This window comes from Apodemus sylvaticus, chromosome 12 (genome assembly GCF_947179515.1).
Source record: "Apodemus sylvaticus chromosome 12, mApoSyl1.1, whole genome shotgun sequence".
In the NCBI taxonomy this organism is placed as follows: domain Eukaryota; kingdom Metazoa; phylum Chordata; class Mammalia; order Rodentia; family Muridae; genus Apodemus; species Apodemus sylvaticus.
Window position 1 is genome coordinate 73,802,301 of NC_067483.1, and position 136,438 is coordinate 73,938,738.

The 136,438-nt window shown below is 42.7% G+C and overlaps 3 protein-coding genes and 1 long non-coding RNA gene across 10 annotated transcripts; 2 read left to right on the top strand and 2 right to left on the bottom strand.

The window, feature by feature from the left end:
* The first annotated feature begins 4,466 nt into the window (after window positions 1-4,466).
* Tada1 (transcriptional adaptor 1) lies at window positions 4,467-33,539 on the top strand. 2 transcript variants are annotated; one of them, XM_052199914.1, is made up of 8 exons: window positions 4,467-4,693; window positions 7,522-7,613; window positions 7,857-7,922; window positions 12,785-12,882; window positions 14,579-14,788; window positions 15,894-16,045; window positions 17,624-17,786; window positions 32,511-33,539. In XM_052199914.1, the coding sequence occupies exons 1-8, from the start codon at window positions 4,620-4,622 to the stop codon at window positions 32,637-32,639; spliced, it is 984 nt and encodes a 327-aa protein (XP_052055874.1). In that variant the 5' UTR covers window positions 4,467-4,619; the 3' UTR covers window positions 32,640-33,539. The 2 variants fall into 2 exon arrangements, with proteins under 2 accessions (XP_052055874.1, XP_052055873.1); XM_052199913.1 differs by lacking the exon at window positions 32,511-33,539 and adding an exon at window positions 18,416-19,445 and having other exon boundaries at window positions 4,475-4,693.
* Window positions 14,782-35,386, bottom strand: Pogk (pogo transposable element derived with KRAB domain). 4 transcript variants are annotated; one of them, XM_052199910.1, is made up of 7 exons: window positions 35,239-35,386; window positions 34,540-34,866; window positions 33,972-34,102; window positions 28,850-28,976; window positions 27,501-27,599; window positions 24,310-25,785; window positions 14,782-15,001 (listed from the first exon to the last, which is right to left on the bottom strand). In XM_052199910.1, the coding sequence occupies exons 3-6, from the start codon at window positions 34,098-34,100 to the stop codon at window positions 24,320-24,322; spliced, it is 1,821 nt and encodes a 606-aa protein (XP_052055870.1). In that variant the 5' UTR covers window positions 34,101-34,102; window positions 34,540-34,866; window positions 35,239-35,386; the 3' UTR covers window positions 14,782-15,001; window positions 24,310-24,319. The 4 variants fall into 4 exon arrangements, with proteins under 4 accessions (XP_052055870.1, XP_052055869.1, XP_052055871.1 ...); XM_052199909.1 differs by lacking the exon at window positions 14,782-15,001 and having other exon boundaries at window positions 20,654-25,785; XM_052199911.1 differs by lacking the exons at window positions 14,782-15,001; window positions 27,501-27,599 and having other exon boundaries at window positions 20,654-25,785.
* A 15,353-nt stretch (window positions 35,387-50,739) lies between these two features.
* Window positions 50,740-59,983, top strand: LOC127697316 (uncharacterized). Of its 3 annotated transcripts, XR_007980442.1 has the most exons (5): window positions 50,740-50,868; window positions 54,192-54,268; window positions 54,365-54,440; window positions 57,232-57,317; window positions 59,200-59,983. It is a non-coding gene; the product is annotated as an uncharacterized LOC127697316 (long non-coding RNA). The 3 variants fall into 3 exon arrangements; XR_007980444.1 differs by lacking the exon at window positions 54,365-54,440; XR_007980443.1 differs by lacking the exons at window positions 54,192-54,268; window positions 54,365-54,440.
* Window positions 59,984-93,324: 33,341 nt separating this feature from the next.
* On the bottom strand, window positions 93,325-106,414 carry LOC127697597 (flavin-containing monooxygenase 5-like). The gene is made up of 8 exons (XM_052200847.1): window positions 106,280-106,414; window positions 104,720-104,908; window positions 103,819-103,981; window positions 101,838-101,980; window positions 99,961-100,160; window positions 96,402-96,751; window positions 95,164-95,236; window positions 93,325-93,688 (listed from the first exon to the last, which is right to left on the bottom strand). The coding sequence occupies exons 1-8, from the start codon at window positions 106,412-106,414 to the stop codon at window positions 93,325-93,327; spliced, it is 1,617 nt and encodes a 538-aa protein (XP_052056807.1).
* Between the last annotated feature and the right edge of the window lie 30,024 nt (window positions 106,415-136,438).

Here is a 136,438-nt window from a genome sequence, read left to right on the forward strand (position 1 = left end):
TAATGGTCCGACAGTCAAACTAATGGTCAAGTTAGATACTAGTCTGGATTATCACAGAAATATACATCCTGAGTTAAACAAATAATAAGTAGCTAGAAACAGCCAACTTTTGCTTGTTCGGGTATGCTATGATGGATAGATGTTTTTCAAAGACTTCAGAGACCTCATAGAATATGGTACTTAAGGTTTTTTTTTTTTTAAATTAATTTTAGGTCTTTTTGACATGAAGATATGTCAGCTCCGGGCAGTATCCCAATCGACTTGGAAGAAGATGATGAGCATTGAAGGCCCTCTAGCTGGAGAAGGCTTCGTTTGTGGCAGGCTAGCCACCAGGCAAAGAAAATGATGTCCAGGACGAACAGACACAGGGAAGTCCACCGCCAAGCTCTGCCAAGACAAGCAACTCCTTCATAATTCCTGCTTCACTAAAGGTCTGCCAGATATTCTGGGCCACAAGGCTGAAGCTGATGCTCCAGCATTTCAGAGAATGTTGGGGACTGTGCAGGCAGTCAACTGTCTCTGTCATTTCTACAATGTTTGGAAGCTGTGTCCTTGTACTCCTTGCATACTTAGATAATATTTATTTCCTTCTCAAATCTCTGATGGGGCTGAAGACTAGATAGTCTTATTATAAGCTTAAGTTGTTTAGGATTTAAGGAGATGTTCTAGGTCTAAGAAGATGTTTTTAGGTTGACAATGCAAGTTAGGACAGAAAATTGATTTGGATACAGAACTCTAAACTCACCAGGATAGGATAGAGAATAGAATGCATCGCCATAGTTGCTAAATGGAAACAGTTTTTAATGTAACTCTTACCTAATAATTTTCATAATTATTCCTACTACTGTATGCTGTTTATTATTATAAGGGAAAGAGCTTTTTATTTAGATAGAAAAGGGGTATTGTTGAGGTTTGGTCTGTTGCTATGTACTGTAATGTTAAATTCTGTACCCGAAGGTTTAGTTGCCTACAAGTGAATTCTCACATTTACCAGCTTTTGTCGTGCAACCTTGTTCCTTAATTTAAAACCATTTGCTGAATAGAAATGGCTACATCCAATTACTGGAGGGAATAGAGGTAGGCAGGTTTTGAGTTTACCTGGTTGGGGGTTGCAGAGATGGAGAGAAGGATACTGGAGAGAGGAGGAAGCCACCATGAGAGGCCATGGACCATGAGCACGTGGCCAGGAGAAAGAGCAAGTATCTGGGGTACACTGCTGGGGAGGCAGCCAGGCCAGCAGTTAGAAAAGTAGATTAGGCGTCACCCCTCAGTTATTATCAAAGACAAATAAAATAACCATAGTCTGAGTCTCATTTATTTGTAAGCCTCATGGGAATAAGTTTAAACTGGTTTAGCTATATAAAATGAACCAGAGAATAAGAAGAAACCAAAAGATTAGCGCATATTGCCAAAGTTAGTATGAGGCCAAGCAGAGAAATTCAGAAGAGACCAAGAGAAAGAGGTCAGATTGAATCAGTCAGCTTAGAGATGAGTTTGAGCCAGAACGGTTGAGTTGAACCAGCCAGTCAGAGTTCAGAGAGATCTAGAAAGGGTGAGCTCTAGCCAACCATTTGGACCGAATTCAGCGTCCCCGATGGGGGAGTTAGAGAAAGGACTATAGGAGCTGAAGGGGATGGCAACCTCACAGGAAGAACAATATCAACCATCCAGATCCCCCCAGAGCTCCCAAGGACTAAGCCATCAACCAAGGGGTACAGATAGCTCTAGCTGCACATGTAGCAGAGGAATGACTTCTCAGGCATCAATGGGAGGAGAGGTCCTTGGTCCTATGAAGACTCAATAGATGGCCCAGCGTAGGGAAATCGAGGGCCAGGAGGTGGGAATGGGGTGGATGGAGAAATAACCTCATAGAAGTAGGGGGATAGGGATGGGGGGGACTGGGAAAGGGGATAACATTTGAAATATAAATAAAGAATATATCCAATTAAAAAAAAAAAGGATGAGCTCAGTCAGCAGTAAGTTTCAAAGGCTGAAAATATTCCAGGCCTAGATTAGAAGCTTCTAGGAACTAGGCCTAGATTCTCAGATAGAGCCAGAAAGCCTCTGAGACATTTACATCAGGTGAATAAAAGTTACTGTTACAATGTGGTCTAGCCTGAAAATGACTACTTACAATAGTTACAGTAGTTAGGATGTGGCATAGCCTAAGATTCTATTGACAGGTGAACACCCTATTGTGTGTGTAGTATATGCATATGTACATGTGTACACACACACACACACACACACACTCTACAAAGTGTGACAACACAATTGTTTCTTGAGGACATACTACGTGAAATAAAGACACAACATATAAAGATAAATATGCCACAATTTCATTCATAGGAGGAATTTAAAGTAATCAAGTTCATTGAGTCAACAGTTAGCAGGGACTGGGAGAAGGAGAAATAGGGAGTTAATAAACATAGTTTTAGTCAGGCAAGATGAGTAAGTAGACTAGTCTAGAGATCTTCTGTATACTATTGTACACATGGTGATACACAGTTAACAAACTTGTTGTGAGTAGATCGCTTGTTGTGTTCTTCCAAAAAAAATATGCTAAACCAAACCCAAAACAAAACAATGCTGTTTAAAATGTGGTGAACTTTTATAAATATGCAAGTGAAATAGTTATAGAAATCAGGTGGTGAAGTGGCTCGGTCGGTAACAGTGCTTGTCACCAAGTCCGATCACATGAGTTAATACATGGCAGACCTGAGTTCTGCAAGCTGTTCTTTGACCTCACATGTGGGCTGTGGCCCTCAAGTCCCTACACACATACACATGCAAGCAAACAAATAATAGTAATTTAAAAACTGCTATGAAAAATAAACTTAGGTGGGAATCTTCCTTTGTATTGTGTTGGCCTATGGAAATAAATTGCAGAAAACAGGCAATATGTAAAAATAATATTATCTGCCCCCAATCATACCTACTGGAAAGGACTGGGTACCAGGTGTGCAGCAGAGGCCATTAAATGCACAGGAGGAACGTGGGAAGTCCAACCATTCTGTAAGTGCATGGAAGGCTTCTGGGTTTAAACTGGGGCTTCCTTTTGATTATGTGGAGGATTATTTTAAAAATTGGGAGGCATTTGATCACAAGGACAAGACATTCATAAAGGTTCCTGTCACCTAATCCCATGATTCCCTTACAGGATTCTGTCCTAAAGTAATAATTACAAATGAGGAGAATCTGCATAAAGATGCTTGTTATAGTATTTCTTTTAACACAGGGGAAAAAAAACAGTTTAATAGTCAGGAAACAAGTCATTGTATGCATCTTATCTATGTGGTATTTAACATACTCCACAGATGCTCACAACCACCTGTAAATTCTAGACCCCTCCTCTGGCATACACTCCCAAAGACATCTACCTAAAAATAAAATCTTAAAAAAATTATGCTGTCATTAAAAGTATGAACAGTAAGGCAAAATAATCTCCTGGTCTCTACAGAGTCCTGGGACAGCCAGGGCTACAGAGACCCTATTTCAAGAACAGATAACAAGCTGGGCACGGTGGTATATGCCTTTAGTTCCAGCACTTGGGAGGCAGAGGCAAAGGCAGAGGCAGAGGCAGGTGGATCTCCGTGAGTTAGAGGCCAGCCCACATAGTGAGTTTCAAGATGGTCTGGGCGCTTACACAGAGGAACCCTGTCTTAAACGAGAGAGAGAGAGAGAGAGAGAGAGAGAGAGAGAGAGAGAGAGAGAGAGAGAGAGAGAGAGAGAGAACAAGTAGGAACTTTAAAAGTAGGCTTTAAAAAGTTTTAAACTGAACACAGCTATGGCTTCCGAGTGGTGTGTGTGTGTGTGTGTGTGCATATATTTAAGTGTGAATTTCAGCGTGCATAGGGAGGTTAGAGGACAAGTTAGCTTGTGGGTCCTTCCACTTGACCTTGATTTGAAACAGGGTTCTTTGCGTTTTTCCTCTGTGGGTCAGGCTAATTAGGCGCTGAGATTCCTCCTATCACCTCTCCTAGGAGCCTTGGGTATCCTGCTTGGGAATTATTTTATTTCGTCAGTAAATAGTAAATGTTCAGAACTTGAGTAACACAAATCCTGCTTTCAGTTGCAGGAGGAAGAAAACGAGATAGACCAACTACTTGTCGTAATAGGTGGTGAGCACTTAGGCGAAAAATGAGGACAAGAGGATAAATTGGATATTGCTTGCACTCCAGGACCTGAGCTCTTCCTTCTGGAAGAGACCTGTCAGTCAGGGCGGGGCAGGGCGGGGCCTGGCGGGTGGAGTGGGGCCGGGCGGGGCGAGTGGGGCGGTCAAGGCCGCGCTCGAGAAGCCGCCGCGGGCAGGCAGGCGGGCGTAGGTTGGGCACGCGCCCACTAGGTGAAGCTGGTCACGTGACCCGAGAGGCGGGAGTTAGTGAACGGAGTTTGGTTGGGTGCTTTCCCGACCGTGAGACGGGCGGGGCCGAGAACCAAACACACGCAACGTCTCCCGAGCAGCTGGGGGCGGGGCCGACGAGTCGAGTCGAGTGGAGTCTAGTGGAGTCGGGTCGAGCTTTCAGAGTCCCGAGCGCAGGCCTTCCGCCGCGTTGATCTTTCGGTTGCCGGTGGCCGTGGGCCGCGCGGTTTACGGTCGGGCTGAGACGCGCGCTGCAATGGCGACCTTTGTGAGCGAGCTGGAGGCAGCCAAGAAGAACTTGAGCGAGGCACTGGGGGACAACGTGAAACAGTAAGAGCCTCGGGGACCTGCCTCCGGGCCTGTCCGTGGGTGTGCCCCAAGCCCAGGGCCGCCGTAGTCCCTGGACTCTCTCACCTCCCGGAGGCCCCAGGCGTCTCGCGGCCGCCACGGCTCCCGTGCGGCTCCGCCTGGACTCGAGGCGCTGGAGGACTTACTCCTGGGCGCCCCGACACCGGGGATGCCCGCGTGGGGGGGGGGGCGGGAGCAGCTCCCTAGGCGCCCGGGAGCCGGCGGAGCGGGGGCGCGCCGGGGCGGGGGGCCCGGAGGGCTTCCTGGAGGCGGAAGCTCGCGGCGCTCGGGAAAGCCAGGCTGCGGTGAGAAGCGCTCTGAAAGCGGCTTCGGAAGGCACACAGACCCCAAGTGATGTCGGTCGGTCCCCCACCCAGCAGGCACAGCATCCAAGGGGGCGGCAGCCTAGCCGGGCGCAGGACGCCTTTCCCAGGGTTCTGTACGGGTTAGCCAATCCTCAAAACGGTGAGATCTGCGCAGTTAGTGCTCGGTAGACAGGACTCCGACGCCGGGAGAGATGATCTGTTCCCCCCAAGGCACTGCCCGCGGGTGCAAGGAGGGGACTGAGGCTTCTGGCTCCCGCCTAGTGAGGCTTAACAGGGGTGACTTGTACTCCCGTTCCCCCGCCGGACGGGGACGGGCGGGCTGTCAGCAGGACGGTGACTGGACAGTGACAGCTCCTTAAGCAGTAGCCTGCCGCGGCCAGAGGAGGAGGCGCCACATCTCTTGAAGGAACTTCAGTTCTGGCCAACCCAGAGTTCCTGCACAGATGCAGAAAAGATTGTCAAGAGCAGCGGCAAAGCAGAGCTGGGGTGTGTTAATAGGAAGGCTGTCCGAAAAGCGGAGGTGCAAGCTTCTCGCCAGAGCCCCGCCTTAACTACAACAACAACAACAACAGCACTTATTTGTAGATTTTTAAGCACCGGGATTAAAAAGAGATACCCAGGGAAAAGATAAGACATACCTAGGTGTGGGTGGGGTGTGGACTGTTCAATGGAGAGTGGCAAGTTATGCATTTTGGTGGCTGTCTTGTTACACCTAAGAATTTTGTACAAGTTTCTTTTTCTTTTTCTTTTCTTTTCTCTTCTTCCTCCTTTTCTTCTTCCTTCTTTTTCTTCTCTCTCTTTTTCTTTTCTTTTTTTCCCTTTTTTTTTCTTTTTTTACTGATGAGGTGGACAGGCTTATAAAATCTGATAAAGTAAAAAACCAGGAGCCATTAAAGTTGCACAGGGGTCTTCTGTCCAGATGACCAGACAATTGCAGTTTTACAGCCTGGAAGGGGGAAGGAGGCCTTAGGTGGATATTGTTAGTTGTGTTGGATTTTAGTTGGTGAGAGGCTGGAAACCAGGCAGGGTGAGGGCCTCTTTTGCCTTTTTATGTTTGTAATGTTTTCAGTTCGATTGTCCTGCCTCAAGACCTTCACACTAAGCCCTGTGTGGGTGCCAAATAGTATTACAGAAGGAGGAAATTAAATTTAAGAATTATTTCTATAGGTAAAAATGGCAGCCTTTGGCTTCGTTAGAATGGCTGTGTGCTTTTGTAATACTGTGTGGTAAGACTTACATTTAGAAACACATTGGGAGACTTGTCTCTTTTTTGATGTACCGTGCTCTCGGGGTTTTGGAAGTGTATGGTTTCACATGGTGCTAAATCTGCAGGCCATGGCTTGTGAGGGCCATGACTGTAACTCTGGCTAGATACTATGCCTTCCAGACTCAGCAAATTCTGGGCTGACAGAAATTTTGCATTCCTTGTTCCATTTGTAAAGGCCAAAGTTCACTGCGATGTTGCTCAAATATGGGCGCTGATTCTAAATTTGATGGATCTGTCATGCGACATCCACAAGTCTGTGTCTGGGATACAGTTAATGATGGAATTGTTTTGCCTTTATGTTTTTGGTCTTTGTTCATTTTAAAAACTGCTGTCTCGGTTAAGCTTGCTTGTCTCTGGCCTTTTCCTCCTAAGCATTTTGCTTTGCCTTGTACACCATGATCTTTGAAATGTGATCCTTGGAGGGAGGTAAAACGGGATACGGAGTGCATGGTGGGAACCGTTTACCGTTTATCCAGCGGTCCAAATGTTAAAATCACAGGCTTTCGGTTACTCGTATACAGGAACTTTCTTTTTGATGAGGTGATTAGAAACTCAGTTTTTCTGCTTAGGGTACCATTTGAGCTCACCTGAGCATGGCACATAGAATTATTATTAGGAACCACTTTCTCTCCAATAAAATGTTCACATTTGGGAGTGAGGCCCCGTGCTCTTCTAAGAAGGCGACCAAGAGAAGGAAAGGCGCAGCTGGGCCTGCCCCAAGTCTGCCCCGAGTCCTCCTTTTAGGGAGAAAGGATGGTTCTTGTTGGCCTTCTGCCTCTTTGGTGCATTCATTTTCTAGGCCTGCCATGACAAAGTACCACAAGATTGTTGCTTAAACAGCAGAAATTAATATTTTCACGATCTGGGGGTTGTAAATCCAAGGGCAGCGTGTTGGAGGGGTGGGTTTCTTCTGAGGCTCTCCTGGGATCTCTGCAGGAGTCTGAAGTATCTGCCCCCTTCTGTGCTGCTGACTAGACAGACTGGCTCAGGAGTCACCTCATGGTCTCTTCCTAACCAGGTATATCTTTATATAGGTCTGGCCCAGAGCCACGTCTCAAGAGACTGGGTCTAACACAGGGGGATTCGAGGAAGCTTCGCTCCTCAGCCACAGACCCCAGGGGCGATAAAATTGTCTTCCCTGGGAGTTGGAGCAGCTATGGTGAACCCCTGGGCAGAGGCAGAAGTCTGTAGCTTTAATGTCCTTTCTCCCTTTGCAGATACTGGGCCAACTTGAAGTTGTGGTTCAAGCAGAAGATCAGCAAAGAGGAGTTTGACCTTGAAGCGCACAGACTCCTCACACAGGACAATGGTACATCTTCTCCAGGGTTCCCCAGAGTTGCAATTAGTACTTTTGTTTTTGATGCTAAGTAAGGAAATCTTAACAATATTATGGTTACAAAGTTAACTGGGAAGGCTGGTAGGGAGAGAGGGACAGTTAACTGGGAAGACTGGTAAGGGAAGAGGGACAATTAACTGGAAAGAGGTAGGGAGAGGGGACAATTTAAGTATTCTTGAGCTACTTTGACCTGTGACGACCTTCCTTCTTTTTCAGTCCATTCTCACAATGATTTCCTCCTGGCCATCCTCACACGTTGTCAGATTTTGGTTTCTACACCAGGTATGGGAGTGGGAATGTTTCCAGTTTTGGGGAGCGGGTAATGGGGTGGATATTTAACTTCCTATATTACACACCACTCAGGTTTACACAGGAATGTTCCACCACCTCCACAAAATGTTATGTAGGTGCTAATTGTGCATGCGTGTATGTGCGCGTGCGTGCGCGCGCGCACACACACACACACACACACACACACACACACACAGTTCCCTGTATTTATTACTCTTACTTCCCACACAGCTTGCTACAGGGTAGGAGTCAGGATTCAGACCACAAAGGTGTGAAGAGAGGCAGTGGGTGCTAGGAGAGGTAGGAGAGGACGTGGGACACAGCTGCGCAGAGGATGCTGGGAAGGCTCCGTGGGGAAGCCTGGGCTTTGGCTGTGTCCGAGCAGGACAGCACCCAGTAGGAAGCTCAGTGTCTGTTTGGTAGATTGTTGGGAGGAAGTAAGTGCTTTGAAAACATCCCTCCTGATAAAGCTGTCTTGAACCTTGCAAAAACTGTGGGTCCTAGGCGCTTCCTGCCTCCGTAGATTAAGTCAGTGTTTTCTTTTTCAAGCCAGGGATGATTCTGAATATCATTTTTTTTAATTTGTATTTTTAGATTTATTTATTTATTTTATGTATATGAGTACACTGTCACTGTCTTCAGTTACACCAGAAGAGGGCATCAGATCCTGTTACAGATGGTTGTGAGCCTCCATGTGGTTGCTGGGAACTGAACTCAGGACCTCTGGAAGAACAGTCTATGCTCTTAACCGCTGAGCCATCTCTCCAGCCCCGATTCTGAATATCTTAAAAGGTTGGAAATGGCTGGTGTTTTAAGTTATCCCTTAACAATTTTGATTTTTATCATTTTTATTTACACATCTTTGGGTGTGTCTATGTGCAGGTGAGGACAGTTATTGGTATCACCTCCCCTGGGCTGAAATGTCCCACAGTTTTGAGTCATCTGATGTGGGTGCTAGTAACTGAACCCAGGTCCTCTGCCAGAGTGCTGTCTAGCCCCTGAATTATACCTCGTAATGATTATAAATAACTTGTCTTATTTGATCAAGAATTCAAATAAGATTTCAACATCTGATCCTAAGTGCAGCAGACAGTGGTCGTTCTGAAAGTCTGGCACTGGAGCGGAAGTGGCTTCCTTACTGCTTACCACACTGCCACCATGCAGCTCTGACCGAGTCAGGGGTCCGGTGTTCTTAACGTGAACAGACGTGGACTTTGACTAGATCTGGGTTATGTCTAAAGCTGGGTCTTACTGCTGACCCGTGTTTGAGGAGGAGAGCCAGCAGCCCGTGAGGTTGGATGCTGCACAGGCATGTAGAATGCCGCACTCCTACCAGGGTAACACAGCGGGCTAACACAGGCTAACACAGCAGGCTAATACAGGCTATGAGAGTCGACTTTGTCCCTGATGTCTTAGTACTTGATGCTTCTTAACCTTTACATGGAGGGCAGGCACAGCAGCGTATCCCGTGACAGCCAGATGAGTGGTGATGTGAAGTGCATGCCCAGTGAAAAACGGTGCGGTGGGAATGCGCGTGGCGGTTAGTTAAAAAAAACTCAGTCTGCTTGAATGTATGCTATTGGGTATTTTAAGATAAGTGAAAATCTCCAATTTGGAAACTAAACATTATTTCTTCATTGAACACTGTTTCCTCATACTGAAATTAATATTTGCTAGTAACAAAAGAATGGTTTTTGTTAAAAGTAAAATGTATAACAGTCACAGGTGGACCTGTTTTCTTTTTGTTTTCTTTTACACTACTTACTTCTTTTGTTTTGTGTGTATGTATGTGGTGCACATGCCACAGCATGTGTGTGAAGGTCAGAGGGCGCCTTGCAGGTGTCATCTCTCCCCGCCTGCTGTGAGCGGGCTTCCAGGGCCTGAACTCAGGCCATTAGGCTGGGCGGATGCTGTCTTTCTCTGAGCCCTCTATCCAGAACTGTTCTAAGGAAGGCCAGAAATGCAATTTAAATAATATTTATTGAGTACAACATGCTAGGCAATCTTTGATGCAACTCTTCAGGGTGTTGTCAGCCTCTTCAGAGTGAAAACAAACATCTGAGCAGGACAGGGTGGCCCTTCCTCCTTAGGCCAGTCCCCAGTGTCCTGGGCGCCTCCTCCCTGGCACCCTGTGTGCACACAGCCTGCCTGCCCCTGAGCTCAGTGCCCGCCAGCTTTTCCGCCAGCACCTAGGATCCAGCTTTAATTAGAGAACTGTAGACCTGAACTGTAGAACCCCAAGGTTAATGTTTTCCACAAAGCTTTGCTAACACCCCCCCCCCGCCTCGCCCCCAAACAAACAAACAAACAAACCCGGATTTCATTAAAATAGCTCGCTCTTGCAGAGGACCAGATTCTGTTCCTAGAACCCACGTGACAGCTCACAAGCATCTGCAACTCCAGCTCCAGAGGATCTCACACCTCTCCTGGGCTCTGGGGGCACTGGGCATAACTTGTGATGCACAAGTGAACATGCAGGCAAACATGCATAAAATAAAAATAAATCTTAAAAATGGTTAGTAATAATTATGGTATTACAATTAATTATGAGTATTTTTTCTCTTAAAATTATTTTGGTGGGGAAATGGGCTCAGCAGTTACAAACATACTGCTCTTGGAGAGGACCCAAATTTGGTTCCCAGCACCCATGTTAGGTGGCTCTCAGCTCCTGTAACTCCAGTTCTAGGAAATCCAAAGCCTCCTCGGGCACCTACAATCACGTACATGCACACATTACCCCCCCGCCCCTCCCCCCACAGGTTCTACATATATATTAAAAAAAAAACTTTAAAAATTTAGTTTGGAGGAGTACTTCTTTGAAATTACTATTTTGGAGATATATTTTTCCAAAGATAATTTTTGTTTTTAAAAATTAAACACTGTATTCATAGTTCTAACCCCCCCCCAAATCAGCACAAAACATTTTTTGGAGAAGTCTTCTTCCTAGTGCGCTGCATCCCAGTTAGTCAGTCCAGCGTCTGTTGGTAAGGACAGGCTCCGCTGTCTCTGGGTGTGTGAGCTGCGCTGTGCGTCTGCCTTATTACCCTGTCCTCCAGGCGCTTCTTGTTTGATGGACACACACTTGTGCTCTCACCATTTCCTGAAGCCTTCTCACTCTTCCTGTCTAGAACATCTGTGCTTGTTCATGTGCTGTGCTGTTTTTTATGGTGGTGTGCTACCCACGGGTAAAGTCCTGGGGTCATAGATTTCAGTGCATGGTGGGAGATGGTGGGAGGTTCTTAGGCACCGCAGTAGCCACCTTCAGGAACAAGATTAGATTAATGAATCTTGGCGCTCCTGATTGTTTGGAGTTTTCTCTTTCGGATGCAGTTTTGCTGCATGGGACTCCTGAGTTTCTTTTTGGGTAGGTAGGGTAGTATGTCAAAGTTTGACTGCGCAGTCCAGGTTGGCCTTGAAGTTGGAATCATCCTGCCTTCCGTGGGGCTGGCATGACGACATGTGCCATAATGCCTGGGTACTGCTGGGCTTGAGAGAGTAAGCAGCTCAATTATCTCTTTGGTTTCCTGTTTGGTCATGTGACCCACCCCATGCCCCAAATCTTTAGTGTGTTCTATTGCAAACATTCCAGATGACCAAATATGATGACGTGTCTATTTGGTGCTCTCCTTTTTATTTCATGAATGTAGTGAAACCCTGTGGAGATTTTGCTTTACAGTAATCTTAACAGCCCACTGTTCAGTAGGAGGAGATGCTCAAAGCTTTGTCCAGGGACCCAGCATCCTTACTGCCTACCTTAGCTGGCCGCAGCGATGCTGAGTGTGGTTTGAGAAGTCGCCCCTTCCTCCTACCCAGCTCATCCGTTGTATGTTCCCTGTCGTGTGCCATGTGCTCGGCAGTGAGCAGAGCTGCTTTCTGGGCATGGGACCTGGCTTTGCACAGAAGCCTGCGCGTGGCTTGCTCCTTCGCCATTGCTGTCTTAATGGTCTTAATTCTTAAACAAGGAGTGCCACATTTTAAAAATGACATTTTCATGTTTTAGGATTTCATAATGTATCTAATCTATTTGATTAATTCTTCTTCTACCACATTTGTATTTCATAGTAGACCTAGCCCCATGGCAGTTTGAACCTTTACCTTGTATTGATAATGATTTTTCGGCATACCACACCCTCCTCACTCCTTGTCTATTAGCTTCCTTTGCTTGTCCTTTGCCTGTCCTTGCTGGGTTATGGCTTCCATGGATAAGCTTTGTAAGTCATTACCTTGTTAGTCCATCTTGGAACCTATTAAGACTTCATTTCTTTACTTCTTGCAGGTGTATGCTATTTGCCTTCCTTTATTTTTAGCCAGGTTTTGAAAAATAAAGAAATACATGTGTTCAGTTAACCAACCTGGGCTGAAGTGTGAAGTCCTGAGTTTGATCCTTTAGAAGCCTTGTCACAGCCAGCGTGGCAGCATCTGCCTGCAGTGATCTGCCAGGAATCTCTTTGCTGGGAAGGCAAAGAGGGAAGGAGCTTGCTGGCTATCAAGGTCCAGTGAGAGCCCCTGTTGTAAGAAATGAGATAGAGATGTGACTGAGAGAGACACTGGAGTTGATCTCTGACCGCCACTCATGTCCACGTGCGTGTACATAAACACACACACACACACACACACACAAAAGTGAAAAGTTTGCTTTCCTTAAAAATATAAATTTGGTTAGTCAGAAAACAATGTTATTTGAGAGAATTTATTATTTTGTTTGTAGAGAAGTAGAGAAGATTCAAATTTGAGCTTCATTATTTATTTTCATTACTTCCATGCTTTTATCCCCAGATGAAAAACAACGTGCTGCTGTCATTCCCACTCTGGTGATGCCTTTCTCACTGTGGCTGTTGTTTTCTGTCTCATAGAGGGTGCTGGATCTTTGCCCTGGACAGGGGGCTCTGCAGCCAAGCCTGGAAAACCCAAGGGCAAGAAAAAGCTTTCTTCCGTTCGTCAAAAATTTGATGTAGGTCATTCTCCAATAGATCCCAGTGACTGCGGGGTTAAGGGCTAGTGTGATAAAATAGCTCTGAATTTCTTTGGTGGGGGAGGGCTATTGAGAAATTTTTTCTTTGCATAGCTCTGGCTGTCCTAGAACTTGCTTTGTAGACTAGGCTGGCCTTGAACTCAGAAATCTGCTTGCCTCTGCCTCCTAAGTGCTGAGACTAAAGGCACCACCTTGCATGGCTAAGTAGCTGTGATTTTTTTGGAAAGATTTATTTATTATGTACAATGTTTTGTCTGCATGTATGCCTGGATACCAGAAGAGGGCACCAGATCTCATAATGGTTATGAGCCACCGTGTAGGAATTGAACTTAGGACCTCTGGAACAGCAGCCAGTACCCTTAACCACTGAGCCATCTCTCCAGCCAAGTAGCTGTGATTTTAAATATTATGATTTAAAATAGTATTTTTACTTATTTTTAGTATTATATTTAAAATAGTATAAATGTATTCTTGTCAGCATTTACATATGTGTCAGTGGCAGTTCAGAGTTTCCGGTTCCTGAAAGCTGGGCTTATGGCCTCCTCAATTGTTTCTCAGCCGGGAGGGAGACTGTAGGCTTCAGTTGATACTCAGCTGTGCTCTGAGCCGTTAGAGAGCAGCAGAGACTGTGCAGTGCTCCACTTCCATCGCTTTAAACCTTCAGGAATGTGTGCTCTCAGGAAGGAACAGACGTTTTCCGAGAGTTTCTCATTCCAGGTTTTTGTGTCTGCGCTTCATGTCAGTAGAGCTCGACCTCTCTGTCTCCAGAGTCACACCTGCTTTAAAAGTTTTGGATAATCTTTGTGCTTAGGGATGGAAAACTGCCAATATTGTTTTATAATATATACATGGATTGCTGTCTCCACTGCAGAATCAAAGGTAGCAGGAACAAATCTCCCCGTGATGGCGGAGCATAGGAATTTCATAGGAAAGCTGAAATTTTACAAAGGAAGCTTAAGTGTTTTAGATCATTTATTTAGATCATTATTGGTCCTGTAAGCAGACAGTAACAATAATGCGCTGCTCCTGTCCTATCGCACTAGCTGGGAATATTTGTCAGAGCTGCTATTTGATTCATTAGGCTTTGTAAATCCTAGTTGAAGCATTAATTGTATAGCCGTACTTTCAGAATCTACTTAAACTTCTGGATTTTCTGAGTATAGTTCTCTGTCATCTCTTCCAGTTGTTACCATTGTTATTTTTAGCATAAGGCCATACATTTTGTGACCACCATGGTGTAAAGCTGAGGCCCGAGCGTACGTGGCCGAGCTGAGCGTGGCGGCACGCACCTGTAATCCCAGCTGCTGGGAGGCCGAGGCAGGCTTCCGCGCGTGAGGCCTATCTGGGTTATTGTGCATAGCAAAGCTATTTCAAAACCAAAACCAAATTGTTGTGTACACAGCCATTGTTGCCTGTAACCCATCGTCATGTAACAGGTGTGAATTTATGATCGTTGGTGCATGATTTACTCTGTAGTTTTGGTTGTGAGCCTAGCCTTTCATGGCTGAGCCATCTCTCCAGCCCATGATTGACTTTTTACTTTTAATACTCTTGTGGTATAGTTTCGGCTGCCACTTGGGGATGTGTAGATCCCCAAGTATGGGAGATGGGTTTCTTCTGTTTGTGTTTTGTTACTTGCTATTGAAGTGAATCTTTTTGACGTGTGCTTACTCAGCATAGATTTCAGCCTCAGAACCCCCTCTCTGGAGCTCAGCAGTTTGTGGCAAAGGATCCCCAGGATGACGACGATTTGAAACTTTGTTCACACACCATGATGCTTCCCACACGAGGTCAACTTGAAGGGAGAATGATTGTGACTGCCTATGAGCATGGGCTGGACAATGTCACCGAGGAGGCTGTGTCCGCTGTTGTCTACGCAGTGGAGGTTGGTGGGCTCCTGGTCACACATAGTTGTGATGAGCTTGTGTGTGTAATGCTGACTCTGACAGGAACTGAAAGCCACTCTGTCATCATTGAAGGAAAGACACTTCACACTTTAAGGCCGCAGAATCACCTTTGACTGACAGGTTTTCCAGACAGCTTCCCTATAGTGCCGGTGCTTCTCTTTCGGTTTAACTTGTCAGTATCGGTAGAGTTTCTAAGACAAAAAAAAAAGAATAAGACAGAACCTGTAGTGGCTCAGGCCACTCGGGTGTAAGGTGGTGCTGCATTTAAAGAGTGTCAGTGTGAATATGTTTCAGTCATCTGTTCACTACGTAATTTGACAAAATGTACATTGCAACAATGCCAGACAGTCCACAGTAACTATGGATAATTTTCTGACGTACATTTTCCTCATAGACATTTCTAAGATAATAGTTGCCTTAAATGAATTTTACGTGAAAACCCATATTAAATTGCACAAGGGAATGTTGATAGAAGATAGTTATACTGGTCTGAGTAAAGTGCCTAGCCAGACCCTGGCTCTCTGTGCTCACAGACGCTGGGAGTGTTCTAGTTCCACATTCCCCAGCCAGCTCCAGTGCACTTGGCTCTTCTATAGGTGAAGAGAATTTGAACAGATGTGTGTGTTATTCTATATCAGTTTGAAGAGTGTTTGAGAACAAAAGCTCTTGCAGTGAACTTGGTAACCAGCGAATACTAGGTCTTAGGTCATATTTCAAAGTAATTTGTCTTTAAAAAAAAAAAAAAAAACTCTTTCCCAAAACTCATTTCTGAGAAGCATCAGCTAAGGAAAACAAGACAAAACGCCTGGGAGTGGTGGACATCTGCCCTGTGAGATGTCCGACCTCAGCCCTGCAAACTGAAATATAATCCACTTCAAGGCAAAGCTCTTCACGGAGCAGAGCCTCCTCTGAGAGAGCAGAGTGAAGCCAGCTCCCCCTTCCCCGTACCCTGCATATGCGGGCGTGGCTCTGGTCAAGAGCAGTTCTGTCAGTCTGCATCTCCACCTGAACGAACATTTGGCAGTGGAACGTGTACACTCTGCTTTTGAGGGACTCTTGCTATTTTTTCTTTTGTTTTTACAGAATCACCTCAAAGATATTCTGACTTCAGTTGTATCCAGAAGGAAAGCTTATCGGGTACGAGATGGACATTTTAAATACGCCTTTGGGAGTAACGTGACGCCACAGCCGTACCTGAAGAACAGTGTGGTGGCTTACAACAACTTGGTTGAGGGGTGAGTGAGTGGCTTCCTGTGCTCTGCTCCCATCCTTTCCTGCTTGGTCACTGACCTTATGTGGTAGGCTACTGTCTAAAGAATCAGTTATTGTGTTTCTGCAAGCTTGATTTCAGCACTTATTTCTTAAGCTACATGCTTTATTTTTTTGGTATTATTATTTTTTTTAAATTAGGTGATTGATTTGATTGCTTCTCACTTTCTGAAGTGGGATTGGGTAGCTCCTCAGGTAGTGTTTCCTGATGGTGACCTCTGCCTGCTGAGGAGCTGGTTGGTCTGTTCTCACCCAGAAGTATGGCCTATGGCTGGGTCTTTTAACTGTGGGAAAAGGAGGAAGAATGGTAGATGCTTGTTCATGTCTTCCGATTGTTCTCGACGTCCAGTTGTACAGATATGATCTAGATCTTCAATGCACTCTGCGCTCCTGAGGCCATCTTCAGTTCTAAGCTACTCTTCTGTGAGTTGGCCCAGATTACCTTTACTTGTTCTGCTTGCCCCACAAAATTTAGTGTTAATTTTAACTTTTAGGAAAGAAATGGCAGTACAGTTTTGTGGTTACTGCGACAACTGTTCTTCCTCTGAAGGCTGGATTTTGTCTGTCTGGTTGTCTGGCTAGTGGAAGACAAGTGGAAGGAGGTGACCATACAAGGTTAGAGCAAATATTTAGGATGGGAGGACAGGCAGGAGCTGCAGTGGGGAAATTACAGAGAGAGGGCAGGCAGGAGTGGAGCTGACAGTGGCCATTCCAAGGCCCCGGAGACACTGTGATGAGTGTCATCTTAAACTGGGGTCCCTGTTTAGGTCTCCATCTGTGGTAAGTTATTACTCAAACTTTGTCCAGACAGACTTGTTTGGCATTTTCATATTTAAGTCATTCTCTAGGGAAAGATGAACCCCCAGTGTTCCTGTAGTCTGAGGTGTGTTGGCTCTGCCATGCCTTTGTCTTGGAGCCCCCGTCCTCTCTCCCAGTCCCTGAAGCTGTTTCTCTAGCCGGGCTTCTTTCATTTGGTGCTTAAATCCAGTTGCCACTGTCTTTGCTCCACGTCCTTGGACAGCCCTGGCAAGTGTGCCCTTACCTGTGCTAATGTGAAAGCCGTGCCTCATTTCCCAGCTTGTCACTAATTTTGCCTGCTTTGGGAAGGTAGCAAGACCTGTTTGACATTTCTTTTACTCCCATTTTGCCTGCTACTTTTCTTGATGTGTATTTTCTAAGTCTGCTGTCACTAACATTTGCCTTCTCCAGTTGTTTGCAATTTCATATTTCTAAAGTTACACTGTTTTTTTGTTTTCTTTCCAAGATGGAAAGTCTTACAGGGGCAGGGAACCTTTGGCTCAGCACCCTGAGCGAGCTAAGTAACTATGTTAGTGTTGTAGGAGCAAGTGTGGCTACACTGTATTGTCTCCAGCCAGGTACACGGAGCTTTTTGAAAATCAAAACTCTTTATATATGCAGTGATGGTCTCTACTTCATTTAAAGATCCTGAGAATGAGACGTTCCGGCAAAGCCTCTCTATTCTAGGTGTTCACTTATCTCCATTATAGGTGCTGAGAGTGTTTCTTTCAAACATTCCTTTCCAGCCCTCCAGCCTTTTCTGCTCCGTGTGCCAGTCAGAACCCAGCTTCTCACCCACACCCCGACGACGCTGAGCAGCAGGCGGCGTTCCTGTTGGCGTGCTCTGGGGACACTCTACCTGCATCGTTGCCTCCAGTGAACATGTATGACCTGTTTGATGCTTTGCAGGTATTTCACGGCTTCTTAAAGTTTACCCACAGCTGCTGATACACTAATGACTGGATCTAGAAAGATCTAGCTTTTCTCATTTTTGACTTGCTTTTTTGGTCAACTGTAATAGCCTCATTTTAAATCCCAAACCCTGTAGCGCCTCTTAATTTACCTCTCATCCTCTACCTCATTAAAACAAACAAAATCCCATCCTTAGTAATCCCATAGTTCCTTATCTTCAATTTTTTTTCTGATCTTAAATTTAAATAGTTCTTGTGGGTTTGCGTGTCAGTGCAGTGTGCCATGGCTTGTGTGTGGTCAGACAACAATTTTGTGGGCTCATTGCTTCTTTCTTTCACCTTTCCTTCACCTGAGTTCCCGGGACCGGACTCACGGAATAAGGCTTGCATCCCAATTACCTTTTAACTGCCGTGTGGCCCACAGAACCATTTAGTGTCCTTATTATCTGACTTGGGGATTCACTAGGTTCTGATTTAAAATTCATAGGTTATCTAATTCATAAATTAGATAAATTCATAAATTAGGTTATAAAATTCATAAGCATTTTAAAAAAATACACATTTTTGAATGCTGGAAAAATAAGTCTACTGAAGCATAACAGAAAACATGTAATTTTAAAATCACAGGTACACAGGGAAGTCATTCCTACACATACTGTGTATGCCCTTAACATTGAAAGGGTCATCATGAAACTCTGGCACCCCAATCACGAGGAGCTACAGCAAGACAAAGCCCACCGCCAGCGCTTGGCAGCGAAAGAAGGACTTTTGCTCTGCTAAATTAGTATTTGAAGATTTGGGACCATCACTAAATTAATTGGTTGCTGAAAATTGAATGCTTTGAGTCCACATTTCAAAACTGAAGTGTATAGTGTATGTATAACCTTTCCTATGGAAATGTGACATTTGAGTGCATTTTGTGTTGCTACTGTGAAGCCATTAATATGTCTGACTGATGACCTGTCTGTCTGTGTCCGCAGTTATTGGAACAGTCATTGTTCTGTGTCTAGATAAGGATATTAAGACACCTGAGGTGTACCTGGTCTGTCAGTAAGATAGGTGACATCGTACAATAAAGATGCTGTTGTAGTTCAGTCCCACGATTAGCAGGACTGCTTTGTGTTCAGTGATTTGTGTTCTGTATCAGGCAGCGTAAAATCTGCTTTTCCTGAAGAAGTGTACTCTGCATTTTGGTGGAATAGCCCAGTGTTCATCAGGATCTTTAAGTGACTAGATAGCAGCTGAAGTTCCCAAGCAACCCATTTTCACTCCAGAGAGTAGGATTTATATATGTGGTTCTTGCTTTGCATTTAATACTCAAGTCCAATTCTTAGATGTAGTTATCCTTATAGAGTTTTCTGTAATTCTGTTTTAGCTGACAAGCTTGTTAATCCTATAGAATGTTTTCATAAAATCTTACAAAATAATTTTCTTATTTCTATAAAATGTCTGTTTTATCAAGTGGTACTATGAATTTACATCTGACAGTGTTACAGGTAACTAACTTGTTTTAAAGCTACGCTGCTTTTCACTCATGTAGTATTGATGGGTAAGTTAGATGTATAGATGGGTTTCTATAGGCCTAAGCAGTGGATACATGTAAATGTTTTTGTGTGTTCCTATATCTGGATCTGTGGATTTGGTTTTGTATTTTAAATGTGGCAAATAAACATTTTGGGAGAAACCTTTTTCTGTTTACTCAAATTAGCAGATAAGGAATATTCTCTTCCACAGAAACAGAAGTCCAGCCATATGAGATCTTAGGTCAAACTTCAAAAGAATGTACCAAAGGCAGGTTCTTGTTAAGGTATGCATTTAGTGGTATGTAACCTAAGATTTAAGAAAAAAACAAGTTAACAGCAAACCTTTTGGGGTGTCAGGTGACACTCAAGAACTTGTAGAGGTTGAAAAGATCTGGAGTGACAGGCACACAGTGCTGCCCAGGATGTGGATGCGTTGTGTGTTCTCCTGAATTCAGAGGCAGTTATGAGTGGTAATTGGTCTTGGCTGCTCCCAGCAATGGAGAATTCCGAAAGGCTGTGTAGCAGGCATGCTCTAAGCTCGAAGCTATTCACCGTGCTAGGCCCTGGCCTATATCTAGTGACCTCTCCAGTGAGACCACAGGGCTCCAGGTCCACACTGTTTTGAGGTTTACACTTGGGTCTATCTTCTATGCCAGATGCCAAGTGATTTTCTCAAGTGGGCAGATGGGGTTGGAGGTAAGGCAGAGACATAATAAGAATTAAGATATTTAAGAGTTCCTGAAAAAGATTTCAATTTTTGTGTTCTACCAAAGGCTGTCTCCATTTCTGTTACCTCCGCTAGTCATGAGTCTATGTGCAATCTCCTACAGTTAGGAAATAATAAATACATATTGTCAAAACTCACTTAGAAGTGCTTGAAGAAAGTTGTTAGAAACTGTGTAAGTTTTTAGTAGCATGTTTGGGCACAGGTGACTATGCACTAACAGGTCTGCCTTTCGTTAGCAGGCACCTTAGCCATTCACTGTAGCACTCTAGCACTGTTTCTCCTGCTGTGATCAAGTCTGTCCAACACTTCCTGTGCTTAACAGCACACAATAGAGGCCTGTGAATATGCTTTCTCTTGAAAAATTTATGAAAATTACAACTTGGCACATCGGCTCATCATGACTGTAACACTGCTAAGACATAACTTCCAAAAGAAACCTATCTGAACCTCTCCAACTTTTAAGAACTAGTCTAAAACCCCATATTCCCTTCCTTTACAACGCTTGCAGCACTTGTACTCCCGGAGACTGCTTCAACAGTGTGATGCAGTCCTGCTGGGTCTGAAGAGCCACACATAGGCAACAGCTTAAAACTTTTGACAATATCAGCAGATAAATAAAATCACCAGGACTGATTGTCTTTATTACCAAAGTTTATTATTGAGATCAGTGTCTATCTAGTAGGGAGTACCAATCTCAGTGAACTATGGTAATTCTTAGGAAACAGATATTCTGCTCAATAGTTGTACTGGAGCTCTGTTAGGCATAGATCATCGTAAGTCAGTGGAAGAATGTGTCCAGAAGACCCAGACAGCAGAACCATTACTCTAGGAAACTTCCAGTGCTATGCAACCTGTAAGGCATCTCAGCTGATGAGTGATAGTATGGGATGAAAAGGGTTAAACCCATTTTCTACTCTTAACTGGCATGTGTAGAAACCCAAATATGATATTCCTTAAGGTCTCAAGCAAGAAAAGTACAAGTCTGGAAACATGCCAGTCAAAGGAAGAAAACAAAATAAACCCCAAACCTGATGAGTGTGTGGAGAGGAACGGGGTTTAATTAGATGGCGCTTGGGGATGACAGACAGTATAGACAAAGCTAATAAGAAACCAAACGTCAGTACATTGAGTTCTTAGAAGTCATGGTCATGTGTTCGAGCTCGGACAAACTGGTCAGGTTAGTGTCTGGTTAGACAGTGAGCCAAGTGAAGGGCAGACATGAGTACCTGAGTAGAAACTGGGGAAGATGCCGAGACCAGTGCAGAGAGCCCACAGGAGCTGAGTGGAGGAAGGAAATGTGATCACAGCAACCTGCTGGCTAGACTGAGTATCTGGAATGACAGATCTAGCAATGGCTTTGCCTACGAGGTTCTGGTTGAATTTTTGTAGCACGTATAGATTTGAGGGAATGTTTTTCTTAGCAGTCGACTTACATGGGAATGCAGATTAGTACTGTAGAATACCTATTCTTGTGTGGCTCAAGTCTAAAAGCAGCTGTGGCTTAAGGCCTAAACCCTCCATTGCCCTTTTGACAAAAATATTAATGAAACTAAACAAGCCAGTGGGCCTTGTTCTGTGTAGATGGGAGAGAACAGACTTCTGCAGGCAGCCTGAAAAGCAAAGGCTTGTGCACCAAGGGTTGCCTCGTCAAAGAGGACAACAGGAAATGTCGGGCCATTAAATAAGACCCTGGGAAGGTCTAGCTGCCAGACTGGAAAGGTAACTGTAACATCACTTAAAGTCTTTGTCTTGCATCCTCACCTAGTTTACCTACAGGGAAGCCTTCTTCTGCACCGAGCCAGTGTCCCACTTTGTTATTAACATCTCATTCCCTCAGTGAGGAGACGTAACAGGGGTACATGTGTGAGGTGTTTCTACAAAGCTTTCCTGCAGTCTTGACCTGTGAAGGTACACACATGCACGCACACACTCACTTGAGGTGTGTTCTCCACAGAAAGGACAAAGAGCTATGGTGAGAGTGCATCTTAGTGCTGAAAAGGTGTTCTCCAGAAAAGACCTTAGCTCATTTGGGTTTACAGGCTTCTATATTGGGCAGATGGAGACAGCTCTGAAGGAAGAAACAGGGCATAAAGTTTCTTTTCTAATGTTGTTGCTAGACTCGGCTGACACCTGACAGGATGTGGTAGATGGGACTGTCTTGATGGGGTGTTCATGCTGTCCAGACCTAGGATGCTCAGAGAGCCTCACTGCTCATTTTGGTCCCTCTGTAGCCATCTTCTTAAAAGTTTTCCTCCCAACTGTTTCAATCACAGTTCCATGTGCTGGAAAACAGAGAGGACCTAAGTAGGAATGAATCAGTCTGGATTTCTGGATGTCTTTTAACAAAATAGTATTCTCTGACAGGAGATGGGTGAATGCCTGTGTCTTCTGAATCTCGTTCCTATTTCCATCCCTTCCCCCTGGGGCTGTACAGAGATGGCAGCGTCTGGAGGCACAGAAGCCCCGGCTGATGTGGGATGTACCCGTGTGCACGGCAGGGGCTTAGCATGGTTTTCTGCCTTTTCCTCTTCAGGCAGTTTTTGACTAGGTCCCTGGAGTGGTAAATTGCTCAGGCAATGTGAACGGATAAAACAACTCTAACTTAAAAGTTGGCTGTGAAACGGGGGGGGGGGGGGGGGGGGGGAGCAGTGGTCAGCAGAAAGGGAGCCTGAACCCATGGTCTTAGAGCAGGGCCATGTGGAGAACTCTCCCGAAGCCTAGGGCTCAGTGTCTAGGGTCTGAGGACAGGAAGGTGGTGTATGCCTTTAAGGAGCCTGTGCCTAGATAGCTCAAGGGGCGTGTGGATATCTCTTACCATTTCACTTGCATGGTGGGGTAAGGTGGATAAGTAAAATGTAAACTAATAGACTTTTTCTTTTTTAAAGGAAAGGTATATTAATTTTAGGTTTTCTATTAAAGAGCTGGCCAAAGTACATAGATGTATTGAAAAGGAAAATGAGAATGGGGTGAGTTGTCTGCCTTCCATGTGCCCCTTACCCTGCTCCTTCTCCTGTTTGACAGTGTGTGTACAGGGGCTGTGGGCCTTTGCTAGGGTGTGCTCTGATCACCTGCTTTTTTCCGAAGTTGCTCCTCTTCTGCACAGCTCCCTCAGTGCCCTGTACATACACTTGATGACCGTAGGCTCTCAAACATTATTCACTGTATTATTTCTGGTGCAGATTCATTTTGTAAAAAAGATTTAATTTTACCTGTATATGTGTGAGCCTGCACTGTATGTGTGCAGGAGCTGGCAGAGGCCAGAAGAGGGCATTGGATGCTCTGGAACTAGAGTTATAGCTGATTGTAAGCTGTTACATAGGTGCTGGAAACTAAACACTGGTTCTGCAAGGATGAATGGTAAGCACTCCTAACTGCTGAGCCATCTCTCTAGCCCAAGGCTTCTTTTAATCACACAAATACCGTGTTTTCTGTGTGTGGAAGTGTGCATGTGACTGCAGGTGTCAAAGGAGGCTAAGAGAGGTCACTGGACTCCTGAAACTGGAGCTACAGGTGTTATGACCTGCAGGATGCAGGTGCTGGGAACCAAACTCTGCAAGAACAGCATGCTCATAACTGGTAAGCCAGCTCTGCAGCCCTTCAAAGTTTTAATTTAAAAACATCTTCCTTCAGATACCTGCTGACAACAGGAATTGACTGTAATGGCCCACTCCATATCTGAAGTTCTATGAGACCAAGATGATGTTTTTAAACTCTCAATATTCCCTAGACAAAAGCAAACAATACATATTATCATCTCCTTGGTGGGTATGGAGATGATACTCTTCCCCAGGACAGAGCTGAGGCCTAAAGGTCACCATGCTAAAGGCTGACTTCATTCTCCCTGGGCCGCCATGGTCCTGCAAAAGGCGGTGCAACTATGTTTAGTAATGCGAGCAGACAGCCGAGCCCTAAAAGTTCAGCATTTTAGAAGAATGTTGTCTCTTCAGACAACCTTTTTGTGAGCTAAACAATGTTGAACTATGTTCTAGAGGGCCAAGTAACTCTGCAGTGGGACTGCTCTCATGTGAAGTGTTCTGATAGCTCCTTATTCATCTTACCCATTATAAAAGTACTCCTGGATCCAGGCCACAAAACACAATATAAATCGGTTTCTGTAGAAGAAAGTGCTAATGACCTGCCGTCTACACTGTGACATGGCAGGCTTATTTCAAGAGAATGTGAAAAGAAAAAACTAAGGGCCAGAAAAAGGTATGTGCTAGCCACGAGCAGAGGCATCGGTGACGGAGGAGGATCTATTCCTGGCCAGTTACCTGAGTCCTCTCAGTCACCCTCAGCCACACTTTCAGGACCACATTCTTTTGGTGGTTCTTTGGGCAACTCGCCCTCGATTTCCCAGAGGACGTCACCTTCTTCTTCTAAGTTGCTGGAGATGTGGCATTTTCTGAAGCCCTGGACAATTGATTCACTTGAGATGCTGTTCCATGCAACCATAATCCACTCCAGGAAGAGGCCCAGGGGTGGCTTCTTAGCATTTCCGGTGGGGCTCAGTGCCAGGTTCCCAGCCAGAAGCCAGTTGGAATACTGGGCCCGGACACTGTCATTCAGTGGCTTGTAGACAACCACGTCCAGCACCTGCAGCTGTGAGGTCAGGGCCCCTGGGATGATCACCATGTCTGTGTTCATGCTCTCCATGGAACTCTTCACAGAGTCAGTGGCATGGCACCGGAAGCCATTCAGGATCAGCATCCCTCGCTGTTTGGGCACAGCTCCAGTTCTCCGTCTCCATACAACTTCCAACCAGTCTTGCATCAAGTCCTCAGTCATCCATCCATAGCGGTGGCAGCGAATTTCCATGCCACTGGGAAACTTCCCAGGGGGAATGTATGTTCCCCTCAAAATGATGTATGGTGGTAACTTCCTCCCATCAGCCAAGACCCCCAGCATGGCTGTGATCCTCAATTTCTCCCTGCCTGGTGTCTTGACCAAGATGGGCTTTTCACCCTGGTTGTCAACAGTCACTCTAGACGGGACTTCTAAGCAGATGGGTGTCTCATCTGCATTGCCCATCTGTGCCACTTCATAGTCATGTGTCCGGCGCAGAGCCAGCACGCTCTGCTGGTACGTGACAAGCTTCTCAGTCAGGTCCTCAGCCAGGTGCTGGGGAACTGGCACTTTATGCCTCAGAGATAGGTCATACCTTCTCATCATTCTTCGACACCAGCCCAGACTTGCCTTGAACCCTTTCTCTGGAATGTTCATTTCCTGGGCGATTTCAAGAGCTTTCAACTGCATTGCCTCCCTAGTGATGGGGTCCCCTTTGGCTTGCATGTATCTGACATACTCAGCCACTCGCTGGTCTACCAGAGCAAACCTTCCATTCTTGGGACCTCGGAATGCCCGCCGCATGGCATGAGCATTTTGGAGCTGTGGCTTCACTTTGCGCCAGTCTCGAACATTTTTTTCCAACACCCCAAACTGCTTGGCAGCCTGACAGTTGTTGGTGCTTTCAGCGTACTCCACCACCATCAGCTTGAACCCTGCATCATAACTGCGGCGCATGCCACGACTGAACTGAAACTTGCTCGATAAGTCATCAGCTGAGAGGTCATACCCGGGGAAGCCCACGGCCATATAGAAGGGATAGCCCTCGCTCCACTCAGGCAGTTCAGTGATGTCCTGAGGCAGATGTAGGCCAAAGCTGTTGAAGTGCTGAGGTTGAGGAAAATGGGAGGTGGCATTCACTGGACTTGCCCAATCTGGAGTCCTAAAGTCAGATTCTTCATTTTCTAGAAGACAAATAAGGAAGGGCAAAAATAATGCCATTATGTAAAATGGTTTATTTGTAAATTGGGGGGAGGTCATACTTTTAATTTTTGATTTGGAGCTCATCAGAAGTGAACTACAAATTTAACAAATATCCAGCTTAAGTCCTTATCTATGTCCCGTTAATACTGACCACCAAATCTAATTCTCACGGCACTGTGTGTAGCAGAGGTCCTTTGCAGATATAAGCAAAGAGGCCATGATGTTATGGAATGGATGCAAGGTTGCCAAGAAGTGACAAGAGAACTTTCAGTGTGAGCTGAATACAAGTACTAAGCCTGAAGCAAATAATACTGGGGCCATGTCTGGATAAAAGAAATGTTTATAAGTGGGCCTGGTGATGTAGACCTGTAATCCCAGCTATCTGGGAGGCAGAGGTGGGAGGATCATAAATTCAATGCTGCTACACTAGGCAATTTAGTGAGATTCTGTCTCAAAATATTAAATAAAAAGGACAGCTGGGCTAGAGCTTGCTTAGTACACACATAGCCCTGGGTTCTATCCCCACTACTACACCACCAGCATCATTGTTTTTGTGGATGGGAAGCCAAATGTATCTACACTACTACCTAATACTACAGAAATCTGGATGCACCATGGGCTGGCCAAGCCATAGGCCTTGAACCAAAAAAAAAAAAAAAAAAAAAAAAAAAAAAATTAAGCCAACAACAACAACCCCACAACCCAAACAAACAACAAACAAAACAAAACCCAAACCTACAACAAAGCCTATGTCAGCAAAATTAAGCCTTTTATAAAGCAGACACCTGGTTCCTATACAACGAAAATGAACCTGCTTCATCCTACATATCCATTTGGAAGGTGGTCACAGGAAGCATAGTTTAGTGAATCTCGAAAATGTGAAGGCCTTCAGCTGTAAAACACACTATTATGCCATGAACAACAATAGCTACCACAGGCCCTTTAAGAGGCATTCTCGATTACAAGGTAAAGCGAAAGGAGAAGCATGCTGTGGACTCAGTGAGGTACAGCAGTTTAAGCTCAACTATAGAGAAAAGCAAATATATTTTGGTAGTTTCAAAGCTATGTTGTACATACATATACATAAGGGTAAGCATGTGTGTGGAGACGGGTATATGTATATACATACTTTCTTCTTTTCTGAGACAGTCTCATGTAGCTCAGGCTGGCCAAGAATGACCTTGACCTTCAGATCCTCATGCCTCTACCTCCCAAGTGCTGGGATTACATGTATTTTTCTAATATCTACTTTCTCTTGGTAAATTAGGCACTTCTTAGAAATGACTACTCAAATGTGTACTACGGCTGTCCCTGCCCTCCCTATTCGGAAAGGAACAGGAAGCCTAGCGTAAGGAAGTCTACAGATGTGCTTTGTCCTCCCTCTCGTTAGTCTTTGCAGAGGCATGTGGCACGCTGCCAGAGTGGCCGTGATCTTTCAGGTGCAGACCAACGATGCCATATCAACCCAGTTTGCCTTACCCACACACCAGGTTCACAAGAACCAATAATGAAGAAATGTAGGTCCAGGAGAGAGAGGGCGCCTAATCCACACAATACTAGAAAGGGGACTGTTTACATCCCAAAGTCCACACATGATCTTTGTGCCTCACTCCTAAATACCCTACGGAATGCACATGGAAAGCGGAAAACCCCGCTTGTTTCCCTTGGGTAGATGCTGAACTGGTTCCCTCAGTACCTGCAAAGGTTACTCCCTGGAGCCGCCACTCATCAGAGTCAGGACACGCCTCTTCCCTTTCCAACCGATTGATCATATCTGGCTTGGGGAATGGGAATTCTGTTCATAGGGAATAAAGCAGGGAAACAGCTGTGTATTACTAGCCTGGCACAGTGCTAGAGTAAGGACCATGCGCCCCCTACCACCCACCTCCACTGTAGAAGATGGGGACAGAGCGTGGTGAGGTGATTCTTAAAGGCATGAAGGGTGCAAAGCAAGGTCAGTCGGGGCTTTCTGGATCTCTGTGAATGGGAGCTGGTACTAGCAACAGCAAAAGAAAGTGATTGGCAGCAAGGTGGTGGATACACCATCGAATTAATCAACATTCTGGAAACTGACTGAGCAAAACTGGGAAAGTCTTCCAAATAGAAGAAGGGTGATACCTATGTGTGTGTGTGTGTGTGTGTGCGCGCATGCACGCACTGGGGAAGTACTGTCAGGTTATATTCCCAAGTGCCTGAGGTTGGTAAGTGTAGGGGGAGGCATTTCCCTAATTGGTTCTTGATTGTGTCAATAGAAAAGGCAGAAGCCAATTGCTAGGTGAAGGGAAAAAGGTGGGATATCTGGGTTGCAGGAGCAAGAGATGATGCAGAGAGAAAGCGGATTCGGACCAGAGTGGGATGGAAGGAAGTTGTAGACATGTAGGTCTCCAGGCAGAGAAGCCAAGGAGGATTGAAGGAGCTAGCTGCTAAGATTAGGGCAGGAAATTCTTTGCCCAGCCATTGTGTTATCTGGCTAATTTTAAAATAATAAAACTGTCTAGCATTTTTCATCTGAAGTGATAAGGTGGGCAGGACAAGGAAGCGGGCGGCCAGGACAACTTTGCAACTTGGCGAAGCTGGCTGTGAGGGGCCACTGGCAGCTCCTGGATTCCCTGGGGTTGGGAGATGGTCAAAATGGAGCTGGAACTAGGGGAACCTGGAGAGGTCATAGAGCAGGCTGAGGTATCAGGCAAGGAGATAGCATGATTTTAAAGTTACACAGATGAGACAACAAAGTTTTCCTTCCCAAGAATCAGCATAAGATAGGCTTAGATCTAGGGTGATATTTTGAAGACTACCTTCCTTCCTTCCTAGGAATGGGGATACTTGGGCCAAATGAGGACTGTTCTAAGAGGTAACACGGAGTTCCCAAATAGAAGTACATAATCTGTATGTCATATCCAAATCAAAACCAGGAAGTTAAATTGGCATAGGCACAGGAGGGGAGTCCCTCAGAGGAGGAGACTGGATACAGAAGAGAAGACAGAAACATTGATAAAGTTCTCTGGGTCCAGAGAGTCCCAGAGACGAAGGACAACAAAGCATTACCCAGGGACAGGACAGTCTCATAATTCATCCTCATGACTTCCCGGTAGAGGGCTTTCTGTTGCTCTGTCAGAACTTCCCACTCCTCATCCGAAAAATATATGGCCACCTCATCAAATAGGGCTGGTACCTGGAACATGAACAGTGCTCTCTTAATGACTGCATGTGCACGCAGTCTTCATTCTCTCCGGCCACTTCGGGCTCCCAGCCTCTGCTGTATTCTCATTTCCCTTGGAGACATGCTCACTGCTCGAACCTCGTGCCCCCCTGCTATAACAGCTGCCACCACCCCACTGGGGGACCCTGGGCATCATCAGGTACTGTACCCCACATAAGTATACCCACTAAGAGGTCCACCCTGCCTTCTCCACCTCCCTATCTCCCAGCCAGAGACCCTCAGCCCAGAGGGTGGGGCTGGATTTCATTTTTTTCTTTCTTTTTTATTCGATATATTCTTTATTTACATTTCAAATGATTTTCCCTTTCCTGGATCCCCCCCCTCCCCGAAAGTCCCATGAGCCCTCTTCCCTCTCCCTGTTCCCCCATCCATCCCTTCCCACTTCCCTGTTCTGGTATTCCCCTATACTGCTGCACTGAGCCTTTCTAGAACCAGGGGCCATTCCTTCCTTCTTGGATGGGGCTGGATTTCAAGCTGAACAGGATTACTACTTTCCATGGCATCCTTGTGGGTTACAGACCTCCTCTCAGGGAATCAACCTTTCCTGCTGTTGTCTCAAGGCCAAAGCTGTTCTGAGGAGAGCCACAAGAGAAGGCGCCTAGCTTCCCTCCCAGTCTATAGAAGCATGCGTAGCAGAGAAGGCCCAATTCAAGCTTCACTCGTGGCATGAGACCCCAGCAGTATGGCAGGCTTTTATGCTAACAAGAGACTCCCTGCTCCTCTCCCAGTTGCCCATCTTTCCTCTTCCTTTTGTAACAAAAGGAGGGCGTACCTTCCTAGCTAAGGATGGCCATCCATGGAAATCTTTTGGTTTCAACTGATTTGCTTTTCTTTCTATTGCATTTTCCTTTGTGGTCATTAAAAATTCTACTCCAAAGCTCGTATTTAGCATTAAGGAATCATTAATGCTAAATGATTTAGTTTCAGGCTTCCACTTTGCATTTTCTCCTTTAAACTTATTCCTCAAAGCTGTCATCTAGGACCAGGAGGATCATACTGTCTCTCCTTAGCTTAGAGAATCAGGGTATGTATGGCCTGCAGCCTTTTCAACAGTCAAGCTGTCAATCACACACACACCCTGGCCTTCTCTTAACTAGGCCTACTATAGTAGGAGTAAGGACTATCTTCTATATAGGGAACACAGACTGGGAGTGGCCCTAGAACTGCTGCCTGATTTTCCTCAGTAATCTCACAGAAGAGCAAAGACACTCCAGTTTAGTAAGTGCTGGGGGCATGGGCTCAAAGGAGTCTTATTTCTAGGCAAAAGACACACAAAGCCAGGAAATGACAAGGTTGAGACAACAGCCAGCACTGTGTGAGCACAAGGCTCACTAGAGAGGGGAAGAAAGCTTTTTTCCTGAGTGATTCACCATCTTTATGCTGCAGCTGTACTATAACTTCTCACCTTTGCTCTCTTGGCCCCTTGGCCCAGGAGTCCTCTTCTCTTAAACCACCTATCTTCAAGACCTAGCCCAGACTACTCTACCCTGTGGGCCCTGAGCACACCAACACAGCACCACAGTGTCCTGTGCTCAGCACGCTGGTGCGTTGTCATACTGAGCATTTGTTTGACTTCTCTGCTCTTCACTTAAATCTGACTTTGCTGAAAACAGCCTGTGCTGTTTGTTTCCTTAAGCCTAGGATGCTTCTTATCGCTCAGTGGTTCTCAGCCTTCCTAACACTGTGACCTTTTAACACTGTGACCTTTATGTGACCCCCCCAACCATAAAATCTTTCATTGCTACTTCATAACTGTACTTTTGCTTGTTACAACTTGTACTGTAAATATTTGATATGCAGGATCTGACCTGTGACCCCTGTAAAAGGGTCATTCAACTCACAAGGGGGTTATGACCCACAGGGTGAGAATTAATGATATAGCTAGTAGGCACAAATCATTAATTACAGAATGAGTGACTGAGGCAAATATATTATCTCTGAATTTCTCTTTTCTTGTTATACTTGGAACAGTTTCAAAGAATTAAAAAGTTTTATCTGTCAAGAAGCCAAGTCAACTCTCTGGAGTAGACAAAAAAAGTCTTTACATGTGGAACAATAAGAGGTAGAACAGTCACGGGCCCTGGGCTTTCCTGACTTCTAAGGTAATCTGGAAGCCAGGCAGCTCAGACAATTTCCAGCCTACGGTATTCCTACTACCCAGGATTTTAAACAGCTCTCTCTTTGACCTTTTTATTCCCTTATAAGTTCCAGATCTAGGCCACAACTATTTATAGGTCCCTTCTGTTTGCTGACAGAAGAATGCAGGCCTGGTCATACCAATCCCTACAGAGCAGGTAACACATTTTAGCCCCGGAGGAATAGTGATTGTCAAGAGCTGATGTGGAGACTTCTCTCCTAATTATCTTATGCCTAGAGGATCTTCAACCATGTCCACTTAAGCACCTAAGGCCCAACCCTGAGGCTTAGGAAGCCTCCCAGAGCCTGTGAAGCTGGGCAAGCCCTGGCTCCTGCTAGTCAGGCCTTGTATGCTGCAAAGAAGCCTTTTATTTGGTCAAACACAGCAGAAGGTAAACAGGGCTGGCTCTAGGGAAAACTGAGAGGCAGGTAGTTAGTTCAAGCTTCAGGTAAGTACCTGCCCTTCCTGTCCTTCCTCTCTCATGTGATTAGGGACTCATCAGAGAGGTGTTCACTCTTCTGGGACGCTGGCATTCCAATACTTCTTTCCAATGGTACCTGTTCTGTGAAGAACTGCACATGTTTCCTAGATAGGAGGCATCTGAGGGGAGTTGGAATCACTGCACCACTGGAGTCCCTGCTAGGTGAGGTACTGTTTAGGGTATTTCCATTCATGTAAACAATTAATCCCTTTGAATTACTTAAATAAGCTATGAATATGGGGTTTGCTACAGAAACAGTGGCTAAGTAGCTTGGCTGAAGTCATATAGCTAGTCTGATTCTAAAGCTAGTGTTGTCTCAATAGGCCACATAGGCTTTACCAAGGTTACTGTGGTATGTAATCCTTCCAAGCTCTGCTGGACAGAGGCTTTTTACATAGACTGAAGGGTTTGAGGCTTATTCCTTAAAGTTCCTCAGGCCAGCTCTAAGTGCCCGGTGTAGCACACCATGTGCTCGGGTCTACCTTTCTCCAGTGCCGGTCACACACTTAGGTTTCTAGCTTCAGGGGCAGCTCTTAGCTCCACCCACAGCCTCCCTCCCCCATGCCTTTGATCATGTGGTTCTCCTGCCTGGAGTGCAAACTCTCCTTTCCCCTTGCTCATCCCACTCATTACAAGGCTCAATTCAAAGTATATTGTTCCTTTGTATTTGAAACTGTATTTCTACTCCAACTCTAGCATACAACCTATATGTGAGTAGTCCTTACTATTCCTCTATTTATTGTCAAAATATGCATTTAAAACACATATTCTATTTTTTCCTTCTCCTAATTTAATGTGTTAGTAGATCTATGTCTCAAGCACATGCTATTGACATTTCAGACAACTCATTTCCTTGTTATACGTGCAGGGTGCCTTCGTCTGCACCGTAGCTGAACAGGGAGATCCTTGGCTGAAATCGAAGATGCCAGAAGGACCTCATACCTCAGCCTCCACCGTGGGTCACAACAACCAAATAGCTGTCTCCGTATACTGCTAAATGTTCCAGAGTGGGCAGGGGCACAACTGTCCACTGCTTACGACTGGGCCTTCTCCAGGAAGTCCATCATCAGGCCCGAGTGAGCCGCCCCTGATTTTGCCTAGGAGAACATCCCGAGCTGGCCTCCACTGTCCTGTTAGGCTTCTTTCACTGTCTTGAGAGCCTTGAGTCTCCTCATGAAGGCAGGGTTGTCTTAACCCTGTGCAGTAACTGTCGCTGCAGGGTGGACTTCCCAGAGGTTACAGATGCCCACATCTCAGGCCTGCACCTCAAGCTGCCCCTCCCCCCCAGCCACTCTTGTTCCCTTCTTTACTGGGCAAGGCAGGCTCTACCCTTGGCTTTTCTCATTTGCTCAACACAATCAAGATGTCCGCTTTGAATGCTTCTCCATACTTCTCCAACCCCTTTTGGATATTCTGGGTCCTCAACTAAGGCCTCAGAATCCAGGGTTTCTACTCCTTCAAGCTCGACAGGACCGACACTCCTGACTGAGTCAGTACTGAGGAGGACAGAGTGGACAAAGAACATGAACGGATAAATGCAACAGCTCCAGACCAGTGAGCCCAGAGTCTGGCAATTATTTATAATGCCACTAGTTTACAGTGAAACCTAACACAGAAAGATGCTCTACTGGCGGGGCTGCGGCTCAGAAAGTCAGTCTATAGGGATTTTCCCAGTAAAGCAGATAACCTTTAGGTACCCAAAGGTTCCTTCTCCAGGAGGGGTGGACTAGATAATTTGGAAGAAGGGTCTTTCTGGTTCTTTGCCTTCAGCTCTGGGTTCTAGGATGAAGGTCTTCTCTCTCATGAGGTACCAAGGATATTATGTACTGATGCTACTGATAAAGTTTAAATACAACGAAAAACTAAGCAATGCCAGTTTATTGTTCATGTTCAATTTCCATGACTCTAGTGACACTGTAAATAAATGTCTGTATTAAATACTGTTGCACCTGTACAGTCCTTGAAGCTCGGCATTTCCACTCACACCTAGAAGACATACAGCTCTGGGTGACAATGCTCATGTCAGCTTACGGCCCAGGGCTTACATGTTTGGCACCGATAATCCTTATGGTGCTGTTGTCAGGCACAGGGGAGATGGGTGCAGAGAGAGTGGCAAGAAGGCAAGGTCTCAGTTTCTGAGGCTGGTACTCAGCCTTGCTGCTGGAGGCCCGTCCCCTCACCTCCTCCTCTCCACTGCTCACCCTCTGAAGCCACAAGCCTGTTTTCATAGGAATGCCAACACTGGGCTATCTTTACTTCCCACGGCTGCTCCAGGAGGAAGACCTAAAGCAAGCCTGGCTCTCAGGCTGGATCCCAGCACCTTACTTACCCATGCGCCTTCTGAGCAGATTTGGACTTTCTGCATATCTATGGGGCCATCCTCCAGTTCCTGGACCTCAATCTCTTCCTTGTACTCTTCTTTCAGGGTCAAATTTAGAGGGTAGGCTCGGGACTCCATTTCTGCATTCAAGAGTTAGCAGACAAATCATGTGTCAGTGTGAACTAGTCTGAGAGGGGGTGGCTCAGCACACACAAGCCTGTTTAGGTCAAAGCATTGTCTGCTTCCAGGTGGAAGGAAGGGGCTCAGAAAGGTGGCTTATTTAATTATAACAGAGACTGAGGGCAGATAATGTATCTGGCTAACTCCAAATATTTAAAGAGGCACAGAGACCACAGTAGTTTTCACAGAGCCTCTGTGAGAAGGGCAGACTTTAGAACAGTGGTTGAACATTCCAGGAAGAGGTTTCAAACAGTGCAGTGACAGGCATAAGTTTCCACTGCCGGTACCGTTTGAACACAGAATCAGGACCAGAGGGGGGCGGTGCTGATCTGCTACCATGTCAAAGTATCTGAGCCGAGATCGGAAATTGGAATATTTAGCCCAAAACAGTCATCACCTGGATTTTCCAGATTCACAGGCGCTGTCCACAAGCCACTTCAACAGTCTTCCTGCCTCAAAGGACCTCCCAAAGCCAAGTTCAAGATCCAGAGAGGGGCGTGCCTAGGTAGCCGAGGCCAACCCGAACCTGGCAGGACTTCTCCTCGCCTCTGGGTCGCAAATCCTCTCTATTCGAAGCCTCCTCAGGCTGGTACAAAGAGGTTTCCCGGAAAAGACTGCGGGCAGCGGCTGGGCGTGTAGTGAGTGTGCATCTCGTGAGCTCCATTTTCCAGGACTTCCCATGCAAAGATCTTCCCGGAGTTTGGAGTCAGCTACTTCAGTGTTTCTGGGGTGGGTGACGGCATGGGGAGGTAGGAAGACTCGTGAGGTCCCAGGAGCCCTGGTCTGAACTTGGCCGCGGCCTGCGCCCGGCTGCGGGGCGGGAGGTGGGAGGGGCCGGCACGAAGGTGCCCGCCGCCGCCCCAGCTCGCTCCAGCCATCTTGCCCAACCCTTTCCCGCCACCCCCGCCCACCGCTAAGGTCCTCCGTGCACCTGCGGGGCGGCGACAGCCCACACCGCCCACCTCCCCGGCCGGCCCGCAACAAAGGCGGCCGCAGGCGACACTGCCGCCGGCGGCCCCCGCCCCGCCGCGGCCCAGCCTCCCCCCACCGGCCTCGAGGACGAGCCGTCCCGACCCCGCGGCCCGCGCGCACTCACCCCGGCCGAGCGGGCCGCGTCGCCGCAAGGGGCGACGAGGGCTTTGGCCCGGCATTCACCGAGCCATCGTCTCCAGCGCTCCCGCCGCCCCAGCGCGGCCCCTCGGGAGGGAGCGAGGACACGTGGTGGGAGGGGAGGGGTGGGCGGGGCCCAGGGTGTTAGGGGCGGGCCAGGTGCGGTGACGTCAGCAGGCCTCGGCGGCGTTTCCGGCGACGTTGGAGCTTTGAGCCGGGTTAGCCCGGAGGCAGGCTCGCTCGTGGTGCCGAGGTGGGCGAGGAACTTCAGTGGCCTCTCCGCTCAGGCGTCCGGAAATGCTCTGTGCACGGAGGGGTGACCGGGCTCATCGTTCTTGTTCTGTCCAGAACGCTATTCCTAGCATACTGAGAAGCGAACTTGAAGATTTTTGTAGTATTGTCTATTAACTCCCAAGCGTGTAGTTTCCTGGACGAAGTAACTTTGAAGAAGTTCTTTTGAGTTGTTTGCCTACAGCTCTGTGGAGAATATAGCAACCATGTTCCAAGAGACCTCGAAACCCTCTTTATTTCAGGAAAAGATTCTAAAGTTAGAGATCTGTTGGGAGCTTCTTCAAACAACACACACACACACACACACACACACACACATTCTTCATACTTATTGAAAATACTAAGAGATTGAGTTCAACTTGTGGATGTCAGAACGTGGATAATTACGAAGAAGAATTATCAATGATTGAGGAATTCTTGCTAAACCCACTGAACTGGATTCTTGTTTAAAGCAGACTGGGGAGATCAGATATCAAGGGTGCTAAACTGACTTAAGATTCTTGCTTAAACTAGGCTGGGCAGGCAGGAGATGTGGGTGGAGGTGGGCGGGGAGGGGGTTGGAAATGCAGCAGTGGCCGCTCAGGAGATGGTTCAAAAGCCTAACTGCGGTTAAGAGAAGAATTTTTTAAAAAGATTTTTATTATTTTAACTAATATATGCATGGGTATGTGCTTATACCTGAAGGCCAGAGTTATGAGATACCACTGTGTTGGAGTTACAGATAATTGTGAGCTGCCTGATGTGGGTTCCGGAAACCAAACTCTGATCCTCTTCAAGAGCAATGCCCTCAACCCCCGAGCTGCCTTTACAGCCCCAGGAGAAGCTGTCTTAGGAGAAGCTGTCTTTAAATATTTACTTTAACCGTATTGCTTCTGTTTACATATGCATGCACATATGTGTGTAAGCACAATTGCCACGGCATAGGTGAGCTGTGCTTTTAATACACCCAGTACAGCACAGCACACACCCTTGAAATGTCCTGGCTGACAAGAGCAAAGGGGGCTTAATCATTGGACAGAGATTATTGACATATTGAAAGAGAAGGTTAGAACAAAATTCCTTTGTTGTTTTAATGGACAGCTCTTTTGATGTGTAAATTTAATTTTTTAAAATCAGGAGTGGTGGCTCAAATGACTTGATATTCTTGTTTTAACTTTGCTGAGGGAAATGGCAGTTTCCATTGGAAAAGTGAGAAGGTTTTCAGGAAGAGAGCCAAGGGCGGTGGGTTATTGTTGGCACCGTCTCTCAAAAATGATCATGTGTTCTGAAGTAAGAAAAAAAGCAATGCTAAGTTTTAATCTTTGAAAGTCACACACACACACACACACACACACACACACACACACACACACACATACACACACATATCCATAGAAGAGGCTACTCAGTGACCCATTCTAATCTTTAATTTTTTTCAGAAAGATATATGTGGATGAGAGTTTGTTTGAATGTATGTCATCATTTGCTCTGGAGTGCTGTGATACAACACCATGACCAAAACAAACAAACAAACACCCCCCAAACCCCTCAAAACAAACAAAAACAAAAACAAAAAAAACTTGGGGAGGAAAGATTTTATTTCAGTTTAACAGTTGTAGTTCATCATGAAGGCAAGTCAGGGCAGGAACTCCAGGCAAGGGGCCTAGAGGCAGGAACTGAAGTGGGGACCAAGGAGAGCTGCTTGCTGACATGTTTCCCATAGCTTGCTCAGCCCGCTTTCTTATACCGCTCAGGACCACCTGCCAGGATGATGCCATGAGCAGGCTATCAATCATTAATAACACAGCCCACAGAGTTGCCTATAAGCCAATGTGAAGAAGGAAATTCCTCAATTGACAACACCCCTTCTTCCCAGATATGTCTAAGTTTATGTTTAGTTGACAAAAACCAACCAGCACCACGCGTATATATACTTTATGTGTCCATGGAGGTCTGAAGATGGCCCTGGGTCTGGAGGTACAGACGCTTGTGACCCTCCAAGTGAGTGCTGGGAGGTTATATCGGTATGGTTCTCAGAGACGTGAAAGGCTTCCCAATGGACAGACCTACCTTACCTCATCCGGGCATGCTCTCCAGGGAGGCAGACCTTCCAGAGCTGGTAGCCTCTGATAGGTAAGACCCCAATAACCAGGGCAACCTAAGACAGGCACGATTCCCTATGCTGGTCATCCCCTGAGGTGGAGTCAGCAGGGTCAGAGCACAGAACTCTGGCTCCCATTGAGCTGCCAACTTCTAAGCTGAAAGGGGTCGATATGCAGAAGGAGTAAGTCAGTGTATTTTGACTAGCAGGCCACAATGGCTCACACATGCTCAGCAAGTGCTTCCCCCATTTACTAACCCTGGAACCTGCCTGACACCCTGAGATGTCCAAAGACAGAGCGTGTGACCAGGGTGTGACCAGGGCAACCAATCAGCTGGTGCCACCTATGAGGGGTAAACAGTTCTAGACCAAGGAAGGGGACAAGGGTGGAGGGGATAAAGGCACTTCTGCTTCTCACCCGGCTCCTGAAATCTGTGTTGTCTATTCTGTGCCCTTTCCCTCCTACCCCCAAGGACAGTCTTGAGGGGCCAAGGGCTAGGGCAACATCTGGCCCTCTGTAAGAGCAACAAGAACTCTTATTGCTGAGCCATCTCTGTAGCCCCTTGAATTCTTATTTTGAAACCAGAGTCTTATGCCTTCAATTACTGTCAAGGGACCCAAAAAAGAGATTTAATGGCTAAGAATGCTTACTCTCATCTTAGAGCAGGTTTGTTTGGGTACCTTCTTGGAACAATGAATGTATTTCAGACATGAAGATTCCAGTAGTTCTGTAAGTCCAGTCACTACTGTCTGCTTGGCTTCCTTCAACTGCCAAAAAGAGAATTACTCCGGCTTTCCCTCAGCTCAATGATTTGGTTTTCAGCATAGCTTCACCCAATTGGGGAGTGGCTGGAGCAAATCTCTGAGATGGATCATGGCTGCAGTAAATTATTCTGCTAGAAAATGCTTTATAGATCAGCAGGTATATGTAACTGATATGTATCCTATGTAATCAGCATAATAAATCTGTAATGATGCTGTTGGGATGATTTCATCCTTATTCCTATTGAATTATAGGACCACCATAACATAAGATTCCTAAAGGCAGGGTTGGAGAGATGGCTCAGTGCTTCAGAGCAAGTGTGAAGACAGAGCAAGCTGGACATGGTTCTGTTCAGACCTGCAACACCAGCATCAAGGAGAGAAGAGACAGGACCGCTGAGCTCCTTGCCTTTCAGCTTTTGAGAAGGTGTAGTTTTGGAGGTTGGTCTAGAGCTATGTCTACAATTGCTAAATTATGAACCCCCAAATCTGTTTGTCCCCCAGCCAAGAGAATTCTCATGGTCACTGGCCTTTGTTGTATGAAACTTGCTCCCCAATTTAAAGTCAATGGGTTAATAAAAGGCTAGAGCCTATGACTGGGCAATAGAGAGAGAAAGGTGGGACTTGAGGATTTATGCCCATCTGGTAGTGCAGTCCACAGGTCTCATATAGATGCTCCAAAATATTAGAGAAATTCTAATATTAATAATAAAGAGGGACTTTTCATACAGGCAACTTTCTCTGTCATTCCTATAGGTTTGGAAGTTGCTTCCCAGCACTTCCTACGTACTCAGGCAATATTTATTCCTTCTCAAGTCTCTGATGGGGTTGAAGACTAGGTAGTTGTGGTCTTACAATTAAACTTAAATTGTTTAAGATTTAAGAAGGTGTTTTTAGGTCTAAGAAAGTGTTTTAGGTTAGTAACACAAGTTAAGAGAGAAAACAATTTAGGTACAAAGCCCTGAACTTACCAAGATAGGATAGATAATAGAATAGTTTATTCAAAGTTGCCAAATACAAACTGACTGGATTTTATGAATGTAAAATCTTCCCTAATAGTTTTTATAATTGTTTCATATTTGTTCTTACTTGAATGTTATTTATTATTTTAAGAGAAAGAGCCTTTTTGTTTAGACAAAAGAGGCAAATGTTGGGGGTTGGTCTTTTGCTATTCCTACAAATGCTGAATTATGTACCCCAAGATCTGGTTGCCCCAGGCAAGAGAATTCTCAGATATACCAGCCTTTGTTGTATAAATCTTGCTCTCTAATTTAAAGACAATTGGTTAATAAAAGGCTAGAACCTATAATTGGGCAATAGAGAGAGAAAGGCAGGATTTGAGGATCCAATGAGGGGGTCTCAGGAGAGACCAGGGGAGGAGAAAGGAGGCAGAGAGGAGGAGGCTTCAATGAGAGGAAATGGAGTATGAGCACATGATCAGGAGAAATCAACCCAGAGGACAGACTGATGGGACAGAAATAACCTGGGTAAGACCCAAACAGCAAGTAAGAAGGACCATATTCCTGAGATGTAAGTTAGAATAGTTCACAACCTGCCCAATCTAGGCTACATCTTGTAAATAAAATACCAAGATTTTTGTGTCTAGCTATAATAAATAATTCTTTACAAGGTAAAAGTGGTTAGGACACACACACACACACACACACACACACACACACTGTCCATAGTCTTGGGGAAAAGATACCCACCAGAAAGCATCCATAACACACCTCATTCTATATCCAGCGAAAGGGAATGGCTCCTACAGGCTTAGATATTGTGTTTCTTGGTACCCAGTTGGTGAAACTGTTTGGGAAGGATTAGTAGGTGTGGCTTCTCACCAGGACATTTGAAAAGTGTCCTGATCTATGACTTATGCTCTGTTACTATAAAACCTTCACAAAATTGTTACCATGTTGGAACACCAGATCTAGAGTGACCTGTATCTGTTTTCCCATGGCATAATTATTAAACTTCAGAAAAAAAAAAAAACCAACCAACTTTCTTATCCTGTTTGACCTGAGAGTTGAATTTTTGTTTTGACATTACTGATATCCCACTGGCCAAAAACTTCTGGGAGCCGGCTCAAAGTCAACATACATATAAACACATTCTGTCCCTCCTCAGATCATGACAAAGGTGCAACATGATCTCTGAGTTCTTTCATGCAAAAATGTACCCATACCTAATCTAATATATACCAAAGCCTCATCAAATCATAGCATCAATGCAAAGTACAAACATTAACAGCATTTATTAAGTTTACCTGGTACATTTATGAATTAAATAAAATGGCTTGGGACAGGAAAACAGAAATAATTATTTCATTTGAAAAATAGGGGATGGTAGACTTTTTTGTTTTTGTTTTTTTGGATTTGTTTTTTTCAAGACAGGGTTTCTCTATATAGCCCTGGCTGTCCGGGAGCTCACTCTGTAGACCAGGCTGGCCTCAAACTCAGAAATCCACCTGCCTCTGCCTCCCATAGTGCTGGGATTACAGGTGTGTGCCACCACCGCCCAGCATAGACTTTAAATCATCATATTCATAACAATTCTGTATTTCCAGTGGACAAATGTTAATGGATCTCCATGCTCTGGAAGTATAGTGTGTCCCCTGGGCCCTGGTTCAGATCTTTTCTGAGAGTGATACCAAAATCCATTATTCTTCAGCACTTTAGCTTTGTGCTCTGGAGGTCCCTTATCATGTCTTCTTAGCTCTTCTGCAGAGGGCACTGGGGCATGGTTGCTCTTGTTGACAGAATGTCCTCCTAGCCTGCTTCCTTCCTTTAGGAGTGGACTCTTTTAAATACTGACTAAAAGTCAATTTTAGATGTGTCTTTTTATTTTGGTACAGAGGCCAGAAGTTGGCGTCAGATCTCTGGGATTGGAATTTCAGATAGTTGTGCGCCACTCTGTGGGTGTGGGAACTGAACCCGGGTCCTCTAGAAGAGCATCCAGTGCTCTTAGCCCCCAAGCCACCTCTCCACCCCCTCAGTTTGTTGCTAAACCATGTTTGTAGACCACTTTCTTTTCTGCCAAAAGTCTCTTTAAGATGTAGAAGGCATTGGAACCCGGGTCCTTGAACATGCTAGGCAGATGCTTTGCTGTTGAACTATATATACTTTATCCATGTTGCTAATCAATCAAGATCTCACTGCCCAGCTCAAGTCTTGGCTTCCCACACACCGAATCACAGCTGTGTATTACCCTGTCGGGTTGAAGCCAGATCTTACTGACCATTCTTGCAGTTTGATGTGAAATAGTCTAAATTTTCCCAACTCTGCATTTTCTGTGCTCCTGATAATCTGCGCATGTGTACTTCAAAACCATTTCCTCTCATTTGTCCCTTTGCTCTGGTACTTTATCAAATGCATCTGGTAGCAGCTATCTCACCACTAACGGTCTCACTTAAAATCATTTTGTTAGGTCTCATGCCTGTCTCTCAGGTAACCATGGTGACAGTCTTAACACTGCATAACAAACACTGCTACTCAGTCAGAAATACTGACTTTTGTCTCAGCACTTCTAATTATGTACTTCTGCATTAGCCAAGTAAGTCTCTTCTGTGGCATAGAAAAGCCATTGCAAAGGCAAGTCCACTATTGCCTGTCTGACATGGCCTTGCCTTAGCCATGTAGCTGTGTCACTTGTAGATGGCTTGGGTGCCTGTGATTCCAGCTTTAGGGCTCAGGTTTGTTTGTTTTGGGTTTCAGGGTTTCAGAAACTTTTCTCATGGAGGATGATAAATTACAAGTCGGGGAGGGGGGCAATTTCTATGGTCCACGCATAGTCCACCTCTTCCATTATTTACTTCTATCCTATTGGCTGGCCTTTGATATGAAACTTTTCAATTCCTTTACTTGTTATTGTCTGTATTTAATTTTTTTTGAAATGATAAAGTATTTTGACAAAAGCAACTTAAGAGAGAAAGGGTTTATTTTGGTTCACAGTTCTTTAGGGACACAGTCAGTTACAGAGGCAAGAATATGAGACTTAGCCCTCATTTGGCAGTTCAGAAGCAGAGCAAGAGTGAGAAGTGGGGCTAGGCTATAACCCCTAAGGCCAGCCATCAGTGACATTGTTCCTTTAGCAAAGCTCCACCCCTAAAGATTGCATGCCCCTCCCCAGTCCAGATGGCACCTCCAAGGAGCTCACACACACAGCCTCTGTGGGACATTTCACATTCAAACAATAACACCAAGCTTTGAAAGTGCTTTTTCATGATTCGGTCTTGATGAGGTGTTTGTGTCTCTTTTTTTCTAGATTATTAGATTTCTGGTGTGGAGTTGCGCATTGCAGTCTCTAGTGATCAATAATACTTCTGTGATGTTGGTAGCCGTATCTGCATTTTCATTTCTGACTTTGGTTTATTTATTTGAGTCTTCTATCTTTTTAGCCTGGTCTTGCTAAGGGCTTGTCTGTTGTTTGTTTATAGGAATAAATTCTTTGGTTCACTGGGTTTTTGTTTATTCTCACCTCATTGCTTTCTGCTCTGATATTTATTCTTTCTTCTCTAGTTTTGGGTTTGGTTTGTTCTTGGTTTTTAGTTTCTTCTGGTGCACTGATAAATTGTTCATTTGAGAACTTTCTGTCTTTTTAAATGCATTAATTTCTGTAAGCTTCTCTTTTAGTATGATGTTTGTTGTGCCCCAAATATTTTGGTATGTGATATATCCATTATCACCAATCCCAAGAAATCAAAAACATCTCTATTAGTTTCTTTACTTAGTCACTTAGTTATTAAGAAGTTGTTTACTTTATATATATATATATATATATATATATATTTGTACAGTTCATAAGAATTTTCTTGCCATTTGTTTGTAGATTTATTGTCCTTTAGTTAGAAAAATTAATACACTTTCAATTTTAAAAGGTTAGAAGCTGTTGCTTTACAGCCTGTCACATGACATATCCTGGAGAGTATTCAGTGTGATATTTAGAAGAATGTGTGTATGTAGCTGTTGGGCAGAGTCCTTGTAGATGCCGTTAGGTTCATTTTGCCCAGATGCAATTGTCTCTGGTGTATTGGTTCTCTGCCTGAATGATCCATCCACAGAGACAGGGATGGGTCTAAGTCCTGTACCATTATTGGATTAGAGTTTATCTTTTCCTTCTGGCTTATTGAAACTAGTTCAGATGTTTACATATAATCCGTATTACCCATGGCTGAATCCACGCCTCCATCATTACATAAAGAGCTTACTATGTCCTCTTCATACAAACTACATAGTTGTTTGTGTTTTTTAAAAATCTCATATAATCACTTTACATCTTTTGATTGGAGATTTTTATTCATGTACGTTTACGGTAACTATAGATAGTTTGTGCATTATTACTGCCAGTTTATTATTACTTTCTAGTATATCTATAGTTATTTTCCCCTTTTGCACAGTTTCCCCTTGTGGCTAAGCTATGTCTCTCTAGTTGTGTTTTTATTTTTAAAAATTGTGTGTGTGTGTGTGTGTGTGTGTTTGCAAGTATGTTAGTGTAACATTGTGTGCCCAAAGATGTCCATAGAGTCTGGAAGAGGCAGTCAAAGCTCCCAAAACTGGAGTTACAGATGGTTGTGAGCTGCCATGTGCATGCTGAGAATTAAACTTGGGTCCTCTGGAAGAGCAGCTAGTGGTTTTAACCACTGAGCCATCTCTCCAGCTCCTAGTACCATGTTTTGATTACAAGGTTTTACCTTGTAGATTTTTTAAAAAAATTATTTATTTATTTGATGTTTGTGAGTACACTGCTGCTCTCTTCAGGTACACCAGAAGAGGGCATTGGATCCTACTGCAGATGCCTGTGAGCCACCAAGTGGTTACTGGGAATTGAATTCAGGATCTCTGAAAAAGCAGTCAGTGCTCTTACATGCTGAGCCATCTCTCCAGCCCCTACCTTATAGATTTTTAATATTAACTATATTTTTTATGTCTTAAGTATATTAATGTAGGTATTATATTTCTTTTTGATCTTCAGTCTAATGATAGAATTCTATGCACTGTGTTTACACCATGGATCCCTTCTCTAGGTAGGTTGACTGCTCTTGTCTCTCTGGACAGTGTGACTGTCGCCTTCCACTCCCTGCTGTCTGGTAGAAGTCTGACGTCAGGTGAGTTGGAGCACATGCATAGTATTTGAGATTTCCCCCTTTCTTATTTGTGTGTGTGTGTGCCTGTGTATACACGTGTGATCATGTGTGTGAACATGTGTGTACAGGCACATGTGTGTGCATATTTGGTGTGTGTGTGTGTGTATGTGTGTGTGTGTGTGTAAGAGGATGACACTGAGTGTTCTCAGTTGCAGTCCCCTCTTTTGAAACAAGATCTACTCCTGGCCTGCAATTCCTCCTGTGGGCTATGCTGACTGGTCAGGAAGTACCAGAGATTTGTGTCACCAGGTCTTGGATTAAGCACATATGCTACCATTCTGGGCATTTCTTTTCATGGCTTCTGAAGACTGAACTTAGGTCGTTGTGCTTGCAAGGAAAGGCACATGTGTGTGCATATTTGGTGTGTGTGTGTGTGTGTGTGTGTGTGTGTGTGTGTGTGTAAGAGGATGACACTGAGTGTTCTCAGTTGCTGTCCCCTCTTTTGAAACAAGATCTCCTCCTGGCCTGCAATTCCTCCTGTGGGCTATGCTGACTGGTCAGGAAGTACCAGAGATTTGTGTCACCAGGTCTTGGATTAAGCACATATGCTACCATTCTGGGCATTTCTTTTCATGGCTTCTGAAGACTGAACTTAGGTCATTGTGCTTGCAAGGAAACCAATTTGTCAAGTGAAGCCCTTCCCACACCTGAACTGAACTGGTTACCTGTACATCTGTACTCCATCTACAGCTGGATGTTAGCATTCTCCTCTAGACTCGAGGACTGTTCTGATAGCTTTTTGAATAAGCTTTCCACCCTCTGGCCTTCTCAAAGCCCTCTTGGGATCCAGCAATATGAATATTTGTTCTTGTATTTCTGCCCTGAGGTTTCCATAGGATTTATTCAGTCCATCGCCTTCATTTTTCTCTTTAAGTTATATATTTTCAAATAGCCCATTTTTGAGCTTATTGGATGGTCTTCTGTTTATTTGAGTCTGATAATACATTGTATATAATATTTTACATTCAATTTTAAGTGCATTTCTGCTTGAAGATTTGATTTTAAAAATTTTGCTATCTGTTATCTCTGATGAATTTATGAATTTTATTTCCACTTTCTTTCTTAGGATTTATTTTATTTTATATGTATATTTTGTCTTCATATATGTATGTGCACCAGATGTGTGCTTGGGGCCTATGGAAGTCAGAAGAGGACATCAGATCCCTTGCAACTAGAGTTACAAATGACGGTGAGCTGTGTATGTGGGTGCTAGACCTGAACTCAGGTCCTCTACAAGAGAGACAAGTGCTCTTAACCCCTGGGTCATGTGTTTACTTAACATTTGTTGAGTGCTGGGAATCTGCCCAGCACCAGGAACTGAGTAAATTCAATGGTAGCAATGGTAGCGTTAGTGGATTTCAGGGGCAAAAACTGAGTTTTGCAAGGGCTAAAATTGTTTGCTTGTAATAATATTTGCCTTTCTTGACTCTTTACTTTTCTAATACCAAAAGCTGTTGGCTTCTGGTAATAAACTCTTGCTGTCAGCATCAGGGAATTGAGAGGAAAGAAGGCTTACGAAAAAAAGGCTGCTCAGGAGTCTCCTGCTGGCCAGGCAAGAGGCTTGTAGCTTGGCAACCCTTTGTGAACCATAGAGAAAAGAAAATGAAGAAAGGGAGAAATCAAGAGCACACACACTGATAGATACATGTAGACACACAGACATACCACCCGTCTCAATAACTCCATAAGTGTTTATGCATATTAACATATATACACATATACATATACACGTATGTAGAGGCAAACAGACATATTCAGATACACCTTTGGTGAATGGGGCAGAGCCCCCAAGTTGTATTTTAATTCTTCTCTCTGGCCTTCTTATACCTTCTTAGACAAGAGTTTTTTTTTTTTTTGAAAATTACCTCATAGATAATATGTTATACAAAAGAGGAGTTACAGAAGGATGCTGGTATTATCAGTTCAAAACAGTGTTTCATTCTATCAGCTCATTATAAGTTCAAAACAACAGTTTCATAGCACACACCTGCGGCTTCATCCTTGGACCTGACCTAGAATGAATGTTTTTCCTTGGTCATAAATCTGTTCCAATCTTATCTACCTTCTTATCCTAGTGCAATTAGCCCATGACACAGGAAAGTTTACAGAGTCCTATTTGCAGCTTTTCAGAGATCTGGAAGTTACTTGTATAAATTTAGGGATTCTATAAACTCAGTATCAGGAACTATGAAATCATCAATTTGTCTACACAGCATCACTACATGATAGGACATCTTTATTGAACTGCAGACAATCTGCCCAACAGGGTAGGCTAATGCCCAGGAATCATTAGGTTATGTAATAGTGACAGCAAAGGCATACCAGCAGTAAGAAGCAATCCTGAGGTAAAATTCTCGGAAGACCCTACAATTCAGAGCTTACCCATTGCAGCTATGCAAAGCAGTGGGCCACCTCCAGAAAACTTGTTTGCTTTTAGCCTTTCCTAGATGGCTTCTGACAGTTGAGTTTAGTATAAAACAGCCATTTTAGAATCTCTGTCCAAGGGTTTGCACATATCCATTGCTTTCTTTTCAGTTTTTGATGTCTTATCTTGGTTGGTGCTTTGAGCTGAATGGAAGCACCTATCATTGGACAGATAAGGAGTTTATTCCAGACTTCACTGTGTGGCTTTATTTGTGGCTATATTCTATGGGCTGTTGTGTGGTGGTGGTGGTGATGGTGGTGATGGTGGTGATGGTGGTGGTGGTGGTGGTGGTGGTGGTGGTGTGTGTGTGTGTATGCGTGCCTAGTCTTTGGTCTTACTCATACACTAGAGGGTTCAGTGTAGATTTCCTAAAGCTATGGTTGGTATATTATCAATATTTCAACACTAGAGGGCACCCCAAAACTATATTTGCAGCAATCAGCAGCTGAAGCTGTTTTTCAGAATGGACTGGATGTTAAAGCAATTTCTACTTACTGATTTAGACATTTTTAAAGAGGACGTTTCTGTGCCACCAAGATGGCTGTGATGGCTCTTACTGCGAAACTTGAGCACCTGAGTTCCATGCTGGGGCCATATGGTGGAGGAGAGTACTGACTCTCTGAGGTTGTCCTCTGGTCTCCACATATTCAGGCACACACACACACACACACACACACACACACACACATATGCACATACACACACACATGCGCGCGCACACACACACACACACACACACACACGGACATGGACACACACACACATGGACATACACACACACACACACGTACACACATGCACACACACACACAGATGCGCGCGCGCGCACACACACATACAGAGAGAGTAAATGAATGCAAAAAATAAAGAGATTTTCCAATATTAAATAGTAATAATTAATATTTCAAATATTAAAAGGTGATGACTTTATTTCCAACCCACATATCAGAAAATTCAATGTGAGTAGCTGATCGCTAAGGCAGCTTCTTTGAAACAAGATCTTCAGATGATTGTCAATGGCTCTCAGTCTAAGAATACCGGCACCTTCTAATCATACATTTTTGCATTAAAACAGTTTCTTAGTTGTGCAGTGTTGTCTTGAGACATCCACAACATATTGTTACTTTTCAAAATTCTTGTAAACAGCAAAAACGGCTACCAAGCCAGTTCTGTCAGACTTACACATGGCTGTGGCTCTTGTAGTGGCAGAGGCTTCAGTCTCAAAGACCTGAGTATCAAAACTGCTGGAGAAGGAGGGAGACTGTAGGAAGGAGCCTCAGTATCTCACAGCCACACTGCACTGAGGCTAATATTATCATTTACTGACAGGAAAGGGAAACAGAAATAGGAAGTAAGGGATCTGGGCCACTGATGGTAAGATTAGATTTTTTTTATTTCCAAAGGCAAGCTTTCCCCCCCACCCCCTTCCTATTTTTAGTTAGAATTGGTGCATCACTGCTTGCATTTGGGGTGACTCAGTAGGTGGTTCTTTTTTTCTTTCTTTCTTTCTTTTTTTTCCGAGACAGGGTTTCTCTGTGTAGCCCTGGCTGTCCTGGAACTCACTCTGTAGACCATACTGGCCTTGACTCCCAAGTGCTGGGATTAAAGGCCTGTGCCACCACTGCCCGGCTAGTAAGTGGTTCTTAAGTCCTCTTGTCTCTGGTCCTTGAACTATCATCTTAAGTTTGTCAAGACATTTTAGGCTCCTGGAAATGGCCCTGAAATGTAACGTGCTGAGTAGACACAGGTTGCTGTCCCCATTTCTCTCCACAGGGTTTCCCCCACACTGATACGGGCAAGTCAGATGTACCAGCGCTTTGATGGTTCGGACACTTTGACATCTTTTTGGCTCTTACAACTTTGGCTGCTTTACAGATGAGAAAGCTGACATTAAGTGGTCTCCCTGTGTCTCCAAATAGTGAGAGGCAGATGAGACCCTGACATCCAGTTACCTGGCCCCAGCACTTCTTTAGCGGACTCGACTTTCTCTGGAGGGTGAGGGTTTCTGCCCCTGGTGTCTATTCAGTCCCACCATACCCGTATCTGCCCTTTTCTACGTTTATACATCTGAGAAGGGTACCTTAGAAAACAAGACACAGTACCAGAGCCCCATGCCAGGCAGAGCAAGGGCAGGCTGAGGGCTGAGAGCATCCTCTGATCTCCAAAAGGAGGGTGGGGAGACAGATGAAAAATTCACAGTAAAAAGGAAGTGACAGAGGAACTCTATTTCTTACTTGTTATTTGTTTTTTTTCTTATTGCATATTTTATTTATTTACATTTCAAATGTTACCCACTTTCTTCCTTTCCCCTCTAGAAACCCCCTATCCCATCCTCCCTCCTCCCTGTGCTCAGTCCAATGGTTGGCTGCAAGAATACACCTCTATATTTGTCAGGCTCTGGCAGAGCCTCTCAGGAGACAGCTATGTCAGGCTTCTGTCAACAAGCACTTGTTGGCATCCACAACAGTGTCTGGGTTTGGTGTCTGTATAGGGGATGGGTCCACAGGTGGGGCAGTCTCTGGATGGCCTTTCCTTCAGTCTCTGCTCCACACTTTGTCTCTGTATTTCCTCCCTTGAGCATTTTGCTCTCCCTTCTAAGATGGACTGAAGTACCCACACTTTGGTCTTCCTTCTTCTTGAGCTTTATGTGGTCTGTGAATTGTGTCTTGGGTAGTCTGAGCTCTTGGGCTAATATCCACTTGTCAGCGATTGCATATCATGTGTGTTCTTTTATGACTGGATTACCTCACTCAGGATGATATTTTCTGGGTCCATCCATTTGCCTGTGAATTTCATGAAGTCATTGTTTTTAATAGCTGAGTAGTACTGCATTGTATAAATGTACCACTTTTTCTGTATCCATTCCTCTGTTGAAGGATATTTGAGTTCTGTCCAGCTTCTGGCTATTATAAATAAGGATGCTATCAACATAGTGGGGCATGTGTCCTTGTTATATGTTGGAGCATCTTCGGGGTATATGCCCAGGAGTGGTGTAGCTGGGTCCCCAGGTAGTACTATGTCCAATTTTCTGAGGAACTGCCGACTGATTTCCACAATGGTTGTACCAGCTTGCAATCTCACCAACAATGGAGAAGTGTTCCTCTTTCTCCACATCCTCGCCAGCATCTGTTATCACCTGGGTTTTTGATCTTAGCTATTCTGACTGGTGTGAGGTCGAATCTCGGGGTTGTTTTGATTTGCATTTCCCTGATGACTAAAGATGTTGACCATTTCTTTAGGTGCTTCTTGGCCCTTACTTGTTTGTAACCCCCTACCTCTAAGTAAATTGAAAGTGGGATTATTAAGAACAATAAGGATATTATTCATAAAATGTATAGTATTTATATTACAAAGACTTTGGGCTTTACATCAAAGCTCTAATATCCACGGTACTATTTTGATCATTGAGAGATAACCCCTCACCTTTCTAACCTCCCTGTTTTGTGAAAACAGAATGAGCGAGGGGGTCCGGTGTGTTGAGTTTCTTCCACAGTGTCTATAACACATGGATACTCCCTGGAAAAATACACAAGAAAATCAATAAGAGAGGATGACATGAAAAATTTAATTTCTATTAAATGCTTTAATAGAAAACTATGTCTACTCCATGGTGTATTATTTAGTAACGATTTTACATGTTTTCTTGAATTTTGCTAGTTTTAGATGCATCTTGATTATATAAATTAATGAATTTTCCTTTAAAAATAATAGCCTGTGAAATTTTATGACCATCAAGAGGAATCTGTCTTTCCCACAGAAGAGGAAGCACACCACATCTGCTGAGTAAGCCCCACAGCCGAGAACACTGACTGTCTGTTCTAGCCCTTGGTCTGCACGCGGCTCGCTAGAGCCAGGGGAGGAGGAGCAGCTTGTTGGAATATGTGGCATTTGGTATGAATTTGAGCACAGAGTATAGGTAAGTAGAAATAAGAGGAACAATTGATGGATTAGTCTCTGATTATCCTTTGATCAGATCTGTGAAAAGGGTCTGTAGTTAGAGGGCCTAAGACAGAAAGTAGTGTTTGTGAGCCCTGAGGAATATTTCCTGAGAAGTTCAGGAGAAGAGGCCATTCCGTGTGAATGGTTAAAATTACACCTTATAGATACTTCAGACCATTTAAGAGCTTAACTAATACACATAGCCTAGTATTATACTCTGTCCCCTGGGTATGATGTGACCACTACTCCTGAAGTCAGGGCAACTCTGATGACCGTGCCAGACTCTTACAAGAGTAGGTTTGTTAACATTTCATTGTGGAAGGGCCACACGAGGCCCCACAGCTCTGGAGATAGACAAGTGCTTAACAATTGTGGGAGGGAGAGGAACTATTCTTTGATGAGATCAACCTACAAATTGTTCATGGTCCCTAAGAAACCCTAGTAAACTCCCTGGTACATCAAGCTAGAGTTGCATGAAATAATTTTTTTAAATGTATTTATAAATTTTTCTATATAATTTATATTGTTTTCTATATTTAAGTGTGTGTGTTTGTATGTGTGTGTTAGTGTGTATGTGAGTGAGTCTGTATGTTTGTGTGTGTGTATTATACATATTGTGTATATGTAAGTGTGTGTGTGTGTGTGTGTGTGTGTGTATTATGCACAATGTGCATTCAGAGGCCAGAGGACAACTTATATGAGTTCATTTTCTCTTTCAATTATGTGGCTCCCTAGTCTTGAACTTGGGTCTTTAGGCTTGGCAGCAAGCACGCTTCCTGCTGGTCCATCTCACTGGCCCTTGGGTGGAATCAGTTCTTTGGTTGGTTGTGTTCCTGTCTGTAGTGGAAAAGTCTTTTGTCTATGTGGAGTGATATCATAAGCCTGTGATCCATTGTGAAACCCACTAGAACTGTTGGGATAGGAAAAATCAAATGAATGGTGGGTGGATTCAGTTGTAGCTCCACTGTTCTCCGTGTAGAGAACAAGCCGGTGGCATCTTAGTTTCCATTAATAATGGATTAGTTCAGTGAATTCTCAGAAGCTCCCCAGCTTTATTGTTATCTTTGAAAGGACAAATGAAAGATAGGGACAAACCCCAGAGAGAAATATGCCTTCGGGGAATTCTGAGCCACTTGGTGACTGAGCTTTTTCAGGGCATTGATGTGGTGAGTGCTAAGAAGGCAGCCAATGGGCACCATTCAGCACCATGAGGGGTGAACTCACCGAGGCCACGTGTCACAAGTAGTACAGCAGCAGTGGCATAGCCGACAACCCCATGCCAGCTTCTCATTTCTCCTGCACCCCCCTGCCTCATAAGATGACTTTGCTATAACTAGTAGATACAACAAACTTAAAGGCATAATTAGACCAGTATTATGTTTAATATGCTTTAAAAACCCTTTTATTGATTCTTTGTGAATTTTACATCACACACCCCAATCCCACTCATCTCTGTAGACAGAATATCTTATGTATTATGTGGATGCTTCACTTGCCAATTAAAAAGTATGGCCTATGGCTTAGGCAGGAAATAGAAGGTGGGACACCTTCTATATAATAGAAGGGAGGAGACAGGATAGATCCAGGCATAGTAAGAGCTGCCTGGGAGGGTGTGAGGAGACAGAAGCGTCGTACCTGAGCACAGGTGGCCAGCCACAGGGCAGAGTGTAGGTTAAAACAAATGGGTTATCTTAAGTTATGATTCTAGTCAGAGAAGAGCCTTGCTATATGGCCAAGGTATTCATAAATACATCTTGATTTTGAGTTTTATTTCTGAGAGCATGAGGCTGGGAGGAAGAACCAGGCCTAACTATAATGCATCTCTCCATCCCTTCATATTTATCCTCCACCCTTGCAACCTCTCCCCCAAAAACAAAACAAAATCTTGCTGTGGGAGCTGCTGTATGTTGGGTGTGCGGCACAGTATGCTCTATTTGTCCAAACAGCTTTGCCTGCAATGTTCATTACAACGAGTCACCGGTCTGGCTCAAGGCCTCTGGCTTCTGCTACTGTATCAATACTACTGGATCCTTATCCGGGACTCCTTTTGGACATCTTTTGGTTGCTCTGTGTCATGGAGCACTTGCAGCTTTGGATCTGCAGGACTGGCCTCTTTACATGCTCCAACAGTTTGTAGATGGCGAGGATGTTGGTGTGAGTCAACTCAGAGAGCCCTGCTTCTTGGCCTGGGTGGACCTGAGTTGGTCAGCCCATTAGCTGTCCTGAACATGAGCCACTAGGGCTGCTTCTCCCACCTTGTCTGGGTGAGAGGCAGGGACAGCTCTCCTGCTCTCAAGGCCTGGGGCCAGTTCACCTGCATGCCACAGGTGTGCCTGTATGCACGGATTTGCAAGGAGTTTTTAATATACTTTATTTAATTTTAATTTTTAAGTAGTTTGACAAGTGTACTTCATCAGTTGGCTTTTATGAGTTGGCAAGCCACTGGGGCCAGAATCAGTTGCTGGATATTTATAGGAAAAATGGGTTTGGAGTTATCTAGTGTGAATAGGTTTTTAAAGAAAGGAAATAAAGATTTTTATTTAGCTACTTAAGATTGAAGAAAACTTATTCAATCTCTTTCCACTAAACTTGTTAGATTAGTGAAAAATTCCTTAGGATCTATCACTGTCTTTATTCACCACCTTCCCACCCCAGTCCCAAGCCTTGTTGAATAGATGTTTTGGGATAGTTTTCTTGATATATATTATAATTTTTCATACATTTACAATTTACACACACACACACACACACACACACACACCATCTTAAGGGTACAATTTTTTTTCATAGCTTCTTTAATTTCCTAAAGAAGCCCTGCTTTTTCCTTATCCATGCGAAGAAACTAAACCAAGCACCTGGCTGATTTGGTTTCCAAGTTTACAATTGTTCAACCACATTCCATAATTTAGTGTTCTCCCCCAGGACAATCATGACATTTATCATAAAGTGGTTTCCTTTTGTATTAGCTGGGGGTGGAGGGTGGAGAGACCCTGACAGAAGAACAGAAAGCTGTATGTTAGCATGTGAAGCTGTGTCTATGGAACCTTTGAATTCACTCTTCCAGTGAAGTCACTGATGGTCACTAAGTCACTGATGGTCACTAAGTCACTGATGGTCACTAAGTTTGAGGAACTGATCTCCGTCACGCTGCTCTGTCCTCCAGCTTGTGGGCAGGGCCAGAAAACAAACAGTTACTATAGAGTACAGAGCTGAAATGAACTAGGAATTTATAGATTAATCTCCCTCTATTTCTGTTTTTAATCATTTGTTTTAGAATTATTTGTTTTACTCGGTGCATAGGAATGTCCCGACTGCATGACGTACATGCGCCATGAGCGTTCACGTTGGATCCCCTGGAGATGGCGTTACAGATGGTTGTGAGTCACCTTGTGGGATCTGGGAATCAAACCTGGGTTTTCTACAAGAGCAACAAGTGCTTTTAACCCCTAAAAGTGCTTTTAACCTCTTTCTAGTCCCCAGCCTCATGCTTCTGATGCAACAGCAGAGAGCTCTTCTGGCCACCATGTGGTCCCTAAACTGTGAATGCAAGTAAGCCCTTTGTCCCTTGCTTTCCAGAACAACAAGAAAGCTAATTTAACAGATCATGAAATCCCTTGTTTTAAGAAAGAGGCAAATTAGGCCTAGAGTCAGTGTCTCAGCAGGTTAGTGGTAAAATAGTTATCTTGGTCTGCAGTGATGCAGAATATCTGCTGATAAACCAGATATTCTGTAGGGTCTTGGAGTGATTGATGGTGGCAGGAAGAAAGAAAACCCACCTAGAATAACAATTTAGCAAGGACTGTCTGGATCCTCCTCCTCAGAACACAAGGTCTGAGGTCATCAACTCACTAATGAAGAGCTTGCCACTCCCCTCCAGGGGTGGTGCCACCCTCAGAGTTGGCCTCTGCTACCAGGAACCTGAGCATCCAGCAGGATAGGGAACTAGACCTGCGTCAATGGGAGGGGCTCCAAACCATTAGTTAGGTCTACGTATAGCATCCAAGCCTGGCCCCCATAGTCGTCATGGAGCCATTGTACCAACAAAAGGCTCAACGAGGAAGGAAGCTGACCATTGTGTGATAGTGTGTGTGTGTGTGTGTGTGTGTAGAGAGAGAGAAAGACAGAGAGACACAGAGAGAGAGAGAGAGAGAGAGAGAGAGAGAGAGAGAGAGAGAGAGAGTCTCTCGTTTGCCCACGTGGTGGTTAGAACTTAGGTTTTTACCAAGCCATGGTGTAAAGTGCACATCCACAAGAAGTCGTAGCAGTAGAGGGGCTACAAACTGGATGCCAGACTGGATGGAGAAAAGAGCCCATGAGGCCTTAACACTACACCAAGAACTAAGCTACCGAAGAAATCTTGGAGCAGGGCGGGTAGGTGGTCTTCCTTAGGGAAGAACACAGTAATTGGTTGTCCAGTGACAAATGATCAGTTCTGAAAAGCATGCATACAAATAGCATTATAGAGAGTGAACAGGATATATGTAGGAATATATATGTATATACATGTACATATATGCATACAGTAACAAATAGTAAAAAGAGAGGGTATGAATTTGAAGGACAATGGGGAAGGACTATATGACAGGGTTTGGAGGAAGGAAATGGAATTGAGAAATGCAACCAAATTATAATCTCAAAAAGGAAAAATGGGGGCTATTAAAAAAAGGAAGTCACGTGGTCAAGCTGGTAACTGGGTATGTAATCAGTTATTATTGTTGTTACTTCTACTCTTGTTGTTGTTGTTGTTATTAATTGCCACAAACAGTTTCTAGGCAAAAAACACACAAACAAACAAACAAACAAAAACCCAAAACTTTTTACAGGGGGGTAAGGGGTGTGGCAGGGCCATGGCAGCGACAGATAGGTGGAAACAATGTTGCAACCCACACATTCCCCAAGCTTTCTTCTATCCCTTCGGAAATCATTATCTTTTTCTACCATACCTACTGTCTACAATTTTCTGTGTAGTTATAAAGTTTTTATGCTATTTGATTTAAGTATGTCTCTGTCTTCCCAGTAAACTGAAAATATGATCCATTGTAGCTTCCTTAAAAATTTAGCACCGTGCTAAAAATATTTAAGTTCTTTGATGTAACAACTAAGTGATTGATAACACTTACATAATATAATAAAAGCCACAAATTTCATCTGCAACTGCATGATGCTTGCAGCTGTGGGTGGGAAACATTTGCCTATTATTATCTTATTTACGGGAGAAACTGCCTTTTTTGTTTGTTTGTTTGATTTTCTTGAGAGGGTCTTGTAGCCCAGGCTGTCCTTGAACTTAGTCTTCCTCAACCCCACCTCCAGTGTTCTGGCTCATGCATGCACATCACCATGCCCTGAGTGAGTTCATTCAGAGAGCAGTTAGTTCTGAGGAGATGAAAGGAGACTCACTGAAGTGTTCAGCGCTTATGTATGAATGACAGGCCTAAAGACATGTATGACATGTATGTATGACAGGCCTAAAGACACCCCTCCTTCACAGAGCGTGTATAAATCCTGTGGAGTTTTCTAATTAGAGAAAAGACTCAGATATGATGTCAGTTTGGGGAAATGACACGCTGGGAAGGCTGCCACAAGCACACATCATCTTACTCTGGCATAACACTGGAATGGAAAGTTAGCTTAGATTTAGCCACCAGGTGTCAACATAGTATATTCAGTCTTGGCATTTGTCAGAACCTCCCAGTGATAAGTCAACACCTGGTGCTGTGTTTTCTTCTTTTCTCTTGTAAAGTGCATTCACAAGAGACTAGTTTTCCCATAGAGTTATTAGAACTCAGGTTTCTATTATGCTAACTTGCAAAGCAACCTGTATCTAGAGGCCAATCTTGGGACGACTTCTGGTCGAGACAGTCAGGGTCAGGAGCTGTTGGCTTATGACCACAGCAGGTGTGTATGCTCCCCGAGGGATGGTGAGATCTCTGAGACCATGACAGATGATTCTGGTGATTGCAGATCAGTCTGTCTTGCCCACTGACCTTCAATGGTGACAGAGGAAAAATGAATTTGTTTCCCTTCTCCTGGTCCTCTCATTTCATAACTGTGATATAACCCACATTTATATCCACATATAGAAACATATTTTATGAGCTAGGATCAGATGTGGGGAAGTAATATAATGTTTGCCTTTCTGAGTCTGGGTTAATTTAGTAATTTAGTTAATTTAGTTAATATAGCAATTTCTAGATCCATCCATTTTCTGCAAGCTTCATAGTTTCATTTTCTCATGGCTGAATGAAATTGCATTGCATATGTGCCATGTTTTCATTATCCACTTATCTGGAGACTATAATGTCTGAGATCTGATCTGGCTTTCCCTTCCTCACCTTTCTAGGCCATATGGAGCATGGGTAATTTAGCAGTAGAAAGACTTGGCATTGAACCTGGGCCTCTTGCTACTTCCCAGCTGCAGGACTTAAGGTAAGTTACAGGTTTTCTGTCTGCAAAATGGGGCAATACCAATTTAATTACGGTGGCATACCTGGTCTATGGCGTAAGTGAAAAGCTGTCTGTGACTCTGCTTCTGTATCGATGATGGTGTAGCCCGGCAACGATGGGCACCTGACAGCCCACTTACGCCCCGCCCCTTACGCCACGCCCCTTACGTCTCGCCCCCTTACGCCTCGCCCCTTACGCCCCGCCCCCTTATGCCCCATCCCCTTGCACCTCGCCCCCTTGAGCCTCGCCCCCCCCCCTTTACTTCCTACTTTCCTGGACAGGCCAATCTTCCTGCTGCTCTCACCAAGTTTTCCTCATTTACACCCTTAGGAAGAGAAGGACTAGGGACACATCAGGGAGACTGAAGGTCCGTTCCGCAGTTTTCACTTACGAACATTCCGTCTCTTGCTAGTCTTCTAAAGCATGGCTTTCTCTTTCATCGTTGTGTATTTTAGTGTTTTATGGGCATATTTATATATATTTTGATTGTAGGCAAGATGAATTCCAGAGGATGCCAACTTACATCATGGACTTTAACTGAATACTCCGATGAATCTAGCATAATACTAGGCATGTGGAGATTGAGAATATTTAAGGATTTGAACTAAAACTAACTCAAATAATGCATGACATCCACACACTCACACATTTGTATGTATTGTTCTAATTATTTTTAATTATTAACCTGAAAGCCTAGAGTTGTCTGAGAGAAAAGCCTCCACTGAGGAATTGCCCAGCTCACATTGCCCTGTGGGTGTATCTGTGGGGGGATTGTCTGGGTGTTTGCCTGCATGTATGCCTGTACACTGCATGTGTGTATAATGCCTGCAGAGGTCAGAAAAGGGAATTGGATCTACAGGGACTGGAATTATGGACAGTTGTGACCTGCCATGTGGGTTCTGGGAATTGAGCCCAGGAAGAACAGCCAGGGCTCTTAACTGCTACCCTGGGTGCTTGCTCTGGATCTCACCTTGATTAAGTGATGTAGAAAGGCCCAGCCCACCCTGGGCAGCAGCAGCCCTAGGCAAGAGGAAGCTAAGTAAGCATGAACCTGTGAACGAGTGATCCCGAGAACAGCCAGCCGTCAGTGCCCCTCCGTAGCTCCTCCTGCCGTGGGGCTTGGAACGCAAGGAACTCCATGTTCCTTGAGTTCCTGCTCTGACTTCCCCAAATGATGAATTATCAACTGGAAGAATAAGCCATATAAACCTTCTCCCCCTACACGAGTTGTTTTTGGTTAGAGTGTTTGATCACAGCAACAGAAAGGAACCTAGACCATATACACAATACATAGGTACATGCACACACACAGACATGCATACATATACAGACAAATAATCAAGCAATAAAAACAACGCATGGAATGATTTGAGATAGGCAGATTTTTTCTTTCTTTTGTACATATTTATTTATCTCTTTTGTCGTGCTTTGAGACAGGGTTTCACTCTGTAGCTCAGCCATTCTGGAATTCACAGGGTAGCCCAGGCTGACCTTGGACTCCTAACAATTCTCCTGCCTTACCCCACAGATGTAATCACCTGGCTTGTACAAGGTTTTCTTTAAATAATTTGAATTTTTTGGTATTAGCAGATACTCAGCTAGCTCTTACTAAGCTTTTTGAGATGGTCTACCTTGACTGTACTAATCTCAATTTGTCCCCCTTTCAGCCAGGATCACAACATATCTGTGAACATAGTCACTGAGAACCAGCAGGGTCCACTTCTCTGCAGGCCACAGCTAATGATGCTTACTGAGTTAGAGTTGCCAAGGGCAAGTCTAAAGTGCAGAAGTACAGGCTAGTTTTGGGTGCCTACTGTGTGTCCCCAGGCAGCTCACTGAGTGCTATTCTTCCTTCTCTTATCAGGCTCCAGTGAGTGAGTCTTTCCTCATAATGGTGAGGTGTGTTGAGATATTTCTTCAGGATCCTACGATCAGGAAGATTTGAACAATCCTTGGATATTCCGATATTCACAGGGTGTGCCATCGGATTTCACAGACATCTCTATCTGTATGCCCCAGCTATGAAGATCAAGTGAGCCATTGCTATCTCACCCTCAGAGGAAAGAGGAACAGCTACACAGACCTGACCCTCCAGCCTGCCCAACATCCAATTAAACAACAACCAAATGGGTGAACATATGTTACATGCAGCTTGTTAGAAATTTCTGAACTTAAAAAGTCGCAGTGCAGTAATATATTAGTAACACACCCGTTTTCTCTTAATTTTTGCAACATCTCTCTCTCTCTCTCTCTCTCTCTCTCTCTCTCTCTCTCACTCTCATCCTGTTTTTTTCAGTTTTATAACTCTCAGGACATTTAAGTGTGGGTACACACTGATTTAAATTGAACGACTTTTATTGCTTTCTGTCACTATATTTCAAAACTTTTTCGAATATTAAAAAGAAATCCATTTGCATAAAATCCACACCACTAGTATTTATGTAACTGTTTCAAAATAAAATTTTCTCCAAATATCATGCCTTGGCATAACAGATTTTTTGGGGGGTAGATAGAAACAACAGAAAGGACCAAGCTCTCTCTAAGTTGTATATACACATCGATAGAAAACATAAAATGTTTTTTATCATATTTATGTGCTTTTTAATATTTTAGCACACCCTGTGGTTTACATATATTCTCTTCTCAAATCTCAGGTATTGCCAACATGATAATGTTCAGAATTGATACTTTTATGAGTTGATTAAAGCCATAGTATCTTTTCTCTAATGAGTGGGACAGCGAAAAAGACACTTCACATAGCACTTGTCTGGTTGGACCTTCTGCCTTCCACTGCATAAAGGCACATCAAGGCACCATCTTGGAAATGGGACTGGTCATCTCCAGGTCATTGAATCTGTCTGTGTCTTAACCTTGGACTTCACAGCCTTCAGGACTGTAAGAAATAAAACTCTGCTGCTTATACATTTTTAAAGCCTGTGGTAACTCTGTTACAGAAGCATGGGCTGAAGCAATAGAAGTATGCTAGTCTTCAGTCACTGTGAGCTGTAGCCGGGGAGCTGGGTGTGTCACCGATGCTCATCCCGTATAGACTTCATTGTCTGCGGTCTTAGCTTTGCTCCTATGTGGAGGGATTAATAGAAGAATTGCTAGGCTTTGTGGTCAGGCAGCTCCATCCAGAGTGCTGACTCGGCCTCTTACTAAAAGCCTTGGCTTTCCTTTTAATAATAAAATGAAATTAGCAGTTCCTATCTATTGCACTGTTGTGAGGACAAAATGAAATATCGGTACAGAATGTTCTGCACAGGGTCTGCCACCTTTGCCAGTAATTATTAGTGGCATTACATCAATATATCTTTGTCTCTCCTTTCAGATAATGTGTCTTACAATTTGGTGATGCATTTTCTATTCATCTTTTCTATAATTATTCTGCCCTTTCTTGCCTTTTGTCCATTAAGCAATTTTTTTTATATTCCATTTTCTTTTCACTGTCATGTTTTGGGCAAATAGTTCTACATTATTATTTTAGTAATTATAGCTAAGATCACAACTTATGCCCTGGAGTTTTTATAGGTTATCATCTGTGTGTACATGTGCTGTGAGTGTTTTAATGTGTGTGTGTGTGTGTGTGTGTGTGTGCATGCACCCATGTATGTGTATTTGTGTAGAGGTCCACATTTCATGTTAGATGTCTTTCTCGATTGCTTTTGTTTTGTTTATTGAGGAAGTGTCTCCATGAGCCTGGAGCTCACCAATTCTGTGTAATCTAGGTAGCCAGCTTGCTCCAGGCACCCCGTCTCTACCTTCTGCATGCTGGCAGTGCTAGCCTGCTCTGCCTGCCTGTGGGTCCTGAGGATGTGACCACTGGGGCACATGCATACACAGCATCATTTGTCCAGTGAGCCTTCTCCAGCTCCATTTACCTTAAATTAGTCATTTGTCACATTCCAAAGGAAACATCCCATAGTCATATTGCTTCCCACATTTTGCATTCTTTTTCTGTATCTCACTTCAATCCATTTCATCAATGCCACAGAAATAGTTATTCTAACTGCTTTCTATAGTATATTAATTATTTATTGAGGCTGTGATGAAATTCCATGACTTAAGAAAGAAAATGTCAGCCAGGCAGTGGTGGTGCACGCCCTTAATCCCAGCACTTGGAAGGCAGAGGCAGGTGGATTTCTTAGTTGGAGGCCAGCCTGGTCTACAGAGTGAGTTCCAGTACATCCAGGGTTACACAGAGAAACCCTGTCTCAAAAACCAAGGGGAAAAAATGAAAGAAAGAAAATGTCTTTAATTTTGGCTTCCAGTTCCAGAGGATAAGAGTCGTCATGGTGAGGATGCATGGCCCCAAGCATCAGGCATGGTGACAGGAGCTCAGAGATCATGTCTCCAGTCACAAACAACAGAGCACGGAGAGAATAAATTCTCAGAGGTCACCACCAGTCACATACTTTCTCCATCAAGGCTCTATCTCAAGATTCCATAACCTCCCCAAACAGGGAGACCAAGCAGGGACAGAGTGTTTAAATACACTTGCCTCTTGTGGACATTTCTCACTCAAACTATCACAGATTTCAATCAGAATAGCACAACAAAGCTCATCAAATGCAGAGAAAATACTGGAATCCAGCTGTTCTCTCATCAAGCCAGGCATTAATGGGCTTTGCCAAAATGTAAATCAGTGCTAATCTTTTCATTAAAATTTCTTTGTTCTGAACAGAGAAGTATTTTCCTAGAAGTTATTTATTCCAACATACATTTCATGATTATTTTAAATGAGCAAGTGCTGTAAAATCTTTAAAATCTCCATTTGATTTCCAGTTAGAGCAAATATTCTTAGGCATAAATCACAGGGAAAATAGTTCTTTTATGGTCTTTGACAGCTTCAGAAGCATGAAAGTTATGTTTCACTGGTATTTAAACTAAGGGGGAGAGATGTTGTCATTTACTAAGTGGCTAAAATTTCAGATTAGTTTTTAATGTTATTTAGATACTTTATATAATAGGTAGATTTTCTTTGTGTAGTAAATTGCTATATAATTCATTTTGTAAGAAATATTAGTCATTAGAGATAGCATCTGACGAGTATGTTTAAATATTAATAGCAAATCACCACACAACAAACAAATCAAGGCTAGAAAGGAAATAAACTAATCTTCTACATTTAAAACAAAAGAGCCAAATAGACGCACAACATCCATTAGCAAATTCCCAAAGGCAGAAACTTGGGCTTAGATGACTGCAGAGCAGGAAATGCTAAGATGGGATGCGTTTTATATAAAATGAGCCTTTGTGCTTATTGAGTGGAAATCTGGGTCATTAAAAAATGTTTTACTGATTGTAATTGTGGAAGCGGAGGCAGAAATGAAGAGTTCTCATTGTAAATATTCATGCTATAATGTGCTGTGTGCAGCGCACATACACCAGGCGCTCTCATCTGAACTGTAAAACTGCATCCCAGTCAAAGAATGCTGATGGGAGCAGCACCTTGAATTGCAGCTCAAAGGGCCCTCTTCCATTCCAGGAGTGCACCAACTGTCATTACTGTCCTTGATAAATAATAACTAAGTGGCAGGGAAGGGTTTGATCTTCCTTTATTACAATGCCATCAAGTACCAACACCCTTATGATGCAAACTTTTAAGTTCCATATTTAAAGAGATAAGATACTCTATTCTTAAGGTTTAGAAAAATATTAGTATTTTAATTATGTGTTTGAGTCTGTTTGTCTTGTTAGTGCCCGCAGAAGCCAGAAGCCACAGGGGCCATCAGAGCCACTGGAGCTGGAGTCACCTGATGTGGGTGCTGGGAACTGAACTAAGTCCTCTGCAAGGGCAGTATGCTCTCCTACCTGCTGAACCATCTCCCTAGCCTGTAGTTTTAGATTTTTAAAACTCCCCTTCCCTCCCTTCCTTCCTCCCTTCCTCCCTTCCTTCCTCCCTCCCTCCCTCCTTCTCTGTCTCTCTCTGTCTCTCTCTGTGTCTCTGTCTCTCTGTTTCTGTCTTTCTGTCTCTCTCTGTCTCTGTCTCTCTGTTTCTGTCCCCCCCCCTCTGTGTGTGTGTGTATGTATGTGTGTATGTATGTATGTATGACAGCAAGTGTAGAGGTCAGAAGAAAACTTCTGGGAGTCTGTTCTCTCTTTCTGCCATGTAGGTCCTGGGATAAAACTTGGGTTGTCAGGCTTAGCAGTGGGTGTTTGACCTATGGAATCGGAATCATCTTGTTGGCCCCACTTTTATTTTTTTGAATGTACTCCCCCCAAAAAACAGAAACAAAACAGATTTTGGGTGACTTTGTGAATGTAATTTACCTAGAATTTCCAAAAACCTTTGAAAAAAATGAAAAAATGTTAAGCTCATTTTTCACTGGGGCATAATACAATTAAGTTTTTTTATTTGATATATTCTTTATTTACATTTCAAATGATTTTCCCTTTCCTGGAACAATTAAGTTTAAATAAGGACAAGTGTGTTTCACTGTTAAGGAATTGGTAAGAGTCAGAAACAAAGGCTTGAGAAAACAAATCACATCATTGCATAGCAGTGTGTATTAAGACCTTTTAAAACTGGTATGGAAAAATGGCTATTCATAAAGGATGGTGTGGCTAGAGATAATAAAATTTAGCCAATTAAGACATTTTCCTCACCCTTACCATCTGGAAACTATTTACCACTGACTAGGTAGGAAGGATATTATACAACTTGAAATAAGTTATATCAAATACCTGAGGTATTGCCCTTCTGTTTCTATAACTAAAGAAATTGAAGCTCAGAATGTTTGAATAACGTACCCAGGGGATCTGCTCAGAAGGGCTGAGTAAACTTGGATTCCATAACTCCTTTCTAGCAACATCGTTATTAATAGAACTTACTCACACAGTTTTAGGGAGGCAAGCTTCTGAAGTATTAACCGCAAGCCAGGGAAGGTGTATGGGTGTATGGTCCTCAACTGCTGGGACAAGAAGTAGTCAGATGAAGTTCATGTATTTAGTGTAGCAGTCTCTCTGTAACCAGTAACGGAACCCACAAAGGCGAGGGCTATTTTAAAATAAATATGTAGTTGATGCTCTGGCTATATAAACTGAAATTTATTCAAATAATCATCCGATTTGTAAGGGTTTTGGCCATATTTCCTCATTTGTTACTGGGAGTATAGTTAGCATCACCTACAAGAATCGGAATTTTTATTTAAAATGACATTTATACTTTTGGGTGGTTAGTGACAACTATTTTGAATTATTTTCTAGACTTTGGGCATATTCTAGGATTGGGCTGTGAGTTCTTTGTTGTCTCAGCCTCCCTTAAATACTGTCATTGCACTGAGTGAGCTTTAGCTAAATGTGCATGTAGGCACAGGGCTAGGGGCTGGAAATGCTCTCTCCTATTTATAATTACATAGATATTTGGCTGTCTCATAGTTGCCAGAAGGAGAAGAGAAGTATGCCCTAGAGAAAGGGTTTATTTTATCTCAATTCTATCAATGCAAGCAAGTCAAGTGGGGAAGGGACTTAAAACAGCTGGCTTCATCATACACATGACTAAGAGCAGAGAGAATGAGTGCATACATATTCACTAGTCAGTTCACTTCTCTATTCTTATACAGCCTAGGGGATAGAACCACCCAGAGTGGTTTTTCCCACATTAACTGACATAATTAACTAACATAATCAACCCCCCCCCCCCCCACACACACACACAGACATACCAACATGCCAGCCTGGTCTAGGCAATCCTACATTGAGACTTTCCTTCTTAGTGATTTTTACATTATGTCAAGTTGACAATTAAAAGGAACCATCATAGGAGAATAGGTCTAAAAAGCAAGTGTCTGGCTTGAAAGAAGCTCTGATACTGGACCCCTGAGCTGCCTGGTGGATAGCCAGACTGACGAGAGGCTCCCATGTTATGAAGACACTCAGACCATATGGGAGAGCTGTAGGCTGCATAGAGAGACAAAACCAAGAACATTGTTGTTGCTCCAGCTCCAGCCACCACCAGACTGCCATCTAATGTGAAATGCCAGCCAGAACCTTCTTTGGAATAAGGAAAGGTAACACAATTTTTCCAGATGCTACGCCCTGGGTTGATTTATTTTGTAATAATAGCTAGCTCACATAAACATTACTCATTTTTCAAATCTTGAATTACTTGTTTTTTGTTTTATCCACTGGACTAAAAATCATTTAGAAGAAAAATCTTTGGTTTTGTGTCTTTTTCTTTGGTCTTAATTTTTTATTGCACCTGAAGAGAGGGTACCACATATAGAGGGGAGACCTGCCGGGCTCTGCACATAAATGTGCTTATTGACTCGCCACTGACATGCTATGAGTGACTAATTGGCTTCTATACCTGATTTAAGGCTGACATGATGATTCTCTGTTATTGTAAAAACATGATGTAAGGCTGGAAGATTCTGGCTTAATCCCTGTACAGTTGTGAGTCATAGTGGCTGTTGAGCCCAAACTACTCAATACATTAGTGTTATTGCTACTGAGATGATAGACAGGTATTAAAGCTTGTCAGCATGCGAGGGCTATGGTACAGGGTAGTCCCTGGTACACATATTAACCATCTCGTGCTTACAAAACATGAACAGGCCCTTTGGAGGAGATGGAAAAGCCACAAACTCAAGTTGAGTCCAATTAAAGGGTTGTTTCCTTTAGGTACAGAGGAGTCCAGCTAGGAGTCATTTGGGGTCCTCAGTGTTGTGGTGACCAAGTATGGTGTCATTGTCATGTAAAGTGACAAAGGACCAATAGTTCTGAGTGGTCATCTTGGAGAAGAAGGCTTTTAAGGAAATGATAACCATGGTGAAGAACAGCTCTAGAATTTCATAGCCTCTGATTGGGTGAGACCTGCTCTACTGCAGGGCAATAAAAAGGAGAGGACATAGAGGTGGAAGGGGACATGCGGGAAAATGTCACTTTTTTCTCACTCTCGTTTCCTGTCAGCCTGAGTTTAGTGGCTTCCGCCTTCAACACTGGTGCCATGATGTTCTTCTGGCTCACCAGGGTCAGTGGTGCTGTGGACCACGGGCTGGAACATCTGAGACCAGGAGCTAACTCGTGTCCTTCACGCCGGTCTTTTGTCATAGACATAAAGTTTCTACCTGCTGGGCCCGTTCTAGTGCAGGCCCAGGTACCTGTGGAGGAAGCCCGGCTGGATGGGGGAGTCCTTGGTCATGTCTGGAGGCTGGAGACGCTGAGAGGCCTGTTTAATTGCTCCAGCGCGGCAGGTTTAGATAAGAGCAGACAGACCATGATTTTAAAGCTTTATTATAGAAAAGTAGGGGGAAAGAAAAGAGATAGAAAAGTAAAGAGGGAAAGAAGAAATAGGTTAGAGCTGGCCATGGCCATGTGGAAAGAGAATGGAGGGGGGGCAAGAGACAGGGAAAGAGGACAAGAGAGAAGGGCCACACAGCCCCTTTTATAGTGATCCCTCCTGGCTGTAGCCAGGTGACTGGGGGTGGAGTCCAGCCAGAAAACCAGGGGCCTGGGGCGAGGCCCTGTGTGACTGATGGCTACAGGGTTATAGCCAACATCTGCCTTTCACAACAATTTTGTTTTTCTGGAGCAGCCTTGTCCCCTCTGAGCACAGGGAATGTTGCAGGTCAGCATGGCTGAATTAGAAGTTTGGTCATTGTATCCGTGTGTCAGCCTAAGTGGGCTCACACTAATTTTATTTTCATATTAGATTTTTACTTCAATAGTGTATTTCTGAGATTCTCCTTGTGGTTGGCTAAAATTGTAATTTCTAATTAGCATGCTTTTTTTGTAGTTGTATTTTCTTACCTTGGGATGGTTAGTTTTTAAAAAAAAAACATTTAAACAAATATAATAACATTGTTTTATTTATTCCTTGAGAATTGCGTACATGAACACCTTCTGACATCTGCTGTCTTTTCTCAGACCAGGCTTGCCTACAGCTCGCAGAGATCCAGCCGCCTCTGGTTCCTGAGGGCTGGGATTAAAGGCATATGCAGCATGCCTGTCATATCCAGCTTTTATTTTGAGACAGGGTTTTTCGCTGGCCTGGAGCTTGGCAAGCAGTCCAGGCTGGCTGGACAGCTGTTCTTAAGGATCGACTTGTGTCTATTTTCTCCTGGGATTGCAATCATATACCGCCATTTCTGATCTAGAAAATTCCAGGCCACTGGAGTACACAGTGAGGTCCTGTCCCAAGAAATATTTCTTTTTTTTTTCTTTTTTCTTTTTTTAATTTGATATATTTTTTATTTACATTTCAAATGATTTCCCCTTTTCAGGCCCCCCCATTCCTCGAAAGTCACATAAGCCCCCTTCCCTCCCCCTGTTCCCCCACCCACCCCTTCCCACTTCCCTGTTCTGGTTTTGCCCTATACTGCTACACTGAGTCTTTCCAGAACCAGGGGCCACTCCTCCATTCTTCTTGTACCTCATTTGATGTGTGGATTATGTTTTGGGTATTCCAGTTTTCTAGGCTAATATCCACTTATTAGTGAGTGCATACCATGACTGATCTTTTGAGACTGGGTTACCTCACTTAGTATGATGTTCTCCAACTCCATCCATTTGTCTAAGAATTTCATGAATTCATTGTTTCTAATGGCTGAATAGTACTCCATTGTGTATATATACCACATTTTTTGCATTCATTCTTCCGTTGAGGGACACCTGGGTTCTTTCCAGCTTCTGGCTATTATAAATAAGGCTGCTATGAACATAGTAGAACATGTATCCTTATTACATGCTGGGGAATCCTCTGGGTATATGCCCAGGAGTGGTATAGCAGGATCCTCCGGAAGTGACGTGCCCAGTTTTCTGAGGAACCGCCAGACTGATTTCCAGAGTGGTTGGACCAGTTTGCAACCCCACCAGCAGTGGAGGAGTGTTCCTCTTTCTCCACATCCTTGCCAACACCTGCTGCCTCCTGAATTTTTAATCTTAGCCATCCAAGAAATATTTGTATAAAATGGATAGTGCCTGAGAAATGACACCCAAAGAAATCCTCTGGACTCCATATACATACATGTTCACAAAAATAGCATATGTGCACATGAACATACAAATATGCATGCATGTTAGCCTCAGGTCCTAATGCTTTTAAGGCAAACGCTTCCAAGGAGCCACGCCCCAGCCCTATACCAAAAATTGGTAATATCTTTTACACAGACTTTTGAGACAGGAGATATCTTGGGAGAGGACATGGAAGACTTGGGATAGTTATGTGACGTAGCACGGGGCCATTTAAAAATAAATGTGGAGGTGGATGGCCATGATTTGCGCTCTTGTCTTTCTCACGTTCTAGCTGTGTGACCTTAGGTTAATGAAGGAACCATTCACCGTGGGTACAGTGGGTGGGATTTAGTGTACATAGGTCCTCACGAGGCTCATCATTTCCCTCAATTCAAAGTCACAGGACTTTGTGGGCAATTGGTCCCACAGTAGGAGATAAAATTCATGTTTCCTTCTGTAACCCTGCAGGGAGTAAACTGTGTTCCAACATAGGGAAATTTTTCTCTCCCTGAGTTATAACACCTTATTTCTTTTAAGTTTAATGTGGGTTTGAGTCATATTTATTCCCAGTAATAAGATGGGTTTTGTTCTATTTTCCCTCTGGGAACACTGAAAAAAAAATGAAACATTTACCCTCTGCTTTGCCAGCCTGGCTTCCCCTGGGCTGTGGACAGAAGTTCCTGTCAACATGGTCCTCCAAAGTAGAAAATAAATGCTGGGGCAGCATGCTGCCTCAGGAGCTCAGGGTCTGGTCATGGATGAAACCCCGTGACAGGACCACCCCATCCGGGTCCCAGTGTCTGTTCTGGACTTGGTTGGCCAGATTGGCCTATACTCCTGGGAAACATCCTAATGCTTGTGGAGTGCATAAGGAAGTTGTTTTCATGGACTCTCAATGCTGTTTGTTTCTTTAGACTGAAGCTCACTAGCACTGCCTGTGTTAGAGATGAACAATTTTAATCTTTTAAACTAGTGTGCCCATAATTCCTATAAAAACTTCTTGGGTTTGAAGTGATCAGTGGTGTCTTGGGATGTAAGAGTAATTAATGGTGCCCAGCAGGGAACACCATCAACACAGAAGAATTTTAATTAGTACATGTAAAGGCACTTGAATATATAATTGAACTAAAGCCCAGAGGGATTACTCCCACAAATGAGAGGACAATCCTGAAGCATGGGTTTGTGACCAGGATTTCATGGATAAATCTACTTTTATAAAACTTGGATCTTTGATTGTGAGGACAGAAATATGAAAAATACAAAAAGAGCAAACAAATTATAACCAAGACAGGACAGACTTGATTTTGTAGTTTGGGAGTGGATCCATTATCCTAAGATTATTTATTCATTCCAAAGCTGTTATAAATATGATACATATAATTTAAATAGAGATGTTTGAGGTTCATGACAGGTACAGAGATCTCCATGTATTTCTTGCCCCTAAATCTCTACAGCTATCAAAATTGGCATATTGGATTTACAGGTGAAATGGATGGGTCACTGTTCATCTCCAGAGGTTAAAATCCAGGTGTCAACTTACTGGGGCTATTGCATGCAGGGCGGCACCACAGCTGCTGTGTAAACTGCATGGGGCCTGTGTTTCAGGGAGCAGTGGTTTTTGGTATTTCACCTGTGATATGTAAGATAAAAATATACTGAGGTGCCAACACTTTACTGACTCACTTATCATCAACTTGTACCAATCAAGAAAAATGAACAATTGGCTTCTTGTCACCAATATTTAGAATAAGTCTTGGGTTGTATGCATGCACCAACACACACACACACACACACACACACACACACACACACACACACACACACACAATGTTCTCAATTTTTAAGATTTTATTACTGTATTCCTTTCTGTTGTTTGAAACATTCTGTGGCAGCACATGAAACCCAAAACTTTTGAAAGTCTAAGGACACCATCAATAGGACAAAATGGCAGCCTACAGACTGGAAAAAGATCTTTACATCAAACAGAGGACAAATATCTAAAACATATAAAGAACTCGAGAAATTAGGCATCGACAAACCAAATAACCCAATTAAAAATGGAGTACAGATCTAAACAGAGAATTCTCAACAGAGGAATCTCAAGTATCTGAGAAACACTTAAATGTTCAGCATCTTTAGTCATCAGGGAAATACAGATCAAAACAACTCTGAGATTCCATCTTACATCTGTCAAAATGGTTAAGATCAAAATCTCAAGTGACAGCACATGCTGGCAAGGATGTGGAACAAGGGGAACACTCCTTCATTGCTGGTGGGAATACAAACTTATACAACGACTTTGGAAATCAATTTGGCAGTTTCTCAAAAAATTGGGAATAGTTCTACCTCAAGACTTAGGTATCCCACTCCTTGGTATATACTCAAAGGACGCCCCACTATACCACAGGGACGCTTGCTCAACTATGTTCATAGCAACTTTATTCATAATAGCCAGAACTTGGAAACAACCTAGACTTTCCCCAATTGAAGAATGGATAAAGAAAACGTGGTACATCTATACAATGGAATACTACTCAGCCATTAAAAACAAAGACATCATGAATTTTGCAGACAAATAGAAGTTGAGAATACCATCCAGAGTGAGGTAACCCAGACCCAGAAAGACACATATTACTGGAACCTAGCATAACTGTCTCCTGGGAGGCTCATCCAGCAGTAGATGGAAACAGCTGCAGAGACCCACATCCAAACATCAGATCGAGCTCAGAGAGTCTTGTGGAAGAGTGGCAGATTGAATTGGGTAATCTGGAGGGGTCAAAGATACCCCAAGAAGACCTACAGAGTCAACTAACCTGGGCCTTTGGGGTTTATGGAAACTGAACCATCAACCAAAGAGCAGGCAGGGGCTGGACCAAACCCCCCTCGTTTGTAGCAGATGTACGACTTGGTCTTAATGCACAACCCCTAACAATTGGAGCAGGGGCTGTTTCTGACTGTTTCCCAGCCATGGATTCCCTTCCCCTACCTAGACTGCCTGGTTGGGCCTCAGTGGAAGAGGAGGTGCTTAGTCCTGCTGAGACCAGATGTCCCAGGGTGAGGTGGTGCCCTAGAGGGGCTTCTCCTTCTCTGAGGAGAAGGGAAGGGAGTAATGGGATGAGAGATTTATAAGGGCAGGGCTAGGAGGAGAAATAGGAGGGAGCTATGATTGGAATGTAATGTGAATAAAAATATATTATAAAAATAAAATATTTGGGATATTTTCAACTTAATTTTTGATAAGTGGTTGCAATTATCAGACTTTTTGGCATTTACATTTTCCCCTGGATTATTAGTTATGATTTCAAATATACTTATAGGTTATACTAGTGCACAATAGTAGTTGTATAATTTGGCAATCTTTTCTGTTTCTATTCTCTATTCTATTCTATTCTATTCTATTCTATTCTATTCTATTCTATTCTATTCTATTCTATTCTATTCTATTCTATTCCATTCCATTCCATTCCATTCCATTCCATTCCATTCCATTCCATTCCATTCCATTCCATTCCACTCCACTCCACTCCACTCCACTCCACTCCACTCCACTCCACCCCACCCCACCCCACCCCACCCCACCCCACCCCACCCCACCCCATCCCATCCCATCCCATCCTATCCATATTCTATTCTATCCTATCCTATCCTATTCTATTCATTTTATGTATGTATAAGGGAATCTTATTCTTAGAACATTCAATACTCTGTTGACTGGTCAACCTGAAAATACCAGGAGTCTCTGGAGTGCTCACACTCTTTCTCCATGTATCTCACACTCTTTCTCCAAAAGGTTCAGAGACTATCACAGGATAGCTGGGTGGAAAGAGTTTAGGAACCAGAGTTCAGGCATGGCTGCTGCTAAACAGTATTTTCTGGATAAGACAGGGCTATTGTACAGAAGAACTCAGTAACTTGGAATGTATTACAAGGCCTGCAGAAGATTAAATCAGCCACAGTCCTCACTATGGATGATTTGGGGCTTACGAAGGCCCGCCCCTAGCTGAGGAACCTTTTGGACAACTGGTTGTAGGCGTTGAAGGAGAGTTTCGGCTTGCTTCAGGGATGCCCCGACTCATGGATGGCACCTTACATGTACTGACATCCCTGTGTGGCCTCAGTGGGCTAAAAAGAGTGCAATAAATAGGGAGGGAAAGTGGTAGGAGGTATGGGAGGATTTATTCAAAATGTTACAGGCATATTTGAAATTCTCAAACGATGAAAGGGAAAACATTGAACACCCTGTGTACTATCCCAGGACCTATGTTTAAATTCTCTGTGTGTGGAGATATTTGTTTTTTGGAAATTGTCAGTAGTACTTATATTTGTTGGTTGTATTCACTCCACCCTTCAGTCAGTATCACTGTGACTGATACAGCTTCCCACTATGAAGGGTGCAGTAGTGCTGACTGGGCTTTTACGTTCTTTTGCTATTCTGCACCCACGCCCCTTAGATCAGGCATGAGCTGCTCAGGGCTGTGTTGGAGGCACCTGGGAGAAGGTTATGCAATGCTCTGTGGTAGGAAAGGTGTTTCTTGAGTTTTTTTTAAGTTTGGGTAAACTGCTGAGCCGAGTTTGAGATGTTATCTTGTCGAATGATCTCAACGGGCTGTTCAGGAATGCTACTTCAAGATAAAACACACCCCCAGTTCTTAAAAAGCCAATACTCCTGTCTACTTCTCATCACAGTCATTCCAAGCACCAATAGAGAGCATGCCAAATGCTTTTTGAACTAAAATATAGTAGCACAGATATTCCTCAGACCCTCTTGCTTTCAATGTATGGGTCATTTGGTTAAATCCCCAAGTGGATTTCATTACACTGAGATCCTTAACAAATAAATGGTCCTGTGTTTAACTTGGTTTCTTTGAAATATATGTCTATTTGTCTTATGTTTTGACAAAGCTATTTGAGTGAAGTTTGCTATCTTTTGGTTGAGAAGGTTGAGAATCCAGCAGCTTTGGTCTAACCTATGGCAATGGCTTGGGTCTCACCTATGGCTTCTTTCCTAATGTCCTCAAAACTTCAATAGGTGCAGTGTGAAGGAGAGTAGCTTTCAGGACATATTTTTTTTCCACCGACTACATGCACATTTGTGATAGCGTCCAATTATGTTTTAATTCTGCACTCACAGATCTTCCCACAGTTACTCATTTGCTGAGACACAGGGCTACTTGATTTGCTTTAGAGGGGGTGACGCAAAATGAAATTTTATTGACATTTCGGCCGAAGCCATTCAGCTTTAAATTCAACGGCTGAATTCTTGTGGCTGTGTTGAGGTTTCCACTGTGGATTGTCCACACGACATAGATATGTTTGGTAAAGGATGAGAGGGTTCTGGTCTTGAGGTTTGTGGGCTGAGGAAAGTAGCCTTCTGTGCCTTTGAGGACTCATGTTCCTGAAGCAGAACTGTCTTCCTTGAAAGAGCTTGAGGATGCTGTGAGTCATCTTTGGTGACAGCGGTTTTACAGACAACTATCAGATGTGACAGAGCCACGTGATCCTTGTGAAATGCTTTGCTCTACACAGCTGACCTTGGCTTTGTTTTTATATGTCCCAGTCAAAGTTGAAGAGGAACCTGTATCCAAAGCAGTTTGCAGCTTCAGAATGGACTTATGTGTATTTTCTAACTATAAACCTTAGCTCCCTGAAAGGTTAAGGTTGGGCAAAGGATCTGGATGCCAAGAAGGGAAGTGGCTACAAGCACCCATTGCTAACCTAACCCAGATGCTATCTCCAATAGATAACTGCTTACAAAGGAAAAATATTAATTCTGGCTAACAGAGTCTTGTCCTGTATACAAACCACACTGACGTGTGGGCCCCATGCTCTGCAATAGGTGGCTAACACACAAAAATCGATTCAACAGGGATATTTTTTGTTGTTGTCTCATAAAGCTTTGTCTGGGCATTTAAAAAACTGTATAGGTCTTTTGCTTATATATTATGGTTTCTGGTTTTGTGTTTTCATAGGAATGTTTGTGTGTATGTCTGTCTTTCTGTCTTGTCTGCATCTAGGTGTTTCTTGAGCTTTGATTTTATGACTTTTTTTTCCTGTTTATTCTGTACTTTTCTGGTTTGTTTTAATTTTATCTTCTTTGTATTATTTTAGGTGCCCATTAGATTAGAGAGAGAAAGGATGTGGGTTTGGGTGGGTGGGAGGTAAGATGATTTGGGATGGGTTGGGCAGTGAAAACTGTACTCAGAATCTATTGTATGAAAAGCTCTATTTTTAACAACAACAGCGACAATGACAATAAAAGACAGAAGCTAGAGAGATGGCTCAGAAGTTAAGAGCGTTGACTGTTTGTTCTGAGGACTCAGGTTCAATTCCCAGCACACACATGGTGGCTCACAACCATCTCTAACTTCAGTTCCAGGGGTTCCAGTGCCCTCTTCTGGCTTCCATGTTCATTGCACAAATGCAGTATGTAGACATAAAGGTAGGCAAAACACTGACATATAAATAATTATGACTTCTTAAGTCTCAAGAAAAAAATTAAAGATAAGATATGGAAATTTACAAAATATAAAATCCAAGTAAAATTTATCATTATAAACAACTCGCTATGATTTATTAAAGTGTGATTGTAAGGTTATTTATTACTTAACATTTTCTAGATCTTTTTAATCCTATAGTTATTGTTATTGAGTACATATACATGTAATTAAATTTTTAGAAAGCATAGTAGTTACAACTTCAAAGGTAAGCCACTTATATTGCTTGTATTCCAGTCAACTAAACACAAACACAGAAACACACATACACACACACACACACACACACACACACACACACGGAGAGGGAGAGGGAGAGGGAGAGGGAGAGGAAGAGGGAGAACAGGAGAGAGAGATACCTCGGTGAGCAAAATATCAATTTGTCACTCTAATAACTCAGGGGGCAATGTCCAGGCACTTGAGAGAAATTATTCTTAAATAGCGAACTGTCATAGGGGCCTAAGAAATGGGAACAGCATTAGTCCAGGGATCTCAATTTAGCCTGCCACAGCTACTGGGGGAGAAAGGACCAGGGAGGCAGCTGAAGAAGGCAGGGGCTTGGATGCCAACAAGCTGAAGTGTTCTTGTGGCTGGAAGCATGACTGAAATTGTGAACTGCACAGGGTTGTGAGCTGGAGCAGATCTCACCAGCTGAGACCTAACCTGGATTGGATAGCTACAAGCCTGGAGCCAGTGGATAGACAAACCTCTGAAGCCACTCATCTGTCCATCCTCCATTGTGCTAGAAGCTGTGAATTCTGACGTTTCAGTGGTTTTCTCAGGGTCCATGGCGACATCCTTTTAGAAAGGTAATTGAAACCCAGGATTATCCTGAAAGTTTGAACACAGGCCTGCTCCCTCTCAGTCTTAATGCTACAGTTGTTTCCCACTTTCCTAGTGCGTGTGGGATTCTGTACAACTCTGAAAGCGTTAGCCACACCACTAGCCTGGAAGTATGCCGTCATCACTAATCTCTGAAGAGTATCAACAGGGATGCCCAAGCTCACCGGGATGGCAGTGAGGATGCCCTGCAGACTGGTCCTGTGTGCCCTGGATTCACCAAAGTTCTAAGTCAAAGCCCCCTCTCCCACTGCCATGTTTACACACGGCTGGTCTTTTCTCGTTACCGCAGTTCTGCCCACAGGTTCCTCCAAGGGCTCATCCTCAGCTTCCACTTTAGTGTGGATTGCGCTTCCCCATCTAAGTATATCTGTGTCTGTGAATCCAAGGTCAAGTGAGAACACACTCTCATGGTGGTCATTCCCCTGTCCAGCATGAGGCCTTTGGGGTTTAGAGATGTAAACATGCGGGTCTTCTTTTCTTGGCTAAAGTTTAGTCTCAGAGGCCTCTCTTAAAAGGATTCCCCAGGAAGGGACCAGTGGGCTGGAGGTAGTGGGAGCATCTTTCTCCAGTTTCTGCCACTGCTTGGTAGGACGTCTAGGGTCTCATGACTCCCAGGCTGACTTCAAGCTAGATATGCAGTAAGGAGGGCCTTGAACACCTGATCTTGCTTGTATCTCCTAAGCGTTAGGACCACAGGCATGAGCTACCATGACCGACCATGTCACGTCTCCTGTTTTAAACTTTAATTCTTTCCGACATGTCAGTGTGGGTCTTAGTACCTCTGGGCTTTCTTTTTCTCTTTTTCTCGGAGCCCTGCTGGGAATTATTCTTCTCTCTCCTTAATATTTTGCTCAGCACTCTGCTTGTGTCTAGTTTCTCTGCCAGAGTTCACACGGTTTCTAGTTACAGTTGTCTGAGACCAAGACAACTGCAGGTGTATAGATGCTCGTGCCAGGCTCGTGGCGGTGAAGCGATGGCCCCACCCACTATCTACCCCGCTTTCCCACAATGTTTTGCCATTTTAAGTATATCTTAACGTTTCCATGTCTCCACCCCTTACTTCCTCTATTTTGTCCATTTTCTGTGTAACATGAGTCACAGTGTAGCATGTCCTTGTTTAAACCTCTTCAAAAAGTTTCCATCATATCCCGAAGTATCCCTACCTGTTCCGTCTGCCCGTCTTCCTTGTCGTTAGCTCCCGCGTGTACAAAGTCCACCCCCACTTCAGAGATCTCATTCAAGTACCACCTACTCGGGAGGCCTTTTCTACTAGATGACTGCTGCTCTGAATCTCTGAATACTCTGCTCTGAGTACTCTGTAGCTCCTTTCTTTCTTTCTTTTTTCTTTCTTTCTTTCTTTCTTTCTTTCTCTCTTTCTTTCTTTCTTTCTTTCTTTCTTTCTTTCTTTCTTTCTTTCTTTCTTTCTTTCTTTCTTTCTTTCTTTCTTTCTTTGATACCACAGCCATGGTCTATTCTTTTTTTTAAATTTTATTCGATATATTTTTTATTTACATTTCAAATGATTTCCCTTTTTCTGGTCCCCCACTCCCCGAAAGTCACATAAGCCCCCTTCCCTCCCCCTGTCCTCCCACCCGCCCCTTCCCACTTCCCTGTTCTGGTTTTGCCTATACTGCTACACTGAGTCTTTCCAGAACAAGGGGCCACTCCTCCATTCTTCTTGTACCTCATTTGATGTATGGATTATGTTTTGGGTATTCCAGTTTTCCAGGCTAATATCCACTTATTAGTGAGTGCATACCATGACTGATCTTTTGAGACTGGGTTACCTCACTTAATATGATGTTCTCCAGCTCCATCCATTTGCCTAAGAATTTCATGAATTGATTGTTTCTAATGGCTGAATAGTACTCCATTGTGTATATATACCACATTTTTTGCATTCATTCTTCTGTTGAGGGATACCTGGGTTCTTTCCAGCATCTGGCTATTATAAATAGGGCTGCTATGAACATAGTGGAGCATATATCCTTATTACATGCTGGGGAGTCCTCTGGGTATATGCCCAGGAGTGCTCCTTTATTTCTTAATCCAACCACTTTGGTGATAGTATTGCACAGCAGACTCATGTAGGCTCGGGTTGGCAGTGTCTGCCTTAAACTGTCCACCAAGTCTCACTTTATCTTCAGGTCTTTCTTAGGACTCTCACACGAGCACATGCATGTGTGCATGAATGTGCACACACATGGTTTGGAAGTGCATAGGAGTTGGCACACCCTTGGATGACTCTCGTTTATTAACAGACGAGAGTCAGTAACTAATCTAGTTTCTCATGCTTTTTGCAGGTGATTATAATTATACAGAACAGGAGATCAGAAGCCCTGGTACCCTGGCAGCCATAACAGACTTGCAGTGGTAGCTTCTACCTTCTTTTGCCACTTCTGTTCATTACTTCTGTAATGTAAATTATTTATAAATTAGTTAACAGTGTGCAAATGTGTGTGTGTCTATATATGAGTGTGCATGTGAGCTATTGTGTGTGAGTGTATGAGTGTGTGTGAGTATATGTGTGTGAATGTCTGTATGAGTATGTGTGTGTGCATGTGTGTATGATGTGAGTGTATGTGTAAGTTTGTGTATGTGTGAGTGTGTGCATATATGAGTATGTGTGTGCATGTATGAGTGTATGAGTGTGTAATATGTGTGTATGTGTGAGTTTGTATGTGAGTGTATGTGTGTGATGTGTGTGTGATGTGTGTGTATGTGTGTGCAAAGTGTGTGGGTGCATGTGTGTGTGCATACATGTGTGTGAATGTGTATATGTGTGAGTGTGCATGATATGAATGTGCATGTGTCATGTGTGTGTGTGTGTGAATATATGTGTGTTTGAGTGTGTGTATGTGATGCCAGGATGAATGTGTGTGACGTAAGAGTGTGTGTATATGTGTGTACATGTTTGTGTGCATGAATGTGCGTGTGTGTGTGTGTGTGTGTGTGTCTGTGTGTGTGTGTGTGTGTGTGTATGTGTGTGATTACACATGTACATACGTGCTGATGGGTGCATGTGGAGCCTGAAGCTGATGCAGGGTGTCTTCCCCTACTGCTCTTTGATGTTTTGAGACTGGCTCTGTCACTGAACCCAGAGCTCACGGCTTGGTGAATGTCTGGACAGGCTGGTCAGAGAACTCCAGGGATCTGAGTGTTGTGCACATCCAACATTAGGTTTGCAGTCACATGCTGCTGTGCTCAGCTCTTCAGTGTGTGGGAGATCTGCATAAAAGCCCTCATGCTTGCATGACAGGCACGTCACCAAATGAGCCATCTCCCCAGCCCTCCTGCTCCTCCTTAATTAACCACCTGCACACAAAACCATGTGTTAGCCTCTGCTTTTGAGTGAATTTAAGGTAAGATAGCTTCTATAACCACCTCATCTAAAATTAGATTCAATTCTGTTTGTCCTTTGTGTGTGTGTGTGTGTGTGTGTGTGTGTGTGTGTGTGTATGTATGTAAGTAACTCTTTATAGATTCTTTGTGAATTTCACATCACACAACCTAGTCCTATGCATCTTTCCATTGCCTCTGAATCCATTCTCTGCCCTGGCAACCTCCCCCTCAACATTCCTCCCACCATAAAAGAAAATAAGAAACAACAACAAAAAGCTCATCATAGAATCTGTAGTGTGACACTCATTATACCCTTTTGTCCAAACATCTTTATTTGCAAATGTTCATTGCAACCAGTCATTGTGCGTTTTGAGGGCTCTGGCTTCTACTACTCTACAAATAGTGGATCCTTACTAAGCCTCCTCTCAGATCTCCTGCTGTTGCCCCATGTCATGGAGATCTTGCAGCTTTGATTCTGCAGGACTGGCCCCTTCAAGCTCCAGCAGTTCATAGATGAGATAGATGATGGGGTGATTCAACCCAAAGCTCTGGATCTGGGCCTGGGTGGGAGAAGAGTTGGTCATCCAGCCAGCTGTCCCTTGTGCACACTGCCATGGGCAAGATTGCCAGCACTGTCTTGGGGGGGGGGGTAACTTGCCCAAGTGCTCCAATGGACAAGGGGTGAGCTGGCTCTCCTGCTCTCACGCCCTGGGGCTGCTCTACTGTAATGACCAGGTGAAGTGCAGTGCCTGCTCTTCCAAGTGCTACAGCTGATGAGGGACCAGCTCTCCAGCACTTACCTCATGACCTGGGCGTGGGGGACCTGGGGTGGTGGTGGTGGTGGTGGTGGTGGTGGTGGTGTTTGTGTGTAGGGTAGCTTTCCTGCCTGCCACAGGGGAGGAGGGCATTTCTCTTTCACCCGTACCACCTCATAAGATGAGGGGTGGGGGCAGCTCTTGGATGTCAGTCAACATGGTTCCAGAGGGCAGCCCAGACCAGGGGCATCTGCATGGCCTTTGCTGGTAACATGGTCTAGTGACACAGACCCCTGCCGCTGCATGGCCATGAATGCAGATATGGCCCTCAGTGGCACAAGGTAAAGACAGACAGCTCCCTGGAGCTGCCCGAGTAGCCAACCTAGCCAACTGGTGGGTCACTGAGAGGTTGAGTGAGAGATCTTAAATCAAGAGATAAGGTAAGAGCTGTTGGGGGAAGACACTTGACTTCATCCCTTGGTTTCTACATTTAATGTGAACTTGTCTCAACGGTAACATGTATGCGAACTACAAATGCACACACACTAGGTAACTTGTCTATTAAATAAGTATATTAAATAAGAAAGGGTCCACCTGACACGTTTGCTGGCTTTTCTTCTGCCTCTGGGTGTGTGAACGGTCTCACCGTTGTTTTCCAAGTTTATCGAACTCTTTGGTCAGGCTCACAACAGCTGTGGGATCCACTACTAGTGGCGAGTCATACAATTTTGAAAACCCAGGAGCAAAGCTGGGATCAAAATCTCAGCAACAGTATGTTCTCTCAGTCATGTGAGCATCAGTGTAGGAGAGTCTGCTGATGTTCCTCCAGGTCAGATTCCTCTGCATTGGAAGAGCTATGGTGGGTGGAGGAACTTGCTAGGGGAGTCTGTGTCTCCAGTGGTGCCAATCAACAAGGCATTCATAGTCTGATCCACAAAGATCACAGAGGACAACAAACAGGTCTTGATCTTCCTGATTCTGATGTTGGCCACTTGAAGCAGAAATGCTCAGGCATCCAAAAAACACAGACCCTTTATTTTGATGCCCATTCTTTCCAAAGGGTGCCATCACTTCTTCTACAGGCAATGTAAGCTGATTGTATTGCTGAAGCACAAATCCAAAGACTACAGGCACATACCCATCCAGGTGCAGGCACAGTGGAAGAATCTGAATTCTGGAGGTACTGCGTCTGGGCGCAGGTTTTGAGCTGCAGGTCTTGGGAATTTCTCATGCACCAAGTTGAGTATGTGTACCAGGTCTCCATGTTTATCTCCCCATAGACTCGGGTCTAGTCTCCAAGTTTGAGGCTCACAATGGTGACCGAGCAGTGTGGTGCCCCAGATGCCCCTCAGGGCTGCTTGCCTTTGAAGACTGTGATGACGGAGAAGACAGTGGAGAAGGTATCCTGTTGGTCCACAGACTCCAGGAGTCAGATAAGCTTTGGGCCACCCTGGCCTTTGCTTCTGCCACAGCTGCCCTTTCAAGGTGTCCATTGGCTTTCTCCTGCCCTTCATCCTGACTCTCGACAGTTGGCTGCATGAAGGTTACCATGACAACCTTCCAGTCACCAGAGGCTGCATTATCACAAAGGTAAAGAGGTTTTGTCTTTGCTTTTATTAAATTTAAAAGATTTCTGGAAGGTTTTCAGACCAGTTTTCTTCATTATGACTCAGTTCTTAATTGTAGGGGATTTTTTTTTCTGGAATATTATTCACCCATGCTTGCAGGGGCATCTGAGGGCTTTCATTTAAGCTTCAGAAGTTTTTTCCTATGGCTCCCATCTCTGACTCCTCTTCTACAGTGTCTGCCATGCTTGTCTGACAGAGTTCCATGTTCGTTACACGTCTGCTCCATCATAGATTCTCCCAATTGAAGTTAATTTCTTTGTAGAAATCCCATATTCTGTCTTTCATTTTTTTCTCTCTGCTTTAATGTATTTATGCACTCTACATCCCAATCGCAGCCCCCTCTCTCCTCTCCTCCCCTCCCCCTTCTCCTCAGAGAAGGAAAGGCAGAGGGAAGCATGTACCTGGGCAGCTTCTGTGATGCTTGCTTTGCTTTTATGAAACTTCCCCGTATGTATTGCGTAATGTTTGGTTTTCACTTCTCATGTGAACCCGGCTCACTGTCCAGAGAGCTCTGCGTATTCTGGATTACTTAGTTTCTGGTTTGATTTTTACATCTTACTTTGTCAGATTCTAGAGAAGCTATTAGTCATAGATGATTATGTTGTAAAAGACAGCCATTGCTATTAGATTTTTTTGGTTTGTTTCTTAATTTCTAGCTTACTTTACTTAATAGATAGATTGGAATGTAAAGACCTGAGTGTGACCAGTCATGACTCTCCTTACTCTATTTGGATCGTAGCATTCGACTGTCTTATATTTGTTTCAATGGTGACAGGCACATTTTTTATCTCATCCTTCAGGTCCTGTGTCTTAGGTATGTTTCCTGTAAACCATCTGGAGTTGGTTTTCATTTCAACTTGATATATGTGGGTTTTTGTTCTAATGTAGAAGTACAGTTGATGGCAGTTTATGTACTTTCATGTGTTATTGTGGTGTGTTCACAATTTTATTAAAATGCTGTTTCTTTAAAGATTTATTTTACTTTTTAATTGTGTGTCTGTATGTGGATATGTGCTCATGAGTGCGGTGCCCACAGCAGCCAGAGGTTTTGGATTTGCTGGAGATGGATTTGGGGGCGAGCATCCCTGCATGGTTGCTGGTACACTTGCTCCTCTGTAGTAGCAACACAGCACACTCTTCACCGGGCTGCTCCCCGACCATCTCCATGTGTGCTTTTCTTTCTTGTGCTTTTGTGGTTTCCCTTGTTTTGTTTCCCATGTCCTGTATTTGGAGAAGACGTGATAGACATTTTGCTAATGACCATGTTGGGATGTTTCTGAAACATCTCTTAACACATACTTTCCTATATTTCTTAAAGCGTGTTAAGCAGATGTTGGCACTTTCTGGTAACTTTTTAAGATTTCTAATTTTTTTAACATTATGAAAATCTAGAAATACAGCCATTGTGACTAGCTTACATTAACTACCTTTAAGTGTAGAATTGTTTTAGCTTGTTTTTGAAGGTCTAGGAGCTGCTTTCTTCTATTTTCCTGGTTTGAATCCTTCCCAGCTTCTCAGAATTAGTGAACTGTGCTACAGAAGAATTTCCATCAGCTTCTAGAAGTTTCCTTTTCTTAAATCCTTCTTGGTTGGCATCCCCTTGAGTTACTCACGTGTATGTGGCCCAGTGGAAACTGCCAAATTATTCTTGCACAGACTACAGTTATATACATTTACCTCTGTAGAACACAGACTACAGTTATATACATTTACCCCTGTAGGGCATGAACTACAGTTATATACATTTACCTCTGTAGAACACAGACTACAGTTATATACATTTACCCCTGTAGGACATGGACTATAGTTATATACATTTACCCCTGTAGGACTACAGTTATATACATTTACTTCTGTAGGAGAGAATAAATCACAAGGTACAAGAGTAGGTTAGCTTCACAGTGGGAAAATTTTTATTAGCAGCAAAAATGAAGTATCCTCGTTACATTATGAAAAACATGTAGGCCACTCTGGTGTTTGAAGCAGTTGTTTGCCCCTCTTTACTACTTAGTTACAGGTGGGCTGAGCGAAACATATCTAAAATGCAAGTTTACATAGTGTCTGATAGTCACCTCATTTTCATCTGCTTAATTATCACCGCTCTTGTAAAACTCCTTTGTGGCTCGAGTTCTTTTTTTTTTATCAGATATTTTATTTATTTACATTTCAAATGTTAATAATGTCCCCCTCTGAAAAACCCCATCCCATCCTCCTCCACCTGCTCACCAACCTACCCATTCCTGCTTCCTTTTCCTGGAATTCCCCTATACTGGGGCATCCAACTTTCTTAGGACCAAGGGCCTTTCCTCCCTTTGATGTCCAACAAGGCCATCCTCTGCTGCATATGCAGCTGGAGAAGCTCAGAATACCCAAGATACAATTCACAGACCAAATGAAGCTCAAGAAGAAGGAAGACCAAAGTATGGAAGTGAGTTCTTATTCTTCCGCTCCGCATCTACCAGTGCGTACTAGTGTTCACGGCCCTCCTGTTACAGTGTCTTCCTCTTCCATGTGGTCGATATGAGAAGAGGGATGCTGGTGGGGGGAGCCATTGGGACATTCTGTATGGACTGGTAGAGATGGTGTGTGCCGGGATGCAGGTAGGAGAGGGCTCCTGCTCTCTGTATATGAGCACATTGCTTATCTAGTTGTCATGAGGTCAATTATTACTGCTTAATTACACTATTATAGAAACTTAGATTTCTATATGAATTTAGTGCAACATTTTAAACTGCTGTCTGTATGAAAGATCACATTGACCCTTTGCTCATTTTTCAAGTTCCTTTCATTCATGGGTATATCTAAATTAACATACTTCTAAAGAAACAGAACTCATAGACTGAATATATATTAAAAAGGGGGAAAAGAAAGAAGCCACTGTCATGGAAATACTGGGCAGGAATGTAACAGAAGACACCAGGAAGAAGCTGGGATGTGCTTGGCAACTTCTCTATACTTTCTCTATAAGAGTATCTTAGCTGGGTTTCTAGTGCTGTGAAGAGACATCATGACCTGGATAACTCTTATGAAGGCAAACATTTAATTAGGGCTAGCTTACCGTTTCAGAGGATTAGTCTATCACCCACATGGCAGTGTGCAGGCAGACAAGGGTGCTGGAAAAGGAGCCAAGAGTTATGTATTTTGATATGTAGGCAGCTGAAGTGACAGAGTCACGCTGGGTGTAGCTTGAACTTCTGAGACCTCAAAGTCCACACCCACAGGGACACACACTCTTCCTCCAACAAGGCCATACCTACTCCAACAAGGCCACATTTACCCCAACAAGGCCACACCTCCTAATAATGCCACTCCCTATGAGCCACGCATTCACACACAGTAGTCTATGAGGGCCACTGCTTCTATTCAAATCATCACAAGTTTATAAGAATACTTTATAGAGTCTATAAGAAAATAATATTTTTTTCAGAGAGAAAACAGGTCTTTCTGTGTACTTTATTTATTGTAAACATCTCGAGAGATCTATTCTCAGCAACTTCGTTAACTGCTCCTTATTTACACTAATGGGCCTTCCAGCAGATGTGTGTATATAGAATACCTCTACCAGTTCCAGGAACCCACAGCTGTTTGGTCTTCCTTTCTAATAAAACTGGCTGGGTTTACTTTTGTTTTTAATATTCAGGATACAATTACTATGACAAGAATGACACCAACTAGAAGCCACACACATTCAGCTGATGCCATGTATGATGTCCCTAACAAAATAGTACAGGAAAGGTTAAATCATTTAACAGCACTGTCAGTGGGAATTCCTGAGTGCCCTGGCTAATCAAGCAGGCAAGTTACATGAGTTTTATTGCTCATGGAGGGGGGATTCTGCCAATCAAGCTATTTTTTAAAGCTGTCTATTCATGATGCTTTGTCAAAGACCATGACCTACCAGAAATTTGTATTTCTGACTTCCTCAGGAAGCTGGGATGCAGCAGAGGATTATGGTCCTCATGTCGCTCAGCACTTACAAGGCACAGGGCTAAGAGGCTCCACTCCTGTTGTATTTGTTTATTCATTACTCGTGTTCTGTAGGGTAAGGTCTCTTCATGATTGGTTCACTCATCATGGATGAGAACTGTAAACGATTCTGATTGTCATCCTGGCCAGAGTATGGGGTGGGGTGACTAAAGAGTTGGCAAAGCACACATACTATTGTGTATGTGTGAATTGGTCCAGGGGACAGTGGTAGTGTGTCAGAAGACTGAGATCAGGAGAGCTATTCTGAGTCACAATCCAGCAGGCTGGAAGCCTAGAGTGAAAGGGACAGAAGAAGACAGAAGACATCTCCTGCTGCCTCTTAACCCTCTGCAGCAGCTGCTGCTGTTACCTGTAGATGTCAGAATCCAGATTCTTCAGCTGCAACCCTGAGGCTCTCATCCTCTTTGACTGAACACCTGCCGATTTCTTGGCTATCCAGGCTGCTGATGGCCCTTGTAGGAGTATTAACCCTAACTACATGAGCCTATCTAATGGAGTCCTTTCATAATCACCTATATTCTGTTACTTTTGCTCCTTCGGTGAACTCTGCCTTTTATAGGACTACAGAGATGTAGCCAGGTGAGTCAGGTTGCCCAGTGTTACTTAGCACTGTGGGGTAAGACTAGAGTGAACTGTGGTCATTCCTACATTGGTGCCCATGGGCTTTTTGCAGTATATTTCTGGGCTCCTCTTATGGTTTATATTTTTGGATGATTGGGTGTAAAGAAAGAGTTAAGGATGGTGTCATTAAAACTTTTTTCAATGATGTGTGAAATCGAGTAGCTGAAACCATTTCAAGATATGCCACATATTGCATTTATTTTTTTTGTTATAACATTTAAATATTAAACGTTAAGTTTTTGGATGAATAAAGACATCAAAATGAATAATATGAATTTAATTTAAATGAATTATATTAGGAGGGATGAGAAATTAATAACTTGCCCAATGAATTTGATGCCAGAATTGAATTCCAGCTCATACACAACCCATACTCCTTATTTGCTGCTCTGGCCCTGAGGCCTGGAAGCCCCACCAGCCCTGACCTTGTTGTGTCTTTGAGGCTGCACGCTCCTTCTGCTACACTGGGGCATCAACAGTGGTCCTTGAAACACACTGGTCTCCCTGGGTTGTGTGAAGGTGGGACATTGTCTGGAATGGGGATGGTGTGGAGGCCACAGATAAAACCCTGTGGGAAGAGACTACAGAAAGACAAGTTGACATTGAGGCTCAGTTCCTCAAGGAGTTGGAGGAACTGAGTTAGAGGTAGAAACAATGTGTCAAAGCTGAAGTTGTACCTGAAGTACATAGAGGAGGATGGCCAGAAACTGGGCCATTAACAGAAAACTGTAAGCCATCCTCCCTGTAGCATCTGTCCACAAGAGACTGATACTATCAATGGAAAGAGACAGAGGAGAAACCAAGTCAATGAAAGGCATCTTTGGAGACACAGAGAGTTTCAGTATTGGCAGTTTTCTTGGTGAATGCATAAGCACGTCACAACAGCAAGGCAGCAGAACTTGTAGACACTGGCCTGCACCCCTCTTGTTTGATGAGCACCACGGGTCATCTGGACTGTTAGCACACACTGAAGACGGATGTGGAAGAGAAACACATTAAGCTCTCTAATGAGTCTTAAGAGGTTCTTGGAACCCTCAGAGGTTGTGTTGGAACCAACACAAGCTCTGACTCTGCTCATTGACTAACGAGAAAAGCCTGTCAGCCAAAGGTCCAGCTTCTTATGGTGGTCCACGCTGCCTCACACTGATACTCAGTGTAGCATACCATGGCATGTTATTCATTTCTTTCCCTCTAACAAAGTTACAGCAATGCCCCACACAAATAGTCTGAAGCTTAAGAGCATACATCTTGACAAGGAATTATTTTTAAAACTATGAGACTTGTTAATTTTATAATAGAAAAAATATTCTGATTGGGCCAGCTGTTATAATTTTAGAGTTTAGAATACTGCCCATGTTCTTGAAGAGTGTGGATAAAAGGTGTTTATTATTATGTGAATTTCTGGCAAAATATGTAGAGGTGTTATTTCTGATAAATATTAATAAATGTTTACTTGAAAGCTCACATTAATATAATATAATTAATATAAGCATACATAGGAATGTGCACTTAATATGAAAATGGTCTTAGGCCTAAGCTGGTAAGTTTTCTGAATTTTCTTTCACAAGCTTAACCACACCAAGTTGATCAACTTTTGTGTTTTGTGTTTTGTTATTTGGAAGCAATTTCAGTCCTGTTTCACAAACTTAACTTAGTGAGTTTCATACCAATGGGGGCTGCTTAGAGTAGTCATTTGAAAACCGCTTGGACATGTGTGTAAATTGAAATTAATGAGTGAAGAAAAGCTTTTACTGGAAAGGTGGAATAAAAGGGGGCGTTAGCCAGGACAGGAGTGTGTGAAAACAACAGACTCAGGGAAGGGAGCAAGGAACCACAGCCTTCCTGAGAGTGATGGCTAACACCCTGAAAAGGGGACCAGGCAAAGGATTTCATTTACAAACAGACTGCCAGAAATAAACTTACAGATTCCTTAGGAAAACGTCCAAGCAAAGAGGGAATCAAGAGTTTCATGGAAGCCTGGCGGTGGTGGCGCACACCTTTGATCCCAGCACTTGGGAGGCAGAGGCAGGTAGGTGGATTTCTGAGTATAAGGCCAGCCTGGTCTACAGAGTGAGTTCCAGGACAGCCAAGGCTATATAGAGAAACCCTGTCTTGAAAATACAAAAAAAAAAAAAAAAAAAAAAAAAAAAAAAAAGAGTTTCATGGACTGCTGGCTTTAATATTTGAAATATTTGGGAAGAATGAATTAATCTTACCTTTTCTCACTTCTAAGTCACTAGGGGAGTGGAGTGTTACACATTAATAGTATCACTAGACAGCGTTACACTGTCTAATGAACTCGGCCATCTACAGGCAAGAGTGGGATGCTGTGCGGGTTCCTAGAGAAGTCAGATGTATCTATCTTACAATCTGCTAACTTGTCACGTATCAGCCAACAGTCTCCATTTCTCCTCTTTGATGTCAGAAGTGTAAAGTGTCATGTGAAGTTGCAGGATACCTCCCCACCTCGGACCCCTACGTGTCCATTTCCAGCCTCCTTGTTCGGTATTGCAGAAGGTGCCCAGATCCCACAGTTGTCACCTCTCATTCTCTACCTGTTCTTGAATCTCCAGAATTAGTCCTTTTTTTTTTCTTTGTGTTTGAGTTTGGGTCACAATTATACAAGTCATTGGGATGAAGACGTAGTAGATAAGAGCATGGGAATGAAAACAGAAATTTTTATTGCTGGTTAATCCAAGATGAGACTGTAGCTTTGACATGCAGCTGAGTTTGGTTTTCTCATAGTCCCTCTGAGTTATTCTAGGGTGACTCTCAAGGGAGTTTAGGTTGAAAATTATCCACAATGGCTGTTTCACACCTGTGACATCTCAGACGGGAAGCAAGAGATCTCAGATGCATGATCAGACTCCTGCCTGATGAAAAAGGAAGGAATCTACTCTTCACAGCCTCTGGGTTGAGAGGAGACGATGGAAAAGTCAGTCTACTATGCTTATATTCAGTTAACTCTGAAATAGCTTTAATTACTTGGTGCTGCTATTTTTGGTAATGGGTTTTACCTCATAAGAAAAGAAAAAGCCTTGTTCAGTTTCAAATCATTGGTCCTTTGGACGTCTAAGTCAAAACTCTGAAGGAAAGAATTATGGTGTTCCGTGGTGTGGACTTTCATTAAAATCCTGGAATTTTGGATACTTTGGATACTAGAATAATGGATACTTTTAATCTCTCGTATACTCACAATTTTTAAAAGCAGTATATTTTTAGAGTTTTGAGCTCTGAGGGGACTATCTACACAACTGATCCTGATAGTTGGTTGTTGCTAGGGAAAAATGGGTATGCTTTCTGGTCTAAACCACACAAAAAAATTTTAATGGACATTTCTTAACTTTGCAATTCAGTAAATTGCATGTTTTACAATAAGTTGTATCATATTGGGGGTGTAACTCACAGTTTTAACATTGGACAGGAAGTTCAGGGGTGAATGAGGATACGGAAACCTCTTCCAGAATTGCATTTCACAATAAGACTCTTCTGGTTTTGCTAAAGCCTGTACAACTCTGAGATTCACTCAAACATTTGTCCACATGGAGCAGACTTAACACAATTTACTAAAAATGGCCCTGGTCCCCAAAGTGAGTCTTCTTGGGGCTCAAATCTTTGGTATAAGGTAACCTCTCTTAGAGAAGGTGCTCAGTCTTCCTCACAATTCCCTCAAAGGGCTAGAGCCCTTTATATACTGATGTAGAGACCTACAATTAAAATAGCAACTCTAGGCTTGTAAGTATGTTATTCCAAAGATTTTTTGAAACTATGCTCCCTATGTCCATTAGCATTTATGCTGGTTGAAAAATATTTTGGAGCACTTAGGTAGACTATCATATCATCTACAAATAATGATAGTTTGATTTCTTCCTTTCTGATTTGTATCCCTTTGACCTCCTTATGTTGTCTAATTGCCCGAGCTAGTACCTCAAGTACAATATTGAAAAGATAAGGAGAAAGGGGGCAGCCCTGTCTAGTCCCTGATTTTAGTGGGATTGCTTCAAGTTTCTCTCCATTTAGTTTGATGCTGGCTACCGGTTTGCTGTATATTGCTTTTACTATGTTTAGGTATGGGCCTTGAATTCCTGTTCTTTCCAAGACTTTAAGCATGAAAGGATGCTGAATTTTGTCAAATGCTTTTTCAGCATCCAATGAAATGACCATGTGGATAGTCTACCTAAGTGACCCAAAAAAACTCCACTAGAGAACTCCTACAGCTGATAAACAACTTCAGAAAAGTGGCAGGTTATAAAATCAACTCAAGCAAATTAGTAGCCTTCCTATACTCAAAGGATAAGCAGGCTGAGAAAGAAATTAGGGAAATAACACCCTTCACAATAGCCACAGTATAAACAGTATAAAGTACCTTAGGGTGACTCTTACCAAACATGTGAAAGATCTGTATGACAAGAACTTCAAGACTCTGAAGAAGGAAATAGAGGAAGACCTTAAAAAATGGAAAAATCTCCCATGCTCATGTATTGGCAGGATTAATATAGTTAAAATGGACATTTTGCCAAAAGCAATATAGAGATTCAACGCAATACCCATCAAAATCCCAACTCAATTCTTCATAGAGTTAGAAAAAGCAATTCTCAAATTCATCTGGAATAACAAAAAACCCAGGATAGCTAAAACTATTCTCAACAACAAAAGAAATCCTGGGGGAATCAGTATTCCTGACCTCAAGCAATATTACCGAGCAATAGTGTTAAAAACTGCATGGTATTGGTACAGTGACAGGCAGGTGGATCAATGGAACAGGATTGAAGATCCAGAAATGAACCCACACACCTATGACCACTTGATCCTCGACAAAGGGGCTGAAAACATCCAATGGAAAAAAAGATAGCCTTTTCAACAAATGGTGCTGGTTCAACTGGAGGTCAGCATGCAGAAAAATGCGAATTGATCCATCCTTGTCTCCTTGTACTAAGCTCAAATCCAAATGGATCAAGGACCTCCACATGAAGCCAGACACTCTGAAGCTAATAGAAAAGAAACTGGGGAAGACCCTTGAGGACATCGGTACAGGGGGAAGTTCCTGAACAGAATACCAATAGCGTATGCTCTAAGATCAAAAATTGACAAATCGGACCTCATAAAATTACAAAGTTTCTGTAAAGCAAAGGACACCATCAAAAGGACAAATCGGCAACCAATAAATTGGGAAAAGATCTTCACCCACCCTACATCAGATAGAGGGCTAATATCCAATATATACAAAGAACTCAAGAAGTTAGGCCCCCAAAAACCAAATAACCCTATTTAAAATGGGGTACAGAGTTAAACAAAGAATTCTCACCTGAAGAACTTCAGATGGTGGAGAAACATCTTAAAAAATACTCAACTTCAGGGAAATGCAAATCAAAACAACTCTGAGATTTCACCTTACACTAGTCAGAATGGCTAAGATTAAAAACTCAGGAGACAGCAGGTGTTGGGGAGGATGTGGAGATGGTTTCCCACTGTGAGATGGGAAACCAGCTCACAGTGAATGTGTGTTGCCTTAGGTTGCTTGCCTCCAAGACATTTTTGTTAACCATAAGGTCTCACTTATTTGTCTTTCCTTTTTATGGGTTGGTTAATAAAAACATGAATGCTGAATTCATGCGCTACCTGTGACATGCATAAACCATCACATGAGTATGGCTTTTATTTTGAAATTTCTTTTATTTTGAAATTCTCAAAATTACAAAGGAGCTGAAGGAATAATACAATGAACATTTTATAACCCTTGCCCTAGAATCACCACACATTTCCCTCTTTTCTTCACTTTTACACCCAGCAAAGGCTTTTACAGATTAATTGACAGTATCATTATAGCCAATTCCTTCTGCACATGCATCTTCTACATATGAAAGTCTTTATAATATTGGTACTCAATACAAACATGAGTTTGGTAAGATTGTATAAAACAGTGCATATCAGATTTCCCCACTTGTCCTAAAACAGCCCACTCACATTTAAAACTTGCATCTGGTCTATGTCTCCTTGGTTTCCATTATTATAGAAAGATTATGATATTTTTACTATCTGGTGACATAGGCTTTCCTCTAGACTATGTCCTGAGAATGTTTTGTCCTCTTTACTTTTCTGATTACTGTTCATAATCACATTCAAGTTAAACACTTTTTGTAAGATCACACGGTGTTGGATTTCTTATCATAAAGTAGACAGAGACTGAGAGAATGGCCTACCAACAACTGGCCCAACTTGAGAGTCATCCCATGGGCAAGCACCAGTCCCTAACACTATTAATACTCTGTTATACTTGCAGACAAGAGTATGCTGTCCTCTGAGAGGTTCCACCCAGCAGCTGATTCAGGCAGATACAGACACCCATAGCCAAATAATGGATGGGGCTTGGGGACTCTTATGGAAGAATAGGAGGAAAGATTGTGGGCCTCAAATGGGATAGGAACTCCACAAGAAGACCAACAGAGTCAACCAACCTGAATCCTTGGGGCTCTCAAGAGTCTGAACCACTAACGAAAGAACATACACAGGCTGGATCTAGGTCTCCCTGCTCATATGTAGCAGATGTGCAGCTTGGCCTGTCCTTAATAACTGGAATAGGGACTGTCCCAAAAGCACTTGCCTGTACATAGGATACGTTCTACTAGCTGGGCTGCCTTGTCTGGACTCAGTGTGAGAGGAAGTACCTAGCCTCGAAGAGACTTCAAGTGCCATGTTCTGGGGGAAAGATACCCAGGGCAGCCCCCATTCAAGGGAGAAGGGGAGTTGGGGGGAAGATTGTGGGAGGGGGTGACCGGGAGGGGGGCAGTTTGTATTGGTTTATAACATAACTCTGTGAGTGGGAAATCTGGGAGAATCTGGCAATTATTAAAATGATTTCAGCAAACTCTGCAGGTAACATTTATCAAATAAAGTATACTGAATCCAACAAAAAAACCCAAAATAACGGTGTGAAAAGCAACAGACTGAGTTTTCAGCATTGTTGATCAATTCAAATGGCTTTTCTATTGAAAAGATGTGTTTTCCTCATCTTGGGGCCAAGTAATGTACTTCTGAGCATTAAGACTGGCTTAACCTTCCTATATCATTGCTTAAACTCTGCTTGTTATTCTCCCTATACAATCTTATTTTGGAAAACTTATAAGGTATATCCTTTCACCTATGGAATAAAGTATAGATGAGCTATGCATTTTAAAGCCCCTTACATATAAAACCCTTGGGAGACCCATAATAGAGTAACTTTGCTTTCATTTAAGTGTCTATATGTGTCTTAGTCAATCTAATGACCCTCTTTCCCCACATCCTCACTTGGCTCTGAGGCACGCATGTCAAATAGCAATGACTGGTTCTCTCTAGTGCATTCCCTCTCTCCATCAGTATGTGATCACTGATATATGACATGCATGATAACTAACACAGGAACAAAGAGAAAAACAACAGCACAGATACACCTGACCCAGAACAGACTAGAGGACGATGTCTCAGAGTTCTTGAGTACCCGGGTTCTCAGGGGCTTGAGGATCCGGTCTCTCTGAGTGAGGATGGCTGCCCGAGCCCCTGCCCATTTCCCTGGCCCCTGTAGACGATACTGGTATGGGGTACAGGGTCCCCAGAAAATCTCCTTGGCTAGCTTTATATCCCAGAGGAGGAGAGAGAGCAGGTTGGGTTTGACACCTAACTCAGAAGCAATTTCATCCATGTAGTCGATGTACTGCACTCGGTGTATGCCTCTGGGGCTTTTCACAAACCTAGAACAAGAAGGGAATACTTAAATGCCAGGGTTAGACTTCACCCCGACTTTCCAGTGGGCTTAGTTCCTGCCGTGCGACACATTTATTGTCTTCTATTCACAAATCATCTTCATTTCTTACACATGCTTTTCTCTAGGTTTTACGTATAAGTCCCATATTACTGACATCTTTAAGCTTTACAAACGGCCCCATAGAATGACATAATTATAGAAATTGTTGACCAAGTGGCTAGATTAATTCTTGGAGATATATGTATCCTTTCTGCAGGCAGAGTCCAGTTCCATTATACAAATGACAGGCAAGAACCATGAGTTGGGTAGAATGCTGTGATAAACTGCAGTCTATCTCAGGCTTTCAAGCTACACAAAATATCTTGTCATGCATTCATTGCTGGATACAAATTGTGCCCCTGGATACTGTTAGGCAATAGGAACCTGCTCCACAAGCTTAGAAATTTGCAAGCCCCTGGCTAAACTTTTCTTGAGTAAAAGAGGAACAAAACCAAAAGTATGGAGAATTTATAAGCCATCGGAAGTTTTCGAAGTGTTTAGAAGACACGAATGAGTATTTTAAAAATACAAAATGTGAACGAGTCATCTGGCTAAGTGAGAAAGCGGACATGGGAAGCAAGGGGCAGGGGAGCAGCAGTAACTCATAGGGGGCAAAAAGCTATATTCATGGCATCAGAAAAAAGAGAATTTCTGAATCATAGAGGTCGTTTCTTGAAAAGGAAAACCAAATAGTAAAATAAACACATTTTGTAAAGTTACGAAATTGTGACAAGAATGTCTTATCCATTCTTTCAAATTTCCCTAAGGGTACTTTTGAGGGAAGATCTTCTTAGAGTAACTGATAAATCAAAATAACTGTGTATCCTGCTACTAGTTACTCTGTTAAAATGCTTGTCTTTCCTCTAGGTTCTGAATTTAACTATTTAAAATTTTTTTTTTCTGGGGCTGAAAAGATGGTTCAGTGATTAAGAGCACTGACCTGTTCTTTCAGAGGTCCTGAGTTCAATTCTCAGAAACCACATGGTGGCTCACAACCATCTGAAATGGGATCCAATGCCCTCTTCTGGTGTGTCTGAAGACAGTGATGGTGTACTCATATAGATAACATGAATAAAATCTTTAAAAAAAAAACCATTGTCAATACTATTTTTAATAGTATTCTTTTTTTAAATACATGGACCTTTTGTGTCATTGAACAAAAACAATGTCTCACACTTAGGCATAAAGCATATGAAAAAAAAATTAAGCAATTCTCTCTGGACAGGTTTCATTTACTTTAACAGTAGCAACAGCAGCAGCAGCAGAACCAGCAGAAGCAGCAGCAACAGCAGAACCAGCAGAAGCAGCAGCAGCAGCAGCAGCAGAACCAGCAGAAGCAGAAGCAGCAGCAGCAGCAGAACCAGCAGAAGCAGCAGAAACTACAACAACAACAACTCTACTCCCTCAGGCCTGGCTCCTTACTCTTTCTCCATCTTCCGTTTCCTCCTGTTGATGTCCGCCATCATGCAGCTCTGGGAGGGTAACTTTCGCAGTCCTGAGAAAACAAGATAGGTTTTGGAGGACTCTCAGGAGGACTGGGTAAAGAGGAAAAGAAAAGGATGGCTTTGAGATGGAATGGTTATGAGCACGAATCTCCACAGAATGCATAGTTGAGGCCAAGCATAGAAAACTCCCTGGAAGACCATTTCCTTCCGGTCAGCTTTAGCTGCCAGCAAGGGGAGTCAGTGTTCTCTCAGAAAAAATAGGTTTTTGAGTTGGTTTTTTTCCCATTTAAATCTCTATTTAAAACTCATGACTATTAAACACTCATGTTAATATGGCTTTTTGATCAGTACATAATATTTGCATATATTTGTGAAATACAGCATGAGGCTTTGATTCATGTATATATGGGGTAATAATCAGCTCAGAATAATTAACGTATCCATTACCTTAAACCTTTTCATTCCATTAAAAAAAGTTTTTAATTAACTTACAAGGTAACAGGTTTCTCTATGGCAGGGCAGCAGAGAAAAAACAGAGTTGGGCTCATGGTGCCAGTGATGGTGGGGGAAGGCAAATCTAGCAGCATGCAAATTAGAATCTTAAGGGGAATTGGAGAGATGGCTCAGCAGTTAAGAACACTTCTCTTTCAGAAGACCCAGGTTCAGTTCCCAGCATCCACACTGGCCATCTGCATTTCTTTAGAATTCTTGCTCCAGGGGTTTTAAAAACACACTTCTTTGGGCTCTGTCAGTACCTGTATGTACCACACACACACACACACACACACACACACACTCAGGAACATACATATATAATAAAAGGAAACAAAATTAAAATTAAAAGGCCACAAAGTTGTCTACCTCTGTGAATAAGTTTCCCCTGTGAGAGATGTCACGATTGACAGCAAGGTTTTCCATAGGTTAAAGGAACACTCCAATGAAAGATAGACTGTAAACCTCGCCTCACGCTTCCCTTTTCTGATAAAACAGGGCTATTAGCCACTCTAAAAATAGGACCCCAAATTAGCTGAGGGATTTTATTTTTCAATGCTAAGGATCAACCAGAAGTAGAATCATGAACATTCTAGGCAAATTCTCTCGAGTGAGCTACACCTCTGCCTTAGCAGAATGAGTAACATTAGAAGAGAAGACCGGGTGCCTTTATCATCTGCGTGTGTGGTCAGAGCACAGTTGCTCCTATAAAGACTGTCATACCTGTGAACACTCGTGCAACCCATCGGCTCTGGAGCTCTGATGTGGGAATTGTGGCTCCCACTGGCTGGAGGATGCCAATGAAGGCTAGCGTTGGCTTCTCCAACTGAGGAGGGAAGACAAACTTAAACATAGTGTGTTCACTGTCCAGGATTCCAGCACTGTCATCCAGGAAAGGGAAAGAGAAGGTGTAGCCTGTGGCAAAGACAACAACATCTACGATCTCTTCTGAGCCATCCTCAAAGATGGCGGACGTCGAGGTGAACTCCTTCACGTTCGTCTTCACTACCACTTTTCCAGTAATGATGCGATTTGGCAGGTCATCGCTGAAGATAGACTGGTGGCTGAGAAATCTGCATGTTAGGGAGCATAATTATATGGAATGAGAATGAACATTTTCATAAAGAAGCTGTGGTCATTAGCGCTTAGAAAACCACAGCAGTGTTTCTGTAATTTTGATACTGTTTACTACCTCCCAGAGCACATGATGGTGTTTATTAGTGAAGAACTTGATTTTGGAGTCAGAATGGGCTTTATACTTATTCTAATGTTTTCTTACTGTGAATTTTTAGACATCTCATAAAACAGTTTATTATCAGTTTCCAAATTTGTAAGATGATAATAAAGGCATCAGAATCAAATATGACCTCACAAATCGACTTATGATAACACTATCTTTTCATGATGGGATTTTTACCAGGAGTAAAGGTCTTCAGCGTTGACTTAGGCATTTGTGATTGGGATCATGTAGAGATAGGCTCAGTCACAAAATAACATGCATAGTATGTACTCCTGATAAGTGGATATTAGGCACATGGAATATCCACGATACAACTCCCAGATCACATGAAGCTCAAGAGGAAGGAAGACCAAAGAGTGGATGCTTCAGTCCTACTTAGAAGGGGGAACAAAATAATCAAGGGAAGTAGAGGGTGGGAGGGACATGAGAGGAAGAGAAGAGTGGGAGGGGAAAAGAGGGGAAGAATCAGGTATGGGAGGAGATGGAGGAGATTTACAGAGGAAATTGAACAGAGGTATGTAGCAATGGGGGCTGGGGGGCTGGGGGTAACAACCAGAAAGTCCCAGATGCCAGGAAAGCAAGAGCCTCTCAGGACCCCACAGGGATGACATTAGCTTAAATATCCCACAAAGAGGAGGGGGAACCTATCAAGACCATATCCAGAGGTTAGGCATGGCCCCCCAGTTGAGGGATGGGGCCACCTACCCATCTCCAAATTTTTAACACAGAATTGCTTCTATCTTTAAGGAAATACAGGGACAAAGAATGGAACAGAGACTGAAGGAAAGGCCATCCAGAGACTGTCCCACCTGGGGATCCATCCCACATACAGAAATCATACCTAAACACTATTGCTGATGCCAAGAAGTGCTTGCTGACAGGAGCCTGATACAACTGTCTCCTGAGATGCTCTGCCAGATCCTGACCAACACAGATGTGGATGCTCACGGCAAACCATTGGATTGAGCATAGAGACCTCAATGGAAGAATTGGGGAAGGACTGAAGGAGCTGAAGGGGCCTTATCTGGCATCAGTGTGAGGGGAGACCCTTGGTCTTGTGAAGGCTTGATGCCCCAGTGTAGAGGAATGCTAGAGTGGTGAGGCAGGAGTAGGTGGGGGAGCACCCTCATAGAAGCAGGGTAGGGAGGGAGTGGATAGGGTGTTTGCAGAGGGGAAACTGGGAAAGAAGATAACATTTGAAATGTAAATAAATAAAATATCCAATTTAAAAATGTCAAAAAAAAGATTGACATAAATTGGTTATCAGATCAGTCTTCTACAAGGCTCTACAATGTGCAACTGCATGACTTTAACACTGAATCTTCCCCGGTAAATATTTGTGCTTAGTGACACAGTAATGTGTGGTAATTATAAAGTCAGAGTTTCTTACAGAAAGCCCCATTCTTAGATGTGCTTCACAGTCAATACATTCATGTATCATGTTTGGTGTTCTATGTTCTTCACCAGGACCTATAGACCCAGTATCATAAAACTAGTTACGAAAATCTCTACTTTTCTAGTACAGACAGCTCTATGCTAATTTTCTGTTTTTACCAACCCATAATAGTTTAAGCCTTTGTTATCTTTTACATTGTTTAGTTAATTAGAAAGTCATTTCTTGTTATGTAAATGATTATTTTGTCTCAATAAATATCTGATCACCTCATGGGTACCTGGTACCCTTAGTGGCCAGAAGAAGGTTGTCAGATCCCTTGGAAATGGAGATACAGGTTGGTTGTAAGTCACCATGTAGATGCTGGGAATTGAACCCAGGTCCTCTTGAAGTCCATCCAGTGATTGTAACCTCTGAGCCATTTCTCCAGACTTGTAAACTTAATTTTTGTTTCTCTGTTTTGTTTTTGTTTTGACACATATTCTGTAGCTCAGGCTGGCCCAGAAGAACTGTGTAGTGTAGCACAGGACAGATTTGTACTTACATAAGACAATTCTTTTGAGATTATAGGTATGATCCACTGTGCCTGGCTTAATTAGGCTTTTAAACACAGAAACCTTTGTAGTGTGAGAAAGGAAGATGGCCAAGAAAGACCGTGGATGACCCCAAGTTTTAAGTATCAGGTTGAGGTAAACACTGAGAAATGAAGTAGAAGGAGAGTATCTGTGGGGTTGGAGGAACCAGTGAAAGATGAGAGAGATGGAAAGATTAGTAAGATCAGAACAATGGATTGGGTGGAGTGCACGAGAGGAGGGAGAAGGCTGTGGTGCCGACAGAGTGGGCACACAGATGTCATCTGAAACCACTACAGTTCTGGGAAATCCGGCTTCATGGGGTGCTGGGCTCGGATGGTGTTAAGTGCACGATAGAAGAGTAGAGACCAGATAGCAGAATTCAGATATGCCTGCACTGCATGGAGTGGCTAGTCAGGAATACAGATGGCGAAATTGTCCTAGCTGGCAGCAGGCTTGAGGGTTACTGTGGGATCATAAATGCAAACCTAGAAGACTAGAGGAGAGCAGGTGGTGGCGGAAGAGGTGAGTGGTGGTGTGAATTGGCACAGTGAGACGGGGGGGGGGGGGGAAGAGGTGAGTGGTGGTGTGAATTGGCACAGTGAGACAGGGGGAAGAGGTGAGTGGTGGTGTGAATTGGCACAGTGAGACAAGGGGGTGGGGGGGAGAGATGAGTGGTGGTGTGAATTGGCACAGTGAGACAGGGAGAGAAAGACCCGGTACTGGAACTTAAGACTGCTTCACCCACCTGTATGCCAAACACAGTCTTTTCTACTTCAGTCAAATGGTAAGAAAGCAGGAAATGACGTCAGCATTTCCAATTAGAATAAATTCTATTTAGACTTAGAATGTCACTTACCTGTCTTATACATTTACTAACTGGTATATCATTGTTTTGTATGATATTTTATTTTAAGTGTGTGTGTGTGTGTGTGTGTGTGTGTGTGTGTGTGTGCTTGGAATTGAATTTGGATCCTCTATAAAAGAGTTAAATGTTGCTACCTGCTGAGCCATCTCTTCAGCCTGGCACAGTATTTTTAAAATATTTGCTTGTCTTAAATGCTGTCTAGCTCTTACCTGTGCTTAGCCTCCAGTCCATAATTGGCATGGTTAAACCTTGCATTTAATTTATTCTCTGCCCATCTGTTGATTAGGAACGTGGGATAGAACCTTTGGACGGTTCTGTTATAACGGGTGAAGAGTGCTGTGTCCAAAGGATTCCCATTATCCCAAACTCGGTTCCATATCCACGCTCCTCGTCTTGTGCTGAGGAAAACCTGCCATGGAGAAGTGGTAAGCCTTTTTTTTTTTTTAAAAACCAATCATACTGATTTAAAAAATTGTGCCAGTATTGATTTTTGATTGCCAAGGAAGCAGTATTAACTGCTCACAACCCCTCACCCACCTGCCGGCTTCTCATTTTTTACACTGTGGACAGGCCTTTTCAATTCACTTAATCACCTTTTTAATTCATTTACTGTTTGTCCCAGGGCTTTCTTTCCGATAGCCGAGTTAGATGTCAGAAACTTGGTAGGTCCCAGAATGTGAGGATTTTTATCCCAAATAGGTGATTGTATTAGGAGTTACAAGCTCAATCTCATGTTCCCTGAATGCTGTGCAGTTATATAAATTACAGTGATGGAGAAATAGCTGAATACAAAGCATGCAGCAACAACAGAAGGGCAATAGGAAGATTTAAACTGTAAATATACCCATAGTTACAAATGGGCAGTTCCACGTAAGTAGAGTAAGGTCATACAACCCAGAACAACCTGTGGGGATTACTTCTGCTGCCTATTTTGAGTGATTTAACTGAGACTTTGAAGGAAGATGCAGGTTCGTAATGAAGACACACGCACTTATCCCGCAAGGTCATAATTATAGAGATATCTCGTTCACACATATACTCAAAGCCTGGTGTGGGTTGGCAGTCCACGGAATAGCTGCTCATTGATGTGGACAGAAAGCGTCTGGTGTTTGAACTCTCATGTGTTCGTGGTGAGTATCCTGAATTAATACCAAAGACTAATTTTGAACAACAGAAACCAACCTTCCATGCTTAGAAGTCAGCCATCTTTGCAGCAGAGAAGGCTGCTTTTATTATTATTATTATTCTTTATATCCTTAATGAATAGGATCCCTTGGACTTGCTGCTCTGAGCTTAGCTCTTCATTCATAAGTAAGTGGAATACTTTTACTCATTTCCTGCATATTGTTCTTGGCAAAATCATATCCACTTGAGGTTTTTCTGTAGATTTAAATGTTTATTGCCCCAGTGTATACACATGTAGATAATTTCAAAGTAATTGACTCTAGTTTTCTATCTTTCACAACTCATTCATCATGTTGGAGAATTTCATTACTTTGGTATTTTTCTATTATTCCCTTCAAATATATCCAGAAGAAAAATGTGTAACTGCTGTACTGGCTGGTTTTGTGTGTCAACTTGACACAAGCTATCACAGAGTTAAGAGCCTCCCTTGAGGAAATGCCTCTATGAGATCCAGCTGTAAGGCATTCTCTCAATTAGTGACCAAGGGTGGGTGGACCCAGCCCATTGTGGGTGGTGACATATCTGGGCTGGTGGTCCTGGGTTCTATAAGAAAGCAAGATGAGCAAGCCAGGGGAAGCAATCCAGCAAGTAACATCCCTCCATGGCCTCTGCATCAGCTCCTGCCTTCAGGTTCCCATCCTGTGTGAGTTCCAGTCCTGACTTTCTTAGGTGATGAACAGCAGTGTGGAAGTGTAAGCTGAATAAACCCTTTCCTCCCCAACTTGCTTCTTGGTCATGATGTATTGTGCAGGAATACAAACCCTGACTAAGATTACTACTTTTCTCAGCTTACAGACAAAATGGGACCATGACCGTTAAAGGCAGACAGAAAGTCCAGACTTACAGTCTCTGCTGGTATCAAGGTTACACCCAGGAACAAAATCAGGGTATGACACCAAACCTGTTCAGCGACCCTGCTGATCTCTCCCGCCACATCTGCTCCAGAATTCCCAATGCCAATCACAACCACTCTCTTCCCCATGAAATCGTCGGGGTGCTTGTACTCCCAGCTGTGGAGATACCTGCCTTGGAACTTGGTGATTCCTGAAAGGGTCAAATCCCCCAAGTCATAAGCAGAAGTGGAAAATACACTTGGCAAATTCCATTCCTAGGCATTATATTCATATACTGTAACCTCTGGTCTTGGCCATTTATTGACAACATTACAGAATAAGATTATTCAAGAAGGAAATATAATTACTCATGAACTCATGTAGCAAGAGGAGGACATTGGCTTTCCATTTCTCTGCTTATATATGTGCAGCTGTTCATTGTTCTCTGTGATCCTATGCATCTCACAAATGATTGTGTGTGTGTGTGTGTGTGTGTGTGTGTGCATCAGTACAACTGCCTGGGGGGGGGGTTCAGAAGAATGTATTGGATCCCCAGAAGTTGGAGATACAAACGTTTATGGGCCACCTGACATGGATGCTAGGAACAGACCTGAGTCTTCTAGAAGTGTAGCAAGCAGTCTTAACTGCTGAGCCAGCTCTCAATTTCCATGTCATTTCTTATTCAAACAAAATCTAAAATGTTAACATATAACCAGCATACAAAGGTATTGCTGAGATATTTTATACATTTTACTGTGTCTCTGAAGTCAGGTGTTTATTTTACATTAGCTGACACTTTGTGTCAGATATTTCTTTAAAGGTTTAAGAAATGGCCTGTGGGGTAGCCTTGCATATGTATTATGTGTTTTTTGTTTGTTTTTGTCCTTCTCTTGGATTCTTTTCCTTGTGTTTTTTTATCTTCTTCTAATTCTATTGTGTTAATTTTTATCTTATCTTGTTACATTTTATTTTATTATACTTTTATTTTATTTTTTATTATCCCTTAGAAGGCTGTTTGTATTCTAATGAAGACAGAAGGAGGTAGATCTGGTTAAGAAAGAAATTAGGGAGAAACAGGGAGGAGTAGAGGGAGGGAAAACTATAATCAGGATATGTTATGTGAGAAAAATTTCTATTTTCAATAAAAGAAAACAATAGAAAACGATTTTTATTTTTGTGTATAGGTATTTTGCCTTGCATGTATATCTGTGCACCACATGTGTGTATTGCTGTGGCAGCCAGAAAAGAGTGTGGAATTCCCTGGGGCTAGAATTACAGGTAGTCGTGGACTGCCTGTGGATGATAAAATTGTTTCTTACCCGTTTTTATGTTCTTTCTCTTTCATTTATTTTTTTAAATTGAAAATAGACCTTTAAAACAAAGCTAATTATATCTCAAACATATTGAGTAATGTTGGCACAAAGTCTAATTTTGGGTCTTATTTTCTATAATTTACTGGTGCTGTTTCCTCTGAAATGTCTCCAGTGTTGTCTTCCTGTTACAGTATCACCACCCTCTCTCCCTAATGATGGTCCCACTCTGATTCTCTTGACAATTACTCTTCCATTCTACTAAAACAGTAATGATATAAAGATATGATCTTGTATCTTCTCCACAGACAGATGCACGCTTGCACGTGTGCGTATGCTCACATGCGCGCACACACACACACACACACACACACACACACACACGCACGCACGCACGCACGCACGCACGCACGCATGCACGCATGCACAAACGAATGGCTTTCTCTCTCCTTCCTCAGTGGTTTTTCCATAGACTCTTCTCCTTTCTGCCAGCCACATCAAATGTGTGTCTTTCTCAACACTTACAATCTCACACTGCCTCTCACAGGGTTTCTTCTTGAGAATGGCCTTTCTCCTGGGCCTCTAGTTTCCAGTTTTATTGTTGCTTCTATTGTCTTTCCTGACTGTTAAGAAAACTATTCTGTGTCAAATAAGCACATCTCTCAATGTCTGTGATAGTTCAGGCAGTGCACCACTTGCAATATCAGGATTTTTTCCTGTAGCCCATTCAGTTAAATACCTGCAAAATCCTGTAAGGGCAGATACTTCTCAGTATAGTGACCACTGCAAACCATGACCCCATCGAAGATATAAGTTTTCTGCTTTCCATCAGCCTCCACCACAACGTCCCACTGGCCAGAGGATGAAAAATCAGGGCGCTTCCTCACCTTGCACACTCTTGTCTAGGAAACAAGAAATCAACAGAAAGGCTGATTTTAGAGCACTGCTACACATATTCATTTTTTTAAAAAAAAAACCTGGAAATTCTGATTTTCAATAAATAAACCAAGTTATTACTTCCACTTAGAGATCCTGGTTCTTTAGGATTTTAATACAGAATCAATAAAATTATTACTTCTCAAGGATTAGAGCAGGTTGGTAAAATAATACACTAAAATTCTCCCCCTCCACCCTCCTTACATTTTACTTTTAGTAAAATTAACTGAAAGCCATGCATGAAGAACAACCTTCAAGACCAGACTTTGATGCTGAGGAAAAAGTTATTGCAGAGATATATCTTCATGAGTGATGAGCACGGGGGTGGGGGAGGGGGAGACACAAGTGGGAAATGCAGGTTAAAACTGTGCCCAGATAAGTGGATATTAGCCTAGAAACTTTGAATATCCAGGACATAATCCACAAATTAAATGATGTCCAAAAAGAATGGAGGAGTGGTCCCTGGTTCTGGAAAGACTCAGCGCAAGAGTATAGGGGAATTCCAGAACAGGGAAGTGGGAAGGGGTGGATGGAAGAATAGGGGGACGGAAGAGGGCTTATGGGACTTGCGGGGAGTGGGGACCCAGAAAAGGGGAAATCATTTGCAATGTAAATAAGAAAAAAAAAAACTGTGCCCAGCTGGCTCTGTGTGTGGACTTTGCCTTGACCAATGTGCAGGCGGTGGGCGGGACTTCACTCCTTACCTGGAACTGGATGTGTTTCATGAGCCTGAAGTGCCTGGCATACATCCTGAGATACTCCATCATTTTGGAGTTGTGCATGTAGTTGGGGAAATGATCAGGGATAGGGTAGTCGCTGAAGGCTGTCATCTCCTTGGATGTATTGCAGGTTAAGGATTTGTATATCCCGGGCCTTCCACTCTCTGGTATCTCCTAAAGGAAATAAACCAACCCTTGGCTTCCAGAAATTTAGGAAACAATGCTTACTGAGTTTAGGGATAATAAGAGCTCTGAGGCTGAGTTTTATTTTATGGATAATGCATGTCGCTGTTGGGTTCTATAATGCTGCCCAACTGGATAAAAACATTAGACTCTTTTAGAAAGATGCTCTTAGAAGTTTTATGGTGACAGACCCAAAACACCAGTAATTCAGTCATTCTAAAAATGAGATAATAAATACCCAAACACAATACAAGAAATAAAACAAAAACTAACAGGAAGGGATTTGGGATGAGAAACTTGAAAAGGAGAACGTGAACTTGTCATCCCCATTGGATTGGTTTTAGCTGGTTTTATCAGTGAAGGCATATCCAGAGAAGTTTGCCTAGGGGGAAAACCTACTATAGATAGGTTGTTGTGGTTAAATATTTAATCAGGGATTTCTACCCCTCCTTAGATCATTTAGTTCCCAGATAAAAAAACATACAGCCTTTATATTTATAATATGCCTTTAAAGCACTAGAGCTGGGAAAGTATCAACCCTCTAAGCTATTTTGCCTACTTTCTTAGCAATAACTCCGAGATATAATTTGCTATGTTCTGCCTGCGACACTCTTACTCCAGTTAGCCATCTCTCATGGCCATGCTATCATGATTCACTTGCATCCTGGCATCTTCTCCTCTCTCCATCTTCTATTCTTCCCTTCATGGTCCTCCTCAGACCCCAAGCCCAGGAACTGAAACCCCACCTACCCCTCTGCTCAGCTATAGGCTGTCGGCATCTTTATTCAAACAGTACTTTTAAATTAAGGAGTGAGGTGACAGAGCATCACTTGGTGTATATGAGGATTTTCTTGTCCCTGAGGCAATCAGATCTTGGGGACCAATATTAACATTAAAATACATAGCAGATGATCGAGCCTCAACCATAGGTCTTCCTATGGGGGGCTATTTAATATGGGTGGGGTTAGAAGAAAAGCAGGAAGAGGAGAACGTCCATCACTGCAGGCATCCCCTTTGCTTTCTGGCTGCTTTGATCACAGTTGTTCAGCTCAGTCATGCAGTCCCTACCTTGATGCATCGAAACACAGAAAACCATGAGCTGAGATAAATCTGTGCTTTCTTAGGTTGCTTTCCTAAGTGTGCTGTCTCAGCAATGAGAAGGGTAACAGACAACGCAGTAAGATTCTTCTTGTAATCATGCACTTGAGAAGTTTTGAGTTAGTCCAGATAGTAGATAATGCTACTCTGTATAGAATAGTTAAATGATTAAAATTTACAGGTTCTAATTCCTATTAGAAAGCATCTCTCACTCTCCAGCACAGGTATCATCGTAGTTTTTGAGAATATAATCTGTAAAATTACCTCGTATCTCCACAGACCTCCAATGTCATTGCTCTTCTCAAAGCAAGTAGGTTCAAGTCCTTCCTCCAAGCAGCTTTTGATGGCTCCCAGTCCGCTGACGCCGGCACCAATGACTGCAATCTGTTTTACTTCCATGGTCTCTGAATAAGAAAGAGTTCCTTCAGTTCTCCTTGAGGAGCAAAATCAAGTTTATTGCCAGGCCTGTCCTCCTGTTAATTTTAACAACATTACCATTTGTTTGTTAGAAGTTTGATTTTTTTATACCATGGCTTCTTTTGTCTTGATTAGAAACACACACACACACACACACACACACACACACACACCACACCTACACACAAACATTCCTCTAATACCAGATCATTTAGTCATTTAATTCTAATCATAAAAGTTTTCTAATTTAAATGAAACAGAATTCCTTGTAATTACAGATCACTAAAACTCCTTCAAAAATAGATACATCCAAAGTTTTTCATATTGCATTAAATTTTGTTTTAAAAGATTTAATGTATGTAATGAAAGTGAGTGGCTTGCTTACTCTGGGCTGGTAGGAAGGTGCATGGGGATACATTATATGTATTGTATACCATATTAGTTCACTTGAGTTTTATCTCTTGATTCAACATTTGATGAGTTGAGATGAGATTTTTCGGGGTAGTCTTAGTGTTGATGATATGGGGAGCAATGGTAGAAGAGGCACATTTATGTCTTATTTCATTAGAGCTCTGGGCTGGCTGGCAAGATGGCATCAAGGGTAGAGGAACTTTCCAGACAAGCCCAGTGGCCTCAGTTCTGCCCTCGGAATCCATGTAATGGGGGAATGAGAAGCTGGGTCTACAATTTTGGACATCTTCTGACATCTATATGCTGCTATGACATGTATGCAATAATAAAAGGTTAAGAAAATGAAACCAGAATCCGTGTGTCTCTCTCACTGTCAGGAACCAGGCTCTGCCAGGAACCAGGCTCTGCCACACTTCCCCTCCCCCCCCCCCCCCCCCCCCCCGCTCCCCTCTTCCTCTTGCCCGCCATCACTGACCTGCGCAGCATATGGCAACCTCCCTAATTTGGAATATCCTTGCTCCTTACTCTTTTTGTCAGAGTGTCTTCTTTTTCCCTATGAATCCAAGTATATCATCACGGCTTAGTTCTGAGAGAAATATTACCACTGGCTACCGTGTACCTCCTCTTTGACATTCTAAATTAGTATATACTAATTGTAAAAATGATGGAGTTGTGATATTTATACATGCTTAAGGGATATTTGTTAGTATTTCCTCCCGTCATTCTCTTGTATTTCTCATCCTCTTCCCTAACAATTGTCCCCATGTTTTCTTATCTTCTAGATTCCATACACGAGAGAAAGCATGCAATCTTTGTCTGAGCCTGGCTTCCTAGCTTAAGTCGAAGGTTTTCATTTTTGTTCTTCCTTGTACTGAACAATGCTCTATAGCACCTTCATTTATCTATCTATTGACCAGCAAGAGAGTTGACCTCATAACTTGGCTACTGTGAAAGGATTTGGCCATTTTAAGTGTCTTTGTGCTTCTCATGTTTGCGCCAACTTGTCTCTTCAACATTTGGGAATTTATTTGAGTGATCTTGTGTTCTTTTGCTCCATACTCTTCTGCAATTAGATGGTGAAACATGAGGATGGAGACATCACATTCTCTGTGATTCTGCATAATAGTTCAAAGGGATAGCATGAGATGCTATGACACAGAAATGTGCCCAGTTCTTTTAAGACTAGGTCTTCCTTATCTCAATCTTGGTTTGGTGGAGTAGGGTCCAGCTTTAACTCTCACCTGGCATACACCCGAGGGGCTTTGCATCTTGTTTTCTGCCCTCTTCACTCTGATCAGAATTTATAGGAGGGGAAATGGCCCTTCAGGTGGGAGACATGTAGACTCTGGTCCCTATGCTAGGAGCTAAAGCAAGCCTGGGACTACACCCCTTTGCTGAAGCTCTTTCTTATGTCCTGGAAGGCTATGATGTGAATCCACCATAAAGTGAGCTCTGAGAAATCTATTTTCTCAGGCAGCTTCTGTTCTAGACTTGAGGAAAAAGAAATGGGAATCCTGTTCAGGTTGTTGGATAAGACTTTTTCTCTGACACAGCTTGGATGGAAAGTCTTGGACTTTGGGTAACAAGCCTACACTGGTTTAATGTCCATTTTCCTCCAATATTTTTTCTTCACTTGTCAAGAATCAATGAGGCATATGCTTATATTTTAAGTACCAGAATGCTCAAAATACTGCATACAGTCCATTATTTTATTTTGTAAAATACAGATTTTATGTTTCTGTATTCAAAGTGGTGATTATAATCCACTCAATCTCGTAATAAATAAAGCTCATCCTATTTAAACCTTCAAACCCATGTAGTATCCAGAATGTCACTTATCTATAGACAGCTATTGTAGCTATTAACTCTTACATGAACTCAGGAATTTTGTTTATTCCTTTTTATTATCCTTCAATTAACTCTTGCTTGTTGGTTTTTACAAAATTAAGTATCCAGAATGTCACTTATCTATAGACAGCTATTGTAGCTATTAACTCTTACATGAACTCAGGAATTTTGTTTATTCCTTTTTATTATCCTTCAATTAACTCTTGCTTGTTAATTTTGTAAAAACCATGAATATATAACTAAAAGAAAAGATCAAAATGAACAGGTTTAAACGGTTCTTTTGTGAATATACTTATGTGTATATCTATGCATAGATACCCACAAAACTAATATGCTACATAACGGTGTGCCACATAATTTTCAGTGAAAAATATGGTCAATATATTTCTATTCCTACGGAGGTTTTCAGGAAATATTTGGCTAGTGAGTTCATCAATTTTAATGGCTATAAGTTTTTCAGTTGTGTAAAATTCTGTTGCAGTTAAGAATCCTGTTGCTTGCCACTATTGCAAAGAAACAAAGGTTATCTTGCTTTTCAAAAAGCTCTTTTCTGGTTACAAAAGTTCTGTTACTTCACTTGCTTTCTATGAAAATAGAACTGCTTAATTTATATCCAGGTTATGAGTCATAATTGCCTCTGTTGGTAGTGCCTGGAAGGCAGTGCATACTTAGTACACGGGACCCAGCATTTTAATGACTACTTGGAAATTTTCATTGCATAAAAAAATAATGAAAATGTAATCGTTGGGAAGAGAGGATGTATCTATGAAATTCTTGTCCAATTATTAGTGACTCTCTACCTAGTTTTATGCAGTGTTATTTCATTTTTCTCTAGCTCCTGGCTTTTCTCATATTTTAATGCCACATCCCTAAGGAATTTTGGTTCCACAGGAGCAGTGTATTTTGAGAAAGAAGATTTGAATCTTCCCAGGAATCTTGTGTACATAGAGAGGACAAAACAGTACAGTGAGAATATGACTCTCAACCACCCGTGAGTGTTATGAATACCATTAGCATTTTTCCTGAATATAAAATTTGCATTCACTTTATTTGTGCCCCAATCTATGACAATATATTTAAAATGTAAAATCCATGGACAAGTTCATTTGTCTACAGTGGTATGATATTTTAAGGCAGCCTAAGGATTAGGAAGGTAGCCCTTGCTTTTAGCTTCTTTAGTAGTTCCTAGCTAAATGGCCTTAGATAAGTTGCTTGATATGCTAATTAGTCCTGATCAACCCTTATGAAAAAGAAAAAGTAGCAATTAGAATGTATCTGTACATGATCCTTTGGTCAGATACAAATACTCTTTTCTTTTTTGTTTTCTTTTTCTTTCTTTTTCCTTTTCCTTTTCCTTTTTCTTTTTCTTTCTTTTTTTTTTTTTTAACATCTGAACAAAATAGGTCCATAAACACGAAGTCAATGTATTTCATTTTTGTCCTGGATTTCTTTCAGTTGTATTCTGCATCCCCTTTACCATTTATAATCATTATTTTCAAATCTGCCTGGAGTAGCAATTTCAAGCCTACAAAATAATGTACAACATACAGTTCTTTAATGGATTATGCTAAGAAATGCCTTACCATAGTTAACCTATTTAAAATTACCTCAATGGTGAGTATATTATGCATTCTTCACTGCTTTGCCTCTTCTATTAAAGCTTGGTCTTTTGGAAAAAAATTTTAAAAAATGGAAGGAAGGAAGGAAGGAAGGAAAAAAGGAAGGAAGGAAGGAGGAAGAGGCAAGAAAGGAATCCTGGCACTTAGAAGCTGTATTTCTACTTGGAGAAGAGTGGTTGAAACCAATGAAGCAGAAGTTTAGCAGAGAAGACAGAAGAGGGCAGAAGGAATAATTGCTTCTGCTAACCACAATTTTTTGATGTCTCTGGGGACATCGGAAGCCAGAGGAAGGCCAGTCCAACTCACAGTCTTTGCAAAGGAAGTGTCGTCCTCTCCCTGGATTGAGTGTGTCTGCTGTGCGGTTGGTTTTTCTGCCTTTGATTCCTCAGGCTAAGCTGCTTATTATCAAAAGAGTGGGATATCGTCTCCACCAGCAGAGGAACCACAGTGTTGACCCTCCGAGATCCTCTTTTATAGGCATCTGGTCTCCCCGCACGCCCAGCGGAGAGCAGTATCTTCACACCTACTACTAGAAGGACACACCCATATTTTTTGAAATGTGTGATCACTGCAGATAGAAGTGAAGTGTTCCCACATAATTTCTACAAATCACTTCTGAGGATATAAGTCTTCAGTTTTCCGCCTTAGGGCTCTCAAGCGCAGAAAATCCCCTTTTACAGATGATGTCAGGATTTTTTCAGTAACAAAACATTGCACACATTTCCAAAACAGTGTGTTCCATACCTCATATATATCTAGGGTTCTCCAGAGAATCATAATCAATAGCCTATCAACATATAAATACAGTAGAAGAGATGTATCAGAGAAATTGAATGATATAATCTTGATAGGCGAGAAATCCTTGGGGTGTTGGTAGGCCTGAGATGCTGTAGTACAGCCAAGGTCTGAAGGCTTTAGAACCAGGGAAGTTGCTGAGAAGTGTCTGCTTGAGGCTAAAGGTATAAGAACTGAGGGAGTTGCTGGCTTAAGTCCTGAAGTTCGGAGATCAGAGAGCTTGGCATTCTCATAAGCAAGAGCAGAAAAGTCTGTCATCTCTAGAAGAGAGAGAGAAGGTTACATTTCCTATGCTGTTACTCTTTGTTCACACATCAGCCCATTGGATGGTGTCTACTTGCACAAAGATCCTTCCTTGTTCATTCTACTGAACTGCAGCCTGATCTTTAGAAACTTTCTTACATGCCTGGGTCACGGTAATTATTCTAACCAAACACCAAAGCACCCGGGTTTTCATCCAGGCAAAGAGGAATGGGCTTGGTGCATACTAGATTAAGTGTAATTGGTACTTCCCTAGTATCTGGAGCCCCTTCATCAGTGAAGTAGACGCTTACAAATGAGCATCACGAGTCTCCCCAATGTTAACATGTCATCCTGCACATCACCTTGAACCACACTTGATCTCCAAATGAAGCGATGGGATCCACTCCGTGTGACAGTTATCCTGCATTCAGCTGAAGGCCTGGTCCCTCTCCACAGAGGAAGTATAATTCTCAGATGATGTGTTCCCACCTCTTGATATGCAAAACCTTGATGTTATGATGGAAAGTTAATAATTCTTAAGTGCTGATATAAGTTAGATCTTATTTCATATGATAAAAGAATAATAAATGTGAAACAAATGTATTATACTCAGGCACACCAAGAAAAAGTCCAGAGGAAAATCCTGCACTGCACCTACCATAGTATATTCTCAATGAAATAAGTAGGAAGTGTTTTTGACAATTAAGGTATTAATCTCTATAACTAGTTACATGCTTAAAACTGGTATTGATTGATGGATGGATTGAGAGACACCTTGAAACAATCTCCTTGTGTCTGCCTCCAAGTGCTGGGCTTATGGGCATGTTCTATCATTCCTGGGTAAACCTGGTAGTCAAAACTACATTGTTGTTGTTATTGTTGTTATTGTTGTTGTTGTTGTTATCAGGATTTGGTTTTGGCCAGATAAAACATCATAAGTATTTACAAATAAATTTTTGTTTTAATTTTTTTATCTGGCCAAAAGTGAATCCTGATAACAACAAAAATTTAGTCTTAACTACCAGGTTTCTCCAGGCTGGGCAGTGGTGGTCCATGCCTTTAATCCCAGCACTTGGGGGACAGAAGCAGGTGGATTTCTGAGTTCCGAGGCCAGCCTGGTATACAGAGTGAGTTTCAGGACAGCCGGAGCTACACAGAGAGACCCTGTCTCAAAAAAACAAAAAATAAAACTTAAAAAAATTAAAAATAAATTTCAAACCCAAGACTTAGCCCCATAATCTGATATGAAGTTGGTATGGATGTATTCAGATATCCAAAACTATCCCATGTTCCAACAAGTTTCCCTCTAAAAAGAAAAAGGAAAGAAGGAAAGAAGGAAAGAAGGAGAAGAAGGAAGGAAGGAAGGAAGGAAGGAAGGAAGGAAGGAAGGAAGGAAGGAAGGAAAGTATCAAAGGGCTGTGTGTCCATTATTCAAAGAAATAAAGACTGAGTTGTTTTATTGAATAAACTATTTCTACTTTCAAACTTTGAAAGAAGCAAGGCAGATGATGTTAGTTCAAAGAGAAGCAGCAGACTGATCTTGTGTTTCACAGTTTAGTTGTAAGAGGTACTGATAGCAGCATAGCCTCCAGCAGGAGCAAGCCCGAGTTCGTCCCTATGATTTTGGCTAGAAGATGACATTTATAAGGCAGTCAGGACAAAAGTTACTAAGCTTGAAAGTATCCATTTTCTATCATGCTAAAGCAAGAGAGTCAAGTGTATTCCCAGCAGCACAATAGACTCATAAAACTCTACATACCACTACAGTGGTTTTGTCTGTTTATAGTCTGCTGGGTAACTTTGCAGGGGCAACTGACTAGGTTACTCAAGGGTGATGGGGTAATCACAATGGTTATATATCAAGATGGCTGCTAAACGGAGTCAATACATCTAACTAGCTTTTAAAATCTTAGAGTGTCATCTCCCTCCACACACACCTTTTGCAACACGCCCTGGGCCTGGAAGGGGGTTTCCCTTTGTGCAGCAGTGTTTGGTGAGACCATTCATTTGGCTTGTCAGCAGCATCCATGTCAACAGTAGAGGCTCACACACCAAGACCGAAAAAGAACAGGAATGCAAGGGAACGTAACACTCTTTGATTTCCCACCAGTAACAAGATCAATGATCAACACCTTTCCTTTAGAAGGAACAAGATCAGACAAGGAATTAGTTCAAGTTGAACAGGTTCCAGACAAAAGCAGCACAAGAATCCAAAGGTAAGAGTGTTTAGTAGGGATTTGTAAAAATAGATTTAGATCACCTTACAAGATGCTGTTGATGTCATTGTCAATATGCTACCCATTAAGCCAGGCTGGTGCCTTTAGGGGTAATCTCTAGTTTAATACACCTTAAAGTGTCTTTTCTTTTTGTTTCACCTAAACCTTTTGGGGTGGGGGAACTAAGCATACCCAAGGGCACTTGTGTCTATCATTGTTATGAAACAAGATGAATATTTCCTAAAGTGTCCCTGTCTATCCTTTTAACCTATTGAGCACGTACTCCATCATTCTGAATAGAGTATACCCCAAAAGGTGCTTGGCATCTTTCTTCTTTAGCTATTCCCTGGAACTGGGCATGCTCACAGATGTGCTAACTCTTAACATGGTTTCCTATAAGAATATATAAGTTCTGTAAATAAACTCTACTCTTCCTTTGTTTGGGGAGGTTGTTTCCCTGGAGAGATTGCCTATGCTCTCTTCTCCTTCCTTGCTGCAGTGGATAAATTCCTTTCCATTCTTTTATTTCTATTTTTGGCTCCATATGTGCTGAGATGTGAGTTCATCATGTAGGATTACAAACACAGCAGTAGCTATCAGGGAGGAGGAACCACCATCTAGTAACAGGACAGGGTTCCTGAGTACTTCCCTCAAGGGATCATGAAAGAAACATTTTAGACCAACTAAATGATTTTAGACCAGATATTTTCTTTACTCTATCCAGGACATAAACTATGGCCACACAGCTAGACTTCAAGAGGATAAATGGAAATGGAGTCAGAAGAGTGTCCTTGTATTGACTATAGCTGTGCAGGGTCTGGATCCACATTTTGGGTATGGACAGCATCATTGGCAGGTCACCCCAGGATATTCATCTGTGACAGTCATACCAGCTATGTGATTATGCCATGACTTATCAAGTGTTTAGGCTCATTCTTCGGTAGTGTGTCCTGGTCACTATCAATCTGTTATGGATACACCTGCATCACAATGAGCTCCTTAAGACCTCTAACAGTGCTGATTTCATGGGCTTTCTTGATAAGACTGATGAGATCAGTAGACTACATTCTTGCTTGCCACAGTGACATCCACAGTATATGTGCTTAATGTGCTGCTCAATCACAAGAACATCTGGCTCGTGGCATGAATCATAGGATAGTCACATCTATGCCCACTGACTGTTCTGGCTGCCTTCCACTTCAGGAATGTGTAAGTGATGGATTTTATTGCAGTAGTAATCAAGACATGTACCCCACCATCAATGGACCCATGTGTTTACCATACATATTCACGTGTGGAAACCACCTTCTCTTGAGATACACATAGCATCCATGGTTGAGGGATAGTTTCATAGGTGACCAGGAAGCATCACAGCCCACAACTCAGGAGCCAGTATATTACATGGCTGTAGAACTCATACCACTGATTAGAGCAGGAAGATACATCAGAGTAGATTGCATTGACAGAATAAGCCATCCGCACACCCTGTACAGACTGGCGGGTTCCTACTGTCACTCTGTAAATACTAGACAGCAATTTCAATTATGGTAGGGTGTTGTATGCCTTTTATTCTGGTGTTCTAGTGAAGGTTTGTCTAGCTTGAGTTGCTTATAAAGCGGTACCCAAAGTGTAGTGGTTATATTTTTGTCCTTATTCTTGCCAGGGAACCCATCTTATACATTGCTGGTGACATCTAACTGCATGGCATTCCTGGTACTCCGACTATCCCAAACCTTGACTTTCAGGTGCTTCTTTCTGGAGAAAATCCTGTGTCAGTCACTCCATCTTTAGTTGGCCAATATACTGGACATTGACATTGGGCTGACTAAAGAATAAATGTCCACCAGTATCTAAGGGTCCTACAAATGCTTGCACGTCATTTATCACATAAGTGTGGGGAGGTTTTGATGTTGATTTTGTTCTTGTTTTGATCTAATACTACATCTAGAATCAAAGAAGTCTTATCCATACAGATCACTTCTAGGTACTTTTCATAGAGTCCACATCCTAGAATCTCATGGAAATTGACAGCCCAATTCCTGCATGCATACTCCAGTGAGCTGATGCTCTGCTCAATCATGTCAGACAGTCTAATCTTCACAAATTAGCATATCGTCTGGATGATTGGACCAGAAAATCAATAGAGAATGAGAACAGAGGAGGACCCAGGCAACCATGACGAGACATATTGTAGTGTTGAGTGGATACCTGGAATGCTAAATGGCCACAATCGAATGCTTTAAACGGCATTTGCTGAATCTAGAACAGAGAAAACATGGCCAAAGAAGGCCTTTTAAAAATATCTAAGTGATGTTAGGCACAGCAGGCCAAGCAAAGGGAGCCAAGGAGTTACAGACAGGTAGAATTACTAGCTGTTCTCACTCCTATGTATGATATTGTGTCCATATGACAACCTGACAGCTTGTCTGGACTGAGATTCACCTACTTAAGGCCAGGATGTCTAGCAGGGTGCCACATGCTCTTTAATTTTACCTTTGCTATTCAAACTTCAATTCTGTAATCCCCACTCCACCCCTGCCCCAGACTCTGCAGTGTCCTTCCAAGTAGAATAACCTTCCCCAGACAGTTTTTGAAAAAGCCCAGAAGTCAGCACCCAATACGGAGTGGTTGTGTTTGTTTTCCTCTCACTTTTCATTAGCCTTTTGGAAATGCCACACAGTGCAGTTTGATCTTGATCTCTTTCTCCCCAAACTCTTCCTAGACTCAGTCTTTCTTTCCTACCCACCCAACTTTGTATCCTCTTTTTAAATTTTATTAAAATGCTTTTAGATTTATCTTAAGTTTATTGATGTTTTTGCCTGGATGAGTTTGGAGGTTGGAAGAGGTTGTCAAATCTCTCTGCAGTTGGAGTCACTGATGGTTGTGAGTTACTAAGTAGGTGCTGGGTCCTCTACAGGAATAGCCCCCACTACTAACTGCTGAGCCATCTCTTCAGTCTCCTCTTTTTAGTTTTGTTTCAAATTCATCAAGTACAGTTGATGGTGTCTGTATGTCTGATGGTGTCTTGGATGTCTGGTCTTCCACTGGAGCATGGTAAAGCCAGCAGGGGCCACACCATCATTTGTCAATAGCTCCTTAGTTAGGGGTGGGACTTCCTGCTCAACTTCCTTCTCAGTACTGGGATTTCGTCTGCCTGTAGCTTGCTCAGGTCTTGTGTATGCTCTTTCAGTTGCCCTGAATCCCTATGTGGAATTGCCCTGTTGTGTCCAGAAAATACTTTTATTCTTCCAGTCCTCCATCACCTCTGGCTCTTAGATTTTTCCACTCCCTCTTCCAAAATGATCCCTGAGCTTTGAAAGGAGAGGGTAGTCCCCAGTTCCAGAGGGGACAATTCTCTCTTCGCCCTGTTGGCCTCACTGTTCTATGAAATCTAGTGTGGATTTTGCTCTGATGCTCTTGTTGAAGGACCAGTAACAGTGATTCTCAAATGAGACCTGTTAAATCCCTCATTCTGATGCGACTCTGGCACTCCTTATTTAGGAGGGGTGGGAAGAAGCTACTCCTTGCAACTGTGGAGGCCAGCTTCTAGCTCTTCCTAGATAGGGATGAATGGGAAGGGTTGGAATTGTTGCTTGAGCGAAAGCTCTATCCCTGAGTCTACCAAGCTTGCACAAGGCTTTAAAACTATCTTTTCTTCAGAAGGCCGGCATAAAGCAGACCACGTCACACCTGCTTCGTATCTTCACCAGCTTCTAATTTCTTTTGTTGTTTTCCACTTTAAATTTGTTTCTTTCTCTTGTCAGATTTCGTGACAAGACACTCCCTGTCCCAAATGTGCAACAGCCTCACCCACATGATAAACATCATCTCCAGCGTTTTGACTGAGAAGGGAGAGAACAGCACATATTCTCCAGGGGTGTTTCAAAACAGCTTTTAAAATGTTGTCTATTTTGTGCCAGCCACAAAACAAGCCTTTTCAGGCCCTGGGAATACCGAGGAATAAATGGCTTCTCCCATGTCTAATAATTGCAGAATATTCTGTGTAGCTTTTCTGTTCCACGGGGTGGCTCTTCTGGGGGCGGGGGGGGGGGGGGGACTAACGATTTAATATGGAGTCCAAGAGATGGTAGAGTTAGAGTTAGATTATCTAAGGGCACAGTTTGACAGAGGGAGGAGAGAGAAAAGGAAAAAGAGGAGGGGTAGAAAGGAAGGCAGGGGAGAGAGGAGATTCTCTTCCATCTATTTTAAGTGCCGCGATGACTGGAGGGTGCCCATCCTTTCTGAGAATGTGTCTTCCTCACTTAGTCTACCATTTTACACCAATCTCCTCCTGAAACACCTTCACAGGCTCACTCAGAAATCCACGTCACTAATGCTCTCAGGTGCCATGTTGTGTTGCAGATAAGTTTGTAACTTAAATTAACCACTGTATTCATTAGGAGAAATAGATGAAGTTGAAAATTCTCATCATTACCATGGGCTATACTATTTTACTGATTCTTGGAGTAAAATTATTTTCATTGCTATCTCATAACTGTAATTTTGCTACAGGTATGAATCATAATGTAAATATCTGTTTTCCAATGGTTTTAGGCCTTCCCAGTGAAAGGGTCATTTGACCTCCAAAAGGATTGCAACCCAGGGGTTGAGAACTGTGGCTTTTTAAAAATATTTTTTATTACATATTTGTTCTATTTATATTTCAGATGGTGTCCCCTTTCCTCGTTATCTCTCTGAAAACCCCCATCCCATCCCCTCTCCCTGATTACCATTCCCTCTCCACTTTCCTAACCTGGCATTCCCCTACACTGGGACGTTGAGCCTTCATAGGAACAATGGCCTCTCCTCTCATTGATGTCTGAAAAGGCCATCCCCAGCTACACATGTATCTGGAGCCATGGGTCCCATCATGTGTACTCTTTGGTTGGTGGGTTAGTCCCTTGGAGCTCTGGGGTACTGGTTGGTACATATTATTGTTCCTCCTGTGGGCCTGCAAACCTCTTCAGCTCCTTGGGTCCTTTCTCCAGCTGCTTCATTAGGGGCCCTATTGTCAGTCTTGGTTGGCTGTGAGCCATCAGTGTTTCGATCCATCTTTCAAGAAGGATCAGAGTATCAATACTTTGGTCTTCCTTCTTCTTGAACTTCATGTGGCCTGTGAGTTATATCTTGGGTATTCTGAGCTTTTGGGCTATTATTCACTTATCAGCAAGTGCATACTGTGTGTTTTCTATTGTGATTGAGTTACCCACTCAGGATGATATTTTCTAGCTCCATCCATTTGCCTAAGAATTTCATAAATTCATTATATTTAATAGCTGAGTAGTACTCCATTGTGTAAATGTACCATATTTTCTGTATCCATTCTTCTGTTGGATCTGGGTTCTTTCCAGCTTCTGGTTAATATAAATAAGGCTGCTATGAGCATAGTGGAGCATGTTTCTTTATTACCTGTTGGAACATCTTCTGGGTATATGCCCAGGAGTGGTATAGCTGGGTCCTCAGGTAATATTATGTCCAGTTTTCTGAGGAACTGCCAAACTGATTTCCATAGTGGTTTTACCAGCTTACAATCCCACCAGCAATGGAGGAGTGTTCCTCTTTTCCACATCCTCACTAGCATCTGCTGTCCCCTGAGTTTTTGATCTTAGCCATTCTGAATGGTATGAGGTGAAATCTCAAGGTTGTTTTGATTTGATTTTCCCTGATAATTAAGAATGTTGAACATTTCTTTAGGTGTTTCTCAGCCATCCAGTATTCCTCAGTTGAGAATTCTTTGTTTAGCTCTGTACCTCATTTTTTAATAGTTATTTGGTTCTCTGAAGTCTAACTTCTTGAGTTTTTTGTATATATTGGATACTGGCCCTCTATTGGATGTAGGATTGGTAAAGATCTTTTCCCAATCTGTTGGTTGGTTGCTGTTTTAACCGAGCAAATGAAAGATCTGTATGACAAGAACTTCAAGTCTCTGAAGAAAGAAATTGAAGATCTCAGAAGGTGGAAAGATATCCCATGCTAATGGATTGGCAGGGTTAATATAGTAAAAATGGCCATTTTGCCTAAAGCAATCTACAGATTCAGTGCAATCCCCATAAAAATTTCAACTCAATTCTTCACAGAGTTAGAAAGAGCAATTTCCAAATTTATCTGGAATAACAAAAAACCCAGGATAGCAAGAACTATTCTCAACAATAAAAGAACCTTTGGCAGAATCACCATCCCTGACCTCAAGCTCTACTACAGAGCAATAGTGATAAAAACTGCATAGTACTGGTATAATGACAGGCAGGTAGATCAATGGAATAGGATTGAAGACCCAGAAACGAACCCACACACCTACGGTCTCTTGATCTTTGACAAAGGAACTAAAACCATCCAGTGGAAAAAAGACAGCATTTTCAACAAAGGGTGCTGGGTCAACTGGCAGTCAACATGTAGAAGGATGCAAATTGGTCCATTCTTATCTCCCTGTACAAAGTCCAAGTGGATCAAGCACTTCCATATAAAACCAGATACACTGAATCTAGTAGAAGATAAAGTGGGGAAGAACTTGGAGCACATGGACACAGGGGCAAATTTCCTAAACAGAACACAGATAGCTTATGTTCTAAGATCAAGAATAGACAAATGGGACCTCATAAAATTGCAAAGCTTCTGTAAGGCACAGGACACTGTCAATAGGACAAAATGAGAACCGAGGCTTTAAGAGGAAGCATGCTAGGTGGTCCTCTTTCATGCCTAGCATGGTGGGTGTGATGAAGAATGCTGTCAGACACACACCAGAGTTTTCACTCATCGGAGAATTTCTTTTTATTTTCTTTAATTCATTGCAGTATTATCACTATCGATTGGCATATAATTGTTCATATGTGTAACTTTTTAAAAAAGATTTATTTATTTATTTATTTATTTATTTATTTATTTATTTATTTATTTAATATATATGAGTACACTGTAGCTATCTTCAGACACACCAGAAGAGGGCATCAGATCTCATTATAGATGGTTATGACCTACCATGTGGTTGCTGGGAATTAAACACAGGGCCTCTGGAAGATCAGTCAGTTATCTCTCCAGTCCTGTATGTGTAACTTTTAAGACAGGCATGCAGATGCTTCTGGACCCCCACTTCCCGAAAGTCCCATCAGTCCCCTTCCCTCCCCCTGTTTTCCCACCCAACCCTTCCCACTTCCCTGTTCTGATTTTGCTCTATACTGCTTCACTGAGTCTTTCCAGAACAAGGGGCCACTCCTCCGTTCTTCTTGTACCTCATTTGATGTGTGGATTATGTTTTGGGTATTCCAGTTTTCTAGGTTAATATCCACTTATTAGTGAGTGCATACCATGATTCACCTTTTGAGTCTGGGTTACCTCACTTAGTATGATGTTCTCCAGCTCCATCCATTTGCCTAAGAATTTCATGAATTCATTGTTTCTAATGGCTGAATAGTACTCCATTGTGTATATTTTTATACCACATTTTTTGCATCCACTCTTCTGTTGAGGGATACCTGGGTTCTTTCCAGCATCTGGCAATTATAATTAGGGCTGCTATGAACATAGTGAAACATGTATCCTTATTACATGCTGGGGAATCTTTTGGGTATATGTCCAGGAGTGGTATAGCAGGATCTTCTGGAAGTGAGGTGCCCAGTTTTCGGAGGAACTGCAAGACTGATTTCCAGAGTGGTTGTACCAATTTGCAACCCCACCAGCAGTGGAGGAGTGTTCCTCTTTCTCCACATCCTGGCCAACACCTGCTGTCTCCTGAATTTTTAATCTTAACCATTCTGACTGGTGTAAGGTGAAATCTCAGGGTTGTTTTGATTTGCATTTCCCTAATGACTAATGAAGTTGAGCATTTTTTAAGATGCTTCTCTGCCATCCGAAGTTCTTCAGGTGAGAATTCTTTGTTTATTCTGTACCCCATTTTAAATAGGGCTGTTTGGTTTTCTGGAGTCTAACTTCTTGAGTTCTTTATATATATTGGATATTAGCCCTCTATCTGATGTAGGATTGGTGAAGATCTTTTCCCAATTTTTTGGTTGCCGATTTGTCCTTTTGATGGTGTCCTTTGCCTTACAGAAACTTTGTAATTTTATGAGGTCCCATTTGTCAATTCTTGATCTTAGAGCATATGCTATTGGTGTTCTGTTCAGAAACTTTCTCCCTGTAATGATGTCTTCAAGGGTTCTTACCCAGTTTCTTTTCTATTAGCTTCAGAGTGTCTGGCTTTATGTGGAGGTCCTTGATCCATTTGGATTTGAGCTTAGTACAAGGAGACAAGGATGGATCAATTCGCATTCTTCTGCATGCTGACCTCCAGTTGAACCAGCACCATTTGTTGAAAAGGCTATCTTTTTTCCATTGGATGTTTTCAGCCTCTTTGTCGAGGATCAAGTGGCCATAGGTGTGTGGGTTCATTTCTGGATCTTGGATCCTGTTCCATTGATCTGCCTGCCTGTCACTGTACCAATACCATGCAGTTTTTAACACTATTGCTTTGTAGTATTGCTTGAGGTCAGGGATACTGATTCCCCCAGACTTTCTTTTGTTGCTGAGAATAGTTTTAGCTATCCTGGGTTTTTTGTTATTCCAGATGAATTTGAGAATTGCTCTTTCTAACTCTGTGAAGAATTGAGTTGGGATTTTGATGGGTATTGCATTGAATCTGTATATTGCTTTTGGCAAAATGACCATTTTAACTATATTGATTCTACCGATCCATGAGCATGGGAGGTTTTCCCAATTTTTGAGGTCTTCTTCCATTTCTTTCTTCAGAGTCTTAAAGTTCTTGTCATACAGATCTTTCACATGTTTGGTAAGAGTCACCCCAAGGTACTTTATACTGTTTGTGGCTATTGTGAAGGGGGTCATTTCCCTAATTTCTTTCTCAGCCTGCTTATCCTTTGAGTATAGGAAGGCCACTGATTTGCTTGAGTTGATTTTATAACCTGCTACTTTGCTGAAGTTGTATATAAGCTGTAGGAGTTCTCTAGTGGAGTTTTTTGGGTCATTTAGGTAGACTATCATGTCATCTGCAAATAATGATAGTTTGACTTCTTCCTTTCCAGTTTGTATCTCTTTGACCTCCTTATGTTGTCTAATTGCCCGAGCTAGTACCTCAAGTACAATATTGAAAAGATAAGGAGAAAGGGGGCAGCCCTGTCTAGTCCCTGATTTTAGTGGGATTGCTTCAAGTTTCTCTCCATTTAGTTTGATGCTGGCTACCGCTTTGCTGTATATTGCTTTAACGATGTTTAGGTATGGGCCTTGAATTCCTGTTCTTTCCAAGACTTTAAGCATGAAAGGATGCTGAATTTTGTCAAATGCTTTTTCAGCATCCAATGAAATGACCATGTGGTTTTTTTCTTTGAGTTTGTTTATTTAGTGGATTGCATTGATGGATTTCTGTATATTGAACCAATCCTGCATCCCTGGGATAAAGCCTCCTTGATCATGGTGGATGATCGTTTTGATGTGTTCTTGGATTCGGTTGGCAAGAATTTTATTGAGTATTTTTGCATCGATGTTCATAAGGGAGATTGGTCTGAAGTTTTCTTTCTTTGTTGGATCTTTGTGTGGTTTTGGTATCAGTGTAATTGTGGCTTCGTAGAAGGAATTAGGTAGGGTCCCTTCTGTTTCTATTTTGTGGAATAGTTTGAAGCGTATTGGTGTTAGGTCTTCTTTGAAGATCTGATAGAATTCTGCACTGAAACCATCTGGTCCTGTGCTTTTTTTTTTTGGTTGGAAGACTTTCTATGACCCCTTATATTTCTTTAGGGGTTATGGGACTGTTTAGATGATCTATTTGGTCCTGATTTAATTTTGGTATTTGGTATCTGTCTAGGAAATTGTCCATTTCCTCCAGATTCTCCAGTTGCGTTGAGTATAGGCTTTTGTAGTAGGATCTGATGATTTTTTGGATTTCCTCAGTTTCTGTTGTAATATCTCCCTTTTCATTTCTAATTTTGTTAATTTGGATACTTTCTCTGTGCCCTTTGGTCAGTCTGGCTAAGGGTTTATCTATCTTGTTGATTTTCTCAAAGAACCAGCTCCTGGACTCGTTGATTCTTTGTATGGTTCTCTTTGTTTCCACTTGATTGATTTCAGCCCTGAGTTTGATGATTTCCTGTCTTCTACTCTGCCTGGGTGAAATAGCTTCTTTTTGTTCCAGGGCTTTCAGGTGTGTCATTAAGCTGCTAGTATATGCTCTCTCCATTTTCTTTTTGGAGGCACTCAGGCCTATGAGTTTTCCTCTTAGCACTGCTTTCATTGTGTCCCAAAGATTTGGGTATGTTGTGCCTTCATTTTCATTAAATTCTAAAAAGTCTCCGATTTCTTTCTTTATTTCTTCTTTGGCCAAGGTGTCATTGAGTAGAGTATTGTTCATCCTCCATGTCTATGTGGGCTTTCTGTTGTTTTTGTTGCTATTGAAAACCACTCTTACACCATAGTGATCTGATAGGAGACATGGAATTAGTTTGATCTTCTTGTATTTGTTGAGGTCTGTCTTGTGACCAATTATATGGTCGATTTTGGAGAAGGTACCATGAGGTGCTGAGAAAAAGGTATATTCTTTTGCTTTAGGGTGAAATGTTCTATAAATATCAGTCAAATCCAATTGGTCCAAAGCTTCAATTAGTTTAACTGTGTCCCTGTTTAGTTTCTGTTTTCCCGATCAGTCCTTTGAGGAGAGTGGAGTGTTGAAGTCCCCCACAATTATTGTGTTATGTGCAATGTGTGCTTTGAGCTTTAGTAAAGTTTCTTTTACGAATGAGGGTGCCCTTGCATTTGGCGCATAGATGTTCAGAATTGAAAGTTCTTGGTGGATTTTTCCTTTGACCAGCAAGAAGTGTCCCTCAGTGTCTCTTTTGATGACTTTAGGTTGAAAGTCAATTTTATCTAATATTAGAATGGCTACTCCTGCTTGTTTCCCGAGACCATTGGCTTGTAAAATTGTCTTCCAGCCTTTTACTCTAAGGTAGTTTTTGTCTTTGACATTTAGGTGTGTTTCCTGTATGCATCAAAATGTAGGGTCCTGTTTCCTTATCCAGTCTTTTAGTCTATATCTTTTTATTGGGGAATTGAGTCCGTTGATGTTAAGGGATATTAAGAAATAGAGATTATTACTTCCTGTCATTTTTGATGTTATTTTTATATTTGAGTGGTTATATTCTTTTGGGTTTGATGAAGGAAGGTTACTATCTTACTTTTTCCAGGGTATAGTTTCCCTCCTTGTATTGGAGTTTTCCTCCTATTATTATTTGTAGAGCTGGGTTTGTGGAAAGATATTGTGTAAATTTGGTTTTGTCATGGAATGTCTTGGTTTTTCCATCTATTGTGATTGAGAGTTTTGCTGGGTATAGTAGTCTTGGCTGACATTTGTGTTCTCTTAGAGTCTGCATGAGATCTGCCCAGGATCTTCTAGCTTTCATGGTCTCTGGTGAGAAGTCTGGTGTGATTCTGATCGGTCTTCCTTTATATGTTACTTGGCCTTTTTCTCTTACTGCCTTTAATATTCTTTCTTTGTTTAGTGCATTTGGGCTTTTAATTATTATGTGGTGAGAGGTATTTCTGCTCAGATCCAGTCTGTTTGGAGTTCTGTAGGCTTCTTGTATATTCATAGGTATCTCTCTCTTTAAGTTGGGAAAGTTTTCTTCCATAATTTTGTTAAAGATATTTGCTGGCCCTTTCAGTTGTAAATCTTCACTCTCATCTATATCTATAATCCTTAGGTTTGGTCTTCTCATTGTATCCTGGATTTCCTGGATGTTCTGGGATACAAGCCTTTTGCATTTTGCATTTTCTTTGACTGTTGAGTCAATGGTTTCTATGGTATCTTCGGCATCTGAAATTCTTTCTTCCATCTCTTGTATTCTGTTGTTTATATTTGCATCTATGGCCCCTGATTTCTTCTCAAAGTTTTCTATCTCCAAAGTTGTCTCCCTTTGTGATTTCTTAGTTGTTTCTACTTCTGTTTTTAGATCCAGGATGGTTTTGCTCAGTTCCATCATTTGTTTGTTTGTGTTTTCCTGTAATTCTTTAAGAGATTTTTGTGTTTCCTCTTTCATGACTTCTGCTTCTTGACTCAAGTTCTCCTGCATTTCTTTAAGTTTTTTTTTGCCTTTCTTCTTTATTGGCTTCTATCTCTTGAGCCTTATTCTCCTGCATTTCTTTAAGTGATTTTTCTGTTTCCATTATACGGGTTTCTACCTTATTCATGTTCCCCTGTATTTCTTTAAGAGATTCATTTATGCCCTTTTTGTGTTCTTCTAGCAGCATCATGATCAGTGATTTTAAATCCAAATCTTGTTTCTCTGGTGTGTTGGCATAACCAGGACTTGCTGATGTTGGAGAGTTTGGTTCAGATGCTGCCATATTGCCTAGATTTCTGTTAGTAGCGTTCCTGCATTTGTCCTTTGCCATCTTGTTCTCTGGAGTTAGTTGGTCTTGTCCCTGGCTGGTGTTTGGGCCTCCTGAGGGGCTCTGGGGCTATTACTGCAACACTATATGGCTGGGTTTCCCATGTAGCAGATGTGCTGTCCTCCTCTTGGGTGCCCTTGCAGCTCTAGTGTGCTTTGCCCCAGATTGTGTCTGTGAACCAGATGGAGCCCGTTTGCACCTTCAGGGAGTGCTGATGGTGTATGCTGCGGGACCTTTTCTGCGTGCTGATCACTCTGCTGGGCAGCTGATCTCCCAACCCGGTTGTTGCACACAAGGCTAGCCTGGCTGCTCAGGCCCTGGGTACAGGTAAAAGCCTGGGAGGCCAAGGTCTGAGCAAAGTTCCCCTCGGGCTATGACTGTTAGTTGGGTCTGTCAGGTGGCCAGGATGGCGGGCATGTGCGCTCGTGCTCCCTGAAAGTGCCGGGAGAGTCTGCTGGGCTAACAACCTCCTGGGCGGGTTGACACACAGATGGCCCACCAAGCTGCCCAGTTCTTGGGGTCAGTCCAGGACCTGTTAGGGCCTAGAACCCCGCTTTGTTAGCCTCAGGCTATGCCTGTTAGCCAGCTTTGCCTGCCAGAGCTCTCTGGTGTCCTGTAGGCAAAATGGCGGCACGCGCGCTGGCCTGGGCAAAAAAAACCTCCTGGCTGGGTTGGCACCCCGATGGCCCCCCGAACAGCCCAGGGCCTGGGTGCAGGCCAATGCCCATTGGGCTCAGATCCCCGCGATGTTGGCCTCAGGTTATGTTTGTGAACCTCAGTCTGTCTGATCTCTCTGGAGTCCGAAACCAAGATGGAGGTGAGTCTTTCCTGACTGGAGGGAGGCAGAGTTCTGGAGTGGCTTCTGTGCGGTGAAAGGCACTGTAAATCTGCAGCTGCTTGCAGCCCAGCTGGCCAGCAAAGGTCAGTGGTCGTGGGCGCAGGGCCTAACTGGACCCTGTGTCGCCTTGGTTCCACTGCTGATGGCCCTTCAGCTGGACCAGCCACTGCTGCACTCGCAGATGCTTATATTACTTAGTGTTTGTCTACAGACAGTGAACCCTTTAATTTTATTCTGACTGTGAAACTTTCATCAAACCACTCCCCCTTCCCCCCTTCCCCCCAAAAAGGGTTTCATGTTACCTACATATCCCAGACTGGCTTCAAACCTAGTAAGTACCTGAGGGCAACCTTGAACATCTGATCCTCCTTCTTCCACCACTGAGTGTTTGGGATTATAGGCACCCACCATCATGGCAGGGTTAGACAGTGCTGGGCATAACACCCATGGCCTTGCGCATGCTTGACAAGTATTTTGTGAGCTGAAATACATCCCTCACCCTCATGTCAACTTTTGAATAAAGAAACATTAGTGCTTCTGTCTTGTTTAAAATTGTGTTTACACAGAAATTTGGAGAATTTTATAATGTATTAACATAATGAGTGATCCCTTCCCACGACACTTCCAATGCAGATGTAACATTTGTCATTGGTAGTCTAATGGAGGGTCGTGCTGGTTAAGTTTTGTGAACTTGAAACAACCTAGAGGAAGAGGAAACTTCAGTCAAGGAAATGCTTTCCTCAAATTGAATGTATGCCTGTGGCCATTTCTTGATTGCTGATTGCTGTGGGAGTGATACCCAAGGGCGGGTGGTCCTGGATGGTGTAAGAAGGCAGGCTGAGCAAGCCTTGGAGAGCAAGACATTAAGTAGCGTTCCTCTGTGGTTCCTACTTCAGTACCTGGTACCTGCCTTGAGCAGGTCTGGTTTATTTCGATGACTGACCTCTAAGTTTTCCTCCCCTAAGTTGATTTTGGTGTTTTTTGTTTGTTTGTTTGTTTGTTTGTTTTTATTATGGAAACAGAAAGCAGGAACATTTCTAACTTATTGTTACTTTACAATTCACCCACTGGCATTGCTATGCAAAAAACAACTCTCTTAGTGTGAAAGGCCCTGTGCTGAGGACCTGCACTTCCAGTCTGCGGCTTATATATATAGTTTGGAGCCTTTGGAATGAAGGTTGCTTCTGAGAATGAAAATGGTTGTTTTAGGAATAAGAGTGAGAGGAGACATAGTCACAGGTGTTTACAGGGTAAAAAGAAAGTGGATTTTGTAACACCTTGATTCTGCTCATAGCCTGAGGGAACTCCTAATGGAGTAACACAGGTTGACAATATTAGAGAAGAGAATTAATATGGACTTCAAGCAACAGGAGGAGATGCTGCTATTGGTTCCACAGAGATGTCGCTTTTGACCTTGAGGGAACACTGGAGGGAATGGTGTTGTGAGGGTAGGTGAGCCAGGAGTCTGAGTCAGGTTATATTTGATGTTTTTGATTATCTGAATGATGTAGGAGACAAAGCTATGTTCTGTGGGGGCTAAGGTTGGGGGTCAGTCTGGGATATGAGAAAAATATGAACAACCAGTCACTTAGAGCTTTATCTCAAGAGAAAAGTTAGTAGCCTGGAGCATGGCTGGTCCTGATATCACTGAGATTGTGTATTATCCTATGTATCCACCTCTAGCTTTATCTTTTCTGACCCATATATACATATGTGTGTGTGTGTGTGTGTGTGTGTGTGTGTGTGGTGTATGTGTATGTGCATATGTATGTATATATAATATATATCCACAGTATTTATCACATTGTATTTAATATCTTCCTCATTTAGTTCTGGTCAGTGTTGATCTCCCACTGTGAGACTGTAAGCTACACATTGTGTGTTGTGATTTCTGATGCAGTCTTCATGCAGACTGCTACAGAATATGCACAGGCACTTGGTTGTTGGTGAATATCTGAACTGCTAGGCATCAGTGCGAGCAGAAAATGGAGCTTCTCAGAGACTCCAAAATCCAGAGGTGGTTTCACTCAGCAGAGCTTAGAGAAAGAAGTGAAAATTGGTCTGAGTCTTGGATAAAGAATTTGCTGAGTAGATGCTGCCTCCCCCCAAAAAAAACAAAAACAAAAAAACCCCCAAAAACAAAAAAAAACCAAAAACAAAACAACAAAACAAAACAAAACAGAAACAGGACCTGGGATGCTTTTGAAGTTTTAGAGTCAAAACCTGAGTCCCAGTACCTTTAATAGACCTGGCTACTTATCCTCAGTAGGCTAATGAAAGAGACAAGTCAGAGTGAAGAGCACACAGGGGGGAGTTAGTCAATGTATACACTTTAGAAGTAGGGGAGGGGTAGAGGACCACCGGTCTTCCAAGTCCACCTTCAGGATCCTGGAACGAGGATGAGGTTTGAATAGTGGGCAAGCAGAAGTCAGTCGTCAGTGCAGGCCGATGCATGTCTTAACTCGTCATTGCCTACTCTTGAGTCTCCTACGAGGTGTCTGACAGGCTGGCAGAACTGTGAGAAATGTCTTTCAGGCACTTTACTGACTGACATCTCCCAACCCCAGATCTAAAAACAAGACAATGAAACTCTCAAAGTGCTAGAGGAAAACAGAGAAAATGCTCCAAGACAAGTAGAGGCAAGGAGAACTTTCCAAGAACTTCAGTGTCTCAGGAAGTAATTGCTAGGACTCGCCCGTGGGATTGCATGATATTAGAAAGCTCCTGTAAAGTAAACAACTAAGAGAGCACAGAGTCGGCCTGCAGAATGGGGGAGCACCTTTGTACACCTGTGTGTGTGTGGGGGGGCTTTTTAGAGTCAGTCTACAGAATGGGGAGCACCTTCCTACATCAGAGGAAGCTAGAGTCAGTCTGCAGAGTGGGGGAGCATCTTCACACACCTGAGGGGGGCTAGTATCTATGTAACATAATAATAAGAGATAATACGAATATAAATAAGTAATTCAATTGACATGTGGAGAATTAATATTAGAGACCCTCTTCAAAAAATGAAGAACAGAGAACCAACCGACAAATTAAAACCCCTCAACATCAGGCATGAATGAACAAAATGCAATAAAGCTACATCTCTGTCAGATTTGCTGTCACTGAAAACAAACAACACCTGGCAGGGCCTTGTGAGACACATCGCCAATTAGAATGTAAAGCAGCACAGACACTGTGGAAATTGGAACGGAGGCTCCTCAAAAGGTTAAAAATAAAACCACATGGTTTAACTACACTACTCCCGGGACTCAGAACAGCCTAAGTCATCACAGAACAGACACAACTGGTTATTCATGTTTATTGAGGCGATATTCATGATAGCCAAGTCTCAAAGTCAGCACTAAGTGTGCACTAAAACATGAGTAGATAAGAGGAATGTGGCGTGTGTACACAATGGAGTTTTATTTAGTCATAAGGAACAAAATTATGTCATTTGCAGGAAAGTGGACAGAAGTTGATATCTATTAATATGTTTAATTAAACAAATTAAATTAGATCCAGATTGTATCTTCATGCATGATATCCAGATTTTACACACACACACACACACACACACACACACACACACACACACACACACCACAAAAATAAAAGGAGGACTGGTTAAGAAGAGCTTCCAGTGTTAGGTAGGCTGACAGGCCAGCTTTGGGGCCACAGAAGATGAACCCTCTTTTCCATGGGCAGCTTTGGTTTGGACCCCACATCCTATTTTCCTGATAATACAGTAGTTTTAAGAAAGGAGGGAAGGAGAAACACACGTGCCCTTCCCTGAGATTGAACATCTGGTATAAAAGGGATAAAGATGATGCTTTGTTAAGTCCCATTACAGAAAGTCATTCCTTCCTGGTAGCATGATTACATTAAGACTTTTTAAAAAATTTTTCTTGAATTCTCTCTAGTATTTTCTATTGCATGAGTTTTGAATAAAAGAATGAGATTTGAGTTGTTCCTTTGACACAGGGTAGAGACATCATATTCTAAACTGCCCAAAACATAAGAGTTCAGATACATACGGTTCCTCCCCTTAATATTATCCATCTGGACTTGTTATTCACAGAAGAGCACTGCTCAGGAGAGCTGACAGGCCTGAAGACACGCCAGTGTGGGAGGAATGACTATCCCCCGGTGAGGTAGTGCACTCACATCTCAGGGCCCCTCTCTTGAAGCACTTGCTTACCAGGCTTCACAGCTAAATATTTCTCTTTCCTGAGTTCTAACTCAGAGAATGTAGGCTTTTCCTTTACCCCCAGGCTGTCTCTTCCTTGGACTCCTGCCAAAATCCTAAGCATGCTTGCCATGCTACTCTGGGCACTCCCACTGTAGAGAGATACCTCCCACCCTGTTGCTGTCAGAATTATCTCTAGCTAAAAGAGTGTGGCTTTCTCTGTTTTTTTTTTTTCTCTGTTTTTTTTTTTTCTTCTTCTTCCCCTTTCTGGGAGCTACTGAGATTTATGATTTCGTTGCTTTGTTGTTTTGCACTTAAACCTTAATGGAGTTGACCACGAACTTCCTTTTCAGTTTATTTTTAAGTTATTTTGTCTATGAAACAAAACCTGTGGAGGAAGGGTCATGTTCCCTAGCAACACAGGGAAAGGAGACAGGCAGGAGAGGGTCTCGCTGGATGAATACAGTCAGTGTAATTTATATATTTCGAGAGCAATCTGATGAAAGAAAGAATCATTCAGAAATGAAGATTTTAAAATGTGAAATTTAACACTCTCTCCTTGTTGGGAATGGGTGACAGCTCTCTCACCCTGAGTTATCTATCACCTGTAGCTAACTCTGCTGATGGGGGAACAGTCACTTATATCCTTTAAGTTCAAACAGGTTAGACCAGATAGGGCATGGCAAGATGCCTTCCCTCTTTCTTACTGAATTCCTGAGCTGAGCAGAAACAAGCAGCCTCATATTCCTTCCCTGTTAGATAGAGGTCTCTCTCCTCCTCAGCATCGACTTTCCACACTAGAGGATGGTCTGAGTTATTGACCTCCCCCTGCATTTGTGTCCACCTCTTTAACATGATCTCATGTGCTTGTGTTTACTTTGCAGCTAGATATTTTCTTACCAGAGCTCAGCAGCTTTTCTGCCAGGGACAGCAGTCTTCGCCTGGGTGTATTTGTTTTCACTGACTTGAGGGCAGTTCTGTGGTCCTCTGGGTTGCCATGTGCTTAGAGAGAAGGTTGAGGGCTCTGAAGTTGGAGCTGTAGCAGTGCTGAACTATCTACACTTTCTGGTAAAGTGATTTTGGAATTATTTCTTCTTCTTCTTCTTCTTCTTCTTCTTCTTCTTCTTCTTCTTCTTCTTCTTCTTCTTCTTCTTCTTCTCCTTCTCCTTCTCCTTCTCCTTCTCCTTCTCCTTCTCCTTCTCCTTCTCCTTCTCCTTCTCCTTCTCCTTCTCCTTCTCCTTCTCCTTCTCCTTCTCCTTCTCCTTCTCCTTCTCCTTCTCCTTCTCCTTCTCCTTCTCCTTCTCCTTCTCCTTCTCCTTCTCCTTCTCCTTCTCCTTCTCCTTCTCCTCCTCCTCCTCCTCCTCCTCCTCCTCCTCCTCCTCCTCCTCCTCCTCCTCCTCCTCCTCCTCCTCCTCCTCCTCCTCCTCCTCCTCCTCCTCCTCCTCCTCCTCCTCCTCCTTCTCCTTCTCCTTCTCCTCCTTCTCCTCCTCCTTCCCCCTCCTTCCTTCTCCTCCTCCTCCTCTTTCTCCTCGTTCTCCTCCTCCTCCTCCTCCTCCTCCTCCTCCTTCTCCTCCTCCTCTTCCTCCTCCTCCTCCTCCTTTTCCTTCTCCTTCTTCAAGTCTCTGGCTCTTATACTCTGTGAGCTGCTGAGACTTATGATTTCATTGCTTTGTTGTTTTGTACTTTCTGACTCTGGTTCTGCAACGTTCCCTGAGCCTTAGGAATGAGAAGACAATAAACCTTTGAATGAACAGAGGTTCATTGAAGAAATTAGAGCAAATGTGAAAATTCCCAGAGTCAAATAAAAATGATAATGCAACCCACTAGAACATTGTGGAGACTGTCAAAGTCATCCTTCAAGTAAAGCATATAATTCAAAAGGGTTTGTGTTTTTTAAAAAAAAAACAAAAAACATGAGAGACCTACAATTAAGGAACCCAAGGATGTACCTCAAGATCCTAGGTAAACATGAGACTGTGACACAGTATCATATACTGAGATGTCTTGTTGGCTGACACTCAGCTGATACACAGCAGCGGGAACAACGTAGTACAGGAAGATATTCCTAGCATACCACACACTGACAAAAAAGAAACTGAAAAGAGCCAAGCACACAGCTCGTCGAACAATCACATTTTATTTTTACAAAGCCATGTAAAATTCACTATTCCAATGTTTTCCAGTGTTGTAATGATCCAACTTTATGTTTTCCTTTAGACTCTTCCTGATTGGTGCATCAGAAGTTACAGGAGGTAGTAGAAGCCACAGACTCCCCCAAGTCACTGAAACCTGCAAACTACAGTTTCATATCCCAGGCTGTACTTACTTAATCTTATTTTCTTTGTTATTTTTTCCCATGTGTCATACTCTCCCCGTTGGTGGGCCCCAAATTCTCATGCACCGGGCTTTCCTTTACCCTTTGGTGGGCTGTGTTTGGAGGTACAGAAGCTCTCATCCTGTGTCTTTTCCCATGCTCTTCCATTTAAAGCAAACACCATCTCTTGAAATTGCTTTTCCTGTCCTTGTGTATAAACTACTTCCTTGTCTGTAGATAATTCTGGAGTTATAACTGAGGACTATGTCCACCCTAACCATGAATAAAACTCTTTTCTGAAATAGAAAACACAAGGAACTAAACAAGCTAGAAGAGAAATCGAATCGAACGTGGGTCCTTGGTTTGGCAGAGAATGGAACTTCTTTCTGTGTGTTTGAAGTATGATGAGTGTACAAGCTGCGCCCTTTGCCTGCTCTTGGATTAGGCTTGTCACTTTGGGATGACTCACCACAAAGCAGAGTCTCGTTGTTATTTCTCTTCAGCTTTCACAACCCTGACACAGCTGCAGTACTGTATATGATGTCAGTGCTTTCCAAATTCAGCAGCATGAGTAACTTGTCAGGACAGAAATGATTAAATAGTTTGCACTAAAGAAAATAATCTTGGAATTAGAAGTTTAATTGCTTGAATGAACTGAAACAAACAGTGACTTGCTGGTGTAGATTTGAAGACCATCACGTCTTCTGTGTTGTTCTCAATAGGGTTGCATTTCAGTTTTATTTGCTGTATTTTGTAAAATTTTGTGTGCTTCGTTTCCTTGTCTCCATTTCTCCCTCTCTCTATTTATGTGTATGTTCTACATATATTTCTTTTCTTATTTTTATTTTTTTATTTTCTATATTCTTTGTTTACATTCCTAATGTTTTCTCCTTTCCCAGTTTCCCCCTCCCCATTGGTCTCATACGCCCTCTTCCCTCCGGCCATTTCCCAATCAGCCCCCTCCCATTTCCCTGTCCTGGTATTCTCCTACAATGCTGGATCAATATTTTTACACGTGGATATTATATTCCACTTCATTTCTTGGAAGATGGGATTCTGAAATATAGAATGTATAACATTCATCAATCTTGTGATGATATAGGTGATGAAATGAAAATCAAGAAAAAGAACTGAAGGCAAAAGTATTATAGTATGACAGTTGATGTCTAAAAGAATTGAGCCAGTATTCAGTCAATACATGCTCTAATTAAATTTCTCCATATCATGAGCACAATTTGTTTCTTTTTTAAAATTTTCTATATTCTTTGTTTACATTCCAAATGATCTCCCCTTTCCCGGTTCCCTGATCCCCATAAGTCCCATAGGCCCTCTTCCCTCTGCCCATTCCCTAATCACTTCTATCTCTTGGTAATCCCCTACACTGCTTTCAACCGAAAGTCATCAAAAAAGATACAGAAGGACACTTCATACTCAACAAAGAAAAAATCTACCAAGAAGAACTCTCAATTCTGAACATCTATGCTCGAAATGCAAGGGTACCCTCATTCGTAAAAGAAACTTTACTAAAGCTCAAAGCACACATTGCACCTAACACAATAATTGTGGGTGACTTCAACACTCCACTCTCCTCAATGGACCAATCAGGAATACAGAAACTAAACAGGGGCACAGTGAAACTAATTGAAGCTTTGGACCAATTGGATTTAACATATATATATATATATATATATATATATATATATAAACACACATATATATATAAAACATTTCATCCTAAAGCAGAAAAATATACTTTTTTCTCAGCACCTCATGGTACCTTCTCCAAAATCGACCATATGATTGGTCACAAGACATACCTCAACATTGATTGGGTTACCTCACTTAGGATGATATTTTCCAGTTCCAACCATTTACCTAAGAACTTCATGAATTCATTGTTTTTAATTGCTAAGTAGTATTCCACTGTGTAAATATACCACATTTTCTGTATCCATTCCTCCATTGAGGGACATCTGGGTTCTTTCTAGCTTCTGGCTATTATCAAAAAGGCTGCTATGAACATAGTGGAGTATGTGTCTTTATTGCATGCCAGGGAATCCTCTGGGTATATGCCCAGGAGTGGTATTACAGGGTCCTCCGGAAGTGTCATGTCCAGTTTTCTGAGGAACCACCAGACTGATTTCCAGAGTGGTTGTACCAGCTTGCAATCCCACCAGCAGTGGAGGAATGTTCCTCTTTCTCCACATTCTTGCCAATACCTGCTGTCTCCTGAGTTTTTAATCTTAGCCATTCTGATTGGTATGAGGTGAAATCTCAGGGTGGTTTTGATTTGCATTTCCCTGATAACTAATGATGCCGAACAATCCTTTTTTTTTTTTTTTTTGGTTTTTTTGGTTTTTTGGATTTGGTTTTTTCGAGACAGGGTTTCTCTGTATAGCTCTGGCTGTCCTGGAACTCACTCGGTAGACCAGGCTGGCCTCGAACTCAGAAATCCGCCTGCCTCTGCCTCCCAGAGTGCTGGGATTACAGGCGTGCGCCACCATTGCCCGGCTGATGTCGAACATTTCTTAAGGTGCTTCTCAGCCATTTGAAATTCTTCAGGTGAAAATTCTTTGTTTAGCTCTGTACCCCATTTTTAAAAATAAGGTTATTTGGCTCTCTGGAGTCTAACTTCTTGAGTTCTTTGTATATATTGGATATTAGCCCTCTGTTGGATGTAGAGTTGGTGACGATCTTTTACCAATTTGTTGGTTGCTGTTTTGTCTGATTGGCAGTGTCCTTTGCCTTACAGAAACTTTGTAATTTTATGAGGTCCCATTTGTCAATTCTTGATCTTAGAGCATAAGCTAATGGTATTCTGTTCAGGGACTTTTCCCTTGTGCCCATGTCCTCAAGGGTCTTCCCCACTTCTCTGTTAATTTCAGTGTGTCTGACTTTATGTGGAGGTCCTTGATCCACTTGGAGTTGAACTTAGTACAAGAAGATAAGAATAGATCAATTTGCATTCTTCTGCATGCTGACCTCTAGTTGAACCAGCACCATTTGTTGAAAAGGCTATCTTTTTTCCACTGGATGGTTTCAGCTCCTTTGTTGAAGATCAAGTGACCATAGGTGTATAGGTTCATTTCCAGGTCTTCAATTCTATTCCATTGATCTACCTGCCTGTCATTGTATCAATACCATGTAGTTTTTAACACTATTATTCT

Bases quoted from the DNA above. Each gene is read 5' to 3' on its own strand.
- LOC127697597 (XM_052200847.1), bottom strand. From the start codon at position 106,414: ATGGAAGTAAAACAGATTGCAGTCATTGGTGCCGGCGTCAGCGGACTG. The intron at 101,981-103,818 runs GTATTTAACTGA...TGACCCTTTCAG, and splicing joins GCCCTTACAGGATTTTGCAG to GAATCACCAAGTTCCAAGGC. The intron at 93,689-95,163 runs GTAAGGAGCCAG...TTCTTGTTCTAG, and splicing joins AAACGGAAGATGGAGAAAGA to GTTTGTGAAAAGCCCCAGAG.
- Pogk (XM_052199910.1), bottom strand. From the start codon at position 34,100: ATGGAGTCCCGAGCCTACCCTCTAAATTTGACCCTGAAAGAAGAGTAC. The intron at 28,977-33,971 runs GTAAGTAAGGTG...TTCATGTTCCAG, and splicing joins TCTGCTCAGAAGGCGCATGG to GTACCAGCCCTATTTGATGA. The intron at 25,786-27,500 runs GTACTGAGGGAA...TTTGTCTTCTAG, and splicing joins CCAGGGAGTAACCTTTGCAG to AAAATGAAGAATCTGACTTT.
- Tada1 (XM_052199913.1), top strand. From the start codon at position 4,620: ATGGCGACCTTTGTGAGCGAGCTGGAGGCAGCCAAGAAGAACTTGAGC. The intron at 7,923-12,784 runs GTATGGGAGTGG...TCTGTCTCATAG, and splicing joins GATTTTGGTTTCTACACCAG to AGGGTGCTGGATCTTTGCCC. The intron at 17,787-18,415 runs GTATTTCACGGC...TTAAAATCACAG, and splicing joins ACCTGTTTGATGCTTTGCAG to GTACACAGGGAAGTCATTCC.